General features: G+C 48.9%; 1 protein-coding gene and 2 pseudogenes across 1 annotated transcript; 1 reads left to right on the top strand and 2 right to left on the bottom strand.

The window, feature by feature from the left end:
* Window positions 1–11,788: 11,788 nt before the first annotated feature.
* On the bottom strand, window positions 11,789–11,918 carry LOC144116661 (U2 spliceosomal RNA; annotated as a pseudogene).
* Window positions 11,919–26,612: 14,694 nt separating this feature from the next.
* Window positions 26,613–54,587, top strand: LOC144117193 (uncharacterized). The gene is made up of 5 exons (XM_077651228.1): window positions 26,613–27,015; window positions 41,894–42,110; window positions 51,104–51,193; window positions 53,003–53,223; window positions 54,101–54,587. The coding sequence occupies exons 1-5, from the start codon at window positions 26,648–26,650 to the stop codon at window positions 54,585–54,587; spliced, it is 1,383 nt and encodes a 460-aa protein (XP_077507354.1). The 5' UTR covers window positions 26,613–26,647.
* Window positions 54,588–58,476: 3,889 nt separating this feature from the next.
* LOC144117210 (uncharacterized) lies at window positions 58,477–67,049 on the bottom strand (annotated as a pseudogene).
* Between the last annotated feature and the right edge of the window lie 77,130 nt (window positions 67,050–144,179).

Raw genomic sequence — 144,179 nt, forward strand, 5'->3', positions numbered from 1 at the left:
TCACAATTTGGCCAAGAGATTTGAGCTCCATAAATGCGAAGTGGCACTTTTCAAGCTTGAGACACAGACCCGCGGAACGGATTGCCTCGAAAAGGGGGCCAATGCCACACTGCTCACATTCTGGCGCTCGGCCGCATGGCGGCGCCTGCAGAATGTGCGCAGTGTGGCATTATTGTTCATGCTTTGTCGCGCAACCTCGCCCTTCTGTATAGGCTTATACTCCAATCCTATAGTAACCTTACAGTTTATCAAATTTGAGCACCTCCATTATTGAAACGAACAACGCTCAGAATACTTTTTAACGCTGTATGCGTAACTCTAATTTTGCAGTCGATAGCGGTCAATTTACAGCTTACGCCGCAACCTTCATTTTTACTGTAGTTTGTGAGTAATATGCCGGTTACACTGTAACCTTCATTTTTACTATCATTTATGGGCAATTTACAGATTACGTCGGGCACTTCATATTCCACCCTTCGCGACGGCGCGTGTAGCCAACATGCTCACACATGTCCCGTGCGCCGGGCGGGAAGCAGAATTCGTGGTGCCGCTCGATATCGTTCCCCGGGTTGCCCGGCGGAAGTTGCGGTTCCTGACCGCCGTGGTATACGTCTCTGCGTTTCTTCGGTGCTCGCGGGGCAGAGAGATTAGTGGCGCTGAGCGTGTTTCTGCTCTTTTTGGCTTTAGGAGGCGGCTAGCTGGAGGAGCTTTCGTTGCTTTGGATGGGCAATATCTTCTGGCACAGCAACGTGTACCAGAAAGGGCACAAAATGAGGAGCTAGTGGCCACGGCATTCTTGTTGATTTGCAGAAATGTAACAATTTTTATTATTGGTATCATCCTTCGCGTTATAGCATTCATTACACTTTAATCATTATAGTGACTTACCCAGCATACTATAGCTGCCTGCTCGAGCCGCCGCGGTAGCTCAGTGGTTATGGCGCTCGGCTGCTGACCCGAAAGATGCGGGTTCGACCACGGCGCGGCGGTCGAATATCGATGGAGGCGAAACTCTAGAGGCCCGTGTACTGTCCCATGTCAGTGCACCTTAAGGAACCCCAGGTGGTTGAAATTTCCGGAGCCCTTCACTACGGCATCCCATAGCCTTTGTCGCTTTGGGACGTTAAACCCCTATAAACCAAACCATTTTGCCTCTGTAGACGCGAGCATCAAAAGAGACTTCATGACGTTAGTGTACAGACGAAAGCACCTTTCTAACAGTTTGGTCTGCCTACTGGACTGTAAATTGAATTAGTCTGTAACCCATGCAAAGTTAAGATTGGCTGGCCTTCCCGATTCGTTGCAAAAAAAAAATTGCAGCCAAGTGCGTATGTCAATATATGCCGACGACATCTGTATTTGGATTAGTTGCTAACAACACAAGCGATTAGCCCTCATTGCTCGACAGGCTCTCCTTTTGGTACAAGCTTAACTTCAAGATTAGGGATTTTCTATATCAGTGGAAAAATCCGGCTTTGTTCTGTTTCCAGGTGTAGGAAGACGTCAAGCGCGGTTGAAGATAGACCTTGGTCACTCTTGCATCCGCCAATTTATTCACACGCACTTCCTGGGTGTCATTATTTACTCCCGGCCGCAGTGGCGAAAAGCTGTCGACGCGATTGTTTCATCTCTATCTTCGCGTCTCAGTGTGATCCGTAGAATTGCAAGTGAAAAATGGGGAAACCATCCTTCTTCAATGGTCAAACTTCATGAAGGGCTGGCGGTCAGTCGCATTATGTATCAATAACCTTAAATTTACCCCTCGCCATCACATCTTGGGCGTATCGAAGTTATTCATAGAAAGGGCCTAAGAAGAGCCATTGGAGTTCCCCAGGCGGCTGCGAACAAGGCAGTATTTCATGAGTCTCTATCGAAACTTCTTAGCCTTGTCGCTTCTCAGAGACTACTACTGCATCTTGGGGAGCTTAGGAGAGGCGGTAGCTGGGCAATCCCTTCTCCAGCGGCTCTGCAAGAGACATGAGTCGAAGGCCTAGTTGGCACTTAATACTCTTAGTTTTTTAGGCCTTAATGTTCGAAGGCAAAGAAAACGGTCGACCCCCCCCCCCCTCCGGTGTTTTCCGACCCTCGACTGTAACCCAAGCATCGCAGCTAATTGGCCCAACATTGGAACCGTATTGGCAAAGGCCGAGCCTATAAAAGACCAGGATGGAACCATCCTGTTGCAATATTGGGCAGATTACATGTGCGGCATGGGAAGCTCCCAATTCCCCACCTGAGCGCAAAGCGCAGCTCTCCTTTGGCAGCGACGCGTTTGCTCGTACTTGAACATTTGGAAACAGAGTATGTCCGCCATCTTCAAAATTTCACGGATGGTTCTGTGGACATGGTCAAACAAGCTAGCGCAGCGGCTTTTTACATACCTTCTTTTTATTGTAAGTGGTCTGTACGCTTTAATGCTGTCGTATCCTCCACAACAGCTGAAAGTGTTGCTATTGAGGCGGCTTTATGGAAGTTAGGGTCTTGTCCGGCTCAACATGTTGTCATCCTAACTGATTCAAAATCTTCCCTTCAGAGTTTAGAGCGCGGTTTCCCCACTGATGCCTTATCTCTAAGCTCTCTACGGTCGGTGCTGAATCTTCGCAGCAGAGACTTTACTCCATACTTTCAATAGGTGCCCTCTCACGTGGGAGTCAGAGGCAGTGAGGTGGCAGACAGTCTCGCACATAAAGCTGTCCAGAAATTCATCCAAAAAGTACCTCAAGATGGAAAAGGCTCTTCAGAGAAACGGTGCTCGATCATTTTAGAACATTGTGGAGTGCGCCTCACAAGCCATGTGTGACTAAGGGACTGAAAAGATCCCAGGCCACTCTACTAAATCGAATTCGCACGGGCTCTGCTCGTACTCCTGCCTGGATGCATAAGACGGGCACGGCATCGTCTCCGCTATGTTCTTTATGTGGTGTGTGCGGGGATATAGAACATTATATTATGTATATTGCCCAGAGTACAACGCGGAAAGGTGTGTGATATGTTCGCTTCCTTCAAAAAGACAGGAACTCTTCTCATTAGAGTTCAGGACATTGTCTACCCGAGTGGAAACCAGACATGCAGAAGGGAGGCTGCAAGCCTTCTTTGAACATTTCTGCACGACACTGATCTTGTCTCTATATGGTGACAGTAAGAACGGACTATGGTCTACTGTGAAAGAATGTGTGCGTAGATGGTGTCTTCTGGAGTGGACCATGCTATACTGTGATTGAATGTGTGCACGGATGGTGGCACAGCAACGGAGTATGTTCTACTTTGACTGAATACGTGTATAGATGGTGACTTCTGGAGTGGACTTTTTTCTGCTTTGAGTTAATGTGTGCACAGATTGTGAATGCGAGAGTGGAATATGTACTATTATAAGTGACTGGGCGCATAGCGGGACAGATACGACAGGTTTTAGGTCGTAATTAACATAGAAGTGACGCTGCGGTGGAGCAATTGCCGGCAGACTAAGCAAGGCTAATAGCACATGTAGCATACAAAAACTAAGTCAGCTGAACTCATAAGGACGTTAAAGCCAGTGTACTTATGAATGAACCTATTTTCGGTATTAAGTCAGGAAATCTTAGTGGGCACAGCCGCCGTGGTGGCTAAGTGGCTATGGCGTTCGGGTGCTGGCCCGAAAGACGCAGGTGCGATCCCGGCTGCGGTGGTCGAATGTCGATGGAGGCGAAATTCTAGAGGCCTGTGTACTGTGCGATGTCAGTGCACGTTAAAGAACCCCAGATTGTAGAAATTTCAAGAGCCCTTCACTACGGCGTCCCTCATAGCCCGAGTCGCTTTGGGAAGTTAAACCCCCTTAAAGAAAACAAAATCTTAGTGTGCACCGAGAGCACGGCAAAACGCAGTATGAATACTGCGTTTCAGAAGCAAGAAAAAGTAAAAGTCACGTACGGCTTCAGGAACGGCTGCAGGAAGACAATGATGTAAAATCATTCAAAAGAGCGCAAATTTTTATTGCTGCCTTTATGGAAATAATCATCTTTTCTCGCATATTCCAAAAAAAAAACGCTTGCGCGAATATTGGTGCGTCCTGCTGGCACAGGTTTGATTTCCAGCGTAAAAGTAACAGCAGCGTCGCAGAAAGCGTGTTTAGACGTTCCCGATATTTGGCTAGTTGTTACTACATGCCAGCCAGCTTGTATTGAGCGTCTCACTGGGCTGTCTGATCTTCCGGTTTTGCAAACACAGAAATTGTTTTGCTGTGGCTCGAATATATACCATTAAACACCACCGAAAACAAACGCATATTGATATAATCACTGTAAATCAACGTACACATTGCGACAGTGCAGATTAAAAAAAAAACTGAGTACAGAATTTTCTGATGACCATTACCATCAAGCAGTGTACACAGAGATGATGGGTTAGATGATAGCTAAATTAAGCAGAAATGTTTACTGCGCAGAGAACTAAATCCCTAAGTTACACACTGGAACGTGCAGTTGCTTAGCGCATAACACTCAGCACACACGAGCACACATCTCGGTAAGATTGGTCGGATTGCACAAAGCAAAGAAAATAAAAGAGTGAAGCCGCTCGCTTACACGATAATACTATTCCCTCTGAAAAACTGCGCAAGTGAACTGGTGACGGCATGACAATAAGCCGTATTCAACAAACAAAAAATTCAGCAAACATAATCTCGAAGCATCCGTATTAATCAACATGCGTGGCCGGATATAGCTACGCGAAAACGTGCTCCGCCAACCGGAATTCATGAAACGCAAAATTCTCGAGCCTGATTTCAAAATGTGTTATAGAAGTTCACCGCATGAACAGGTGTTACTCACGTCGCGCTGTCGGAATGAATCCTCGGCCATGTGTCCGCCGAGCGCATGAAGAACATTTTGGCAGCGTGGCACTCATTGCTGCTTCGGAGCCACGCGTGCACACATACCTCACAACGAGAACAGTACGCGGGGCAAGAATGGTAGAAAGCCAGAGCAAAGAATCCTCACGCTCAGGGCTCTGCACAGGCAAACGCGAAGCGTCAAACATGGCAGGAGTCGGCGATGAGCACCCCCGGCTCGTTCCCCGTTTTTTCTGCTACGCGCTGCATACTGGGAGCATGGGTGGCCGCGTCGAACGCTGGTGGCCTTGGAGGGGAAAAATGGCTATGGATTAGCTCTGGTTAAACCTGGAGTGACGCGATAGCTACAGCTGGCCGCGTGGAACTCGCTGAGTAGAATTCTTTCGTCGCTGCGTTTCGCTGGGCGTTCCTTCTTCATCTTCGTTCCTGGACGTAGATTCACTCTCCCCCTCTCCACTCCTCCCCCGCTCGGTTTCGCCTGCGCGCCGCGCCGCCGGCAGCTGCTCCGCACCACGTGACCAGCCACGGAGCTCACGTGCTGCCACGCTGAAGTCTCTAAGTGCTAGCGTAATGTAGCTATCGCTACAAAAAGTCCTTTTTTATGGTCGGACTACGTCGGACGCAAGTGGCTTTGAACTTTTTTTTGTTTTCTCGATGGCACGGGGGTCAGAGAGCTGTTTATAAATTGCTGTAAAAGGAGTATCTCACTGTGTAAGCTAGGATCGCGAAAACCGGCTTTCCGTATAAAAAACAAGGCAGATTCTTCCGAATTTATGTAAAATCGCTCGTCTTCAGGTGTTGCAACCTTTACATTGGCCAAGAATAATCAAAACATTAAAATGACCCTCTTTTTAAAATTAATTCACGCGGCCATTACTGCTTGTAACTTTTATACAGGTAACGTTACCAGGTTTCGAGTATATACTGATTAAAATTTTGTAGCGGCAGCAAACGTGCAGAAGTTAAGAGACCCGAGAAACTGTGATGGTAGGAGTAACTTTCTCAGTACAAGAATAGGGTAGTGAGAACTTGGTGTGCTAGAAACAAAGTTGCGGTAACAGTCAGGGCAAAACAAACACTTTCAAGAAAGCGAAATACTACGTACTCTTAAAAAAAGTAAATGACAGTGGCATGTTTCTAAAGGACATAATTTTGAAAAAGCGAGCACGGCTGGCGAATGTGAAAGCTAAACGTGGCCCTACTGTCACCAATGTTGGCCAGTATACAGTCACTCAATTGTTAAGGGAAGAATACTGCTGCGTTATTTATTCCACTTAGAGAATGCAGTGATGGCCTAGAAGTAGAGCATTGGACTCACGTGCAAGAGGACCGAGGCTTGAACCCCGGTACCGCAAAATTCTCCACCAGGTTACAAAAAAAAAATCTCCGCATCTAGATGGAACTGGATAACCAGGCCTGGATTGCGGCCTGGACCTCTCGGTGACCAGAACCGACGACGCACTCCCTGACCAGAGCAGGACTTGGCCACCCTGGTGTCGTACTTAGCCAAAACCCTCTATGAACAACCCAATTAATTCTAGGCCTTCAGTCTATACTGGCTGCGAAGCAACTGGACAAGGCGAAGGTGAGACCTGTGACGCAGCGGCGAGTGCTAATAATCTCTGGCTCCGGACAGGCCGCCATTGGGAACTGAACCTGGCATCGTTTAACGCTAGAACCTTATTCAGTGAGGCTAGCTCAGCAGTGCTGTTCGAGGAACAAGCGGGTAATAAATGGGATGCCATAGGGCTTAGTGAGGTGGGAGGACAGATTAGGGTTATACAGTACAAAGGGGCGGGCACGTACTGGGCTATCGTGGAATAGCGGACAGTGCGAGAACTGGGTGGAGGCTCCTCATCAATCAGGATATAGCTGGCAGCATATAGGAGCCGCGAGGTGATATCAGCTTTGCGGGGTGGTCCTACCCCGCTCACTGCACGAAGCAGCTTCTGAGCGGTCGGCGCCCACCGTATCGGACGGTGTCGGAGCGCCCGGTGCCGAGCTGCAATACCAGCGAGCTCGTAGCGGCACCCGTGGCCCCAGGCCTCCCGGCTCCCGGAGCCGCGACTCCCAGAGTCGAAGAAGAAAGAGTAGAGAAAAATGTATACAGAAACTTGGACCACCCACGCAGCTTCCGTACTTTCTTGCTTTGGGCTCGGGAACTGTGCGGGCGCTAAGCCTCGCGCTCCCTCGATGCGGACCAAGTGGTTCTCGTGAAGAGACTCCAGGGAAAACTTCAAAACAAATGTGCTGAGCATGTCGAAAAGTTCAAACATGCTGCAGCGCAATACGCCTCGCACCCAAGAAAGCATGCCGCAGGTCCTAGCGATCAAAATTTGTTCTAGGCCTTGCACTTTTCAAGTCCGGACGAAGAGCGTTCCTCGAACCGGAAGGACAGTCGTCCAATGTTCAAGAGCAGGGCATACGTTCGGCGCCAGATGTTGGGTTTTTAATTGGGGAGATAAATACGTTCTCCCCACTTAACCGCGGCTGACAAAGTTCAAAACCGCTAGACCCCACCCCGTGATCGCGTACGCTACCGAGCGCACGTCGACCACGGCGGGCATTGCTCTCAGGAACAAAGTAACGACACATTGGCCGACACGAACCGGCATTTATTGCTACAGCAACAATAACGCCAGCTAGCAACAAAACACGCTAAGGTATCGATAAGGTACGATAAGGTACCTTCTTCCCTTCTCTCACGGTGGGGTCGATGAATCCACCGAGAAATGAGGCAGTTACTGCGCGTTTCCTTTCTTCAAAAAAAGAAAAAGACACTAATGCGATGTCCAGCACTAGTGAGAGAGTTAGTGCCTTATTCTTTTCCTACAAAAAATATATATTTTTGTTGGCCACGATATTGCCCTATTGCGTAGTTAACGTGCTGGCATGTGCGCGGGCCGCCTTCAGACGACAAACAGTGCGTTCGTTTAAAAGGCATAGCAACGCGCAACAAGTGTCAAACTCTAGGTGGAAGCCAGGCCGGTGCTATGAAGCGAGCAGGCAGCTTACGCTGCTCCGTTCAGGCAGACAGAAGGTAAGCTTATCCGTCAGGCAAATGTGATTAAATAAAATTGGGCTAAAATAATTTTGGAATAGTGCGCAATAATTGAAGGCTATACGGTGTGCGCTGAGATGACACTGAAATTGTGCAGATTTTGAAGCAAAAACTTTACCTAGAAGGTAGATGGGTAAAAGCGGGCACGGTTTGTGGCTCCGCTCGCTTGATGATGCCTCGAGCTAGAGCATGTGCCCTCTCATTTCCTGCCAGACCCTCGTGGCCTGTGGTCCAGGCGATTTGGTGGTGATTGGTGAGGAGTTTAGTGCCCATGAGCCGACTGACGTTCTTGGGAACTTGGCCTCTCAGGAAGTTTCGACACGCGTGTTGCGAGTCTGTTATCACATGAGCGTTTTGACCTTGCGACTCGTAATGCCTAATGGCAATGGCCACGGCGGTGGTCTCCGCGGCCGCTGGGGTTTCGGCTCTCACTGAAGCAGTGAAAGAGTGGAGAAGCGGTTTTTCACTGCCGCTACTGCGTACTTTTCATGGTAAAGGTATGCTGCGGCGTCAACGTAAACCACGTTCGGGGAATCGGCTAGGAGTCGGCGTAGGTAGGATAATCGCGCTCGTCGTCTGCCTGTGTGAACGTCTTTAAGCATATGTTTCGGGATCGGGGCCACGCTGATGTATTTCCTGCGTTGTTTTTATAGAGAGGATTGAGCATCTCGTGCGCGGATGTCCGCAACTGTGCCTACTCGGCATAGGATAGCTCGTCCAGCTTGGGTGGTCTGAAATCTTAGTGTCAGAAATGCACGGATGGGTTGTTAGTTCCGTAAATGTACTGAAGATTCCTAGTGCGGTCAGACGCTTCGCCGAGGTGTTTTTAGGAAGGTGAAGGGCCGTCTTGTATACCCTCCTTATGATGATGTCAACTTGCTGCTCCTCTCTCTTTGTTAGCGTGTGAAAGGGTAGTTCGTATGTGATTCGGCTAAGTACCAGTGTTTCAACCAGCCGAAGAGTGTCTTCTCGCATTCCTTGGTGATGCTTGGTAATGCGGCTGATCATTCGAGCTATCTGGTTTGCGGATCAGGTTAACTTCCCTGATGGCTTGACCCTCGATCGTGAGGTTGATGGGACCTGGGACCTAGCGACAACATGTCTAAGCGGACGTTACTACTGTTGCAGGTTTTGCCATGGATTTTCGTGAACGCTACATCGGTCTGGAGTCCAGACGAGGCACCGCTTTTCTTTACGCCTTATCAAGAGTTTGGGATTGATGGCATCCGGCTCGTGGATCGTCTTTCGTCGACGACAGTGACGTCATCAGTCGACCGGCTACAAAAGGAGCCACGCAGCGAGGGAGGCTTCAGAGGGCACGGCACCTGGCCTAGCGACAACATGTCTAAGCGGACGTTACTGCTGTTGCAGGTTCGTTATTTGCCTAATGCTACTACTTTTAGAAGCGATAACCGCTTTTTGTTAGCCCTGCCGCGCCCTCGCAGCTACCTGAATTTTTTGGTTGACTCTTGGTCTATGGTGTTGACACTGTTGGTTTCAGGAGATGTTGAAGAAAATCCTGGGCCCAAAACCGCAGAAATGTTGCAATTAATCATTGATAATCAGGCTTCATCTGATGCTAAAATGGATGCATTAAGAGCTGAAATGACCGAAATGAAAGAGAAATGCGAAAAAATGACAGCTACACTTACCGTGATTGCAGAATTGAACAAGCGAGTACAAAGCCTAGAATCCCTTGTTCGTCATCAGGCGGATAATTTGGTAGAATATGAAAATAGAAGCCAATCTAATAATCTCTTGGTTTTTGGTACCGATGAGGACAAGGGTGAATCAGACAGCGACCTGAAACAACCTGTTATTGAGAATGTATTCAAAGGAACCTTGGGAGTACAAGTGAACTCGATCGACAAAATTCATCGTATTGGCAAAAAAAAGACGGTAGTAATCGGCCGGTAATCATGCATTTTTATGATTCGCGGAAAAAACAGTCTGTGATGCAAAACTGTGGCAAGCTGAAAGGCAGCTCGATAAGCATAAGTCAAGACTACGCTAAGGAAACTGCAGAAGTACGAAAAAAACTAGAGCAAAGCAGTGAAAAGGAAAGAGCTAACGGCAACAAGGTAAAACTGGTACATGACAAGCTTAAGATCAACAATCATATCTACGTCTGGGATCGTGAAAGAAATGAACGGTGTCTGTTCCGTACAGAGCAAGATAAGGTTCTTCGATTCAAAAAGAGGGTAAAAACTGCTAGCCAGGCATTGATTCAGTTGAAAACTTCAGAGAATGCTTCTGACACGGATAGCGATTCTTCTCGGTCATAGCTCAGAATTCTACTTGTAAACGCCCGCAGTATCGCAAATAAAGTAAGTGATTTAGAGTATCTTCTAATTTCTCAAAACCCTGATGTATTGATGTTGACTGAGACATGGTTACATAGTGGAATTAGTGACAGTGGTATTTTTCCTCCTGACTACAAGGTGTTTAAATGCGACAGGGATTCTAGAGGTGGTGGCGTAGCTATAGTTGTGAAAAGCACTATAAACGCAGTCGCTCTTGATTGCAGTCTCCCTGAAACGGTTTAGTGCAAGATCAGCTGTGCAGACATGTGGTATATTTTAGGGACTGTGTATAGACCACCAGCCACTCCGCCAGAATTATGGAACAAACTGCCAAGTGATGATGTGGAGAGTGCGAACGTGCAACAATTTGAGCTAGGTGTCGATATGTTTTTGAGAAATGGAGTACAAAGTTTGAATTCTGATTCATGATTGCTTATTGAAGTGCTTATGAAATGTATTTGTTTTTGTCCCCTCCCTGTAACGACCCTCATGAAGGGTTAACAGTATACGACCAAATAAATAAATAAATATCATCCGCGTATATGATAAACACTACATTTAGAAGTGCTTGTAGTGCACGCGACAGCATGACCGTAGCAATGTTGAATAACAGGGGAGAAATAATATCTCCCTGAGGTGTGCCTTTGTGTGGCATATCTTTGACCTCGGAGCGGGTTTGACTGATGCCTATCGTGGCCGTGCGGCAAGTGAGGAACGCACGCACGTAAGGAAAGACATTTTCTCCGCAGTTAAGGTCATTTATGGCTTGAAGGATAGCCTCGTGGGATATGTTGTCGAAGGCGCTCTTGAAATCTTCGGCCAAGGTGACATGTTTTTGACCTCTGGGGATCTTGGTAAGCACTTCTCGCAAGAGCAGGAAGACGTCTTGAGCCGCAAGCCATAGCCTGAATTCAACCATAGTAGGAGGGAAGAGATCATTGTCTTCAATATAATTTTGGAGGCGAGTGTGGATGACCCGTTCATAAAGTTTTCTAAACAAGATGTTAGGGAGACGGGCCGGATGGAATCAAGTGACAGCCGCTTGCCGGGCTTGGAAATGGCGATAATTTCGGCATGACGCCAATTCTGACGCCAATCCCTTCTGCCAGAGTTTATCATTGAAGTAGTCAGTGATGGCTTGGATATGCGCATGACTGAGATTACAAATAATAGCATTTGTGATTTTATCCGCTCCAGGAGCTGTGTTGCGCTGCGATGCACGGGCTGCGGGTTGTACCTCGGCTATTGTTATTGGGGCATCAAGCGTGGTGTTCGGAAGGCCGTTGTAGGTGTTTGGACAAGGTGGTATTGTAGTGCCATCAATGTAACGCGACCGCAAACCGTCCGTGAGTTCCTTGTCGGTCCCATGGAATTGTTGAGCTATTGTTTAGAGTGTACGATTTGTGGCCGATTTGGCTTTGTCGGGTTCAATGAGACTGCGGAGGATGGACCAGGTTTGTTTGCTTGCTTGCTGTTGTTGTCAGGAAGAATGAAAAGTAAAGTGCACAGGCCTGCCCATTGGCTCAAGCTGAGCCACAATTGCTACTACGTGCTGAAAGTAGGAGAGTTGAAAGATGGGATAGAAAAGACGCGCGCTATATGTCCCAGGCCGATCCCGGAGGCAGTGCAATACGCGGCCAACCTGTGGCGGAGGCGAAGCAAGCTTCAAGCCCTCCGCCATATTTCCAAAAATAAGTTTAATATCTTGGGTCCAAATGGGACCAGGTTTGAGAAGTACTGGGGGTTCCTTTTAAGGCGGCACAGAACTGTACCCAATTTTGTGGGCAAGTTGGATGGAATATTGCTGAGCTTCCTTCGTGATGGAGGCAAGGCGCAGGCGGAGTTGTTTATTGAGTCTCTGCCCTCACATCCCTTAAACTGGCGTACCCAGCACCGCTCCACGAGCCCGCCACCTCGAGCTCGCCTCTCAAGCCACCGGACGGACCCGCCACACCGGCCCAGCCCAAGCAATGCAAGTATTCTCCACCAACTATAGAGCGTCAGGCTGAAAATCATCTACCACCCGAGCGACGGCCTAGATCTCCGAAAACACAATGGAGGCAGCATCCTATCCCTGGTATGCGCCGCCCTGAAACTCCCCATAGAGGCAGTACGTCAACAATACGCCATACGCATAAATCCTCGACACAACTCTTTCACAATCAGCACCCCATCAGAGAACAGAGCGGAACGCTACGTTAGGTTACAGTCTCTTCAAATCCCCAACATGACCTACTCATTAAAGGCCTACATCGCCCAACCAGACAACGCCATCCGAGGCGTTCTCTACAACGCTATCTACAACCAGACGCCTGAAAAGATATTTCAAGGACTAGACTTTCAACTAAAGTTGTTCGTATGACTTTACAGACACAAGACAGTTGGACAAGACTAAGTCCATACTCCTCACTTTCGTAAACACAAAGTCGGATCCTAATCAACTACGTTTTTACGGATCCGTATATAAGTGCTATTTCTTCCTGGCGAAAGCCGAGCTCAATCACCAGGGCACAAACAGGCCACTAGGCTACACATGCCCCCGCAAAAACGAAAATTCTTTGGATGATAAGGAAATGGAAGCCTTGCTAACACAGTTGTCCGTGGTGCCGATGTAAAAAGTTTCGACGACGAGACGCTCCCATTTGTCATTCAATCTGGCCAGAAATTCCGTCTTTTCGAACCATGGTACACAGTCCCGTTGCTTCATTTTTGTGCAGTCCGCACAATGCTTAGCCAAAAACCCTCCATCGTTGTTTGCCACGCTCAACCGGTGCTCCCTTGCTCTTTCATTAAAGCATCTGCCGGTTTGGCCTATGTAGACTTTTCCGCAACTAAGGGGAATGCGGTAAACAACGCCGGAAACGCAATCTTTGAACTTCCTTAGATGTTTTATTTTGCAAGGGGTCTTCTTAGTGTTCTTCATCATCACGCACACATCATCACGCAAGCCGAGGCATGCATCATCTGCCGGCAAGCCGGTAACAGAAGAGAGGTCTGTGTCAAACCCAAGCAAAATCTCTGCCAGCGCTGTGGAGAGACTGATCCACCAGTCGGGCCACCCACATGCGCAGCCAAATGCATCATCTGCAATGAATCCCACTTCACGGGCTCCAAGGACTGCAGCAAGCAGCGTTTCAACCGAGCGGGCAACAAAAGGCCTACACCCAAAGAAGATACGACAAAGAACGCAACCCTCCTGGAATCCCGCCGCAGGCAGCGATCAAGCTCGAGAAGAAGCGCCAACTCCCGTCACCGGTCCCGGTCCCGGTCCGAGTCATTCTCACCCCTGACCTGACAGCCCACGTCTGAGAATCAAGGAAAGACCGGACAGTCCACATCTGAGAAACAGGTCAGTTGGGGTCCGCGGTTTCCTTCTCGTGTCCGTGAGAATATTCAACTTAAAGCACAGCTCGAACAGCAGAACGAGCAAATTCAACTCAAGAGTCAACGAATTGATAGCCTTAGCAAGCAAATTCAATCGCTGCTACAAAAGAATGCCACCAACAGAGAAAATTGAAATTTCTCAAGATATCCCCTCTCTCAGTTCGGTAGTTAGCACACCGAACTCACCCACCCAAAGCACTCCTGCTAAGCGCAGAGCAAAAGAAGACACTGCCACTCAGGAAGTCACAATGTTAGGAACCCTGATCAACGCGATCACTACCCTTTAGCCGAAAATGGAAAAAGAAATTAGAAGTCATGACCAAAGACATCAGCACATGGTTCAGCAATCTCAAAAACAGAATGACGACACTTGAGCAGAGATCAAGCGCCCACGACGCCATCGCTGCTCAGGTGCAGATCAAATTAAACCAAGTGTTCCCCCCAGATATATCTAATACAACCCATTTGCCACCAGACCAGTAAATGATGGCAGCAAACCAGAAGGAACTTCGAGTGTGGCAGTGGAATTGCAGAGGATATCGCTCCAAGCGAAGCAATCTGCAACTCCACATTCAATCTCTCTCCGACACAGAAGTCCCCACAGTCTTCGCACTGCAGGAAACTCAAGCTCCTGTCAAATTAGTCAACTACACTCCCCACACTCCAATGAACAAACCCACACAAAGGGTAGCAACCCTAGTTCACAGAGCATACACCGCTACAGATCACCCCATAGATGTTGAAGACATAGATTTTCACCTAATAGATCTCCTTCCTAAAACTAGAAATAACAATAGCCTATACATCCTCAACACATACAGCAGCCCGAAAGGCAAAGCAGCCCCTCCTCGCTGTCATACGCAAAGCGCTCCTTATCAGTGCTAAACACCCGCTTATAGTGGTTGGTGACTTTAACGCCAGACACGTCAGCGGGGGGTACAAATTCAACTGCAGGAAAGGAGCACAGCTCAGCACACTAATTCGGAACGAGGAATTCACCCTTGTCAATGTTCCGCAACAGCATACTCGCATCGGTAACAGCGTGCAACACAACATCACCCCCGATCTCACACTCACAAAAAAATCACACAGTGTCAGTGGTCGCACACACAGACCTCCCTAGGCAGCGACCACTACATAATTCAAACCTCACTCTCGCTAAACTCAATCACCCCCTCACGAAAAAGAAGGTGCAGATCACAGACTGGGACATGTTTTGGAACCTCCGGAACGACGCCCCCACCCAAAATCAATCACCTTGCGAGATTGGTGGCAGGACTCACAAAGGACGTCGCTACAGCCACATCTGAGATCCCGAGCAATCAGGGATCGGACGCGGTCGAAGCAGACTCCTCCACATGTGGGAGGCCCACTCCGGCCTGCAAAACCGATGGCTTCGTAACAAACACAACAGATCACTCAAGTTAAGGATATCAGCCATGATCAAGGAAATAGAGACACACGCGGCATAACTAACCCGTCAGCAATGGGGACAGCTATGCAACCGCATGGAGGGCAACCTGGGCCTAAGGGATACATGGAACATGGAAATTTGTACTCTGCCTCTTAGAACCCCACAACACGAAGAGCACCCAACAGCGTAATGTAATGCGCCTCATTCACAGAATAGGTATGAATGATGATACCCTGATCCAGAATCTCAAAGACAGGCACATCACAAAGACTCCTAAATTACCCCTCCCTTCCTACTTGGGCGTAGAAAATCCTGAGCTCGACGCGGACATAACAACGAGGGAGGTTAGAGCAGCAATGTTCAAACTTCGCACCACGTCTGCGCCAGGAGCAGGCAGGATCACAAACAAAATGATCCGAAATCTGGGCGAGAACTCCATCCAAGCCCTTACAGAACATTTCAACAAGCACTGGAAGGAAGGCACTCTTCCTTCCGAGTGGACCCACCTGAGGGTCACTTTCATCCCCAAGACCGGAAAACCTCTGGACCTTTTAAATCTCAGGCCAAACTATCTCACCTCATGCTTGCGAAAGCTATTTGAGCACGTAATCCTAAACAGACTTCAAAATTACATGCAGACAAAAAGCTCTTTCCCCACACAATTCTGGGATTCCGAAGCCATCTATCAACACAAGACGCAATGCTTCAAATTTCAGAAGAAATCCTCCATACCAAACATTGCAAACGCACACGAGCGCTGCTAGCGTTAGACCTCACAAAGGCGTTTGACAATGTCCAACACACAGCAATACTGGATGCCTTATCCAATCTAGGAGTCGGGACTGGAACACATACCTACATAGCAGCTTTCCTACGAGACCGCACAGCGGCAATAAACTAGGCCCTATAGAGTCCCCCTCCTTCTCTCTGGGCAGCCGGAGGACACCCCAGGGGTCAGTATTATCTCCCTACTCTTTATATCACTCTCATTCCCACGGCTCGCAAGCTACAGCGCATCCCAAACCTCTCCCACTCCTTCTATGCAAACGACATTGCCTTGTGGACCACCATGGGCAATGTTGGGACCATGGAAGAAACCCTTCAAGCATGTGCGGACGTGGTAGTGGAGTTCACAGCCTCTATAGGAGTCGCGTGCTCCTCTGCTAAGTTTGAAGTCTTGCTACTCCACCCGACCCCGAACCGCAACAGGAAAGAAAACCCCTCCATACACGTCGAGGTCAATGGTCTACCAGTGCCAGAGGTTGAAAAGATACGGATTCTAGGCATGTACTTACAAAACAATGGACGCAATACGGAGACCATCTCCAAACTTACAATCACGACATCTCAAACTATCCGACTGATTAGAAGAATAGTCAACAAGCACCGAGGCATGCGTGAACATAACCTGGGGCGGCTGGTGCAGGCTTTCGTGATTAGTCGAATGGTTTACTCTCTTCCCGACCTCTACCTCGCAAAGGCGGAAAAGGAGAAAGCAGATGCACTAATAAGACACGCATACAAGTCAGCCTTAAATCTCCCACAACGAGCTCCCACCAACCATCTCCGACGTATGGGAGTACGCAGTACACTGCAAGAACTAACTGAAGCTGATCGCATGGCTGAGTGTGACAGACTCCTGCACAAATACAGGTAGACACATTCTTGCCTCTCTAAAGATTCAACCCACAGGTCCACGCCCACCCCCAAACAACACACACGCCATCCAGACACACATCAGGGACAGACCCATAGTTCACCCGTTTCCCAAATATGTACACCCAGTTCACAACCAGGCCAGACGCGAAGCTCGTGCGAAGGCTTTACATAAAGCTCATGCAAACTACCAAGACGCGGTCTATGTGGACGCGGCAGAGTACATCCACAATTCGGCCTACGCCAAGACTGTAGCATCGCATAACCTTAAACACCAAGCCTCGTGCTCGATCAAGACAACATCCTCACTTGAAGCCGAAGAAGCAGCCACAGCGCTTGTCATTTTCTCCTCCGCTGCAACACTCATTCCGAGTGACTCTAAACAGCAATCACGAATTTTGCTAGGGGACAGATTCATTCTATCACGCGAAAAATTCTCGATTCTTGCTCCTCAGAACCCTGACCACTTCAAAAAGTTTGGGTCCCAGCCCACGCAGGCAACCCCAGCAACGAAGTGCCCCACTCTCTTGCTCGAGTGTACGTCAGCCGAGCAGGGCAGACCGTTGACCGGGGTAGCGCTAGGGACCGGCTCGTCACCTATCATGAAATAACCCTCCATTACAGGGAGAAAATGCTCGTCTATCCCCCCCCCCCCCCACACACATCTACCTGCCGAAAGAACAACAAACTACCCGGAGACAGCTCCAGGCTCAGACATTCCCTTCACCGGCTTTGTTAGCCCTTATCCACCCAGGCCAATACAGACCCGAATGCTCTCTTTGTGGGGCTCCGAGAGTGAACATTGACCACATTTTAATCTCTGCCGAGACTTCCAACCACCATCTCGCTGGAACCACACGGACGAAGAGGATTGGGAAATCGCGGTCTCCAGTTCCGAACCAGCCTCACAATGGCGGCTGTTAGAGAGGGCTGGACAGGTTGCCTCACGTTACCGACTGTTGGCCACCACCCGGGATCAAGAGATAGAGCAATCCCAGACATTAACTCATTCATAAGGCTCATCAATAAAGTGTTCACCTACCTACTTACTTACCTGTCTCATGTATCGTTGGACACCTGAACCGCGCCGTAAGAGAAGGGATAAAGGAGGGAGTGAAAGAAGAAAGAAAGAGGTGCCGCAGTGGAGGGCTCCGGAATAATATCGACCACCTGGGGATCTTTAACGTGCACTGACATCGCACAGCACACGGGCGCCTTAGCGTTTTTCTTCCATAAAAACGCAGCCGCCGCGGTCGGGTTCGAACCCAGGAACTCCGGATCAGTAGCCGAGCGCTCTAACCTCTGAGCCATCGCGGCGATTAGAAACGCAGAGAAGAACGTCCCCCTGGTACCCGTTGTGGGGTCCACTGATAAACGACAGTTGCAGCACCTTTCATTTCCTCGAAACAAAAAAGACATCGAATGAAGTGTACAGCGCGAGTGAGAAAATTACTGCGTTTTTGCTTTCCTGAAACAAATGTATATTTTCTGTTATCCTGGCAGTGCTCTTGAGCTACTCATTTGTTACCGCGCAGGCTCGTGCAGGTGCACGGCCGCCTTCAAACGACAAAGAATGCGTTCGTTGCTTCCTTCTTACACTCCCTTCTTTATCCCTTCCCTTACGGCGCGGTTCAGGTGTCCAACGATATGTGAGAAAGATACTGCGCCATTTCCTTTCCCAAAAAACCGATTATTATTATTATTTATAAGGAAAAAAACGCGACAACTGCCGCACACTAAGTGGACACCTGACCGTTGCCATCAAAGCATTGATGACTAAGGTAGCGAATGCGGGCAGAAAGTAAGCTTATCCTTCAGGCTACTCTGATAAAGTAAAATTGGGTTAAAAGAATTTCGGAAGGGGCGCAATAATTGAAGGCTATGCGATGTGCGCTGACATCTCACGTATATTGTGCAGTTCAAGAACCAAAAGCTTAAGAACAACCATTGCTTGTACGACCGTTCGGCACTACTGCATGAAGATATGAGGCCAGTATCTTCCTTGAACAGAATTAACACTGTGTCATGGGCACTGTCTATTGATATTGTTTGCGGCCCTTAGGCGACAATAGTCGCTCTTGTTCTATCGATTTGTTTAAGAGGAGCAAAGGCTCCCGAGACCAACAATTCTGATTAATGTATGTATGGATGAGCTGTTCATTAAGGGAGGCTCAAGGCCGTTTGTTTGGGAATTGGGTTCTTAAAGAAGGAAGGAAAAATGTAATGTGGAATAGCTCAGCTAATCCAGGATATACAAAGCGAAAGACATCGGCGTTCAGTGTGTTCATTGGCGTTGGCGTTGACAATGTTCTAGACGGCGATGGCTTTGAGCAAAGGAAGGGGGCATACCCAAGCAGCACAGGTAATTTGCCCAACATTGGTACCGTATTGGCGAAGGCCGGCCCTTCAAAGACCCGCCGCGGTGGCTAAGTGGTTAGGGCGCTCGACTACTGATCCGGGGTTCCCGGGTTCGAACCCGACCAGCGGCTGCGTTTTTATAGAGGAAAAACGCTAAGGCGCCCGTGTGCTGTGCGATGTCAGTGCACGTTAAAAATCCCCAGGTGGTCGAAATTATTCCGGCGCCCTCCACTACGGCACCTCCTTCTTCCTTTCTTCTTTCACTCCATTCCTTATACCGTTCCTTATGGCGCGTTTCAGGTGTAAAGCGATATATGAGGCAGATACTGCGCCATTTCCTTTCCCCCAAAACCAATTATTATTATTTTTAATATTATTATTATTAACCTGGGAACCTTGGACCAGAAGCCCGATCAGTAGTCGGCCCCAAGGAAAAGTTTATTTTTGGGGAAAGGAAATGGCGCGGTCTGTCTCACATAATGGCAAACACCTGAACCGCGCTGTAAGGGAAGAATAAAGGAGGTAATTAGAGAAGAAAAATTTGGAGGACGCTTAAGCTTCGTCTTTAAGAGTGAGGCGCGACAGCGTGGTGCAGCGCTGCCAAGGTGTCCATGGAACGCCAACATCCGTTCTGCGCCGCGAGTGGCCTGTCCGACAATTTAAGGAAAGGACGCCTGTCTCACATATCTCGGTGGACACCCGAACCGGGCCGTAAGGGAAGGAAATTGAAATAATAATAATTGGTTTTTGTGTGGAAAGGAAATGGCGCAGTATCTGTCTCATATATCGGTGGTCACCTGAACCGCGCCGTAAGGGAAGGGATAAAGGAGGGGGTGATGAAGAAAGGAAGAATGAGATGCCGTAATGGAGGGCTCCGGAATAATTTCGACCACCTGGGGATCTTTAACGTGCACTGACATCGCCCAGCACACGGGCGCCTTAGCGTTTTGCCTCCATAAAAACGCAGCCGCCGCGGTGGGGTTCGAACCCGGGAACTCCGGATCAGTAGTCGAGCGCCCTAACCACTGAGCAACCGCGGCGGGTCGAAATTGAAATGAAGATTGGTTTTTAGGGTAAGAAAAGGACGTCTATCTCACAATCTATCTCACAAGGAAATGACGCCTCTCTCGCATATCTCGGTGGACACCCGAACGGCGCCGTAAGGGAAGGAAAATGAAATTTCGTTTTAAGAAAAACAAATGAAACCTGTCTCACATTGCGCCGTTTCCCTTCCCCAAAAGCCTATTTTTCAATTTGGCTTTCTGAAAATATCTGCAGTGCTTGCGCTTTGTTTGGAACCTGATTTGGTTCCATATCTCTGCATACAACGATCAATAATATACTTGTAAATATTACCGAAGTCATATTAAATATATTGCGGTGTTGCGGCCCTTGCTGGAAGCCGAACGCAGCCGGGCAGCGGGCCGGAAGGAACTGAGCATGACTCCGATGCCGGGCTGTATCCAGACTTGTGGCTGTACCCATACTTGGGTACAACCACAACTCTTTTCTTGCCGCCGTCCAAAAATTTCATTGCGAAAGCAATTCTTCTCGAGGTTTCCGCTTTCGGCCGTCGTCCCGGAGAATCCACCATTGACCTTTAGCCTGACCTATGGGTAACGTCATACCAGCTGTGGAAAAGCGGGGCCCCAACTCGGCTCGTCGCGATCGTCCAAGCGAATCCTCCATGCTGCAGCTGCGAGCCGCTGCCGCGAGGGGCGCTCGCTGTACGTGACGTCATGCCAGCTGTGGAAAAGCGCCCCCCCAACTCGGGTACAAATGGTCCGTTGAAAATGATGACGGCTGTCGTTTTTCCCAATCTTCGGGCGCTGTGGATGGTGACGCCTTGCGTGCGGGACCAATTGTACCCAAATTAGTTATGTACGGCGGAGGCGAGTTCAGATGTTTTTCATACCAACCAACCAAACAATACTGTCACGTTTGCTGCCAGCATGGTCACCGGTGCGATGTTTGCCCAACACCGGATGCCAAGGCATGCAAGCAATGCGGGACGCAAAATCCGACCGAAGGTCATCAATGCCCTCCAAAGTGCATGATCTGTGGGGGCGGCCACGTCACCGGCTCCAGAGAATGTCAAGAGCGCCTAAAGAAAAATTCGAGATACGACGGCGGCAGGCAGAGTCTCCGCCGCAACAAGGACACCAGGAAACCGAGATGGTTCAGCTCGGAGGGATACGCCTCGTCGCGGAGCCACTCGAGATCCATGAGTCGAACACGGAGCAGTTCGAGGAGCCGTTCGAGGTGTAAGACGCCACTACCACCACCACCACCACAGGGGGCCTGGGCCAACGATAACCCCTTTAACAAGAAGAAGAAAAAGCCCGGCACCAAGGTGAGCTGGGGAGCAGGCCCTTCCAACACTGCTCCGCACTCGGGCAAACAACAAAATCCCCCCGCGCTTAAACAACAGGATGATACCGAAAAAGCAGAACTGAGAAGGAAACTAGAACAATCCCTAGCCTGTAACGAAGGGCTAAAAAGACAAATTGCCGCAATTAGACTGGAAATGCAGGAACTGAGGACCCGCAGCCCTCCGCACCCACAACCCCAAATTGTTACGACACCGTCACCACCCATGCAACAGCATTGAGATGACGACTTTTCAAAATTCAAGGGAGAAATGCAAGCTACGTTGCAATTTCTGTTACAATTTATGCATCAAACACAATAATAATAATAATTGGTTTTTTTGGGGAAGGAAATGGCGTAGTATCTGTCTCGTATATCGTTGGACAACAGACACAATCACAGTTTACTGAAATAAGAAGTAATATCAGAAAGCAAGAATTTTCGAGAAATATAAGGGAAAAGGCCCAACACTTTCACCGTCCAGGCCTCGCCGCCCTAGATGCTGAAAGCAACACAACCGCTAAAAACTAATATCGCCAGAACGACTAAAGGAAGAAAAGAATACTTCAACATCTGGCAGTCGAACTGTTGAGGCTACCGCAGAAAACAGGGCCTACTGCAACAATACATATACACAAACGACACCCCACCGGACGTTATAGCGCTTCAGGAGACTGGCGCAACCCCCCACTATCAGGTTACACGTGCTACGAGCCGAACGAACAGGGCAGGACGGCCACACTGGTCAGTAATTTGTTGGTGGCCATCAGCCACGACAGAATCAAGGAAACGGACGTAGAACACGTAATAGTCGAAATTATACCCAAAAAGAAGAGCAAACGCGGCAGCATTTTCATAGTAAATGCGTATAAACCTCGGAAACAAAAGGAAAGCAAAATTTAAGTGACTGATTTAGGGCGCGCGAAAACTAGCAAAGGACAACGCCCTAATAATGTTAATTTTAAGACTAATGCTAGGAACGAGATCTCGGGATACAAGACTACCGGAGCCAAGGGGAAGGCAATCGCAGAGGCGGCCGAAATTACCAAATGCGAGTTCCTCACAGACCCAGACTCCCCGAATAGAACAGGCAACAGCGTCAATAACGACACGAGCTCCGACCTCACTTTTACTCGCGGCACGGAGCTGGCGCAATGGGAAAACTTAATGGAGAATCTAGGTAGCGATCATTACATCATAAAAACGCAAATCTCTTCCGAAAGACTTAAACGTCAATTAGGAACCGCGAAAATTACTGAGTGGGACGCCTTTCGAAATGCATGCGACAAACTAGAATAAAAGGGGATACAATAGATCGAGGATTGGACTAAAATGCTAAAAGGAAAACAGAACCAATTCACCAAAGAGATAGCGAAAACGACCCAAACACCCGAAGTAGACACAGGGTTACTAGGGCTTTGGGAGGCTAGTCGAGGGCTCGCCAAAAGGTGGAAGTACCAAAAGTACAACAAGAAATTTAAACGCAAAATTGCGGAGATTACGGCGAAGGCCGAAGAGCACGCCACCCTACTGGCGAGGCAAAATTCGCAGCAATTTAGCGATTCACTTAACGGGACCCTGAGCACAGCGAGAACTTGGCGTCTTCTCAAGGCGCTCATATACCCAACCAAAACTAAATCGGAAAATAATAAGGCCTTCTTTCACTCCCTCCTTTATCCCTTCCCTTACGGCGGGGTTCAGGTGTCCAACGATATATGAGACAGATACTGCGCCATTTCCTTTCCACCAAAAACCAATTATTATTATTATTATTATTATTAATAAGGCCATATACCTTCTGGTCCGTCAATACAAAGGACCGGATGCGAAGCTCCTCGAGAAGGTTCGCCTTAAATGCTACGGGGACTCAAACCCGGCAGCCTACACGGACGGGTACAGGGGCAAAGAAAATAACGATATATATATATATAGACAGACCCATTACGAGGGGGGAAGTCTAAGCGGCTATGCAGTGCGGGACTAAAAATACCGCCACAGACGTGGACAAAGTTACAAACGCGCTCATCCGCAACCTTAGCGACACCCTGGTAGAGGAACTAACCGAATTTCTCAATACACATTGGGAAGCGCAAACTGTACCGGCGGAATGCAAACATGCCTAGGTAGTCATGATTCCTAAACCGGGCAAAAAGCTACAGATTGAAAATCTAAGACCAATATCGCTCCCCTCGTGCTTAGGCAAACTATACGAGAGAGTGGTAACGCGCAGGCTACAACAGAATATGGAAGATAATGAGCTGTACCCCCACTCTATGTTTTGTTTCCGAGCCACACTATCCACCCATGATATACTTCTACAAATCAAAGAAGTACTCTTAGAAGTACCTTACAAAGGGGAACACGTTATAATGACACTTGATATAAAGGGAGCTTTCGACAATGTCAGCCACGACGCCATCCTTACGGGTCTAGACGACCTAAACTGCGGGAGGAGGATCCATGGCTATGTTAAAGTGTTTCTTTTAGGCAGAACAGCTACGATTGGACTAGGAGAACTTAGATCGGATAAATTCTCCACCCCAAACAAATTAACACCCCAGGGCTCAGTCATCTATTCCACGCTCTTTAACGTAGCGATTATTGGGTTAGCTAAACAATTATAAACAATCAATGGCATACACCACGCCATGTACGCCGGTGATATCACAATCTGGATGACCAGAGAGTCGCTAGAGGAAAAGGAAGAGAAACTTCAGGAAGCCGCGACATGAGTAGAAAACTATGTCAAGGCCAGAAGCCTCGCGTGCTCGACAGAAATTCGGAAATTCTCCGCGCCTGGCAGGCAAACAGAATCGCATGGTTCCGCCAGACGACGAGGAGCTAAAACTCGAAATCTACCTCGAAGGCAAACCGATCCCAGAGAAACCCATGATTAGAATCTTAGGAGTGTGGATACAATCGAACCAGCGCTGTACTCACACCCTCTCCCTACTAAAAGCATCGACGCTGCAGGTTGCTCGCATGATTAAGCGGGTCTCGCAGAGACGGTACGGCATGCGCGAGGAAGACACGCTTAAACTCGTAAGGAGCCTCGTGGTGAGCAGGATGACCTATAGTCTCCCCTACTTAAACCTTACCCAAGGAGAAACACAACAAGCAGAAGCAATCCTACGTCGCGCCTACAAAGCTGCCCTACAATTACCAAACAGCACACCGACCGAAAAGTTGATTTCCCTAGGAGTCCTAAACACGCTAGACGAGCTCAAAAGAGCTCAGCTTGTAACCCAGCTACAACGTTTATTGCTTACACCAACGGGCAGGGAAGTATTAAGAAAACTGGGTTGTGAAGGAGCGCTAGAAGAAATTCAAAGAACAGACACAATACCCGACGAACACAGGCAAATATTAAAGGTGGCTTTACTGCCAAAAAATATGGACACAAATCTGCACACTGCACGCAGAGTGGCCAGAGCCACCTATATCACCTATATACAAAGAACACTAGCCCTGATGTACACAACTGTGTATGTGGACGCAGCCAGATACGCCAAAATTCCAGGACAAGGCAATTACAACATGGTGGCGACGGTGATAGGCTCGGACCTACGCGAGATCACTAGCGAATCTCTAAACGACTGCACGGTAGTCGAGGCCGAAGAGGCGGCCGTAGCTCTAGCGGTAGCGGAGGGCTACCGGTCCAAGCAGTCTTTAACGATCATATCAGACTCGCAAGCAGCCTGCCGAAACTATATGAACGGCAGAATCAGCCGCAGCGTGCTCCGCATACTGCGCTCTTGCAGCGCACCCCAAAAGGATAAGCAAGGAAGACCACTTTTGCATACGATAGTATGGACGCCAGTTCACGAAGGACCGGCAGGCAACCAAGAGGCCGACAGGGTAGCTCGAGAGCATACGAAAAGTCGAGCTTCCCGCGTAGGCGGCCCCGAGGTTTTCGTACCATTGCCTCAGGGATATACGGCGATTTTAGATTATTTTAAGGGGGTCAGAAGACGCTACCCCCACCACACAAATCACTTAGCAGGGAAGAGGCTGTAGCTTGGAGGCAGCTGCAAACGGGTACCTACCGTAACCTGCATATACTAAGCAAAATTCAACCCATACAATATAAAGTTACATGTCCATGGTGTAACGAAACGCCCACGCTATATCATATTTCGTGGGAATGCCCGAAAATACCCGTGGTCCCAGCCATACCAAACCCGAGTGCGGAGCAGTGGGAGGGATTGCTCTCCAGCCACCGCCGGTGCGACCAAATAGGTCTAATCCAGCGGGCCAAGCTGGCGGCGGCATCCAACGGAGCCCTGGAATAAGGGCAGACGACCCTGTGCAAGAGAAGATTACCCAAGTCATCTGACACCGCAGATGAACAAAACTAGAGCAAAATAAAGTTTATTCTCTCTCTCTTCCCCCAACTCGGCTCGTCGCGATCATCCCAGCGAATCCTCCACGGTATGTCGGATGATGTGTATAAGGTGATGCTGCAACGATGTGCTTCAGCTAAGAAGTGGCGGCGTGCGGAAGAAACAGATGAAGAGCGGGAACAACGTTTAGCTAAACGGCGTGCATATTGTAGTCCTTATGGAGAGCGCGAAAGAGACGCAACAATGACAGAACGAAGCGAGCAAGAGACAACGCGCTCAAGAGACGCCAGAAGAACGCGCCGCAAGACTCGAGAAGCGTCGTAACGCAGATGCGGCCAGAAGTGACACCTCCCTTAGTTACTCTTCAACTGCGGAAGAGACCGCTTTGAATTCTCGAGAGCGTGGGAATGAGACGCTGCGTAGACGACGTGCCGAGGAAACGAAGCTTTCGCAATTCGACAAGGGTTAACCAGAGCTAAACCACAGACAATTTTTAATGGAATTAAATAGGCTACCTTGGTAATATTATATTTTTACAATATTATTTTTATTTTTACAATTATGATTACATTTAACCATTTGGCAATAAACACCAGTCTCGACCTCCCGCGCGCCTTATGTATTTCCAGTTTCATTTCGCTGTTCCTGTTTGTTTACTTCTTCCTTCCTCAGCATTCATTTTATTTTCGCCCAGGAAATATTTATCTGAAGAAGTCTCCGTGCCCCCAATTCTTGGCCAATCCCCCTATGTGGGCATGTGTCATTATAAGAGGGTAACAACAACAACAACAATACGCCGCTGTGGGTATTTGCCATTAATACCGAAAATATCATCATCATAATCGTAATCTCGATTCGGCTGCTCTAGCTCTCTATGCTCGAGCTGCACGAGACATCGAACGCACGCCATCTTTTCTTTAGAGCCGTTCCACCATGAGGCACCCCCAAGCTATGTGCGTACACACCGTCCCTCCCGACCAGTCGGCTGCTCAGACCCATCAGATTGGTTGTAGACTCCAGCTCGCGATGCAGAACGATCTTGGCCAAGGAGCTGCCAGCTGCCGTGAGAGCTGCCGGAACATCGCAACCTGTGCCACGCGGCCATCGGGGCAGCCACCGGACTTCGAGCTCTCCAAGTGCTTCGTCGCCTCGGGGCCACGCAGCACCATCGGAGGACAAGCCGCTGGTGACCACCACCACCTCCGTGGCAAAGGCGAAGAGGTGCTTAAGCTCCGAGAAGCGCCTGCGCAGAAATACACGCAGCCGGCCACAGCCGTCAGCCGTTCCCCGCAACCGGCAGGGTGAGTTTGCTTCTAAGCCTTCTACTCTGCCGAGCGGCTTTGATGCACTTGCGGGATTTTTCTCTAGGCTGCTTGGAACCCTGTGTTCAATGCCTTCGGTCAGGGCGCGTGTTAAGGTTAAGCCGGGCGTCATGCTGGTCCCACCAGCTCTAGTTCACAAGTATCCAGGGGCCCGATTCTCGATATTCACATTCGCCTGTCGGCGCCATGTTTCCTCTCTGATTGGCTCTCAGAGGCGTCAGTTCGCATCACAGTGTTCGTCACTTTCTGCAGTTACAGACGCTCTTTTCCCGTCGACGTCAATTTGACGTGGCATCGAAAATAGATTTTTAGGAGCGCTGTTCTTGGTGCCCGGAAATTATGTATGACTGTGGTGAGCAAAAGAATCTACAGGTTGTACGTGCGAGAATACATGCTCTCGACTTGCCAATTTGGAGAAAACAGCTGCGTACTAGAAATAGGCGCTTCCTTAAATCTGATTGCTGCAACAATGTCACGTGAAATACGTGATACGCACGTATTATGGAGTGATGTAAACATGACGTGTCACCATATATACAATGGGTCGCCATTGGCAAAAAAGGCTCAAATGAAAATTGGTTTTTGGGGAAAGGAAATGGAACATTCTCTGTCTCGCATACCAGCTGGCACCTGAGCCGCTCCGTAAGGGAAGGGATAAAGGTGAAGTGCGAGAAGAAAGGAAGAAAGAGGTGCCGCAGTGGAGGGCTCCGGAATAATTTCGACCACCTGGGGATCTTTAACTTGTACTGACATCGCACAGCACACGGGCGCCTTAGCGTTTCGCCTCAACCAAAACGCAGCCGCCGCGGTCGTGTTCGAAACCGGGGACTTCGAATTCGCCACCTTCGAACCCGACCGCGCAGGCTGCGTTTTTATGGAGGCAAAACGCTAAGGGGCCCGTGTTCTGTGCGATGTCAGTGCACGTTAAAGATTCCCAGGTGGTCGAATTTATTCCGAAGCCCTCAACTAGGGCACATCTTCCTTCCTTTCTTCTTTCACTCCCTCCTTTATCCCTTCCTTTACGGTGCGGTTCAGGTGTCCAACGATGATGAGACAGATACTGCGCCATTTCCTTTCCCTCAAAACCAATTATTATTATTATTATTATTATTATTATTATTATTATTATTATTATTATTATTATTATTATTATTATTCACCGTCATAATATCGCCCTGATGCAAGGTACCCGAATGAGTGAATGAAACGCTGGTTTATTCGGCATTATGTCGCCGCAGTTTAACAGGTATTTATTTGAAACCAAAACTCAGCTCATAAAATTGTGTGCAATGAAACGGCGTCATAAGGGCACATCTGAAATTAGCAGCGTTTAAGAGCATTAATAGCGAGAGGTTAAATGTACAGCCGCATAGGGGCGCTAACTGCTCTCCCGTTGCAAACCCTTCGCTCGCACTGATGAATCATCGGTCTGTGCGGTTAATGTAGGGCGGCAATGGCGGCGCCAGCCGGCTGTGCGCTTTGATGATTTCTGCTGCTCGTTGCATTTATTCGTCCTCTATTTAAACCCGAGAACTGCGAGAGGTGATCCACTTTTGCGAGCACCACGGTGCTGTCGAGTTGTCTCTGACTAGACAGCTCGTGTGTGACCTGACGAGACGTATGGTGTGGTGGCTATGCAAGGATGCATTGCAGTGAGCAGTGCCTAACTGTCGAGCTGTGAAGTGCGGTGGCCAGTCGTGAACGTCGTTGAACGGATGGGCTTTGCGCGCGTGATGAGTGGATGACACGACAGATGTTCGCGCTGCCGAGCAACAAACTCCAGGAATGTGTAGGCCTTCTCGACGAGACATCCGTGTGCACTGGCGCACTATTTGATCACAGCGGTGTCAGCGAGACAGCGTGAACGCCTGCCGGGAAAGGTACAACGTGACATCGTCTCTAGCATCATTGAGGTAAGGAAATAATTTGTGCAGTCTCATCCTCATTCCTTTTGCATGCAGGCTGGAAATGAGTTTGTGCAGGACGCATGCTTCGAATCCAAAATTTCTTTTCGGGATTTCGTGTTGCTTCGTGCACCATACTGTGTTTAAGTTATTGCGCGCAGCGCGAAATTGAGAAGACAAAGCCTAGCATGCTAGTGCGTTGGACGATTTGTTGGTTTTTGGTGTCGGTGTATGTGAAAGAAAGCATTGGTGAAATCAGCTGGGAGAAGTCGTTTCCTTAAGTGTGCAAAAAAAATTGCGTGACAGCTTAAAAAATTTACTATAACCGGACTTAAGCATTAATATTAAAGCGCATAAAATTGCGCTGCTCAAGCTGAAATTTTCATAGCAGTGTTGATAGCAGTCACGTAGAAATGACCGCAGAAGGGAGAAAAACTTTGTGTAATGGCACGCGAAAACAAATATATGAGTCTTGTGCATTTCTTTTTACAGGTGTGCTGTACATGCCGACGAAGGTTCCAGCACATAAGTATGAGTGGAATTCATCCATGTGTGGAATATCTCTTCATTCTCCTGCACTGCCCGCATGGAAATCGTGAAACTGGTGAGCACATGCTTAGTGTTCTGTGACAGTGATGAAGGTATAATATGTTCACCTGGAGTAAGATTGCATATGGCTAGTGATATCTGATTGCATTTATATATGGCTTATTGAGCAAAGAAGGACAACGTAAACAGAGCCTGCATATCAAAATAGTGTAAATGAATCATGTCTATAATTTTCAGATGAGAGTAGAGATAGGTGTGGGTCATACGAGTTCGGTGGCTTTGGATTTCTCTTGCTGACCACAATGTCACGGCAGCCTATTTTGATTGGTGCAAAACTCAAGGTAGTCATAAATAATTGAGCTTGTGCCCTTCCCTGCAATGCATTGTGTTGTGGTTTCCTTTGAGTATAAAAAGACTAATAATTTTTTTTGCCCATCAGTTTGGGAAATCTGCCATCAAGTACCTGCAGCGGTTAGGGAAACAGTTCGTTTCGGTACAAATGATTGGTTTTTCAGAGGGCATTACATTTTACATTTTTATGTAAAACTAGACTAGTTTGGAGCAGTTAGGGAAACAGTTCGTTTCGGTACTAATGATTGGTTTTGCAGAGGGCATTACATTTACATTTTTATGTAAAACTAGACTGTAGTTTAACTTGAAGCTTCAACAATTTAACATACTTTGGAGCTCAATGTCTAGCCCGTTCAAAGGTTTCAGTGCACAGGGTTAACATCCAGGTGATGTATGCACCTTGTGCAGATGTGGCGCACCGGTCTCACCATGGGGTCTCATGTGTTCAGAACCCTGATGCCAGATTCGTCTTCAATCACCTCTCGGCAGGAATGGCTACCTAGGTGGGTGGCTATACCAGGTACCTGAACGACTACATGGCATGTCTGCAAGGGTGTCGAGTGCTGTCCGACATGGTCAAGGGTTCTCTTCGAAGATCTGCACAGTTTGCATTGTGCAACACAACATATTCATCCACACTCAGCTGCAGGACCATGACACCACCGGAGAGTTGTTATAATAGCAGGAACACCAACATCTACAACATGGAGCAGGACATAGCACCCTTTGTATTTTGCCTGATAGACAGTAACTGCGTGTGGGAATCTCACTCAGTTGTTTTCTCCTGTAGCTATTGTCAGAGCAATCAGTGCATAATTTCTCTGCTTCAAGTTTGATAGCATACTGCAAGGAAGCTGGTGAAGTCATCACTTTGGTGCTCTTCTATAAACAGGACCATAATTCTGGCTTTCAATTTATTAGTGGTATGCATCACAATAGAGATCAGGTTTCCCTGGTCTGCAATTTTTCGTGAGTCGGGAAGTGTGCCAAGTGTTGGCACACTTCCCGCCTACCGTCTGCCATCTTGCTAAGTGTGTGCTTCAACAGAAGCTTTTGTGATGGTGAAGAAATGCCATTCCTTGGTTTTGCGCCTCCTTATGTGTTCTGCTTATACACACCGCACATTTTATTTGGTGCTTCAGTTCAGTGAAAAACAGGATGGCACCAAAATGTTTTCTTTCTAGCACCATGGTATTGACTGAACATGCTTTCACCACTGCTTTTCTCTTTGCTTTGGTGCTTGTGGAGAGCGTTCAGTCCACAACGTGCCCAGCGTACAGCATGGCCACTACGTCTGTACTCATTTACATCTCTTCTTCAGGGTGGAACACATTTTATGTGGCACTCTTTGTGTGATAAGATCGCAAGATTCTTTGCCTCGTGGCGTTTGGTTGCCTCTGTGCTTGCTTTAGACTGCTTTTTCTCGTGCTGCATGTAGTTACACATCAAAGAACTATTTTTATTGGGTGAAAAGTCAGGCAATTGTTTCATGGTCATCAAATTCCTGATGAAAATGCAAGACTTAAACAGAGTGTTGGCAGGCAAACCATTCTTAGCTTTTCTAGTCGGAATGGGTACGCCAGATGGAAACCGACAAATTCTTCATTAATTCAGCTGAAGCTAACTGAAAGTATAAATTATCCAGTTGTACATAATTTATGTGTCATTAATTAAGCCGCAAAAGACATTTTGCAGCTGGAATTGAATGGTTTCCAGCTGGAAGGATGTGATTTCCACCGCAGTAATCAAACTTCAAATGAGATCTTTTTTTTTACCTGGGCTCTCAACCTTGTATACTTGTGACACAAGATCACTGTTGACCTGTACGCCCAGTGGCACTGTGTTATATCACACTTTCATTGACTCCGCCTTTTGCACTTTGCTCTAGGGAAGTTGGTGATGCTTTTTGGTGATTTAAGGAAAACTGCAGACAACCTGCTTACCCTCTACAATCTTAGTATGACTGTGCCATCGATGATGAACATGTTGACATTTTACAGTTTAACAAAGCTACTGTTGCCTTCTCCACTTTTTGTTCATAGAATGCAGCTCTGCCAAAAAAATTCATGTCCTTGTTCGAGCCACGCTAGCCAATTTTTAATGTTGCACCTGAAGTGGGCGGAGCCAAGTGTGGCGCTGAATTTGAAAAACCAAAAGTGTGAGCGAAGCCAAGCGTGGCACGAAAGTTGAAACCGAAGTGTGGAGCCAAATTTGAAAAATCAAAATGGGAAATTGATGGAAGAATGGCGAGGAGGCGTCCATGCTTTCGCATTCCTCTAATGCGGGTTACCCAGGGGTCTCAGATGTTTTTTCTTGTTCATCCCTGAAAAGTTTTTTTCCTTTTTTGCTCACCACAACCATGACCATGAAAACAAAACTTTTCTTGAACACTTCTGCACACATGAGCGGTTTGTTTGAGCAGTAAAAATTAAAGCCATTGTAAAATGTCTTCACCTTCCATCTTTACTCTCTGCCTCTATGTTCCTCTCCTTCCCCAATCTTGAGTAGCATATGTGAATACATTTTTTCCATTCGACGTCACCTTTCCTGAAATTAAACCTTTCCCTTTTACGAGGAGTCTTGCTGCATTGAAAGGAGCAGCTTGGCGCTGCTGTAGATACATTGCAGTTTTTATCCAGCAAAGGAATGCAGGGCTGTGCATGACAAACTTCGTTTCAGCTCTCATTTTGATATGTACTTGCATCACACGAGCAGTGTAGCTGCCTATATGCTTTTGGTAAGAGCTATGTGCTCATGTCAGAGAGAATAAATGAGATTGAGGGCCTTCCCAAACATTGAAAAGCGACTAGCATTCTTGAGAGCTTTTTTTTCAAATAAAATAGTGTACCTGCCACTGTACACACTGGATACGTGTCGTGCTTTATAAAGTTTTTCTGAAGTCTGCATGCAGGCGCACTTCATATTGAATGTTCACAAAGCAAAGGTTGAACGTCTCAAGGCATGCTAATGAGGTGTATGTCCTCAAATAGTGAATAACTCTATTTTACTTTCGCATTTCAAGCTTTTGACAATAAGACACTATACGTATTCGGAGCGTTGTGTTTGACGCGATTCGAAGTCGTGTACGTTTCGTGTGCGGCCGCTTGCAAACGCAACCAAGGATAGCGTTAATTTGATAAACCTCGATTCCTAAAATCTATAACGAATTGCCGTGCTAAGCATGCGTTTTCGCAGCCAGCACTCGCTGTGTAAAGCCCCACTTGTTTAGTCCAACCTCCTGCGCGCACTACACCGTTCCCCCCCACGCGGTAAACCGCTGAAGGGGACACATTGAGGTTAAGCTTTACAACGCCACTGATGCGTTGAGGTTACGATAGGCAGCCGATAGCCAGCCGTTTTTCCGCCAGTTCCTCTCTCCGTGACGCTGATCCGCTTCGATCTCACAAGTGCGGAATCGGCGCATATGGAGAAAATTAGACGCGACGTGCTGCGCGGTGGCTTTGGGCGGTGAGCTGAGAGCGGTTTCCCCGAAACTGCCGACGCCGCTTAATAAATATCCGTGGACCTAAATGGTTGAGTGAAAGCCTGGGAGGAGTGGTGGAACAGAAAAGGCTGTTGTATAGGGCATCTCTTCATTCTACTTCATGCTGTCGGATGTCTGAACGGGCTGCTACCGCAAGCCTACTGTCTCATAATGCGAGGTGACAGAACACAGAAGCGGCTACAACTGAGCAATGCTGCTGAAACGCGCTGATCTGCCGCCAAGTCTCATCGCTTCATGCTGATGTACCACTGGCAGCCTCGCGAAGATCGCTTCATGAGTATAATTACCGCTAAACTCTTGTTCAAGTGACGACCGCCTTGCTGGGTCTTTCGCGTTGCGCTCAGCCCCATCGCCCGCAGCTGGCTTCAGGCATGACTTTAGAGCATTGGAGCTTTCGTTCTCGGAATGAGGCAGCTGGCGACAGCATTTATTTTTCCTACTTTATTTTGCATTTTTGTGATCCTATTCTGCGTTTGCATTCCTTGGTGCCGCCCCGATGTGGACGTCACGGACTCACGGGTACGCCCCGCTCTGGGCGGATTTGCGAATATCGAGAATCTGGCCCCAGATGATATTTTACTAGGAGCAGATTTGTTAGGCAAAGCGTAGTTATATTTTCACGCATTGTGCTTGGAACGGGCGTCCCGATACTAGTAAGCATTTTCAGAACGTAATGACACGGGTGTAGCATATCTTGTATGATGAGGAAAAGCTAGCAGCTTGCTGTTAGGTCTGACGACGAGCTGCTGATGGCAGCTGCCACCCCGGATTTCAGAGCACAACGTCACCTTGTAAGACATGCAAATGAAAAAAAATACGGGGCGTTTACTCCTGAGACAGCGGGCTCGAGGGGAAACGCAGGAATGGTTTAGTAATTTTGGGAAGGGGTGCCTTTTTGCGACCGGGTGGGAGTAGCCAAGTGCAGTCAGCAGTTGATGTGTGTGGAGGTGGAGTTCGGGAGTTGCGTGGGGATGAGGTCACGCAGGTCACGCACGTTGGCGCATGATCCCCATGTAAGACAGACGTTCAGCACGTCAGATACAGTGAACGACAGGGAAGAAGGGGCTGCAGAGGGAGACCGCGAGACCGCAGCTGTCATCCGTTGTTTTCAGACCAATCAGTGATCAGTATTCTGGCCCATCATCTTCGTGCCTTGCAATGACGCATGCATGACGTCAGCTCATTCTGCTTTACGACAAGGGCAACGGCGCGGCATGAATGGAGCCATAACCCAAAGAGCTCACGGGGTGGAAAAAAAATATTCGAGACTGCCAAAATCCTTAACATTCCTGGCCAAATAGCGGCCCTGCGCAAGAATACCAAGAATCACGTCAGGCGTGCTAATGCGCGCTAGGTTATTTTTACTCGTAATATCAATGTTTTTTTTATGCCTGACGTCACCTGTAAGCACACGCTGACGTCGCAGTCCTCCTTCGGCTGTTGAAATCGAAACAGCACGAGGAAGAAATTCTATTATAAATTATTTATTGGCCCTAGGAGAATACCACTTGTTGATCAATGTATAATAGTACCTTACGCATCATTGCAAAGAAGAAACCATGCACCCAAAAGTCACCCGCCGTGGTGGCTCAGTGGTTTGGGCGCTCGGCTTCTGATCCGCATTACCCGGGTTCGAACCCAACCGCGGCGGCAGCGTTTCAATGGAGGCGAAACGCGAAGGCGCCCGTGTGTTGGGCGATATCAGTGCACGTTAAAGATCCCCAGGCAGCCGAAATTATTCCGGAGCCCTCCACTACGGCCACCTCTTTCTTCCTTTCTTCTCTCCGTCACTCCTTCATTCCTTCCCTTACGGCACGGTTCAGGTGTCCGCTGAGTTGTGAGACAAATACTGCGCCATTTCCTTTCCCCCAAAACCAATTTTCATTTTCATTTCCAAAAGTTACAATTTAGCGCGCATTGCTATAGCGGTATGTTTAGAATCTATAACGCACGGATGTTAGCTGATGATATGGCATCCAGAGCAGAGTGTGAAACTGGCAGCGGGATGTTCAGCTACCGCAATGCAGTTTTCTTGGTCAACAAACAGTAGTGCGCAATGCATGTCTTAGACTGTTCGCGTCTGAATGTACAAAAAGCTCTACAGAGCGCCTGCAGTGGTTGTGTGGGGTTTCTTTTGGCAGCGGGCTAGCCGAACCAACCTTATTCGGCGGATCCACTATGGAGGTTGTGGTTTGTTGTTGTTTCCTCTGAAGTGAGTGCACATAACCCCGGGGGGGGGGGGGGGGATTGGCCAGGGTGCATTTGTTTGTCGGACACTTTGTCAACCACTTTCTTTTCTTTAAGGACGCTAGAGACCTTTTTTTAGGTTCTGTAGTCAGCTGAGACTGGACAGAGTTTTGCCTGCATTCTTCATGACATCACACTGTACTCAAGAAGCAATTAGTGGATATTTTCAGGAAGTTGTGCAGTCCTGTCATTTTCTGCATACATGGTTTCCTTCAGATTGTCTCAGTACAATGACTGGGAAAAATCTGTTCAAAGATTTTTGTGAATCACTCTTCCTAAAACAATTGTACAGGATAATGTACTGTGCACGTCCGAGGCAAGGTGTTTTAAAAAGTGTTAAGAAAATTTCTCCTGCAGCCAAAACGCTTTCTTTTAAAGCGCTAGCGTTAAAAACCCCGCTACCCAGAACAACCGGCGTCGGCATCGGTGTTGTGAGCGATTAATAGAGTGGCGTACGTAGGGTGTCCCAGGCAGCCAACCCCCGGAGAAGCAGCTTAGGTGGGCAGCCTATAGGTCACGAGACCTTGCTGCGAACCACAATCTGCCCACCGCATAGTGAGCAAAGTGCCAACCGTGACAGGTAGCAGTTAAATTAATGATTGGTCGCTCGGGAAGGGTAACTTAAACCGTACAAGGCCTACTGCTGGGAGAACCTGCCATCGCAGGGCGGCGGAGCACGCTTAACCGCTGCACCACTGCGCCAAGAGGGGCACGAAGACTACCGGGGATCTATGAACGTAAAGTAGAGAATGACCCTCTGCATATATGGGAATTGACGCATTGCACTATCGCGTCATAACCTCAAGGCGGAGCTTATATAAGTATCCCCTCCAGTTTTGAACATTTGAACATTCATTTATTTATTCCACACAAAGATTTAAAAGGGAGGGTGGAGGAAAAGCTGTTTTAACACAGCTTGACGGGGCTCCATCCCCCAAAGGCAACAGTAACAGCTTGCATATATCCCGTTACAAGATTACAGAAAAAAAAGATGAAATACTGCATACAAGACTACAGGGTTCAAAGCCTAGAAGTTTACAAAGGCACCAGGCAAAGGACATTCATTGTTTACAGGGGAAAAAAAGAAATATAAAATATGAAAGATTCGGACAAATACACGTGGAAGAGAGACATACATACTCAACGCATCTGTCTAATGCGAAAACACTAATAATTTCAATGAAATGAAAGACTTATCTTAATTGATAATTTCTCTTGACATCAGAAATGTTCACTATGACATGATGATATCAGTAAAATGCGGTTGTTTCTAAGCCTTTCCACATCCACGCCTTCCGAGTGGAAGCGGTTAAGAATGCTTGGCAGCGTGTGCGCAATTCTTTGTTGGCCATAGTATGTACGCGAAAAAGGAATGTTCCAGGGTACTTGACGACGATAGGGATAGACGCTGTGTGTGCTTTCTAAGTTTGCCTGTGTTAGGAATGTCTCAAGTTTCCCCTTAATTACTCGCTTGTAGCATATAATTAACATGAAGCTATATATGTCAGTAGTTTTAAATATATTGTTTTTGAGGAAAAGTGGTTGAGTGTGTTCCAAGTAAGGAACATACTCAATTGCTCGTATTGCTTTCTTCTGCAATAGAATTAAGCTATGTATATTCTTTAATGTCGTGTTCCCCCAAATCAGTGAGCAACAATCAAACTGCGAATAGATTAGTGAATTATAAAGAAGTTTTTTTTACACCAGTTGGAAACGAGAGACGGCAGCTATTTAAAATACTGGCAGCTTTTTGCACTTTCCCGCAAAGAATCTTGACATGTTCGTTCCAAGACATGTCGTCTGAGAAAGTCAACCCAAGTGTTTTTACACTTTCATCGCACGATATACTAAATGGTCCTAATCTGGTAGTATTTGTCATCTTGACGGAAGTCCCTCGAGCCCTGAAAAGGTCGTATTTTGTTTTTGCTTCGTTGATAAGCAGTTTGTTTCTTTGCGACTATTCTTGAAGCGTATTGCAAACGGAGCTTGCTTTGCGAAGCATACATGATAAATCTCGGCCGGCAACGTACACTGTACAGTCATCGGCGTAGATTACAAATTGACATCTGGGGATTGTTTTGAACAACATCATTTACATAGTACAAAAGCAATGTGAAACCTTGGATACTGCCTTGTGGAAAGCCAGTTTTTATTTGTTGATGGCTTGATTTATGTTCGTTTATTGCTACAAATTGGGTTCGTGAGTGAAGGTAAGAGTTTAGAAGCTGGAGCTATAGTCCTCGGATACCATATCTTTCTAATTTTGTGAGCAATAAGTCGTGGTTAACGCGGTCAAAAGCTTTACTGATGTCAAGGTGAATACCAAGCGTCATTAATTTTTTTCAAAGTTATCTATTATTATGTCTTTCTGAATTAGTAAGGCGGTTTCTGTAGAGCGATTTTGTCTGAAACCATGCTGACTATCTGTTATTAAATTATATTTGCGAAACTATCCACTCGAACCATAAATACCTTTTCAAGACCTTTAGAAAAAATTGGCAGTATAGAGGCTGGATGATAATTACTCATATTGTTCCTATCTCCTCCCTTGTGTATAACTGTCTCTTTGCTACCTTCATGCTGTGGGGAAAAACGCCTGTTGACAATGCAGTGTTGAAAATATGAGCTAATAGAGGTGCAATAAGATCCACTACATGTTTAACTGGTCTGAATTCGATGCCATCTGCATCTTTACTGCGACTTTTTTTGAGGCTCTGGATAAGCGTCTTTACTTCTGAGGTTACACAGCGGCTGTTCTCCCATAAAAGCGTGGCTGCAGGAGAACGAATTATTTGTGCTTTGGGGAGTATTTCTGCGTAAAAAGGATGAAAGGATTGAGCATGTTTTCTTTGTCGGCTGGAATGCAGTTTTTTTTTTTCTGTGACGTTGTCCAAAGGACTTTTAAGAAAGATTTTGTTTCAGCCCTGTGGCATTAGATACCTGCAGATTGAAAACGAGATTGGTGGGCCTTACGATCTTGTCATGGCTTTGGGAGAGGCCTTTGCCCTGCAGTGGGCTGTTGGGGATGGGGGGAAAGCGCTCGGTTTGGCACTCTGGTGGGACCACAGGTCAGGAACGACGCTTGCTCCGAACACCGCCACCACCACCTGGACAGGACTGCCGACGAGTTAAAGGAGTTGGATGAGGGGAGGAAGGTAACAAGTGGGTTTATTTACATTATTTACATGGATAGAGATCAAAAGGAACTTCTCTCCGAAGAGAGGATCTTAAGGTAGGATCATAAAGAGGATCCCAAAATGGAGCATAGATCCCAAAATGAAGCATCCAGAAGGAGCATTAAAAGGAAGCATGATGCAGCGCACTCACCGTCCAGTTTTTATACGGTTCTCCGTCCCTAGATTCCCCAAGATGAGGACGTCTCCGCCAGGGTGGGAGTGGCCTAAGACTTACATTATCGCGCAAAAACACGCACCACCACACACAGGGACACGACCTCGTCATGTGTCGAGCCAGGGAGAGAGGAGGATGACTTGGGGTTCACTCCAAATGCGAAGGGGATGATCTCGTAGCTATCCGAAAGATCCCAAGCACCGCCGACACCTCTTTTTAGATGTCAGCCGACGCGCCGGGCAAGGTCGCACGGCCGGGTCGGGAAGCGGGAAGGAGTCGCTTCATCATTTGCCATGCCTGCGAAGATTAGAGGACGACGACCTCAAGCTTGCTTTTGTATCCCCACGCTGAATGTCTTCTACCCGGAATGAGGTCACATTAGTTCCCTCAGCTTAGTCACGGGCATTTTTGAAAAACAGTTGCCGTTGTATCGCTGCGGCGGCGCCTCCCCTTTACTTACTTGGTTCCCGGAATCCACCCGGGCGATGCTCTCGGGTACTCGGATCGGGACCGGAGCGATCCTTGTAGCGTGGCTCGGAACCATCCCGAAGCAGCGTAGTGTTGGTTTCCAACAGGTGAGCCGTGCCGACGATGCCGCTAATACAGATGGGCGGACGCCCGAATGTAACACGGCATAGTCAGGCGGATGATGATGATGATGATGGTGATGATGATGAGTATATGAAGGAGCAGGATGGCGGTTCGTCACGCAGACCTTGACGTACGGCTAGTTAGAGAGTATTAAAACAACAGTTGCAAGATATCATAAAATATTCAGACTTCAGGGTCCGGCCCCTTACTGCCTTCCGTACATTGAAACCTTAAACACCATTAGAGAATTTTAGTTTTCCTACGTCAGTCACTGGTTGGCTCTGGCTTCTTGTGTACATTGTTGGTATTCAGGTAGCAGCATCCCACCGCTGCCGCCAGTTGTTGGCATCCAGGTAGCCTGACTGGGCCGGAGAAGAGACGAGGACGATCGAAGGAAGAACACTTTGAAAAACTTTATACAAGGACTATTTACATAATGTACAAGTAAGGGCAACTGAGAGTGCCTCTCAGTAAAGAGAACTTCTTAGCAGTCGGGAGTCTTGGGTATCTGTCAAGAGGGGGTTCTCCTCTGGTACCAAACCAGCAGCTCCTTAAATACTCTTCATATTCCCCAGATCCCTAGCTGGGGAATATAGTTCGAAGAATGATGTCCAATCACACGATGGCACTGATGGTACCACCCACGGCAGGGCGGTCCTGATGTTCTCTCGCAGCTCGGTCGAGGGAAAGGGAACAGGACCCGGTCACGTTGTCGTCGCCGCGGCCTCCAGGCGGGTGCGCATGTGTGTCCGGACCGCGCCCATGGGGACCCAGAAGGCGCCTGCGTGACACAGGAATGCAGACTGTCTCCCAGCAGGGGTTGAAAGATCTTGTACTGATGACCGGAACGCGGAACCTCTGTCGAAGGCGCGGCACTCGGGCAATTGTTAAACCCCAGCGTGACTGAAGAGGGCAATGCTGATCCTGTACTTCGTCGCCTGATGACCGGAACGATTACGTGGGGACGCCGTGGTCATCGCTGCTTCCGGCAATCCTTTTCGAACACGCGGGGACGCTATTATCGTCGCTGCTTCCGGCATTCCTGCAGCCACGTCTCCCCCAGAGGGCTCACCCACCCTCGCGGGGGTCCTCAGGGAATCGTCCCCATGTCCAAATTCGCCGAACTCAACAGCAGGAAGGAAGCGCGAGCACAACATATTGTATGATGCAGTTGGCAATAAAGGGAATTAAAAACAAAGGAGCGGTAGGGGCGTAGTGATCTAATGCAGCGACCAGCAAAGCTGATCTGTTCGCGCTATCGCGAATTGGTATCCCCCTCGTGGCCATAAAGTAGTTTATTAATTTGTTTATTTGACTACGTCACCAAAAAATGTGGCACAATAAATCCTCCTGATATGCTTGCCCTCTCCGTCAGCGATATCCATACCGTCGCAGCCTCCTAGCTGCTCCTGTGGTGGTGGATCTTTTAATTAGGTGCTGCGCCTTTATAAAAATGGTCTATAGGGAGTCTGCATACATCTTATAGACTATATTGCCTTACTGTTGACATTTATTTTGTCTATTCATAGTCTATAGACGTTATATAACAAATGTGTACCAAACGTGCATGATTATAAATCTATAGATTGTGAATAAAATGTCATAGGAATTGTATTGCCTATTGTCTATTCTTAAAGATTTTCTATAGACAGTCTATAGACTGTGCAGACAGAAGTCTGCAGCTGCCGCGGTGGCTCAGTGGTTATGGCGTTCGGCTGCTAACCCGAAAGACGCGGGTTCGATCCCGGCCGCTGCCGTCGAATTTCGATGGGGGCGAAATTCTAGGCTAGGTTGGTGAACATCTATGCATCGTAGCGTATCGTGTAGGGTAGATCGGTGAACATCTATGTATAGTAGCGTATTGGATAGGTTTCGTAGTAGGTTGTCAGTAAACACCGCGTGGACAAGACGGGCACAGGGAACGAAAAGACACGACGCAAACGAGCGCGCGAAGAATGCGATGTATTTAATGATCACCTACCAAGAACCCCCATGTTTAATGATAATCAACCTGATTTCTCCTTCGCGCGGACCTTCACGTTGTGTCCTTTCCTATGTGTGCCGTCTTGCCGCGCACCGCAACTGATTTAGACGCCTTTAGTCAGGACGTGTCTGCGAAAATTAAATTCTTTTAATAAAGTCTCATGTAGCTCGTGCTGCAAAGTTTGGAACACTTAACTCGCGTGGCGCGGCGATAAATGTCTCGAAAACGCATCGCGGGCTTCTGCAGACGACGGTTTTAAAAATCCTCGTCTTCCTATATGTGGGTGTATTGAGCCAATCGGCCGACCATATCCCGGCATTCTGTGGCTGCGTCAGATAGCACGATGAGCTCATCGGGCTTTACTCTTCTCTGCAGGATCAAATTATGGGTTGGGCAACGGCAAAGTGCAGTCGTGTCCTTGAGCCCAGCAGCGACGGTGCAGGCCATGGTGCTGTTGAAGATGTACATGGACGGCTTCACTTACTCCCACATCAGCGAGGCGGCCACCGCACCGATAAGCACGCAGTACACGTCGTTTAACCTCAAGGAACTCTTCATCACGTTCCTCAATATACTGACGGAGTACAAAGTGGTGAGTACGCTCTCCGATAACAACGGCCCGACGCTGAAGGACATTGACGAACCGCCTAATGCCGAGGCCGGTTGAAGATGTTCTGTCAAGCGTGCCTAAAGTCCGGGGAGGTCGGGATCGGTCTTTATTTTCCTGCAGCAGCCGTATGGCCGGCAGGATCGTAATACCGCGACGAAGGCCACGCGCACACTTGGGTGCCTCGATGGGCAATCGCGGAGGCGAGCGGACATCCGGCACCCTTGCGGATGGATAGATGGAAGATAGGAGCGTCCCCTTTCAAGCGGGGAGGTGGCAGTTCCCGTAATGTTGGGCTTTATTTCTTTATATTTCTTTAATTCGATGTTAGCGGTCTGTAAATTCGCTCTCCTAGCGGTCGCGCCGGGAAAAACCAAGAGGAGAGGGATACAGAGGGAGAGAGCAGAAAGGAAGAGAATCCAGATGAATGAGCTAGAATGGATGGATTAGGGTGAACCCTTTTAATCGTGTTGTGGTTCAAACCACCTAGCCATCACTTGTGAAATTTTACTCTTGTTTTGATTTTAGCCACCAGTCAGATAACCTTCACTTGGTCGCTTCTACCCGCCTAAAATTTTTCCTTCACTGTCCTTACACCCCAATGCATTTATTAAATTAACCCCGCTGCTTTCCACTGCAGGTTGAAGGCCTTTGCAGAAGCAGAAGCAGCGCGCACTGCGGTTGTTTCGCGAAACACTGATCGAGGACAGTTGGAGAGCTTATTTAGGGTGAAATTCTCGGTAAATAATTCTTTGACCCCACCTTGGGTACAAGAAAAATTCGGAGGAAACAAGCTGCCATGACAGGCGCAGTCTCATCGCCGACCTCAACTTCCTATATTCCGAGGGACTGTATAGCTCTGCCTTTAAGGTATGACGTAATAGCGTTAATGTCACCCTTGAGTGAGCCGGGGAACTATGCATATTACTTCGCAGACAAACCCACTGTCGGATAAGGCAGGCAACGCCTCTGTTTAACCAAGTCAAACAAACATGCATCGAGGTATGCAAACATGCATACGGATAGCGTGTCTGACACTCAGCTTAAGAGGTCACAGGTTAGATTCCCTTCTAGTTACCTCAATTTTCTTTTCAGGGCAATTAAATTACAATCTTCTATGTTTAAGTGACGATTGAGTCATGCTGCGAAGCTATGCTCACAATTTATCTGGTGTTTTAAACACTTTTCAATTCCGCAGCTCTATGTAACATCAGAAACTTTTTGAGCAATCCCGATTTTCTCGACACACCACCGCCAACTACGTCAAGGGGTTCTCCGCCGAACGGAACCCCTCTGACACAATCGCGCTACAAGCGTAGCTGCTTATAAACCATATGCTGTTCGCTGTAAATATGAAGTGTTCTAAGTTATTGCGACAAGCGATGACTTAGTTAGTTACAACGAGTTATTTTTTACGCGTGTGCAATTATCTATTTTTTTAACACAATAGCGTTAAAGACACCGTTACGCAGAAGTCCGGTGTTGGCGGCGGCGTCGTTGTGAGCGAAAAATGGGGTAGCGTAAGGTGGTCCATGTGGCCAACCCCCTATGAAGCAACCTATGTTGGCCATCTACACAGTCTGCCCACCGGATTTTGGGCAAACTGACCTACGTGGCAGGTGGATGGTAAATTAACGATTGATTGCGATAGATTGCTCGAAAAGAGCAACTTGGGTGTCACAAGCCCCACCGTTGGCAGCGTCTGCCATCGCCCGACAGTGGCGCATCGCTTAACCGCTGCACCAATGAAGAAGGCGTTTTGTGAGCACTCACAGGGATCTTTGAATGTAAGGTCTAGGATGACCAATTCCGCATATATTCGCATTAACTCATTAACACTATCGTATCATATCGTTAAGACGGAATGTAAGTGTCCTCTCCAATTTTTTCTCTTAGTCATTGTTTGTCATGTTCTGGGTTATTTGGAAATGTTAGTATTGATATCGCAGGTTTGTTTGTAGGCAGAGCTAATTTTGAATGACCTTAAACATTTTTATTGCTGTATACCTGAAATCGTTTATTTTGTTTTATTTTTTCTAATATTCTGCTCAAGTGCGTGGGAGCTCGACTGCATTCCTTATTTAGAGTTTGCGAGAGACGGTGTAAGCCAGGTTTCAGCCCTCGAACCTTACACTACCTTCCATAAAACTTGAACGTTGCTTTTTGAGAAAGATGGCTCGCACTACCAACAAGACAACTTCGGCAAATTTTTCTGCCATTCTTAATCCAGCATGTTCGGGGAATGCTGGGTGAGGAATCCTGAAAATAGGGCGTGATAACCGCTCTGGGCGTTGAAAACAAATTTTGCGGTCTCTGTCCCTTTGCCTATCTTATCTATTTATACTATCTTATTCCACCTGGTGTTGGACGAGTGCGGCGCCGAGGCCGATGTTCCTGGTGCCGGTGATGACTTCGGTGTCAGCCATTTCATTAAAGTGCGCAAGAACAGGGGTTGTTTGCACTCGTTTGCGCAGCTCGGCAAAAGCCCTCTGTGGCTCGGCGGCCCACACGAACTGTGTACCAACGCGCGTGACGCGGTACAGGGGTGCGGCAATCTTGGATAAGTCGGCTATGAAGCGGCGGTAGTATGCACATGGACCCAGAAAGCGTTGGACACTTTTCTTGGTTGTAGGAACGGGAAAATCAGCGACAGCCGCAGTGTTCTCGGGGTAGGGCTTAACACCATTGGCACTCACAAGATTACCAAGAAGCTTCAACTCTTTGTATTAAATGTGGCACTTCTCGGGTTTGAGCGTTAAGTCGGCCGACCGAAGGGCATCTAATCAAGTGCGCAGGCATTCAAGGCGTTCGGCAAAGGTTTCGGCAAACACGACATCATCGAGATAAACCAAACAAGTTTGCCATTTGAATCCAGCGAGAACTGTATCCATCATGCGCCGGGAAGTTGCCGGCGCTGAACAGAGCCCAAAAGGCAGTACTTTAAATTCGTACAGCCCGTCGGGGTTAACTAAATACGTTTTTTCGGGGTCCCGCTCGTCGACCTCTATCTGCCAGTACCCGCTCTTTAAGTAAATTGAGGAGAAGTACTGGACGCGATGAAGTCTCTCGAGCGAGTAGTCGATACGGGGCAGCGGTATAGATGTCTTTTTTAGTGATGTTGTTCAGCTTTCGTTAACCAACACAGAATCGGAAGGTCCCATCCTTTTTCTTCACCAGCATGGCAGGTGACGACCACGGGTTGCTTGAAAGTTTAATGATTCCACCAGAAAGCATCTCCTTCACCTGCCTTTGGATCACGTCACGTTTCATCGATTAGATACGATACGGCTGCTGGCGGATAGGGCTGGCATCGTCGGGCGCAATGATGCGGTGCTTCAGAAGAGCCGTTTGCCGCACTTTCAACGAGTAGGAGGGCACGGAGTCCTCGCTGCCGAGTCGCCGAGAGGTGCGGCGTGATATCAAGGCCGTCAAAGGACGGGCGCACAGGTTCAACAGCTTCAAACGCAAAACATTCAGAAATCTCCGGCAAGGGGTCAGCGAATGCGATCGCAGTAGCACGAAAAAGATGCCAGGGTTCGTCAGTGACGTTAGCCACAAGGAGCTCAGGCCAGCCGTCGCGGAGATGGATGAGGCTTCGCGCTGAGCAGATGCCGTGGGTGAGCAAAAGGGACCGGTTGCCTTCGGCGACAGCTTTGCCGTGACGTTCTCCATCGCAGTAAACACTCATAAAAACACTGGAACGTGGCGAAATCCAAACACTGTCGGCGGAAATGCGAAAGGCGGCGCGACGTTGACTGTCCTCTATGTAAAGATCTGCTTTCTCGGTCGAAAATGGGACAGTGCGCTTTCGGAGATCAGTAATAGCTGTATAATCCCGGAGAAAATCAACGCCAAGGATACAGTCACCGGAGCAGTCTGGTAGAACTGGGCAGCTGACGAGAAATGTAGAGCTGCGAATTTGGACCCTTGCCGTGCACAGGCCAAGCGGAGTTGCGACATGTCCGCCAATCGTTCGGATATGCGTGCCAGACCACGGCGTCATTGCCTTTTTAAGAAGCGCCACTAGTTTTCTGCTTCAAATCAAGAAATCAGCGCCAGTGTCCACCAAAGCGCTAATCTTATAGCCGTCGAGGAGCGCGGGTGTATCCAGCGAGAATCCATTTTCGAGTTCAGTATCTGCCTTCGACGCCTTTAAGTCACGGTCGGTCGCTGTTCGAGCTTTCGGGGGGTATTGTTCGCATCGACTGCCAGGGGCCTCGCCCGTGGAGATCGCTGACTTTAGTTTTCCCGGCGGGGGCTTGGCGGCCGTCGCTGCGCCATCCGGGAGGAGCTTTGGGGCTTCGTCGAAGGTCGGCGTGGAGACGGAGATCAGGACTACCGCCTGGAAATTGTCGCCATGCGCTGCTGGGGCACGTAGTCCTCTATCTCGCGGGGTCGGTGACTAAATGGGGGGGGGGGAGGTGAGCAGATCATGTAGACGGGAAACTCGTAGAGTCCAAGGTGTCAGTATCGGCAAGCCGCATGCTCTCTCGCGCTGAAACAACCTTTTATACTACGAAAAAGGAATGCCTCGCGGTTGTGTGGGCAGCCATCAAATTTCGTCGTTACCTCTACGGCCGTCCATTCAAAGTGGTTACCGACCACCATTCTTTGTGCTGACTGGCCAATCTTCGCGAGCTATCGGGGCGCCTAGCCCGATGGAGCCTCCGTCTGCATGAATTCGACAGCACTATTGAGCTCAAATCTGGCGAGACGGACGCAGACGCTTACGCACTTCCGCGCACACCCGATGAGAGCATGGAGGACGAGAGTTGTTTTCTTGGAGTTGTCAGCGACTTCGACTTAAGACCCGACAGCGAGCTGACCCAGACCTTCGACCTGTCATTGATTATCTAGAGGGCCGAGCTGCTGACGTACGTCGACAGTTTGATCAAGTCGGCATCGATCTGCGGGGCCCATTTCCTTTGTGATAGGCCGGTCACAAATAGATTATAGTCGCGACTGACCACTTAACAAGGTATGCGGAAACTAAGGCGGTGCCGCGTGGCACGTCATGTGAGATCGCCCAGTTTTTTATGCAGCAAATCGTGTTGCGTCATGGTGCACCGTCCCAAATAATCACTGACCGATCGAAGCATGGCGTTTACGGTGCAGCTCATGCGGGACGTGTTTGAGCTCAGTCACACCAGTCATCGCAAAACCACTGCCTATCACCCACAGACGAACGGGCTCACAGAGAGACTTAGCAGAACAATCTCCGACATGAGCGCAATGTGCATAGACTCGCAGCACAAAACCCGGGACGAGATTCTCCCGTACGTCACGTACGCCTACAACACGGCCACCCAAGAGACGACCCGCTTTACACCATTTCGTCTGGTCTACGGACGTGACGTTCAGACGATGCTGGATGCCATGCTTCCGTGTACACTGATAACCACCCGCTCATGCCAGACGCCGAGCAGTTCGCTCAGCGTGCCGAGGAAGCACGTAAATTTGCCCGTATTCACATTAAGCGGCAGCAGGGCACGGATGCGCGCCACTACAACCTCCGTCATCGGCATGTAACATACCATCCCGGCGACCAAATTTGGATGTGGACCCCGCTACATCTCCCAGGCTTGTCTGAAAAACTGATGTGCTGTTACTTCGGACCTTACAGAGTTTTGTGCCGTTTCACGGAAGTGACCTACGAACTCTGTCTTCTGTCTGTGAATTTTGTCGCCCTGTCTTCCGTGATACTATTTATCTACTTATATTATAATATCTATTTTTTAATCAATACTGCAGCCCAATGGCTAAGGAGGGTGGAAAAATAAGAATAAAAACACATAAGGAATGTTAGTGCAATACAGAAAATAAGCGCTATCTGACATGGAATTAAAAAAAAAAACACCTGGAAGCAGCGAAAGGCAACGAACGGGGCGCGATATAGGATTTTTTTTTTCTGGAAAAGTAAAAGTGCAGATAGCCAGTTTTGTGCCGAACAGCTTGTTTTACTGGACAAATATACGAGTAAGCAGATAATCCCACTCGTTGCGCATGGATACCTCTACATGGCCTTGGAGTAGCATGCCAGGCTGACAACCAGCCAGACCTCTCCTGTTCCATTGAAGTCCCTCCCTCCCTCTTCCTCCTCTACATGCCAATGAAAATACAAAAAAATTGGAACATGTCTATAATCTAAATAATGTGCCCAGGTTCGTTCAGGAGCTCTGTGCGGCATTCAGCATCACGACACTGTTTTCTTGAGAGACGAGGACGAAGGCATAGCTCGCCCGCTTGCACATTAACAGGCACACATACAACCCTGGTACTTGCAACCTAGAGATGACAAAATGAACACCAGCGTCCTACTGTGAATTGCGGTGCGACAGCCTTTGTCGGCGCCGAAGCACACGGCAGAGCAGGTACCGCCCGGTCACCGGGTTAGCTGTCCGCAAGCAACCGGTTCACGGTCATGTCCCGGATACCCGAAGGGTGGTACCAACAGGCCACAGTGAGTCGGCAGGCCGCCTGGCTACCGGGAGGCTGGAGCCAGCGGGCAGGGTAGCGTGGTGTTGCGCGGGCAGCCAGACCCCTGACCTCAATGCCCGGCCAGTGCAGGCTAGCTGGCCTTGGGGAAACGCCAAGCTCCTAAGGACGTCCCGCCACCTAGCCACACACTGCCTCAACTGTCTCGAAGCCGAGCTCAACGTTCGATCGTGTACGCGCACCGGCTCGCCTTGCACGCGGCCACTTTTGCTGTCTGCCCGGAACCCATAGTGGCACAACCCACTTCAACACAATGTCAATCCAACAAAAAAAGAACACACGCCCTCGGAGCCCAACACCATTGTGTGGAGCATGGCGTCATTCCAATGCCTGATAGTGCCCACAAAGATCGAGTATTTGAAAAGGCTGGTGGTGTGGTAAGGATTGTCGTTAAGCTGTATTCATGAATGGAAGTGAATTTCGGTTATACCTGGAAGGCTTAGTATGCAGTACGGGAGTCGCCGACCGCTAGGTGGGGCTTTTGTCGTGGCGTATCGCGCAAGTCGGCCCGAAGAATGCAGTGATGACACATTAGACACCTTTAGCATACCGTGTACCGTGTTACCGTGACCGGAGTACCGGAATCCCGCCCATCGACAACAAGTATGCGTTGATTGGTCCCGATGCGGAAGGCTAGCGCGCAGCTAGCCACTGTAGCGCATACAGTGGATGGATGGATGGTTGGATGGACGGACGGACGGACGGACGGATGGATGGATGGATGGATGGATGGATGGATGGATGGACGGATGGACGGACGGATGGATGAATGGATGGACGGACGGACGGACAGACGGACGGATGGACGGATGGATGGATGGATTGATGGACGGATGGATGGACGGATGGACGGACGGACGGATGGAAGGGCTGAACAATTCAAATTGGGTGGTGGCTCAAGCCACCTAGCCATGGCTTATGAAATTTTACTCTGGTCTCGATTTTAGCCACTCAGATAGCCTTCGCTTGGTTACTTCTACCCGCTTAATATCTACTTTCCCTTCACTGTCCTTAAACCCCAATGCATTAGATGCCTTGCAGTTGCCCACTGCCTTGCAGCTGGCGAGTACCTGGTGCCATCTGGCGGCCTCTAGGCTATCTGCACATGCGCAGTGACGGCGCGTGGGCTCCCGGTACTCCGGTCAGGGTAGCGGTAGTACGGTATGCTAAAGGTGTATATTAATGGGGGCAGAAATTGAGCTTTAGGTGCCGGGGTTGGAAGGGGCTTAGGACGGCGTGGGGAGAGTTCAGCTGTACTCCGGACGCCGAACGACGAGCAGCTAGCTCCGCTGACTGCTAGAACGCTCCGGGAGATGTGCAGTTGTTGGCTATTGATGCTTTCTACTTACTCTAAATAAATTCAGTGAGTTAAGTTTTCATGAACTGGATAAAGTGTGATAATTTATGATTAGGCCATCGAGCAGCCGCAGTGGCGCACAGTTACAACACTAATCGCAATGAAGAATCACACTGATTGCCACTCTGAAAAATAGAATACAGAAAAATCGCTCGTTTTTCTTTACAGCGCTTCATGCGGTGACACCAGGACGTCTCGAGAGCAGAGATTGATTGATTGAATAACTTTTATTTCCATCAGAAAAAACGTTTCTCCCCGCCACCGGCACGCAGCACTGCGAGACGGGGAGTAGCGCGTCCGCGGTTAGAGGCTGGTTGGCAGTACTTGACTGGTAGCGGCCTCTTCCGCAGGATAGATGGTGGTGCGCTGGAGCTCAGGGTCCGGGCTTCTTAGCATAGCCTCCCAGGCTTATCTACTATCAATAATTTTGCCCGCTCCGGGAGAATATGGGCACTCCAAAATTATGTGGTCGAGGGTCCTACTTTTGGCATGTATTAAAAAAAAAGAATCCTTCTCGAGGGCGGCTGCGTTTGTCACTTGATCACAGCGAGCCAATTAGACGGCACTGCCGACATTATGTTTTTCAGGGGGTACTGCCAGCTTCCAGTAATATATAGCCGCTTTCTTTATTTGGGCATGCCCAATAAATGCCGAAAGCAAGTAGCCTTATGGTTTCTTTTTCGTGCTGCAGCTGCTCGCAACGCTGGATAATTTCTAAAATGAATCAGTTGCGTTTATGCTAATTACAGTTTTTCGCATGTTAATGCTAATTAGTTCGCCTTATACGGTTCTGGCTAAGAGTAGTGGGTGGATCTTGCCTGATGCCGCCATCTAGTAGCCATCATGGCCAGGTTGATGGTGGACCGGCAGACCATATATAGCGCGCGCGCTCATTACAGGGCTCTTCACGACTGGACAGCACTGCTTTGCAGATGTAAGGGTGTCATTTGTGGAATGTACTTGTTTTGTATATTTGCTAATATTCTCGATGTACTTTTTCCATTTCTTTTTTTTTCATGAACATGCGTTAGCCTTGCTAGCTAGGGCCCCCATCGCACTACTAAGAAATTGCTTGCAAATCGTGGCTCGTGTCCAACTCCTGCCTTGTTTTTCAATTTCATTGCAGTGCTACAGATGCTACAAACGCACCAACTTCTGGCACTGGACCAGTTCTACCTGCGTCATTGTCTCTACTCAGACAGAAACAGTGCCTGAGGTAAGCCTGACGCATCGCGAGCAAAATCGCTGATACGCCATCGCGTTCAAGCACTACAGACTGTTAGCAGATACACACCGGAAGGTGCAAGGAGGTTGATCGGGTCGTAAAGACAACAAATCCGGGCCATAGATCAGTTGCAGAGCCCCCCTTCAAGGGCAATGTCCCTCCGTTAGTCAGTTGTATCCTTCTATAGGACAATTCTGCCTCCCTACGTTCTGAGTGTGTGAGGGTCAGAGATGCCGGAGGACGTCGAATAGCGACAGAAGTACGTTTGGAGGTCAAGAATCGCACATTCGGCAGAACTGGTGCTCACCCTCTATGGAGGCCTGAATAGGAGCTCGACTCTATCGCCATGAATTCCCCCGCTGTTCCCACTCCTCTTTAGCCTTCAGCTCTCACAACCAGTTCCCAATAAACAAATTTCCTTTCCCTGCTTCGCATCTTGCCCATCTTTTCTAAGGCAGAGTAAGGGAATCTTCCCGGACACGCTACCCGGAAATGTGCTTTATCTCGGGTAGCTTCTTCTCTTCGTTTATATTTTCACCTACATGTGTAACATTTACTATTTTCCTCCCTTAATAATAATTGGTTTTGGGGGAAAGGAAATGGCGCAGCATCTGTCTCGTATATCGTTGGACACCTGAACCGCGCCTTAAGGGAAAGGATAAAGGAAGGAGTGAAAGAAGAAAGAAAGAGGTGCCCTAGTGGAGGGCTCCGCAATAATTTCGACCACCTGGGGATCTTTAACGTGCACTGATATTGCACAGCACACAGGCGCCTTAGCGTTTTGCCTCCATAAAAACGCAGCCGCTGCGGTCGCGTTGGAACCAGGGAACTCCGTATCTGTAGCCGAGCGCCCTAACCACTGAGCCACCGCGGCGGGTAATTGTCCTCTCTTATAGACATGTTAATTAACATCTAATATTGCTTTGATGCTTTTGTGAGAAAGCGGTGCAGGTGGAGGCCTACTAATTTTTTTATTTTTTTATGGCAGCCACAACACACTGTTACTACATAGTAAAGCCCATCATACTTTGCGACACGGGCCGGGGAACTTAATTTTCATTATTTATCCATCCCATCGTAGTATCTACCACTGCACTGTATGTATCTCCATGAGCCATTCAGTGACCACGGCTGGCGTGGGCAGCCCTACCCTGACACTAAAAGAATAGTCCCGCACACAGCGCTATGAGCACGTGAGACACGGGTTGCTTTAAACAGCCTCTGAAAAAGCTCCTTCTGTGGGTCTCAATTCTGCTTTTGCAGAGTGCCCTGAAGACTCGGACGTAATTGAAACTCATGCCGAGACTCATACCTTGACGTTTGAGTTTCGTGCATAAAAACTCTGCGTGTTCGGTGCTTTGTTTGCATTTTGACACCACCTGCTTCATTGTTGATGTTGTATTGATGCTTAGTGAGCAGTGAATCGGGAAGCACTGCTGCTTTAAAGGGCGGCTCTTCATAAGAAATATATATTGCTGCAAACAAATCCTATGTTTCTTTTTATATTCTTATCGCCGTCGTCACGCGGCTTTTATCAGTCTCTCTTCGTTTTGCGCCATGGAGATGGGGGTTTGATCCTGGCCGCGGCGGCCGTATTTTGAATGGAAGTGAAATGCACAAGGCGCCCCTGCTCTGTGCGGTGTCAGTGCACGTAAGAACCTCAGGCGGTCTGGTCTACATTAATTCAGAGCCCGCCACTATACGGCGTCCCTCTTAGCCCTTGTGTCAGTTTCGTATGTTAGACACCACAATTTATAACTCGTTTGCAGCCGCCAACTAATCTAATTTATTCTTTCGCAGTTCTCGCTGTGGAGATATCTCGGCACACGGGAGCTTGCCGATGTGGAAATAGTCGTCCACTGGGAACATGCTCCCGAACAGCACGCATCTTTCAAAGCGCATCGCATGATCCTGGCCCTGCAGAACGTCGTCTTCAGAGCCATGTTTTTTGGGCACTTCGCCAGAGAAGATCGCCTCACTATTATGGACATGCATCCGGACGGCGTTGAAGGGCTGCTACGGTAGAACCTCCCTTCGCTCACGCTTCATTTATGAATTTTGCTCAAAAGCACTTGACGGCCTGTAATTCGTATTACATGCAGAAATATAAGCTTGATTCTATTGCAGTCTATTCTAACGACATCTGTAGAGGGGCCATCGAAATAACATGCAAGTAAAGAGGGGAATGCGATAAGTTAACACTTCATCACTAAAACAAAATTTGAAATGCCAGCTAAGAAACCAAACATAGCAAATACCGTGAAAGAGAAGAGTATCAGGACTCAGTGCTGTGCGTTAGGCGCCAAACAAGGCGAAGTACGGCTCTGAACCCTGACTCCTCCAAGCCTGCTTGACGTGCGGCCCACACTCTGGTCTCATCCACAGTTACCGTACTGATTCTATGAAACTTAAGCTCGCTGCCTGCTCCGTTATTCTCTCTAACGGCCCTGATGTGATCGTCCGCAGGCATCCCTAATAAAAGTTGTAAGGTCACGTGATGACGTTCTCCATTACACTGCCATTAACAGCCATAGATTTTTGTCGTGTCCTAATCCATGCATGTTCCAACCAGCAAATGTCGCATTCATAACTTGGTTAAAGGATTACTTATTGGAAAGGTCTTTTTCCTTGGCGATATTTAATCAAGGGAACGACGTTTGGGCGAACGGCCTGCTTGTTTGAACCCTAATTCCATAGCATGCTGGTTACGGTACCCTGCCACCCAGAAACCATTACTGCCCACAACCAGAGCTTTGCCTTTATGTTTTATCTCAATAGACTACAGGAAGCGTTTCCTGCTTCTCACTCAAATAAGAATAAAGTGGGACGATTCTGTTACACTTTTGCTTTTGTAAGACGACAACGGGTCCTATTATGCTCACCTGCTCTGCGACGCAGGTATTTCTACAGTGAACAGCTCCAGGTGGAAAGCGTTCACCAGGCGACCTGCACCCGCAGCGTTGCAGTCAAATACATGGTGCCTGAATTGGCAGCCAGGTGCGTCGCATACGTGGAGCGCTATATGGAGCCCGATGACGTATGTCCGTTTCTGGACTACATCCTGACGATGTGCGAAGACGGCGTGGACGGGTCCGCCAAGGCCGTCCTCCACAACAATGGCCTCTTCGTTCTCGCGTCGAAGACGTTCGAATCCTGCCTGTTATACACCGCGAACTACATTCTCGACAACGTGCACAATGCAACCGAGATGTCGGTGCTGCAAGCCGTCCACGCCTGCGGCCGCAGGCAGTGTCTCGAGAGAGGAAAGGATGACAGAGAGCCAGCTGGCCTCCGTTCCGCGGTGCGGCCTTTCTTCCTCAAGCTCCGGTTTCTCGTGCTCACGGTGACCGAGTTTGTTCGCGGTCCTAACCGGGGGGTATGCTGAACGCGGGGGAATCTCTGGCCATCCTTTGCAACATCATCGAGGAGGACTCGCTGCCCATGCCAGCTGATTTCTGCACCGTACGCACACAGCGCGTTTAGTGGCGGAGTCCGTTGATGGCACGCCCCGGAGCAAGTCGGCTTTGTGAACAAAACGCCGTTTCATTCAGAAAAGCAAGGACATGTAATTTACAGTCACAAAAATTAGTGCTTGGAACGGAAACACGACCTTCGGCGAGGGCTGCTTGATTAGTGCTTTGACATTTTCTCGAATTTTCGCCTTTAACGTTCGTTTCGCATTGTAACATGTCCTAGCGACTAAAACAATATGAATCAAGAAAGCGGGTTAAACGTTTTTGTTCCTTAAATCTTGGTACCGCAGTTGAATCTCACTCGGTCATTAGATATATTTTGTTTAGCACTCGTGCCTCATCGTGTTCATAATTGTCCGGCTGCATCGTTAAGCTGTTTTTCAATAAAATTTCGAAGACACCCAGTAGGGAAACTGGGGACCAGTTAGTTGATGGTGATTTAGTGGACAGAGTGAGAGTGCGAGAAATATGAGGATGAGAAGCACTGATCCAAGCGCGGTGTGTCTGTCGTCTCGTCCTTTTTCATGCGCTGCCTTTTTTTCCCATGTAATGCCACATGCGTGGTCCAAAAGCTTTTTCCAGGTGACATTAAGAAAATTCTCTAGCAGTGGTGCCGGGTTGAACAAAGCCCTGGCATTACTTGCCTTCTTGAACTCTAATCCTGTCTTCGTGTTCTGCGTGGCTGCCGCCGAATCGGACACAACTTTCTGCGCCATCTCCCAGCACGGGCTGTCCTTAAGGAGCAGTGACGTGATAATTGCAGCAACACGTGCTGCTACATGAGGCTGTGGGATGAGCACGTCGCCCTCGTCGAAGTAGGTCGTGGTGAAGACATACTGATCTTGGGAGTTCTACTTGAAGCTTTGGGTGTTGGAATATGTGTAATGTTACTTAGACCGTCGGCGCAGAAACAAAAGTAATGCTGCAACCCAATTTTTGAAAATTTATTTTAGATATCGCCGCCACGGTGGCTCAGTGATTATGGCGCTCGGCTGCTAACCCGAAAGACGCGGGTTCAATCCGGGAGCGGCGGAAGAATTTCGATGAAGGCGAAATTCTATGCGGTGTGAAACGGTGTCTCAGTATTCGTGCGTACGTGAGAAGGGCAAAAAAACAACAGGAAACCGATCGTCAACGGAGTTCTGTTGCGTTCCATTTAGTGTGCCTTCTCGACGGAAAGTCCTCACAGTGCTGTCTTCTCCCATCTCAGGAAACAAGACTCCGGAGAGCGCTAAAGACCAAAACCCGGAGCACGAAAAAGAAAGCGTGTCTGCGGCCATGGTTGTTTGTTCGAATAAGTTCACTCGGTAGGACCACTTTCTTCCTGGTAGTTATGAGTTTACCTTCTGAGCACTGTTTAATGTCGCATAGTTGTCCTGTGATCAAATTTCGAACTATTCTCCAAGGAACAAACTGGGATGTCGTATAGAGCTCGGAAACTTCTGATGAAGCGTATAATTTCTTGTCTCTTTCTAAACGCGTATCTCGAATCATTTATCTCAGTCCCTAAGCAAAAACGAACAATCAGGCAGGACAACAGCATGGGCGAACACTGGGCGAAAATTGGCAAAACTAGGCATGAACGGCGGTCCTACATTGGCATTTAGGCAAAGCGCTACCACTTTGACACATTGGTCTCACTTTCAGGCCAGTTTTGGGCCAACGTTCGGCCAATCTAGGGGCCAACGCAGGCCTGGCGTTCGTTCCGCGACATGGGCCTGTAAAGGCCTCGAATTGGCTTTCTAGATTTCGAACACTGGCATCCAGCTTTCAAACATTAACAGCCAGCTTTAAAACACTTGTATCCTGCTTTCGACAATTGGCACATGCAACATAACCCATTGCCCAATGACTGGAACTGTGTATGTACCATTCAACCTAGCAAATATTCATAAATGAGGGCGCCTAATAATTCCGAAAAAAGACCGGTTTATTGCATCGAGTTGCAAGGATCACGCTTCTAGCGCATGCAGAATGGCTTGCGCTGCTACAAGTAATCCTGGGAATTAATGGAAAGGAGGACCCAAGAGCACGGTGGCAGAGGCTGGAGGAAAAAATTAATTTTTTCATATTACGTGGGAGTGCATACACAATGTAGCTTTCCGATGTAACAAAGAGCCAAATGCGGAGCATTGGGAGGACCGGCTAACCAGCAGTCAGCTCAAGGTCCAAAGAGACCTAGTGAGCCACGCATGCCCGATGGCCACGGACAGTGGTGCCTTGGACTAGGGGCGCCAACCACGCTCAGCCTGGAAGACATCGGCAATCTTCGGACAAGCAGCAAGACTCCTTTATTAGAGCAATAAAGTTTATTCACTCACTTATTTTCAAGTGGGCTGCGTGCTGATGATTCAGGTTGGACAACACAGCTCGGCAAGATGCTGTAGAACGGCTAAGACATCTATAAAGTGCTTAACGGAGCTGTCCTCCTCTGAACTGATCAGTCATATCTGAAGCAATTGTTGCACTCCTCTTGCAAGACGACTCTTCCACTGCACTCCGGTCCACCTCTTGCACGATGACCTCACAATGCTTCGAGCCTGCAAAGAGAGATGAGGTCACGGTGAACCTAAATATGGCCGTCAAAAGACAAATGCAGAAATGATTAAATAACACTGAATTTTGTGAGGCACGGTCGGCGTGAAAACACTCGACACAATTTTACAGGATACTTTGTAACAACTGGCACCGCATTTTTGCACAAAGTGAAAGAAATTTAATTCGCCGTGTACCAATTTGGTGATTTTGAGTTTAATGCGCCGTTTCGCACCTCCAGTAAGATATTGAATGTGAAAAAAAAAACAAATTTATATGATATTGAAAGGAATTTGATGCAGAATTTTGTGTTAGTTTAACTACGGATCTCTAAATTGAGAGCGCATTTTTTATTCGAGTAAAGATGCACAGGTTGTAGCATTTCCTCCATATAGAGTCGAAACAGTTTTAAACAAGGGTAGTTTTCTTTTGATGGGGTTCAAAATAAATATACAGGATGGAAAAAAACTAGAACACCTTTTTTTATAATCCAGCAGTTTATCTTAGTCGCTTTCATTGCACGTAATACAGATTGGAAACTGACTTGAAAACCAAACAAAACGCTCGTCTTACATTCCAGAGTAATGCCTTTTTTTTGTTGAGAGATAACTTGGTAAAAGCTTTAACCATAAATTGCGGATTTCCTATTGCACCTGCAAGTGTGTTAGCCAAAGAGAAACAGCGCGGACGTAGTACACATATCCTCACCGACTGGTCTGTATTGGAACACAAAACAGTTCCGATTCCTCTGCTGCATAAGCTGTACATGACAAACATATTCCTGAATGCATCGGATGTCAGGTCACATGAATTCAAACCTGCTGTTCGACATTGTAGCGAATGTTCGGTGAATTCATTGCACCAAAGACGAAAAATAAAGTTCTTACCATTCGGGCAGATCTGCACTGAGCACGACGTCAAGCCAGACATTTGGCAATGAGAGCAAGTACATAGAAGTCGTCCTCGTGCTTTGTCTCGTTCTCTGTTCCTACCGAAAAAAGTAAAGCCGCATGTAGTCAAAGCAACACTAACTCCTCAAATCACAATAATTTCCGAACGTATCTCGAGATAAAATATTTGTAATACTTACAAATAAGATATTGCAGGCTAGGGAGGGAACCGCGTCGGAGCTCTTCATATAGTATCAGATGTGGGTTTTCGCTTGCCCAGACTACGAACGGAGCCAGCTCGAGTATGCATGCTCTTTCGTCGCGCTGGTTGTGCGGTTGGACGCCCGCCGTGCCAGACAAGGCAAGACTCGTCCAGTCATGTATGTGTCGTGGCGATGCATAGCGCTGTGACGAATGACAGGGAGACAACGGTGATGTGGGAAGGAGGGGGTGGTGGCTGCAGGGGGTAGAGCCATTTTTTTACACAACTTTTGTGGTCGCAAAAAAAAAGTTTTCAGCTGAAAGGTACAGGAAACAAGGTCATGCCGGAGAGGGGGGGGGGGGGGGGGGGCGAACGGTGCAGCGGGCAGCTGCGCACGGGAAAAACAGCTAGGACAAAGTGAGTAAAAATAAAATCGCTTCGAGTAGTAGGGGTTAGCACCCTTGCCTTGAAAAGGGCACGTCCGGAAGATGAGTAGTTGAGATACGAGACTTCAAAAAGGGGACCGGGGCCGAAACAACTGAAAGAGGTTTGGAATTCTCGGAGAATGAGTCATAAGCAGTTTTGAAGGCAAGGGTGTGGAAAACGCGGAAGCGTCAAAGTATTTTTGTAAAGCCACAGGAGAAGCATCGTAAAGCAATAAATCAAATATTATGCAAGCAGATTCGCATACGGGACATGTGGAAAACAAGCTAGGTTAACATGGGCCTAACACCATTTGGCAGTAGAATTATTCGCTGGTAGTCGAAGAATCCTCCAACTTATTGTTGGTTTGGAAATTTCATGCAAAAAGCTAGAACGAACAAAACTGTGTTGAATAGTGGCTCGAAACTATTTCCGTGGCTTTTCATCGATAAAGGTAATCTTCGAAAGCAAAAAAAAATTAATTTTCGAGCAAATAAGTAAAGACGTCTACAAGAGCTATAGCCCTCAATGAAAATTACGCAACAGAACAATAAAATGCACAAAAAACAACATTTTGAAACTTTATGATCTGCAGAAAAGGAAGGAAAAAGCAGATCGAAAAACACAGGGCAAGGCGCGATCACAGGGAACGACGTACGGAAGCGTAGGAATCTCTCACCGCGTGATCGCGTGCGTGTATGAAGCGGCGGGCTAATATTTCACGCGTGCGCTACTTATAAGTCTAAATTACGAGGCCACTGTTTCGTTTCTGGGCGTTACCATAATTGTGCACAAAGTCGGCTTACGGAATGCACTTGCACTAAGTTATTATGTTTTATTTAGAATCTCTATTAAGCATACACCCACTGCGCAGTGTGGCATTGAATTCTCTAGAGTGATGCAAAAAGCGCTTTTTTAATTAAAAAAATTTATGAAATGAGTCATTTGATTTTTTTAGAAGGAAGTCCTCTTTTGCTGGTTTCCAGATAAGCAGAGCGTGCAAAAGCGCTTTCAAATACATAAATTACAAAAAAGGCGGGTTATTCTGCCCAGAAATCGGACAAAGGCGACAGCGTGAGCTCTGTCTGTGCACTTCAAAAGAAAAAAGTATATTTCTTTATTAGCGGCTAGGCTAAGCCATATATAAATACAGAAATCATTACAACTGGGTCATGCCAACGCACATTCGTTAATTACTAAATTTACGAGACATTCTTGAAGGAATCTTAGTGGTTAGTTGCAGCGAACGAACAGAACAGAAGTCGATGGCAGCAGCAGCATTGTTATAAACCAAGCGAATGCGTTTGGAATGCTTCCGAATGCGTTTAGAAATTGTTGCGAAGCACCTTAGAACTCAACTGATCAGCGACGGAGCCCGCGGCAGACGCCGCCGTGCCGCGCCCCGACGGCGTTGACATATACTCCTCCTTTAGTTTCTCCTGTACGAGACCTCACTTTGGCAGGCGCGATCTGCTGACAGCTTCGGTTTCATTTAGTGTTTTTTTCATAACTCTCCTCTATCTCCGAATGCGCAGTCGGAAAATATATGTTGTTTATCCAACTTCACGCATGTGCTGCGAAAGTATTCGGTAAGGAAAAGATGAATAAACTTAAATTTTTGAACTCGCACAAGCCCAGCCCTGGAGCTCAAGCGAGTTTTAGCGCGTTCGAAAATTATAAACTGCCGAGATGGTACTCGACAATAAAATCAATCTTCTACCCAATATAATTAATGGTACAATGTTCACCAACATCTGCCATGTACCTTTAACACAGGATAAGGGGTGGCAGGCCAAGACCAATACAGCCTGGTTTCGAAAATGTCCTAGTCAATTCTGGCAAATAGTGGGAGAACTCTGGCTAACGTGGCCCACGATAGCCAGATTTCGGAAATCGCTTAGCCATTTCTGGCAAAGAGTGGGAGAACTCTGGCTAACAGGGCCCATGATATCCATGATTTGATGATGGCATAGCCAATATCAGATGCCCATTGGCAACTCTGGGCCTACTTAGGGCCACGCTTTGCCAGTGGCTTTCTAATATTTGCCCGCTGTGATGTGCTACCTGAGCAGGTGGTAGGCGACTATGGCATAGGCTCCAGGAATAGCAGGGGGAAGGTTTTAGTAAAGTTCGCAGAGAGAAATAATTTACGCGTCATGAATCTAGGTGAAGCTCTTGGCAATGTAATGAGCAAACACTTTTTAACTTTTGGAAGTTTCGATGGGGCTGACTCCGGACATTTCTAGAAATGCTTACAGCACAGGCTAACAGATACCATGTTTTTGTCTCCAACTAGCCCTGAAGAAATATACAGCCTAATATATAATTTAAAAAACAACTGCTCCTCTGCTTATGATGGTATCAAAGCAGCATCAATAAAAGCAATTTCTGACTTCATATGTGATGTGCGCTGTCATATAGCAAATCTTACTTTAACAACGGTGTTAGATCCGGGGCTTGTAGCAGGCCACCGGTTTTGGGGGATTGCGCTTCGATCCCACCGCTGCCACCAGTTGTTAGATGCGGGCCCCTGGTTCGCCTGTGCCGTCTCTCGCCAAGGTCGGTGTCCCCGGGTTCCGGATCGGGAGACTGCTGTAGTGGGGTTGACGAAGAGATGAGAGGGTCTTCGAGGTGAAGAGATTTACATTTATACAAAGATTGAAAGAGTGAATCGGGAGCTGGCGAACACACGCCAGATCGCTGCTTAAATAGGGTCCGCTGTCCCCAGGTCCCTAGTTGGGGAATCTAGTTCATTAAAAATGCGTCGAATCACTGTGATGTAGATCACGTGTCCAGTCTTCCGGGTCCGCCCCCAGCCACACACTCTTGCCACTTCTGGCAGATTAGTGTCCGCGCTGTCCAGGCTTCAGTGATGAATAGCCCGAAGGGGGTCCCATTGAGAGCGTCGAAGGTCAGTCACCTGCACTTCACAGCGGTAGTGTGGGGGCGAATGGATCCCACCGCAGTTCGCAGAAGCTTTCACGTATGGGTGTGGGAAAGCACAGTCTAAGTCGAAGTTGTTTTCGAAGCACGAGGGAGACGTTGGCTTAGTCAAACCCGGCCGCATTTGTCACGGCTGATTTGCAGTTCCGCCGCTCGCCGGCTCCATCCCGCCGTCCCCTCCGGGAGAAAAATGTGCCGGGTGGGTCCAGCGTTGAGAACAAAAGACAAGTTCACCAAAGCCGTTCTCAGACAGCGGGGAGCCGTTTCACCCCGTAAACAGCAGGGGGGGGGGGGGCGGGAAGGACCCTTGTAGACGCCACCACCTGCACTCGTAGCGCTGCAACCACATCGACGGCCCTTTGAAGCCTCGGTAGATTGATGATTTCCAGTGGCTTTAATATTCTTGGCATGTTGGCGTCTCCAAACGTAACAGCTCCTCCGCGGCCAGGACAATCTCGATCGGCCAGTGGTCACAATCACTGGTCGAGGAGAGATGACTTGAGTTGTAGCGTGGGAGGCCCTTCTTCATCTTGTCTGCAAGCACAGAGTAGAGTACTAAACCTCGGACAACGGAGGCATTAGTCGAAATCAGCCACTCAACATGGCGCCACTCCCCAGGCAGTGCACGAAATTCACCCGAGAGCCGCCAGGCTGTTTTGCAATACTACTGCATTGTCAATGTAAACGTAAGCACAAAATTTTGTAGCTGACAGCAGTAATCTCGGCTACTAAGAACAGCTTCCATGTCTGCCAAATTCGCTGCCAAAGCCCGATTCGCCGAACACGGCTTGAAGAGAGGTGGCAAATTTGGAAGCAAAAGAAAAAGGATAATAGGACACCACGCCAAAACAAAGCTAACTAGTACAAAAAAAAATACAAAAAGGCACCGAATTGCCACCGAACGGATACCTCAACTATGGGAATAACCTGCTCAATCCGTCGGGATTGCCATGACATTTGCCCCTTTTGTATCGCACAGAAAAGTTATATTGCTGGAGGGCTAGACTCCATCGAAGCAAGCGGCCATTCTTGGGCGGCATTTGACGCAGCCATGTAAGCGGACAATGATCTGTCTCGAAAGTAAATTTCGCCCCGTAAACATAACAGGCTAGCTTCTGTGCGGCCCAAACCAGACAAGCGCATTCCTTTTCCGAAGCGCTGTAGGCTTCTTCCCTTACGGTTAACTTCCTGCTGGCATAAAGGATAGGGTGCTCCTCATTGTCGTCTCCGACTTGGCTTAATACGACCCCCATACCCCGGTCGCTGGCGTCACACTGGACCACGAATTCCTTGCTGTAGTCCGGCGCGCGTAACACGGGCCGCGAAACCAGCACGCTCTTCAAGCTCTGAAACGAAATTTCTTTTGCTGCGTCCCAGATAACGCTATTCGGCTTTTCTTTGCGAAGCGCATCGGTCAAAGGACTTGCTAGCTGTGAATAGTTGGGTATGTACCTTTGGTAGTACCCCACCAGACCGAGAAATGACCGTACATCTGTTTTAGTTCGGGGCTGCGGGAATTCAGCGATAGGGGCTATCTTGAGGTCTGACGGTCTCCTCGTCCCTCTACCGACAACATGACCAAGATAGGTGACATGTGAGCAGCCAAAACTATATTTTTCGGCCTTAATGGTTAGCCCAGCGTCCCTCAAACTCGTCAGTACCCTCCTGAGATGGGGAACATGGTCTTCCCAAGAGTTAGAAAAAATGGCCACATCGTCAAGGTAAGGCAGCGCGAAATCGTGCATGTCCTTGAGGATGATGTTCATTAGCTTTGAAAAGCTAAAAGGTGCATTCTTTAGCCCAAAACTGAGCACCAAAGGTCGGAATACCCCCATGGGAGAAATAAATGCTGCATGCCGACTCGCGCTTTCCGAGAGGGGGACTTGCCAGTACCCTCTCACTAGGTTTAGGGTGGAGATGTACTGTGCCGCGCTAACTGTCTCGATCCTTTCTTCGATGTTCGGTATTGGGTACAGCTGGTCCTTTGTTATGGTATTCAGCTTCCCGTAGTCCACGCAAGGTCGCGGATATTTGCCTGGTGCCTCCACGAGTATCAGCGGGGAGGTGTAGTCGCTCTCTGCTGGCTCTATCACGCCAAGTTCCAGCATGTGCTTTATCTCCACCTCAATTATTTCTTTCTGCCTTGGAGAAACTCTGTAGGCTTTCGATCTTACTGGATCGGTCGAAGTTAGCTCTATCTCATGCGTGATGAGATTTGTCTTCCCCGGCCGGTCGCTAAAACTCTCCCGGAATTCGCACAGCAGTTGCCTCAATTCTTGGAGTTGCTTTTGTTCTAGATCCATGGTGCTCGCGGATCGGGACACGATTTCCTCTATGCTGTTGGTAGCATTTTCTTTCATGCTGCCTTTCCACTCAGGGTTTTCGGTTTGTAGCTCTTCGGGGATATTTACGGCCATGTTTACAACCCCGCTCCTTTCTACATAGGGCTTCATTAAATTGCAGTGATAGATCTTTATCTGCTGTCCTCTCCCTGGCATTTTCAAAGTGTAGTTGGTCTCTGAAATCTGATCCAAAACTTCCACTGGCCCGTCCCAGTGAACTTCCATCTTATTTTTGCGTGCGGACCTGAGAATAAGCACACGATCCCCTGCCTTGAAGGTTCTCAGTCTAGCATTCTTGTCGTAGTACTTCTTCGCCGTGTCCTGAGCCGTTTTGAGATTTCGATCCACTAGTTCTCGTGTGGCACTCAGTCGGTTTAGTAACTGCAACACATACTCCACTACTGACTGACTCTCTCCTGTCCCCTCCCACATTTCTCTAAGCATCCTAAGCGGGGAACGAAGAGCCCTTCCGTACACTAGTTCTGCAGGAGTGAAGCCCGTCGCTTCGTGCGGTACTGTTCTCAGGGCGAACAGCGTTGCCGGGAGGCAACTTTCCCAATCGTCTTTGTGCTCATAGCAGGAAGCACGTAGCACTCTTTTGAGCACTGAGTGCCACTTCTCGACGCTGTTCGATTGAGGGTGGTAAACGGAGCTATGAATCAACCTCACCCCACACCTCTGTAAGAACGTGGTTGTGAGTGCGCTCGTGAAAACTGTCCCCTGATCAGCCTGAATTTCTGTCGGAAAGCCAATTCGAGCGAAAACGGACAGGAGACCGTCCACTATCTCTGCCGAGCTAAGCTCCTTTAGCGGCACCGCCTCCGGGAACTTGGTAGCAGGGCATATCATAGTGAGTACGTACTTATAGCCTGACTTAGTTCTGGGTAGTGGCCCGACGGTGTCAATGACCAGACGTCGAAAAGGCTCCGAGATAAGTGGCACCAGCTTTAGCGGGGCCTTCCATCTTTCTCCTGGTTTTTCGGTGCGCTGACACGCGTCGCATGACTGCACGTAGCGTTCAGCATCTCGGAAACATCCCGGCCAGTAGTATTCCCCAAGCAGCCTTTCCTTCGTTTTGTTCACACCGAAGTGCCCTGACCAACTGTTTCCGTGACAGAGGCCTAAAAGGTCAGAGCGGTACTTTTCAGGCACGACCAGCTGATCAAGCGTCTTCCCCTTTTTGTCCCTGTAATGGCGATACAGCAATCCGCCTTTGTGGTGCAATGTCACGTTACGCCTAGCAATACCCTCCTTGGCTATGAAGTGTAACTTTGACAAGCTAGGGTCTCTTTCCTGTTCTGTGATTAAGGAGTCTCTGTCAACGCGCAACAAGCGATCCATGCACAGGGAGGTGGGCAATAACATGGAGCCTGGACTGCACGCTTCTTGTAGGCTGGCATCGATGGGGCTACCTTCGGTAACAGGTTCCTGCTGCTGTTCATGTGCTCGAACTGCATTTTCTTTGCTTGGTTCCGCAATCTCGGGAATTCCCTCCCTCTCACCAGTTGCCTCTGATTCCTGGCTGTACCTAAGCTTGGAAGCAAGCTCGCGTGATTTGGACCTAGTCAGGGCTTTCACTGTCCCCTCAGCCAGCTTCTGACCTCGATCGCAAAGCAGCTGATTTGACTTATTGGAGAATAGATACGGGTACTGCAATGAAACAGCCGACGAGACGGCGGCTTCTGTCACTAGCTCGCCGAACGGGCCGGAAATCACCACCCTTGCCATAGGCAGGCACACACTCTGATTTTCTAGTACCTGTCTTATCCATGCTACTTCCCCAGTAAAGTCTTCCTCCTTGACATATGAGGGGTGAACAATGTCCATTGTTGCCCCGCTGTCCCGAAGGACCCTGCACAATTTTCCATTTACTTGGAGTTCGTGAATATATGGACGCAGAAGTTCCAAGTTCTCATCACTGTCGTTGGCATATGAGAAAGCTAATCGCGTCTTCGTACACCTTGCTGCAATATGTCCAGTTTCCTGACAGTTGAAACAACGGAACGGCTTCCTGGCCTCGAACTCCTTCGTCAATGCTTTCTGAGCTCCGGCCTGCTTGGCACGATCCTCAGTTTTTTCTGGGGCCTGTTTAGTGCCCTCGACTGTCTCGCGATTCCTAAATTGCGATCGATTTTTGGGAATGAAACGCTTCCTTAAACCGAACGCTTTCTTTTCAGACTCGCTTGACTCGGAACTCAGCTTTCTCCGTGTTGCATATTCGTCCGCTAGTTCTGCAGCTTTCTCCACTGTGCTCACATTTTCTCTGTCTTGCACCCATAACTTAACGGCCTCAGGGATACTGTTATAGAACTGCTCGAGGCCTACACATTCGACAACCTTATCTTTGGTGCCATATGCCTCCGCGCCCTTCAACCACTCTGTAAGGTTGGCCTTCAAACTGAATGCGAATTCTGCATAGCTCTCGCTGCTTCTCTTGCTGGCACCTCTGAACCGCTGTCGGAATTCTTCTGCCGAAAGTCAGTACTTTCTTAGCAAACTCGTTTTCACCTTCTCGTAGTCATCGGCATCTTTCGCGTCAAGCCTCGCGACTATAGTGGCCGCCTCACAGGGTAACACCATTAGTAGCTTTTGTGGCCAGGTCTCCTTAGCGTAACCCCGTTTCTCACACGTCCTCTCGAAATTCACGAGGTAATAACCAAGATCCTCGCCAATCTTATACGGCTGCATCAATCTGTCCATAGGAAACGATTCGGCCTGACTCACTCTCTCTGGAGTCACGCCTCTCGAACTCTCACATTCCAGTTTCTTTTGGTCATTCGCAAGCTGCAACCTTCTGAGCTCCCGTTCCTCTCGCTCGGCCGCTAGCTGTTGGCGCTCATTTTCCTCCTTCTTTCGCTCAGTTTCCTCTCTCTTTCGCTCCGCTTTGAGGAGTTCCCATGTATCGCTAACTGTTTCTGCATTGGCCGTTTCCAAGAGCAATGTGCAAATGTGTGACTTTTTCATCTTCTCCTCTACATCTACACCCAACTCTTCACACAATGACAGCAAATCTGACCTTAGCAACTACATTAGATCCATGTTTACTGTTCCGAGCCTTGAACTTTGCTGCACAACTGTTGACGTGAGCTACACACACTTGTCTCACTGAACAACTTCCCTCGATTCCCAGCAGTTCAATGTATTAACCCAAACAATTGAAGCCTGGCGAATCTCAAGCAAAGTTCAAGCACTCACCCACGGAAGCAACACCACGCCGCATGGTCGATCCAACCGCTGCCAACCAGTTGTTAGATGCGGGGCTTCTCTCCCGTAGCAGGCCACCGGTGTTGGGGGATTGCGCTTCGATCCCACCGCTGCCACCAGTTGTTAGATGCGGGCCCCTGGTTCGCCTGTGCCGTCTCTCGCCAAGGTCGGTGTCCCCGGGTTCCGGATCGGGAGACTGCTGTAGTGGGGTTGACGAAGAGATGAGAGGGTCTTCGAGGTGAAGAGATTTACATTTATACAAAGATTGAAAGAGTGAATCGGGAGCTGGCGAACACACGCCAGATCGCTGCTTAAATAGGGTCCGCTGTCCCCAGGTCCCTAGTTGGGGAATCTAGTTCATTAAAAATGCGTCGAATCACTGTGATGTAGATCACGTTTCCAGTCTTCCGGGTCCGCCCCCAGCCACACACTCTTGCCACTTCTGGCAGATTAGTGTCCGCGCTGTCCAGGCTTCAGTGATGAATAGCCCGAAGGGGGTCCCATTGAGAGCGTCGAAGGTCAGTCACCTGCACTTCACAGCGGTAGTGTGGGGGCGAATGGATCCCACCGCAGTTCGCAGAAGCTTTCACGTATGGGTGTGGGAAAGCACAGTCTAAGTCGAAGTTGTTTTCTAAGCACGAGGGAGACGCTGGCTTAGTCAAACCCGGCCGCATTTGTCACGGCTGATTTGCAGTTCCGCCGCTCGCCGGCTCCACCCGCCGTCCCCTCCGGGAGAAAAATGTCCCGGGTGGGTCCGGCGTTGAGAACAAAAGACAAGTTCACCAAAGCCGTTCTCCGACAGCGGGGAGCCGTTTCACCCCGTAAACAGCAGGGGGGGGGGGGGCGGGAAGGACCCTTGTAGACGCCACCACCTGCACTCGTAGCGCTGCAACCACATCGACGGCCCTTTGAAGCCTCGGTAGATTGATGATTCCCAGTGGCTTTAATATTCTTGGCATGTTGGCGTCTCAGAACGTAACAACGGGCATTTTTCCAGAGAACATGAAAACAGCGAGGGTGTGATGGTCCTTTACAAAGGCAGCACGGTGAACAATCTTGGAAATTACAGGCCAATTTCAGTACCTCCGCTGTTTTCAAAAAATTTTGAAAAGGTTACTAATTCTCGGATTAGTAGTCATCTACAGAAAGAGAGCTTGATATGTAGCAGTCAGTATGGGTTTCAGAATCATAAGTCATCTGAACCTGCCTTAGTCTAAAAGAAACACTTATCCAGAGGATAGAAACACACACACACACACACACACACACACACACACACACACACACACACACACACACACACACACACACACACACACACACACACACACACACGCACGCACGCGCGCACGCACGCACGCACGCACGCACGCACGCACACACACACACACACACACACACACACACACGCACACACACACACACACACACACACACACACACACACACACATATATATATACACTTGGCATATCCTTGGACTTCAGCAAAGCGTTCGGCTCCATTAAACATGACATACTTATTAAAAAAACTCCAGTTCAATGGCGTGGCCAACAACGTTAAATGTGAATTCAGAAATATAAAATATGGTGTACCGCAAGGCTCCATACTGGGTCCGATGTTATTCCTTCTCTATATTCACGACTGTACCCATACCAGGCTTGCCAGAAATCATTCTGTATGCGGACGACACCAGCGCTTTCTTTTCTACTCATAATTTATCAACTGCAGTTACTATTATAAACCTATGGCTGACGGATTTTTACAGTGGCTTGCAGCCAACCAATTAGCACTCAATGCTAATAAAACCATATATATTGTATTCTCTTCTAGCAATAGACCAATTAACATCGATAATCCGATAATTGTTTCAGTCTCTACCTTTAGAGCGCGTTACGGAAGTAAAATTCTCAGGCATACAATTCCACGAAAATCTCCGCTGCACACCACACACTCAGCGCATTAAGCGTACCATAAAACAAAGCATTAGGTGCAGCGATGGCGTAGAGGCACAGCGTCCGCGTCACGTGCAAAAGGACCGGGGTTCGAATCCCGGCGCTGCGCAATTCTCCGCCGGGCTTGGAAAAAAGACTTCGCGTGTCTATGGAATTGCATAAGCAGGCCTGGGGTGCGGCCTGATCTCGGTGACGAGAACCGACAGCGCACTCCTTCACCAGAACAGGATTTCGCCATCCTGGTGTAGCACTTCGATACAACCTTCAATGAAAAACCAAATTAACCCTCGGTCCTCAGTCCCCACCGGCTGCGAAGGGTGCTAAGAATCTCTGGCTCCGGACAGGCCGCCATTGGAATCTGAACCTCTCAATGTTTAACGCTAGAACCTCATCTAGTGAGACTAGCCTAGCAGTGCTGTTCGAGGAACTAGCGGGCATTAATGGGATGCCATAGGGCTTAAAGATGTTAGGAGGACCTGAGAGGCGTATACAGTACTAAAGGCGGGCACATATTGTGCTATCGCGGATTAACGGATAGACGAGGAGTAGGTGCGAAGCTCGTGCGAAGGCTTTACATAAAGCTCATGCAAACGACAAAGACGCGGTCTATGCGGACGCGGCCGAGTACATCCACAATTCGGCCTACGCCAAGGCTGTAGCATTGCATAACCTTAACCGTCAAGCCTCGCGCTGGATCACGACAACAACCTCACTTGAAGCCGAAGAAGCGGCCACAGCGCTTGCCATTTTCTCCTCCGCTGCAACACTCATTCTGAGTGACTTAAACAGCAATCACGAAATTTGCACGGGGACAGATTCATTCTATCACGCGAAAAATTCTCGATTCTTGCTCCTCAGAACCCTGACCACTTCAAAAAGTTTGGGTCCCAGCCCACGCAGGCAACCCCAGCAACGAAGTGGCCCACTCTCCTGATTGAGCGTACGTCAACCGAGCAGGGCAGACCGTAGACCAGGGTAGCGGTAGGAACCGGCTCGTCACCTATCATGAAATAACCCTCCATTACAGGGAGCAAATGACCGCCTATCCCCCCATCTACCTCTCGAAAGAACAAACCACCTGGACAGCTCCAGGCTCGCACATTCCCTTCACCGGCTTTGTTAGCCCTTATCCACCAAGGCCAATGCAGAACCGAATGCTCTCTTTGTGGGGCTCCGAGAGTGAACTTTGACCACATTTTAATCTCTGCCGAGACTTCCAACCACCATCTCGCTGGAACCTCAGGACAAAGAGGATTGGGAAGACGCGGTCTCCAGCTCCGAACCGGCCTCACAAAGGCGGCTGTTAGAGAGGGCTGGACAGGTTGCCTCACGTTATGGACTGTTGGCCACCACCCGGGATCAAGAGCCAGACCAATCATAGGCATTAACTTATTCATAAGGCTCATCAATAAAGTTTTCACCTACCTACCTACCTACTTGTCTCATATATCGTTGGACACCTGAACCGCGCCGTAAGGGAAGGGATAAAGGAGGGAGTGAAAGAAGGATGGAAGAAAGAGGTGCCTTAGTGCACGTGCACTGACATCCCACAGCACACGGGCGCCTGAGCGTTTTGCCTCCATGAAAACGCAGCCGCCGTGGTCTCATTCGAACCCAGGAATTCCGGATCAGTAGCCGAGCGCCTTAACCACTGAGCCACCGCGGCGAGTAGAAACGCAGAGAAGAGCGTCCTCCCTCAGGTAACCGTTGAGGGGTCCACCGATAAACGAGACAGTTGCGGCACCTTTCATTTCCTAAAAAAAACATCGAATGCAGTGTACAGCGCGAGTGAGAAAATTACTGCTGAAACAAATGTAGATTTTTTTTGTTATCCTGGCAGTGCTCTTGAGCTACTCCTTTGTTACCGCGCAGGCTCGTGCAGGTGTCCAACGATATATGAGACAGATACTGCGCCATTTACTTTCCCCCAAAACCAATTATTATTATTATTTATAAGGAAAAAATACGCGCGACAACTGCCGCACACAAAGTTGACACCTGACCGGTGCCATCAAAGCAGTGATCAATAAGGTAACGAATGCAGACAGAAAGTAAGCTTATCCTTCAGGCTACTCTGATAAAATAAAATTGGGTTAAAAGAATTTCGGAAGGGGCGCAATAATTGAAGGCTATGCGATGTGCGCTGACATCTCACGTATTTTGTGCAGTTCTAGAAGCAAAAGCTTAAGAACACCCAGTGTTTACGACCATTCCGCAGTACTGCATGAAGGTATTAGGCGAGTATCTTCCTTGAACAGAATTAACACTGTGTCATGGGTACTGTGTTCTAATATTGTTTGCGGCCCTTCTATCGTTTTGTTTAAGAGGAGCAAAGGCTCCTGAGACCAACCCTTTTGATGAATGAATGTGTGAATAAGCTGTTTATTAAGGGAGGCTCAATGCCGTTTGCTGGGGAATGGGGCTGTTAAGAAGGAAGGAAAAATGTAATGTGGATTAGCTCAGATAATTCAGGATATACAAAGCGAAAGATATCGCCATTCACTGTGTTCATTGGAGTTGGCGTTGACAATTTTCTAGACGGCGATGGCTTTGAGCAAAGGAAGGGCGCATACCCAAGCAGCACAGGTAATTAGCCCAACATTGGTACCGTATTCGCGAAGGCCGGCCCTTCAAAGACCCGCCGCGGTGGCTAAGTGGTTAGGGCGCTCGACTTCCGATCCGGGGTTCCCGGGTTCGAACCCGACCGCGGCGGCTGCGTTTTTATGAAGGAAAAACGCTAAGGCGGCCGTGTGCTGTGCGATATCAGTGCACGTTAAAAATCCCCAGGTGGTCGAAATTATTACGGAGCACTCCACTAAGGCACCTCCATCTCCCCGCCTCGGTGGCTCAGTGGTTAGGGCGCTCGACTACTGATCCGGAGTTCCCGGGTTCGAGCCGGACCGCGGCGGCTGCGTTTTTATGGAGAAAAAACGCTAAGGCGCCCGTGTGCTGTGCGATGTCAGTGCACGTTAAAGATCCCCAGGTGGTCGAAATTATTCCGGAGCCCTCCACTACGGCACCTCTTCTTCCTTTCTTCTTTCAATCCCTCCTTTATCCCTTCCCTAACGGCGCGGTTCAGGTGTCCAACGATATATGAGACAGATACTGCGCCATTTCCTTTCCCCCAGAACCAATTATTATTATTATTACCTCCATCTTCCTTTCTTCTTTCACTCCCTTCCTTATACCTTTCCTTACGGCGCGGTTCAGGTGTCCAGCGATATATGAGACAGATACTGCGCCATTTCCTTTCCCCAAAAACCAATTATTATTATTATTATTAGGCCCTTCAAATGACCAGGATGCATGGGACCATCCTGTTGCTATATTGGGCAGATGACCCGTGCTGCTTGGGTAACTGGCTCCCTGGATATGTGGACGCCTCATTCGTGCTTTTTTCGTGGTGAGAGAGAGATGTGGAATGAATAAATTAGCGCTGATAGCGTTGTGGCTTACATGCGGCACTGCAGCAGTTCCTAGGCCGCAGCTATAATTTGGTGATCAATCTCTCGCGATCAACCATTAACTGCATGCGACCTCCCAGAGAGGCAGGGAGGGCGCACTGCCTATCCAGTGTGCGGAACGCAATCAAAGCAGGCTTTTGACACCGACGCCATGTACATGAAAGCGAGATTGAGGTCTCCACTGAGCCACGGAGCCGGTTGTGCGCCTTTTCTTTCGTGAAAATGAACAGCCTTTGCAAAGTTGTCAACGCAAATGAATTCTATCAACGCCGTCGGCTCACTTGTTTTGTTTGGTTTTTGAGGAAAGGAAATGACACAGTAACCATCTCATATATCTCGGTGGACACCCGAACCATGCCGTAAACGAAGGGATAAAGGAGAGAGGGAAAGAAGAAAGAGAAATTTTAAAATCGCGACCGCGGCGGCTGCGTTTTTATGGAGAAAAAACGCTAAGGCGCCCGTGTGCTGTGCAATGTCAGTGCAGTTAAAGATCCCCAGGTGGTCGAAAATATTCCGGAGCCCTCCACTATGGCACCTCTCTCTTCCTTTCTACTTTCACTAACTCCTTTACCCTTCCCTTACGGCGCGGTTCAGGTGTCCAACGATATATGAGACAGATACTGCGCCATTTCCTTTACCCCCAAAACCAATTATTATTATTTTTTAAACTGAAAGTTGCATTTTGAGGAAAGGCGCGGCGCTGCGCAGTGGCGGGACACCTGTGGCTCGGTGTGACTAGGGAGCGAGAGAGAGAGAGAAAAGGCGACGGAGTCGGCGGCGGCCACCTGCGCCGTGCGTGACGTCACTCGTGCTCCAACATACGCCGGCTCGGGTGTTGACTAGCGTTAGGGTCCCTAGAAATACTTGCTAGTCTGCCGTTCGCGCGGGGCTCTCTACGGAACCGGTTGGCCGCGACTCTGATGATTGCGCAGGGGGCGCGCACACATTCGGAACGTCGTGCCTGCAGGAGCGGTCGTGCCGTGTCTGCGGTAGTGGTGCGCGCTGCTTCTTGGTCGCGAGCCCATAATGCTGGATTTTATGCGAAGCATACTAGCCGCACAATCAAGCTCTTCCTTGCTGCGCAGCGCGCCGCCGCGTAGCTACCACTTGACCTACATCGGCGCAACACGTGATATGACGTCACAACAGCTGTGAAAGCTGGGGCTCAACTCGTGCGCTCGCTTGCGGATGCGCAGCCTCCGCCGGCGGCCTAACTCCCGCTCCTATCGTTAGGAGATACTGACGTCACGCAATTGAATAAAAGGCGACGCACTCGTTGAGTCAGTTGAGCAGCGAGATGTCGGCCAGGGAGAGGGCGGCTCGCCAGACCGCAAATCGCAAGTTACAGAGAGCCACAGAAACGGGAGAAGAACGAGGAGTACGGCTTGCCAAGCGACGTATGCTTCGCATCCTAGGCTTAACCATAAGCTAAGCCAGGCCATTTTTTGCGAAATCCATGAACGCTGACTCGCGTGTGTGTCGGTTTGTGTGTTCTTATGTATGTGTGATCGCGTCATGTCTAGACAACGTGACAAGCGCCACATCTTGCCAGCTCAATTCGCCATCTGACTTTCCTTCAGATTTTCACCATCTAGTTAAAAACGTGCGAGATGCATTTGCAGGCAAATGGTTTACCGCACCTAAGGGTCGGGTGCACGCTCAAACCGATCCGAGAAGCTTGGAAAATGAACAGCCAGATCGAGTGTTTAGCTTAAAGCCGTGCCGAAGATCACCAGCATACACCTGAATCACAATTCTTTTGAGAAAACGAGAGTTCCTCCAGCATTCCAGCTATTTGGTGACCATATATTTAAAGGTCTTTTTATTTATTGCACCCCGTTAAAACGCTCTTATGATTTCGTGGAAGGCACTGAATCTTTTGCAAAAGAATAAATAAGCTTATCGGGATAATGACTGCGCGTGTGCCAAAAAAAAGAAGCATTATACCCGCAGTCAACAAACTTTTTATTTTAAAGGAGTTCCTTGAACACCTCACAAAGTTGGAAATTCATGCAAAGGCCACAATTGGCGGGTTTTTGAGCAACAGCATAGCAGAGGGACTTCGTGTTTCAATTCAGAGCACACATAATTAGTCACAGATGCAGATCTCAGCACACATCGCTTTAAGTATGTGATGACTACAAACTTGAGCCAAGACAGACTTGAAAGCGTACTTAGCATTGTTCGGCAATCATCAGGATCTTTGACCATCGAAATGCCGCTCAGTATTTGGTTACTGTTAATGTACTCACATTCTACAATCTTGCGAAACTACCACCATCGGGAAACTGTGCTCCAAAAGTGGACACTTCCTTAGTTTCGTGGCGAAGAAACAGCCGTGCAGCGAGAATATGCTGCCTAGACTCGACAGACTAATTGATAAAAGAACGCTCAAGATGTAAAAACTGCATTGGTTTCTTGTGCGCCAGGTAGAAGTATTACCTCTGACGACAGTGCCTGTGTGACAGGAAAAAAGCCACGAGATGTTAATTTATGGTATCTCGGGCTAGAAAAGGACTGAAAAAGAGCCAGTGCATAGACTGTGCTTCAGCCTTGACGACTTAAAAGCAGTGGCTGTACAGAAAATGATCGGGTTGCAGCTTTCACTGCAAAATTTGATAATGGTGGCTTACTGCATCCGTCTGGCCCCTCGAATAACATAATTATCACCGTCCTTGAAGACAGCTTCACTGCTTATTTTAGTCTGAACAAGTTGCACGAAAAGAGCATAGTTGACTTCGCTGATTTTTTAGCACATGTACATTTTCCGCCTCTGGCCTGTGGGAAACTGCTTCGCCTGCGCTTCTACATGAAGTCAATAAATGTTGAGAGGGCTGCCAAAAAAGTGCAGCCGAAGCTGTTAAAGATGAGAAGATGCCAGGAGGTGGTGTAAACAAAGATGTGTGCAGCCTGAGTGCAAAGTGATGGAAATAAATGTGTTTAACAATGATTTTCATTTTGTGCTATACATTACTGATCCTTGGGTATCTTTTCCCTGACAGGTCGTGTGACCTACAAAGCAAGGGCTAATAATGCTATTTTACCAAGCACGGGACTCTAAGAACTGCTTAGAATGCATGCTTGTGTTCATTACTTCTGTAACTCGGTTGCCTAAGCACTAATGACTGCGTTCCTGCAGTTGGCCTAAAGCACATGATTTACAGGACTCAGGTTCTCATCTTACATGTTTTAATTGTGCGTGCATCTAGAAGTTTCCAGTGTTCAGTCTTTTTTAGCTTCAGAGTCCGTAGACGTTGAGATCGGATCAATAGTATGAGTGAAAATGCCGCTGTCAATAGCGCTCTGTTGCACGCACGCACGGTTATGTGGTTTAGAATCATGGGTAACGTTCTTGATGCAAGGATATTTTTATTTAAATTCCTCAGAAGATGGTATATAATACGGCATGGAAGCAGTATTCAGAAAGGAGACTAGGGTGTAAGAGTAAGTGGGTTCGATCGTTTCGCCTTCGACTCTGGAGTACGCGCACAAAATTTTTTCGGAAAAAAAAAATCAATTGCGTCGCTACGCCGATGACTGAACTGCGCATTTAAAAACCACGGATAAGCTGAAATAAAAAAATCAGTGCAATCGCATGCGCAAGTCATCTGAAAACATGCAGGGAATTCGTTTCAAACGCGCGCGTGTACCGCAGACGCCGTGGCTGTCAAGGCACGCCGATTCCTAGCAGCGCCACCGCGGTGATCATTCAGCAGCAGACCCGCCACAGCCGGCGTACGCCAGACTAGCAAGTATTTCTAGCGACCCTACTAGCGTAGTGAAGCTTGTCGCTTCAAAATATGCAGTGGCTTAACTCGGCTATGCCAGGATATATGTAGCTTGAGCTACGCTGAGCTGCTAAGCACCAATTGCAGTTGAGCAGCAATTTCGCTCTCTTTCTCCATGGCTATACCACACTGGGAAACGCCCCGCTCTATACGTATACCCCCACTGATACCACTGCGCATGCGCACAAAATGAGAGGCGCTATCAAGCGGCTCCGGCGCAGCATAAGACTTAATTGTATCAGTACCGAAGTTACGCTCATTCCTGCACCCTGGCCTCCTGTTGCTTTTTATTATGATCTGCCTCACATTACCCGCCGCGGTGGCTCAGTGGTTAGAGCGCTCGGCTACTGATCCGAAGTTTCCGGGTTTGAACCCGACAGCGGCGGCTGCGTTTCACCTCCATTGTAACGGAAAGGCGCCCATGTGCTGTGCGATGTCAGTGCATGTTAGAAATCCCCAGGTTCGAAATTATTCTGGAGCCCTCCACTACAGCTCCTCATTTTTCCTATCTTCTTTCACTCCCTCCTTTATCCCTTCTCTTACGGCGTGGTTCAGGTGTCCAATGATATATGAGACAGATACTGCGCCATTTCCTTTCCCCCAAAGCCAATTATTAATATTAGCCAGGTTCGCAGTACCGCTGCCATTAAAATCGTCGCAGATAAGCGTTCGACCTCATTCTGACCACGAACATATGCTGGGAGTATGGGAGTAACCAGGGTTCGGAAATTCGAGTTAAAGAAGAGGTAGCTCTAGGTTGCAGCAATGCCATCGAACGAAGGAAACTGGCTGTCATGCTGAGAAAAATAGAAAGCATGTAGCAATCGGTGTTCATAGTGATAGTCAAAACTAATAATTTTGTATTTTGCAGAGATGTCTTGTCGAAGAGTGATGATCAATATTGGCTAAGTAGCGAAGGTACCTTTTTTGCAGCACTATGATCTTCTCAATATTTGCTCTTGTGGTGCTTTCCCACGGCAGACTGCAGTAGGTCACGTGCGGGGCGAATAATGCGTTATATAAGTGAAGTTTAACTTCTTGCGGCCGCACAGTACGACATCGCGACAGAGCTCCTGTCACTGAAGAGATTGTCCTTGCAACATAGTTGACATAAGTGTCCCAACTCAATTGGCACGAAAAATAGACACGAGAATTTTGTGAGTGTCGACAAGGTCAATATTTTTATCTTGAATCATTATGGAATTTTCTAGAATGAATTTATTATTTCTGGCTTGAAATAAAATAGCTTTCGTTTTCTGGGTGTTCATTTCTATGCGATTTAATTGGGACCAGACAGACAATTTTTCAAGTACATCACTACAATGTGACACAAGGGCATTGGGATCATTACGAGAAATAAGCACAGTACTGTCATCAGCATATATAACGAATTGTACACTGTTGTCAATATGAACTATGTCATTTATGTATAAGTTAAACACAAGCGGGCCTAATACACTCCCCTGTGGTACACCACAAGATATTGGAAGTAAGGTTGTCTGGTGGTTGCTAATACAGACACACTGGCTTCTATTTCTGAGGTACGAGTTAAGCAAATCATGAGATTTTCCACGGATGCCTATGAAGTGAGTTTTTTAAGAAGTATTTTATGGTCGAGACAGTCAAAAGCTTTGCTGAAATCAACAAAAAAACCGAGCGTATATGTTCCCTTTTCAATGCTGAGTAGTATATTTTCTTTTATTTCAAGCAGCGCCGTTTCCGTAGATTTACCTTTTCTAAATCCAAACTGACAATCGGTCAGCGCCCAAGTTTTATCTAACAAATTTATTAGGCGTGAGTAAATGATCTTTTCTAGTCCTTCAGAGAAAACAGGTAATATAGAAATCGGTCGATAATTAGTTGCTTCATTTCTGTTTCCACCTTTAAAGATTACAGCAACTCTTGCTCGCTTCATGTCCTCAGGAATGGTACCCGATTCTATTGCTAAATAAATATATAAGACTACTGGACACAGAAATTCAATCGCGTATATATCGGTGGACACCCGAACCGGGCCGTAAGGGAAGGAAATTGAAATGAAAATTGGTTTTTGGGAAAGGAAATGATGTCTGTCTCACAATTTTCGCCGGACAGGTGGTGGTGGTGGTAGTGGTTTTATTAAAAATAATAGTAAAAAGGAAGGAAAAGATTTTTGCTAGCCCCGGCATCTGCCATCGATACTGAAGCAACTGAGCTGGGGCAGAGGAAATAAAGGACAGCAGGCAGAATGGAGAAATGAAATGAAAGAGGTGAGGGGACAGGAATAGAGGACAGGGGGAGAAGTAATATGTACAAACGATTTACACAATAAGAAATGTGTCCAGGTTGTGCGCGTGATTAGTTCATTTTAGAGGAATTAAATCACACACGCGCACAGCACTGTGTTGGTTACAACTGGAATGGGCGTCCAGTTATTAATCGTTCAAGATAGAACTCGCGGAGCGTTCGGTCACTGCGTGTAACTACCTGACGGAGAACAGATGGGACGTCAAGCCCGTGTGTTCGAGGAATGCACAGAGGCTCACCAAAGTTCGCTCACGAGTGCGCGCACTGCCCTGCGGCCACAATAGCGTTTTTATGGAGTCTGGTAGTATGGCCTGCGCCCTATAGGCCGCGAGCATATCGCGACGAGCATCGGCGAACGCGGAGCAGCGAAGGAGCAGATGTTCTAGTGTTTCCACTGCACCGCATCCGTCACACACATCACTCGTCGCGATTCCGTGACGCACCCGTCGTTCCCCTGGCCACACGCAGCCAATGCGCGCGCGGAGGATCATTGCACGTTGTGACCGTGTAAGTGCGCGACAGCCGGTGACACTGTCGATGCGCTCGCCTACCGCGATGCGGGGGTCGGGGTGATGCTTTCGGAGATGGGCGTGGATGGCCGGACGCACGTCTTCCAGCGCAAGGGGCAGATCGCTGGAAGGTAGTTGGTGTGCAGCGGTCGCGAGGTCGTCAGCTTCTTCGTTGCCGGCGATGCCGCAGTGACCGGGCACCCACTGTGCATGCACGGCACAACCTCTCTGCGCGAGGCGCTCAATGCGCGAGCGAATTTCCCACACTAGTGGGGTACCGCGGCCGTTAGATTGCAGGCGGCTGAGGGCGGCGCGGGAGTCGCAGAGCAGAGCACTCCTGGGCGGCGGAGGGCCGAGGGTGAGCAGCAGGTCCAGCCCGAGCCGGATCCCCATAAACTCCGCCGTGGTGGAGGAGCCCAGGAAGGCTGCGTGTTGCTGGTTGTGCAGTCGCAGGGCGGGGATGGTGGCCGCCGCAGCAAGGGAGCAGCTGTCGCGAGCCACTGAGCCGTCGGTGTACACGAGGAGATGGTCCTGGAGCTCCTCGTGTATGACGGCTCAGGCCAGCTGCTGCACAGCACACAGGGGTGTGCTCCGCTTTCCCGCGATGCCGACGATCTCTCGCTGACCTCTGAGGCAGCAGGCCAGGGCGCGCAGGAGACGTAGGGGGGTGGGCCTTGGGTCAATTGCTCATACTCGAGCAGCGCCGCGCCCATTCGTGAGCGCGGGTGCGAGCGCATACGCTGCAGCAGCGAGCCGCCGTCCGGTGCGCGCTGAAGCCGGTCGATGTGATTCAGTGCCCTGCGCGCAGATTGGAGCTCAAGGGGCCACGCTCCGGCCTCAGCCAACGTTGCGGCGCACTGCGAGTTTTTGGGCAGGCCTAGGGACACGAGCAGGGACTTGCGGTGCTGAAGCTCGAGCTTCTTCCAGCACGGCTTGCGCACCGTGACGAGCGGCAGCACATAGAGCACCGCCCCCAAAGCTGCGGCATTGTATAGACGCAGCGCGGCTTGCTGGGAGATGCCCTGGCCTCGAGCGGTGAGCTTGTGCACGGCGGCGGGGATCCTCTTCATCTGCAGACAGGCCTTGGTCGCCGCGGGGCGGAAGGAAAGGCGCCAGTCGATGTCCAGGCCAAGGTACCGCACCGATTTACGCCAAGGAATCGGAGTCCCGTCCAGTGACAGTGGCGCAAGATGCGCGCGCGAGCGCGAAACGCAGGCCATGGCCACCGATTTGTCCGCGCTCAGCGACAGACCAAGGCCGCGCAAGCTGGCATCGATTGCGGTCAGGGCTCCCTGAAGGCACCCCCGCACGCGGATCGCCTCGCCCGGTGGTTCCCGGCACCACAGAGCTATGTCGTCTGCATAAATGGACATGTACACATGGTGTCGCCCGCTCGTGGGGAGGGAGGCCGGCACCACCGACATGGCCACATTAAACAGAAATGGTGATAGGACAGAGCCCTGCGGCACGCCCATGTCGACCGGGCGAGGCTTGGAGAGCTTACCCCCTACTCGTACGCGCATGGTGCGCCCGCTCAGGAAGCCACGAACGTATCGCAAAAGGCGCCCGCTCACACCAGCCTCCTCAAGCACCGCGAGAATTGGTGCGCGGTGAACGATGTCAAAAGCGCCCGAGACGTCCAGTAGCAGCAGCAGCGCAACCTGGCCAGCTGTCCTGGCATGCTCCAGCGCTGTAACAACGTCCGATATAGAATCAGCCGTGCACCGCATCCCACGAAAACCCGTCTGCCGCTCGTCAAACAAATCAGCCTCCGCAGCCCGCTCGTTCAGACGCTGCAACGCCATATGCTCCATAAGCTTACCTGCCGCCGATGTTAATGCCACTGGCCGGTATCCGCTCAGCTCCGTAGGTGGGCGCCCTGCCTTTCGGATGGGACAAACGACCGCGGTTCGCCGATCCTCCGGTAGCTCCCCGCGTTCCCACGCTGCAGGAGGATCTGTCGTTGCTGCGCATCCAGGTTTCATAGCATCTGGTATGTGACCCCGTCCGGTCCGGGCGCCGAGCGGCGGCGGCAGCGCTGCAGCGCATTGTTCTATTCCGCCGCGGTGAACGGCGCATCACATGGACCTTCCGAGACGACGGGCGAGGGACTGGCGTCGCTTCTGGGGCTCTCAGGAGCAGCTATGTTAGCGGCGTTTGCGGAGCTGGGCGGCGCGAAACGATCGGCAAACCGCTCTGCCAATTCTACAAAGCTGAGCCCGCTGGAGATTGCGAGGGCGGCCAGCGGTTGACGGTTTGCCTGTGGTTCGGTGATGCGCCGCAGGGTGTCAAACAGCCTCCGCGAGCTGACATCTTCCTCCATCCTTTGGCATAGTGAAGCCCACTGCCGGCGGTATAGCTTGTTGGCGTGGCGGCGCGCTGCTGCGTCCAAGAGGTTGTAGACAGTCCAGTCGGCGGCTCTGTCAGTCCGTCGAACCCATCGCTCTGCGCGATCTCTCTTTTTTTTCGCGGCGTTGCGGGGTCTCCCCATGGAGGCCACAGACACCGTGAACGAGCTAAGGCCTGTGTTCGGCGGTGACTATCAGCAACGCAGGGCAGGCCGCTCACGCTCACGATCACGGAGACGAACGCCATCCAGAGGAAGGTCGTCCAGCACCATTCGGCGAATGCAGGCCGAGATCGCTGATCTGCGGGACACGGTGAGGTGCCTGACGGCGGCGCTCATCACCACCTCGGAGAACCTTGAGTCCGTCATCGGGACCTTGGACGTGTCGCCGGCGGACCCACGCGTTCTAGCCTTGAGGGACGCCATGGCGCTCGCTCACCAGACGCAGAACTCCATGGCGGCTCCCTCCCCGCCATTTCTGGCCACCCCTGCGCTTCCTGCCGCCATTGCTACTCCTGGGGAACCGGCTGTGATGCCCTCTCCCCCTGATGCAGCTGCTGCGGGCTCACCGCGGACACCTGCAGCCGAGGAGAGCATGTGCACCCCAATGGACGAGTCTTCTCTCCGGAAACGGCGACGCTCAAGGGGGTCCGAGGAGGAGAGGGACTCGGAAGCCAAAAGGGACATCGCGGTGGCCAAGCGGGAAGCTCGAAGGCCCCCCACCGTCACTGTTCCCTCTCCCTCCACACTCGAAGGAGCAGGGCCTTCCCAGTACGAGCCCCATGGAGCCCACCTCCAGCCTGCTGCTGATGCTGCTGCTGTTGCTGGTGGGGCGAAGGCGTCCGGAAGAAAACCGGGTGCGACCTCACCAAATCCCGCCGCACGACACCAGGCTGCCGCTGGGCTTCGTCTGCTGGTAGCGAGCGCGACCAACTCCGCGGCGCGTCGCAGCAATGCGCCGCAGGCAGCGGCGACGCTGATGCTGGGGCTAGCCTGGTCCCGTGGCGCATTATCACTACCAAGGCGCAGCGGCGTCGGAGAGCTGCCCTGGAGCGATCCGCGGCTGCCGTGGAGGTCCCGTCCAGCCTGGTGGGGACGGTGCTGTTTCGGCCGGCGAACCGGGGCACCGCCTTCACCAGGGAACAGGGCTGGGAGTTGGCCGAGGAGATCGGATCCCGCCCGGGCGTCCTCGCCGTCCGGGTAAACATGCGGCGGAATGTGGTGGCAGTGGACGCGGGGAGCAGCGATACTCTCCAGGCCCTGCTAGCCACGGCCGTCATCCGCGGCGTGCCGGCCTGCGCCAAGGAGCCTCCTCCTCGGAATCAAAGCTCCGGCCTGGTCTTCGGTGTGGACGGGCGCAGGACGGCGGAGGAGCTGCTAGCGGCGCCGGAGTCAACGGTACCGATGGTGTCGGCGTCTCTGTCGGGCAGCACACTCGCTCTCCGTTTTGGCGTTCATCACCATATTCAAGCGCAGGCTCGCGGTCCGCCCCTGCCGTCCCCGGCCGCTCCAGTGTGCCAAGTGCGCCAGCCTGGGGCATGCCACTGAGGTGTGTCGTGCTCCTGCCCGATGCACGCGCTGCGGCGGGCCGCTCGAGCCTGGTACCTGCGCGAGCAAGCCCCGCTGCATTAACTGCGGGAGGCGGCAAGCAGCCATTGACCCAGCGTGCCCGCACTGGCAGCGAGAGCGTCACGTGGCCACTTTAATGGCCACATCCATGGCCCCGATGTCCAGGCGGGTTGTCCGAGCCGTCGTCCAGGCTGAGACAGCGGCCCCAGCCCAGCAACATCAGCAGACGCCGCGCGCTCTTTCTTATGCGCAGGTCGTCAGGGGAACACCCCAGCAGTGTTGTATCGTAGTAATGATAATTAGCAATGAAACAGTACACGTAGCATACGGTCGAGCCGATCTGTATTCTCCTACTTCGTCGTCTTCCTCCCCCCATGCGCGAGAGTGCGTGCAGCGCACTTGCCACACTTCATCTTTATCACATTTCCGCCGCATTTAAAAAAAACAAAATGTCTAGCGGATGTCATAGTCTTTGAACCATGCGGGCCGCTTCTTTTTGCGAGTACTTCGGCGAGGCGGCGCAGGAGGTGAAGCCGCAGTTGCCGCTGTGGATTTACTACACGAGGGTTGAGGAGCGGCTGCCGATTCCGGAGCGGGCGGAACGGCTGGCATCATATGGATTGAAGGCGCGTCCGAAGAAGGACCCTGGACCACGGTTCCGGACTGTGGACTGGGTGGCGGCATTCGGTTGCCGTCGATAGGCGGCGAAATATCAGCGAAAAGGGCCGCTGGAGCTGAGGAGGACAGTTGCTGCTGAACTACTTCTGGGCGAACCGCAAAAAAACTTGGACGAGTGCCACACTCGCCCATCATCCAGCAGATAAGATACAGGTCCACGCTGCTCCACAACCTTCCGAGGCTCCGAAAACCGAGCTGACAGTTTGCCTCGCACATTTGGTTTGCGGACACGCACGTACTGGCCAATCTGAAAGTCACGACACTGGGCGCCACTCCGCTGGTCCGCATAAACTTGTATTGCGCTTGTTTCTCGTCAAGCCTCTGCCGCAAAAGCTTAAGCGCTTTTGTCGGATCCATTGAGAAGGACTGATCCGGCAGTCCTACGACGTTAAGTCTTGTGCGGGGCAACCGGCCATGAAGTAGGACAGCTGGTGCAATTCCTGTCGTGGCATGGGGCATACAGCGGTAGACACCGAGGAGGTCCACAATCGCTGTACGTAGGTCGCGTCGCTCACACAGAGCTAGCTGAATGTAGGACTTAAGCACTCGATTGAATCGTTCAACGAGTCCATTAGCTTGGGGATGGTACACTGAAGAGTAGCAATGGCGTATCCCCCGTTCGCGGAGGAAAGTTTGCATGGCCATCGATGAAAATTGAGGTCCGTGGTCAGAGACAATCTCTTGAGGGTAACCCTCACGAGCGAAAAGGCCAAGCAGGAATTCTTGAACGGTTTGAGTTGTGATGGCATCAGCGAAGACAACTTCTGGCCACTTACTGTAATAATCCTTGAGAGTAATCGCGAAGCGGCAGCCACTGGGAGCTTGGTCGAAAGGCCCCACGATATCAATGGCAACCTTATTCCAAGGTTTCTCTGGGAAGGCGACAGGTTGCAGAGGAGCTGCCATCGGACGAGCCGATTTGTCACAGGACTGGCACACGACGCATGTCCGTACCATTTCTTCGACGTGCTCGTCCATTCGCGGCCACCAGTAGAGCTCTCGCAGTCGACTTTTCGTGCGGCTGATCCCGGGGTGTGACTCGTGCGCGATGTCCATGAGGCGTCGTCGCAAACTTTCGGGAACGACGAGCCTGTCACCTCGATACAAGACGCCTTGCACGACGGACAGCTCCGAGCGCAGGAGATAGTATGGCCTAAGGTTCTCCGGTAGGGATTTCTTGTCCGGCTATGTCGCCGATGTAAACTGAATGGCTTGAGCAACTGCCGCGTCGCTGATGGTTGCCTATTGAAGCTCTTGTATAGTCACGGCTGGCGATAGCAGGCAGACGAAGTCGTCGTCACTGGCGTCGAGCTCACTGGGCTCACTGCACGATGTGGTCGGTAAGGGAAGGCGAGACAGAGCATCCGCAACAGAGTTGTCATTGCCTTTGCGGTACTCTACAGTGTAGTTGTAGCACAACAGGCGAGCCGACCAACGTGAAATTCGCAACGGCCGATGGCCCGTTCCTTTCGTCGACAGCAAAATGACAAGTGCACTGTGGTCGGTGCGTAGAACAAAAGGTCGGCCCCACAAATACACGTGCCACCGTTCGCACGCCCAAACGCAAGCTAGGGCCTCACGTTCACCAACAAAGTACTTTCTTTCTTGGGGTGTCAAGGTACGGGAGGCAAACGCAACAGTTTGCAGGGAATGGCCGTTGTCTTGCTGAAGCACTGCCCCAAGGCCATATCCGTACGCGTCAGTCGTTACGACCACGGGAAGGGCAGGATAAAAAAAATGCAACACATCACATGACGTCAACATGGACTTCAGTAGTTGAAGCTTGAATCCGCAGCAGCAGTCCAAGTGAAGGCGGAGTCGCTGCCTCGAAGTAGGGCGCGCATAGGCTCAACGACGTCGGAGTAATGCGGGATAAACTTGGAGTAGAAACCCGCAAGTCCAAGGAGGGAGCGAAGCTCGCTGATGTTAGATGGAGTCGGAGCCTTCGTAATCGCCTCGATGGCAGAAGAAAGCGGAAACAGTCCTTCACCACTGACAACATGCCCCAAGAAAGTGAGCTTCGGAACATCGAAGACACATTTGTGGTTGAGTTTGAGTCCGGCTTGGGACAGGCGCTCGAGAACAGCACAAAGGTTGGTCAGGTGCACCTGTCGGGAGGTGCCATGGACTATGATGTCGATGTAGAAGAGGACACCTTTGCACCCTTTTAAAATCAAGTGCATCATCTTCTGAAAAGCCGAAGGCGCCGAAGCAAGGCCGAAACACACTGGTTTGAAGCGGAAGAGGCCATCATGGGTAATGAATGTGGTCAATTCCCGACTCTCAGGGCTAAGTGGTACTTGATGGTAAGCCGAGGCAAGGTCCAACTTCGAAAAACGCTGTGACCCGGCCAAGCTATGTAGAAGTTCTTCCGTTTGAGGCAAAGGAAAACTGTCGCACACAATAGTCTTGTTCGGCTCACGCAAATCGACGCACATTCGGATGGAGCCATCTTTTTTCCGAGCCACGACTATGGGTGAAATCCACTTGGAAGCGTCGACCTGTTCAATGATGTCTTGAGCTTCAAGCTTCTGGAGTTCCTCGGACACCTGCGGACGAATGGCAAACGGCAGCCGTCGGAGCTTGCAAGCAACAGGAGAAACGGAATCCTGCACTCTGACTTTGTGCACGTAGCCACGAGCAACTCCGATTTCCTTGGAGAAGAGATGTTCGAAGTGTGGACGTAGCTCAGGAGGTAACAGAGGCGTATCAGGTGTCATGGAAAGACATTCCAACGATGCACCTTTGATCTTCATTTGTAGAGCGGCAATGGAATCCAGCCCCAGCAGCGTTGTGCCTCCCGAGACAACGTACAACAGGATGCAGGCGGTACGGTCTTGGAACTTTGCTGTGGCAACAAAACACCCTTGGACTATAATCCGAGAGTTAGAATAGTCCAATAGTTGAACTGCAGTTGATTTAAGCGGGAAACATTTAGCGAAGACTAGGTGGTATAGATCTTCAGAAATAATTGACACAGATGAGCCGGTGTCAATCAGGAAGCGGATGAACTTGCCTTCAATCAGGACTGAGGCGAAAATTCCGTTTTTTTGACTTTCAACATTGATAATAGACGCACTACTGGAGCCATCCGGCATCGACGATGTGTCAGCAGTATCTGCAACTTGCTGAACTTGAACAGGACGGTCGGACGACTTGCAGAGAGAGTCGAAATGGCCCACCTTGCCGCACCGACGACACTTGCGGTTGCGGGCTCGGCATGCAGGGTTGTTCGCTAGGTGAGTTGTAGAACCGCAGCGGTACCACATGCGCTCTGGTATTGCAGCAGCAGGTTGTGATGGTTGACTTTGGCACTTGCAGCAATGGGCCAGAGGTGGTGTTTGTCTCGATCCGCGCTCGCATCTCACACGATGCACTGGAGCGTCCTCCTCAGCCAATTCCCTGGCTTCCCGGAAAGCTTGCTCACACTGTCGAGCAAGGAGCATGGCGCGCGACAGAGTCAAGGAGGAGCCTTCCATGAGTAGGCGCTCACGCAGATGGCAACTCGAGGTCTTCTCCACCAGCTGGTCCCTGATCATATCGTCCGCCATGGTCCCAAACCCGCAGTCGCCGACAAGGCAGCGAAGGACAGCGACGTACTCATCGGTTGTCTCTCCTGGAGCCTGAACTCGACGGCGAAAGCGATGACATGCGGCGATTACATTCACTGACGATTTGTAATGCTCCGATAGGATGGATATCGCCTCATCAAATTCGTCAAGGTGGGGCGCCTCGTCACCGGAGTGCGAAGCCGCAGCTGTAGGCGCTGGAGTGGACGACGGCGGCGCCAATGTATAAAAAATGCGCTGACATTCCAGTCCGAGGCAATTCAGCAGGATGGCCTTCCGCCTGTCCGCGCCCAGAGTAGAGGCACCAGAGGCCAGCATGTAATTCCGGAATGCCAGCTCCCATTGCTCCCATGGAAGGGCAGGACGACCAGGAGTCGGCAGGAAGGGTGGTGGTGGCTGAACCCCGGAAAAGCTCATGACGGATGGTGAGCAGGCCACGTGAAGGTCCCGAATCAATACAGCATCCTCGTCGCCAAAATATGTTGTATCGTAGTAATGATAATTAGCAATGAAACAGTACACGTAGCATACGGTCGAGCCGATCAGTATTCTCCTACTTCGTCGTCTTCCTCCCCCCATGCGCGCGAGTGCGTGCAGCCCACTTGCCACACTTCATCTTTATCACAAGCAGCAGCAGCAGACACAGAAGCAACGGCAGCGCCGGCAGCGGCAGCGGCCCTCCGGTTGCCCGGCGTCCCGTACAGCGCGGCCCGAGCCTGCGGCCGCTTCTCACGGCCAGCCCCATGACGCACGGGACGCGGAGATCGCGCGCCTAAAGCTGGCGTAGCGCGCCCTCAGCGCACTTTTCCCGGAGGGCACCGATGGACACCGGGCTTGCTTAGAAGCAGCGGGTGCTCCCGCACAGATAAGCCAGCATGATGGCTAGCCGCCGGACTCCCTCCCGCATACCATCCATCCTGCAGTGGAACGTGCGCTCAGTGGCGGCGCGGTACGCCGAAATGCGAGTTCGCATCGCACAGGATTCGCCGGAAGTTATCGCGCTGCAGGAGACGTACGTACGTTCGCATGACGGGGAGCCCCAGATGCGGCTACCTGGCTACATTGGCTACCACTCAGCCACCACGTGCGAGGAACCCACCTGTGCTGCAGTGCCCTGTTGTGTCACATCTCATCGCCCCGGGAAATCAAGGTGCGTGATATTCGTGCGGCAGGACGTCCAGCACACCCTCGTCGGCTCGTCGGCGGCGACATCTGACGCCCAGGAGTGCGTGGTGGTGACAGTGCGCGTCGGTGGTGTTGACACGTCGGTGACCAGTGTTTATGTGCGTCCAGCTGTCGCGTGGAACGCGCTGCGTTTTCGTGCTGTGTCTTCGTGCTGTGCCCCGCACCAAATCATCTGTGGTGATTTTAACGCCCACCATAGTGCGTGGGGCAGTGCGCGCCACTCCGCGCGTGGAAACGACCTGCACGACGCAGCAACGCAGCTGGGACTCACCCCCTTGAACACCGGCGAGCCCACCTTTCGACGACGCGGAACAACCGGCTCCTGCATCGACGTTGCCTTCGCATCCAGAGGCATCGAGGCGACATGGCGCCGATCACCATCTCTCCTTGGGGCTCTGATCATTACTACATCCTAATTGAACCCACTGCGATGGAGGCGTTCAGGCGGGCGGAGTGCGTTCAGGCGGGCGGTCGACGAGGCGGCGGCCACTGGAGCAGATTTCTTTTCAAGTCTAGTCCGAAGCGCTCTCGCAGCCACCCAACGAGCAGAGGTAAGGGCAGGGCAGCCCACACCTGATATGAAGCTGCTCAATCTGCGCGAGAAGAGAGATCGCGCAGAGCGACAGGCGCGCCGGACTGACAGAGCCGCCGACTGGACTGTCTACAACCGCTTGGACGCAGCAGCGCGCCGCCACGCCAAGAAGCTATACCGCCGGCAGTGGGCTTCACTATGCCAAAGGATGGAGGAAGATGTCAGCTCGCAGAGGCTGTTTGACACCCTGCGGCGCATCACCGAACCACAGGCAAACCGTCAACCGCTGGCCGCCCTCGCAATCTCCAGCGGGCTCAGCTTTGTAGAATTGGCAGAGTGGTTTGCCGATCGGTTCGCGCCGCCCAGCTCCGCAAACGCCGCTAACATAGCTGCTCCTGAGAGCCCCAGAAGCGACGCCAGTCCCTCGCCCTTCGTCTCGGAAGGTCCATGTGATGCGCCGTTCACAGCGGCGGAATTGAACAATGCGCTGCAGCGCTGCCGCCGCCTCTCGGCGCCCGGACCGGACGGGTTCACATACCAGATGCTGGGAAACCTGGATGCGCAGCAACGACAGATCCTCCTGCAGCAGATCAACCTGGTGTGGGAACGCGGGGAGCTACCGGAGGATTGGCGAACCGCGGTCGTTTGTCCCATCCGAAAGGCAGGGCACCCACCTACGGAGCTGAGCGGATACCGGCCAGTGGCATTAACATCGGCGGCAGGTAAGCTTATGGAGCATAGGGCGTTGCAGCGTCTGAACGAGCGGGCTGCGGAGGCTGATTTGTTTGACGAGCGGCAGACGGGTTTCCGTGGGATGCGGTGCACGGCTGATTCTATATCGGACGTTGTTACAGCGCTGGAGCATGCCAGGGCAGCAGGCCAGGTTGCGCTGCTGCTGCTACTGGACGTCTCGGGCGCTTTTGACAACGTTCACCGCGCACCAATTCTCGCGGTGCTTGAGGGGGCTGGTGTGAGCGGGCGCCTTTTGCGATACGTTCGTGGCTTCCTGAGCGGGCGCACCATGCGCGTACGAGTAGGGGGTAAGCTCTCCAAGCCTCGCCCGGTCGACATGGGCGTGCCGCAGGGCTCTGTCCTATCACCATTTCTGTTTAATGTGGCCATGTCGGTGGTGCCAGCCTCCCTCCCGACGAGTGGGCGACACCATGTGTACATGTCCATATATGCAGACGACATAGCTCTGTGATGCCGGGGACCACCGGGCGAGGCGATCCGTGTGCGGGGGTGCCTTCAGAGAGCCCTGACCGCAATCGATGCCAGCTTGCGCGGCCTTGGTCTGTCGCTGAGCGCGGACAAGTCGGTGGCCATGGCCTGCGTTTCGCGCTCGCGCGTGCACCTTGCGCCACTGTCACTGGACGGGACTCCGATTCCTTGGCGTAAATCGGTGCGGTACCTTGGCTTGGACATCGACTGGCGCCTTTCCTTCCGCCCCGCGGCGACCAAGGCCTTTCTGCAGATGAAGAGGATCCCCGCCGCCGTGCACAAGCTCACCGCTCGAGGCCAGGGCATCTCCCAGCAAGCCGCGCTGCGTCTATACAATGCCGCAGCTTTGGGGGCGGTGGTCTATGCGCTGCCGCTCGTCACGGTACGCAAGCCGTGCTGGAAGAAGCTCGAGCTTCAGCACCGCAAGTCCCTGCGCGTGTCCCTAGGCCTGCCCAAAAAGTCGCAGTGCGCCGCAACGTTGGCCGAGGCCGGAGCGTGGCCCCTTGAGCTCCAAGCAGCGCGCAGGGCACTGAATCACATCGACCGGCTTCACCGCGCACCGGACGGCGGCTCGCTGCTGCAGCGTATGCGCTCGCACCCGCGCTCACGAATGGGCGCGGCGCTGCTCGAGTATGAGCTATTGACCCAAGGCCCACCCCCCTACGTCTCCTGCGCGCCCTGGCCTGCTGCCTCGGAGGTACAGCGAGAGATCGTCGGCATCGCGGGAAAGCGGAGCACACCCCACTGTGCTGTGCAGCAGCTGGCCAGAGCCGTCATACACGAGGAGCTCCAGGACCATCTCCTCGTGTACTCCGACGGCTCAGTGGCCCGCGACAGCTGCTCCCTTGCTGCTGCGGCCACCATCCCCGCCCTGCGACTGCACAGCCAGCAACACGCAGCCTTCCTGGGCTCCTCCACCACGGCGGAGTTTATGGGGATCCGGCTCGGGCTGGACCTGCTGCTCACCCTCGGCCCTCCGCCGCCCAGGAGTGCTCTGCTCTGCGACTCCCGCGCCGCCCTCAGCCGCCTGCAATTTAACGGCCGCGGTACCCCACTAGTGCGGGAAATTCGCTCGCGCATCGAGCGCCTCGGGCAGAGAGGTTGTGCCGTGCGTGCACAGTGGGTACCGGTCACTGCAGCATCGCCGGCAACGAAGAAGCTGACGACCTCGCGACCGCTGCACACCAACTACCTGCCAGCGATCTGCCCCTTGCGCTGGAGGACGTGCGTGCGGCCATCCACGACCATCTCCGTAAGCAGCACCCCGACCCACGCATCGCGGGAGGTGAGCGCATCGACAGTGTCACCGGCTGTCGCGCACTTACACGGTCAAAACGTGCAATAATCCTCCGCGCGCGCATTGGCTGCGTGTGGCCAGGGGAACGACGGGTGCGTCACGGAATCGCGACGAGTGATGTGTGTGACGGATGCGGTGCAGTGGAAACACTAGAACATCTGCTCCTTCGCTGCTCCGCGTTCGCCGATGCTCGTCGCGATATGCTCGCGGCCTATAGGGCGCAGGGCATACTACCAGACTCCATAAAAACGCTATTGTGGCCGCAGGGCAGTGCGCGCACTCGTGAGCGAACTTTGGTGAGCCTCTGTGCATTCCTCGAACACACGGGCTTGACGTCCCGTCTGTTCTCCGTCAGGTAATTACACGCAGTGACCGAACGCTCCGCGAGTTCTACCTTGAACGATTAATAACCGGACGCCCACTCCAGTTGTAACCAACACAGTGCTGTGCGCGTGTGTGATTTAATTCCTCTAAAATGAACTAATCACGCGCACAACCTGGACACATTTCTTATTGTGTAAACAGTTTGTAGCCCCGCCGCGGTGGCTCAGTGGTTAGGGCGCTCGACTACTGATCCGGAGTTCCCGGGTTCGAACCCGACCGCGGCGGCTGCGTTTTTATGGAGGAAAAACGCTACGGCGCCCGTGTGCTGTGCGATGTCAGTGCACGTTAAAGATCCCCAGGTGGTCGAAATTATTCCGGAGCCCTCCACTACGGACCTATTCGTTCCTATCTTCTTTCACTCCCTCCTTTACCCCTTCCCTTACGGCGCGGTTCAGGTGTCCAACGATATATGAGACAGATACTGCGCCATTTCCATTCCACCAAAAACCAATTATAAACAGTTTGTACATATTACTTCTCCCCCTGTCCTCTATTCCTGTCCCCTCACCTCTTTCATTTCATTTCTCCATTCTGCCTGCTGTTCTTTATTTCCGCTACCCCAGCTCAGGTGCTTCAGTATCGATGGCAGATGCCGGAGCTAGCAAAAATCTTTTCCTTCCTTTTTACTATTATTTTTAATAAAACCACTACCACCACCCCCACCTGTCCGGCGTGAATTGTGAGACAGACATCATTTCCTTTCCCTAAAACCAATTTTCATTTCAATTTCCTTCCCTTACGGCCCGGTTCGGGTGTCCACCGAGATATACGCGATTGAATTTCTGTGTCCAGAAGTCTTATATATTTATTTAGCAATAGAATCGGGTACCATTCCTGAGGGCATGAAGCGAGCAAGAGTTGCTGTAATCTTTAAAGGTGGAAACAGAAATGAAGCAACTAATTATCGACCGATTTCTATATTACCTGTTTTCTCCGAAGGACTAGAAAAGATCATTTACTCACGCCTAATAAATTTCTTAGATAAAACTTGGGCGCTGACCGATTGTCAGTTTGGATTTAGAAAAGGTAAATCTACGGAAACGGCGCTGCTTGAAATAAAAGAAAATATACTACTCAGCATTGAAAAGGGAACATATACGCTCGGTTTTTTTGTTGATTTCAGCAAAGCTTTTGACTGTCTCGACCATAAAATACTTCTTAAAAAACTCACTTGATAAGGCATCCGTGGAAAATCTTATGATTTGCTTAACCCGTACCACAGAAATTGAAGCCAGTGTGTCTGTATTAGCAACCACCAGACATTCCTACTTCCAATATCTTGTGGTGTACCACAGGGGAGTGTATTAGGCCCGCTTGTGTTTAACTTATACATAAATGACATAGTTCATATTGACAACACTGTACAATTCGTTATATATGCTGATGACAGTACTGTGCTTATTTCTCGTAATGATCCCAATGCCCTTGTGTCACATTGTAATGATGTACTTGAAAAATTGTCTGTCTGGTCCCAATTAAATCGCATAGAAATGAACACCCAGAAAACGAAACCTATTTTATTTCGAGCCAGAAATAATAAATTCATTCTAGAAAATTCCAGAATGATTCAAGATAAAAATATTGACCTTGTCGATACTCACAAAATTCTCGGTGTCTATTTTTCGTGCCAATTGAGTTGGGACACTCATGTCAACTATGTTGCAAGGAAAATCTCTTCAGTGACAGGAGCTCTGTCGCAATGTCGTACTGTTCTGCCGCAAGAAGTTAAACTTCAGTTATATAACACATTATTCGCCCCGCACGTGAGCTACTGCAGTCTGCTGTGGGAAAGCACCACAAGAGCAAATATTGAGAAGATCATAGTGCTGCAAAAAAGGTACCTTCGCTACTTAGCCAATATTAATCATCACTCTACGACAAGACATCTCTGAAAAATACAAAATTATTAGTTTTGACTATCACTATGAACACCGATTGCTACATGCTTTCTATTTTTCTCAGCATGACAGCCAGAGATTCCTTCGTTCGATGGCATTGCTGCAACCTAGAGCTACTCCTTCTTTAACTCGAATTTCCGAACCCTGGTTACTCTCATACTCCCAGCATATGTTCGTGGTCAAAATGAGGTCGAACACTTATCTGCGACGATTTTAATGGCAGCGGTACTGCGAACCTGGCTAATAATATTAATTGGCTTTGAGGGAAAGGAAATGGCGCAGTATCTGTCTCATATATCATTGGACACCTGAACCACGCCGTAAGGGAAGGGATAAAGGAGGGAGTGAAAGAAGATAGGAAAAATGAGGAGCCGTAGTGGAGGGCTCCAGAATAATTTCGAGCCTGGGGATTTTTAACATGCACTGACATCGCACAGCACATGGGCGCCTTTCCGTTACAATGGAGGTGAAACGCAGCCGCCGCTGTCGGGTTCAAACCCGGAGACTTCGGATCAGTAGCCGAGCGCCCTAACCACTGAGCCACCGCGGCGGGTAATGTGAGGCAGATTATAATAAAAAGCAACAGGAGGCCAGGGTGCAGGAATGAGCGTAACTTCGGTCCTGATACAATTAAGTCTTATGCTGCGCCGGAGCCGCTTGATAGCGCCTCTCATATTGTGCGCATGCGCAGAGGTATCAGTGGGGGTATACGTATAGAGCAGGGCGTTTGCCAGTGTGGTATAGCCATGGAGAAAGAGAGCGAAATTGCTGCTCAACTGCAATTGGTGCTCAGCAGCTCAGCGTAGCTCAAGCTACATATATCCTGGCATAGCTGAGTTAAGCCACTGCAAATTTTGAAGCGACAAGCTGCACTACGCTAGTAGGGTCGCTAGAAATACTTGCTAGTCTGGCGTACGCCGGCTGTGGCGGGTCTGCTGCTGAATGATCACCGCGGTGGCGCTGCTAGCAATCGGTGTGCCTTGACAGCCACGGCGTCTGCGGTACACGCGCACGTTTGAAACGAATTCCCTGCGTGTTTTCTGATGACTGGCGCATGCGATTGCACTTATTTTTTTATTTCAGCTTATCCGTGGTTTTGCAAAGCGCTGTTCAGTCATCGGCGTAGCGACGCAAATGATTTTTTTTGCGAACAAATTTTATGCGCGTACTCCAGAGTCGAAGGCGAAACGATCGAACCCTCTTACTCTTACACCCTAGTCTCCTTTCTGAATACTGCTTCCATGCCGTATTATATAACATCTTCTGAGGAATTTAAATAAAAATATCCTTGCATCAAGAACGTTACCCGTGATTCTAAACCACATAACCGTGTGTGCGCGCAACAGAGCGCTATTGACAGCGGCATTTTCACTCATACTATTGATCCGATCTCAACTTCTACGGACTCTGAAGCTAATAAAGACTGAACACTCGAAACTCCTAGATGCACGCACAATTAAAACATGGAAGATGAGAACCTGAGTATTGTAAATCATGTGCTTTAGGCAAACTGCAGGAACGCATTCCTTAGTGCTTAGGCATCCAGGTTACAGAAGTAATGAACACAAGCATGCATTCTAAGCAGTTCTTAGAGTCCTGTGCTTGGTAAAATAGCATTATTAGCCCATGCTGTGTAGGTCACACGACCTGTCAGGGAAAAGATACACAAGGATCAGTAATGTATAGCACAAAATGAAAATCATTTTTAAACACTTTTATTTCCATCACTTTGCACTCAGGCTGCACACATCTTTGTTTACACCACCTCCTGGCATCTTCTCATCTTTAACAGCTTCGGCTGCACTTTTTTGGCAGCCCTCTCAACATTGATTGACTTCATGTAGAAGCGCAGGCGAAGCAGAATATAGAATTTGATTATTGCGTTAACAATTTCACGTCCATGTTTCCCCCAGGCCAGAGGCGGAAAATGTACATGTTCTAAAAAATCAGCGAAGTCAACTGTGCTCTTTTCGTGCAACCTGTTCAGACTAAAATAAGCAGTGAAGCTGTCTTCAAGGACGGTGATAATTATGTTATTCAAGGGGCCAGACGGATGCAGTAAGCCACCATTATCAAATTTTGCAGTGAAAGCTGCAACCCGATCATTTTCTGTACAGCCACTACTTTTAAGTAGTCAAGGCTGAAGCACAGTCTATGCACTGGCTCTTTTTTCAGCCCTTTTCTAGCCGGAGATACCATAAATTAACATCTCGTGGCTTTTTTCCTGTCACACAGGCACTGTCGTCAGAGGTAATACTTGTACGTGGCGCACAAGAAACCAATGCAGTTTTTACATCTTGAGCGTTCTTTTATCAATTAGTCTGTCGAGTCTAGGCAGCATATTCTCGCTGCACGGCTGTTTCTTCGCCACGAAACTAAGGAAGTGTCCACTTTTGGAGCACAGTTTCCCGATGGTGGCAGTTTCGCAAGATTGTAGAATGTGAGTACATTAACAGTAACCAAATACTGAGCGGCATTCCGATGGTCAAAGATCCTGATGATTGCCGAACAATGCTAAGTACGCTTTCAAGTCTGTCTTGGCTCAAGTTTGCAGTCATCACATACTTAAAACGATGTGTGCTGAGATCTGCATCTGTGACTAATTAAGTGTGCTCTGAATTGAAACACGAAGTCCCTCTGCTATGCTGTTGCTCAAAAACCCGCCGATTGTGGCCTTTGCATGAATTTCCAACTTTGTGAGGTGTTCAAGGAACTCCTTTAAAATAAAAAGTTTGTTGACTGCGGGTATAATGCTTCTTTTGGCACACGCGCAGTCATTATCCCGATAAGCTTATTTATTCTTTTGCAAAAGATTCAGTGCCTTCCACGAAATCAAAAGAGCGTTCTAACGGGGTGCAATAAATAAAAAGACCTTTAATTATATGATCACCAAATAGCTGGAATGCTGGAGAAACTCTCGTTTTCTCAAAAGAATTGGGATTCAGGTGCATGCTGGTGATCTTCGGCATGGCTTTAAGCTAAACACTCGATCTGGCTGTCCATTTTCCAAGCTTCTCGGATTGGTTTGAGCGTGCACCCGACCCTTAGGTGCGCTAAACCATTTGCCTGCAAATGCATCTCGCACGTTTTTAACTAGATGGTGAAAATCTGAAGGAAAGTCAGATGGCGAATTGAGCTGGCAAGATGTGGCGCTTGTCGCGTTGTCTAGACATGACGCGATCACACATACATAAGAACACACAAACCAACACACACGCGAGTCAGCGAGCATGGATTTCACAAAAAAATGGCCTGGCTTAGCTTATGGTTAAGCCTAGGATGGGAAGCATACGTGGCTTGGCAAGCCGTACTTCTCGTTCTTCTCCCGTTTTCGTGGCTCTTTGTAACTTGCGCTTTTGGTCTGGCGAGCCGCCCTCTCCCTGGCCGACATCTCGCTTCTCAACTGACTCAACGAGTGCGTCACCTTTTATACAATTGCGTGACGTCAGTATCTCCTAGCGATAGGAGCGGGAGTTAGGCCGCCGGCGGAGGCTACGCGTCCGCAAGCGAGCACACGAGTTGAGCCCCAGTTTTCACAGCTGTTGTGACGTCATATCATGTGGTGCGCCGGTGTAGGTCAAGTGGTAGCTACGCGGCCGCGTGCGGCGCAGCAAGGAAGAGCTCGATTGTGCGGCTAGTATGCTTCGCATAAAAACCAGTATTATGGGCTCGCGACCAAGAAGCAGCGCGCACCACTACCGCAGCCACGGCACGACCGCTCCTGCAGGCACGACGTTCCGAATGTGTGCAGCGCCCCCTGCGCAATCATCAGAGGCGCGGCCAACCGGTTCCGTAGAGAGCCCCGAGCGAACGGCAGACTATCAAGTATTTCTAGGGACCCTAACGCTAGTCAACACCCGAGCCGGCGTATGTTGGAGCACGAGTGACGTCACGCACGGCGCAGGTGGCCGCCGCCGACTCCGTCGCCTTTTCTCTCTCTCTCTCGCTCCCTAGTCACACCGAGCCACAGGTGTCCCGCCACTGCGCAGCGCCGCGCCTTTCCTCAAAATGCAACTTTCAGTTTAAAAAATAATAATAATTGGTTTTGGGGGTAAAGGAAATGGCGCAGTATCTGTCTCATATATCGTTGGACACCTGAACCGCGCCGTAAGGGAAGGGTAAAGGAGTTAGTGAAAGTAGAAAGGAAGAGAGAGGTGCCATAGTGGAGGGCTCCGGAATATTTTCGACCACCTGGGGATCTTTAACTGCACTGACATTGCACAGCACACGGGCGCCTTAGCGTTTTTCCTCCATAAAAACGCAGCCGCCGCGGTCGCGATTTTAAAATTTCTCTTTCTTCTTTCCCTCCCTCCTTTATCCCTTCGTTTACGGCACGGTTCGGGTGTCCACCGAGATATATGAGATGGTTACTGTGTCATTTCCTTTCCTCAAAAACCAAACAAAACAAGTGAGCCGAAGGCGTTGATAGAATTCATTTGCGTTGACAACTTTGCAAAGGCTGTTCATTTTCACGAAAGAAAACGAGCACAACCGGCTCCGTGGCTCAGTGGAGACCTCAATCTCGCTTTCATGTACATGGCGTCGGTGTCAAAAGCCTGCTTTGATTGCGTTCCGCACACTGGATAGGCAGTGCGCCCTCCCTGCCACCCTGGGAGGTCGCATGCAGTTAATGGTTGATCGCAATAGATTGATCACCAATTAATAGCTGCGGCCTAGGAACTGCTGCAGTGCCGCATGTCAGCCACAACGCTGTCAGCGCTAATTCATTCATTCCACATCTCTCTCTCACCACGAATAAAAGCACGAATGAGGCGTCCACATATCCAGGGAGCCAGTTACCCAAGCAGCACGGGTCATCTGCCCAATATAGCAACAGGATGGTCCCATGCATCCTGGTCATTTGAAGGGCCTAATAATAATAATAATAATAATTAATTTTTGGGGAAAGGAAATGGCGCAGTATCTGTCTCATATATCGCTGGACACCTGAACCGCGCCGTAAGGAAATTTATAAGGAAGGGAGTGAAAGAAGAAAGGAAGATGGAGGTGCCGTAGTGGAGGGCTCCGTAATAATTTCGACCACCTCGCGATTTTAACGTTGCCTGATATCGCACAGCACACGGGCGCCTTAGCGTTTTTCCTCCATAAAAACGCAGCCGCCGCGGTCGGGTTCGAACCCGGGAACCCCGGATCAGAAGTCGAGCGCCCTAACCACTTAGCCTCCGCGGCGGGTCTTTGAAGAGCCGGCCTTCGCGAATACGGTACCAATGTTGGGCTAATTACCTGTGCTGCTTGGGTATGCGCCCTTCCTTTGCTCAAAGCCATTGAAGTCTAAAAAATTGTCAACGCCAACTCCAATGAACACAGTGAACGGTGATATCTTTCGCTTTGTATATCCTGGATTATCTGAGCTAACCCACATTACATTTTTCCTTCCTTCTTAACAGCCCCATTCCCCAGCACACGGCCTTGAGCCTCCCTTAATAAATAAACAGCTTATTTATACATTCATTCTTCAAAAGGGTTGGTCTCAGGAGCCTTTGCTCCTCTTAAACAAAACGATAGAACAAGAGCGACTATTGTCGCCTAAGGGCCGCAAACAATATTAGAACACAGTACCCATGACACAGTGTTAATTCTGTTCAAGGAAGATACTCGCCTCATACCTTCATGCAGTACTGCGGAATGGTCGTAAAGCACTGGTTGTTCTTAAGCTTTTGCTTGTAGAACTGCACAAAATACGTGAGATGTCAGCGCACATCGCATAGCCTTCAATTATTGCGCCCCTTCCGAAATTCTTTTCACCCAATTTTATTTTATCAGAGTAGCCTGAAGGATGAGCTTACTTTCTGTCTGCATTCGTTACCTTATTCATCACTGCTTTGATGGCACCGGTCAGGTGTCCACTTTGTGTGCGGCAGTTGTCGCGCGTATTTTTTCCTTATAAATAATAATAATAATTGGTTTTGGGGGAAAGTAAATGGCGCAGTATCTGTCTCATATATCGTTGGACACCTGCACGAGCCTGCGCGGTAACAAAGGAGTAGCTCAAGAGCACTGCCAGGATAACAAAAAAAAATATACATTTGTTTCAGCAGTAATTTTCTCACTCGCGCTGTACACTGCATTCGATGTTTTTTTGTTGAGGAAATGAAAGGTGCCGCAACTGTCTCGTTTATCGGTGGACCCCTCAACGGTTACCTGAGAGACGCTCTTCTCTGCGTTTCTACTCGCCGCGGTGGCTCAGTGGTTAAGGCGCTCGGCTACTGATCCGGAGTTCCTGGGTTTGAAAGAGACCACGGCGGCTGCGTTTTTATGGAGCCAAAACGCTCAGGCGCCCGTGTGCTGTGGGATGTCAGTGCACGTTAAAGATCCCCATGTGGTCGATATTATTCCAGAGCCCTCCACTAAGGCACCTCTTTCTTCCATCCTTCTTTCACTCCCTCCTTCATCCCTTCCCTTACGGCGCGGTTCAGGTGTCCAACGATATATGAGACAAGTAGGTAGGTAGGTAGGTAGGTAGGTAGGTGAAAACTTTATTGATGAGCCTTATGAATAAGTTAATGCATAGGATTGGTCTGGCTCTTGATCGCGGGTGGTGGCCAACAGTCCATAACGTGAGGCAACCTGTCCAGCCCTCTCTAACAGCCGCCTTTGTGAGGCCGGTTCGGATCTGGAGACCGCGATTTCCCAATCCTCTTTGTCCGTGAGGTTCCAGCGAGATGGTGGTTGGAAGTCTCCGCAGAGATTAAAATGTGGTCAAAGTTCACTCTCGGAGCCCCACAAAGAGAGCATTCGGTTCTGCATTGGCCTTGGTGGATAAGGGCTAACAAAGCCGGTGAAGGGAATGTGCGAGCCTGGAGCTGTCCAGGTAGTTTGTTGTTCTTTCGACAGGTAGAAGTGGGGGGGGGGGATAGACGGGCATTTGCTCTCTGTAATGGAGGGTTATTTCATGATAGGTGACGAGCCGGTCCCTAGCGCTACCCCGGTCTACGGTCTGCCCTGCTCGGTTGAAGTACACTCGAGCAAGAGAGTGAGCCACTTCGTTGCTGGGGTTGCCTGCGTGGGCTGGGACCCAAACTTTTTGAAGTGGTCAGGGTTCTGAGGAGTAAGAATCGAGAATTTTTTGCGTGATAGAATGAATCTGTCCCCGTGCAAATTTCGTGATTGCTGTTTAGAGTCACTCAGAATGAGTGTTGCAGCGGAGGAGAAAATGGCAAGCGCTGTGGCCGCTTCTTCGGCTTCAAGTGAGGTTGTTCCTGGAAAACATGTTCTCTTTTGTCCATAGCAACCAATTAAAACTAGTCATAGGTGGGGACCTAAATATTAATCTCCTTAAACATAGTACGGCATCACAGGATTTCACATTACTCCTTGAGTCACACGACTTCAAGAACGTCATTACAGAGTCAACGCGCATCACAGTAGAATCAGAATCACTAGTAGATATGTTCATCACCCAGCGTTACATAGACGATATAAAGGCTGGTGTCATTGCGACTAGTATAAGCGACCACTTGCCAGTATATATGTTTTGGAATGCTGATACTCAGAATAAAAGAAAAGCTATTCTAGAAACGTTCACAGTTGAGGACATATCTTCTAATGCGCTTGACAATTTTCGGACTCAAATTTCCTTAACAAACTGGGACGCCGTGTTCGAATCTCGCCAAGCAAATGAGGCATATGATATTTTCCTCAATATTTTCAAGCGCGTTTACAGGGATTGCTTCAAAATTAAAAATGTTAAAAAACCTAAAAGAGTACGGAAGCCTTGGATTACGGCCGAATGCCTTGCTATGATCCGTAAGAAGACATCCATGTATGCGCAATTCATAAAAAGTAGGAACCCAGCAGACCTCGCTAATTTTAAAAAGTACAGAAATTTTGTGACGCGCTTTCTTCGAAATGCAAAACAGGTTTATTTTAACAGCTTACTTGGCAGGGCAAATAATCGCACCGATGAGCTATGGCGCGCTCTAAATACCATCATGAACCGCAATAAATCGAGAAATGACGATATTCAAGTAACACAAAACGGAAAAACTCTCGAGGGCCTTCAACTCGCAGACGCATTTAACTCCTATTTTGTCAACTTAGTAAAAAGTGGTCATGATGAACGTGTGACGAGCTACTTGCGTAATCGTAACGAACATACCGCTTTTTTTATCCAACATCTGAGAATGAAATACGTTTGGTCTTTACATCACTAAGCAATAGCAACACAAGAGATATTGATGGTCTTAGAATTACACCAATCAAATTTGTCTTAGACTACATTTTGCCTGTGCTCAATCACATATACAACTTATGTTTGTCATCAGGTGTATTTCCCAATAGCATGAAACGTGCTAAAGTGACTGTTATTTATAAATCAGGCGATAAAAACGCATTTTCAAACTATCGCCCCATATCTGTCCTTCCCGTTCTCTCAAAACCGCTTGAGAAGTTAGTATTGCTGAGGCTGGACTCATTCTGCAATAAGCATTCATTAATTTCCCCTTTCCAGTTTGGCTTCCGGAAAGCTATGTCCACAGAGTTAGCCTTACTAACACAAAAAGAAATAATCCTTAAGTAATTTTTGGATAAGAAGTTAATAATGGGCATTTTCATAGATTTTACAAAAGCATTCGACAGCTTAAATCACCAAACGCTGATAGCAAAATTAGAATTTTATGGGTTTCGAGGCATTGCCTTGGAATTTCTCAAGTCATATCTTTCAAACAGAAAACAATGCGTTGCTATAAATAACAATTTTTCTTCTCTAATGAACTTGAATGCAGGCGTTCCTCAGGGCAGCATATTGGGGCCACAGCTTTTTAACTTGTATATAAATGATATAGGGAATATAGCCGAGAAATCACAACTTATTGTTTATGCCGATGACACAAGTATTTTTGTTCAGTCAGATAATCCCAGTGATTTGTGCAATAACGTAAATTTGACACTACAAAACTTATACGAATGGAGCAATAGAAATTCCCTGCAGATCAACAGTGCAAAAACCAAAGCTGTGTTATTTACACCCTATCAAAAGCCAATTATCTACAACTTTAACATTCATATCGGCAATAATCCTATTGAAGTGGCTTCAGAAGCAGACACTTGGTGTGACATTTCACCAGCACTTATCATGGAACTCACACGTGCAGCATATATTAACCCATCTTGCCGAAATATCAGGAGTACTCTGGAGGCTTCGTTATATTTTACCACTGAAATTTAAGCTATTAATATATAACGCGTTGTTCTATGCTCAACTAAATTACTGCGGACTTGTAAGGGGCACAACATCAAAAGAAACCATAAATAAGGTTTTTTCTCTGCAGAAGAAAGCCCTTCGTCACGTAGTCAACATTCCAAGTGAAAGCCCATTACATAATACCTATTATGAATACAAAATTATACCCTTTGCAGTATTATATGACTTGAACCTGTCGATGAGATATAAACATAGCTTAAAAACTAATAACAATGCATTTTTGTCTTTATGTAGTTTAAAAAGCCTTCCTGACAGGGGGTATGTATTTCGGAATAAAGGAACATGGCACGTGCCATTCAGTAGGCTAACAAACGGGCTAGATAGCGTCGAAAATCGCCTTCCGTGACTATTGAACAAATTATTAATGATGGAAATCGACCTGCAAACAGCCACTAAATGTAATATAAAACTTCATTTCATCAACCAGTTTCATGGCGTTTAACAGTGTCAACCATCTTCATAACCAAAAACAGAGCTTTTGTAACACGTCATTTCATCCCAGAGTACTGTAGTTGTGTGTATTTGTCTTTACTATTTCTTTTCCCTTATATTCAGGCGAGTTTGTTTATTAACATTGTCATTTTTCAGGTCTGCTATCACGCGAGTGTTTGTTGCATTTTTGTTGTATTTTTTTTATATTGTAACAAGACTGCATTTGTAACATTATTCATTTCCTGCGCGAAAATCGCATGTGCTGTGAATTGTTCTCTTTTAATCATTCAACATTTCATGCATAACTGCTGCACAAACTGCAATGTAAACGGGGTGGGGACTCAGTCAAGCTTGCCTTAGAGCAGCTTTTTGTCCCCACTCCCTGCATTTTTATTTGTACTAAAAATGCAAAATAAAGATTGATTGATTGATCCAGCACGAGGCTTGATGTTTAAGGTTATGCAATGCTACAGACTTGTCGTAGGCCGAATTGTGGATGTACTCGGCCGCGTCCGTATACACCGCGTCTTTGTCGTTAGCAGGAGCTTTATGTAAAGCCTTCGCACGAGCTTCGCACCTACTCCTCGTCTATCCGCCAATCCGCGATAGCACAATATGTGCCCGTCTTTTAGTACTGTATACGCCTCACAGGTCCTCCTAACTTCTTTAAGCCCTATGGCATCCCATTAATGCCCGATAGTTCCTCGAACAGCACTGCTAGGCTAGCCTCACTAGATAAGGTTCTAGCGTTAAACGTTGCCAGGTTCAGATTCCAATGGCGGCCTGTCCGGAGCCAGAGATTCTTAGCACCCTTCGCAGCCGCTGGGGACTGAGGACCGAGGATTAATTGGTTTGTCATGGAAGGTTGTGGCGAAGTGCTACACCAGGATGGCGAAATCCTGTTCTGGTGAAGGAGTGCGTTGTTGGTTCTCGTCACCGAGATCAGGCCGCACCCCAGGCCTGCTTATGCAATTCCATAGACACGCGAAGTCTTTTTTTCCAAGCCCGGCCGAGAATTGCGCAGCGCCGGGATTCGAACCTCGGTCCTTTTGCACGTGAGGCGGACGCTGTGCCTCTACGCCATCGCTGCACCTAATGCATTGTGTTATGGTACGCTTAATGCGCTGAGTATGTGGTGTGCAGCGGAGATTTTCGTGGAATTGTATGCCTAAGAATTTTACTTCCGTAACGCGCTCTAAAGGTCGAGACTGAAAAAATTATGGAATTATCGTTGTTAATTGGTCTGTTGCTAGAAGAGAATACAATATATTTGGTTTTATTAGCATTGAGTGCTAATTGGTTGGCTGCAAGCCACTGTGACAAATCTGTCAGCCATAAGTTTATAGTAGTAACTGCAGTTGATAAATTAGGTGTAGAAAAGAAAGCGCTGGTGTCGTCCGCATACAGAATGATTTCTGGCAAGCCTGCTATGGGTACAATGTCGTTAATATAGAGAAGGAATAACATAGGACCCAGTATGGAGCCTTGCGGTACACCATATTTTATATTTCTTAATTCACATTTGGCCACGACATATTGGGAACTGTTTGAGAGATAACTTTCTAATAGAGTAAGGGAAATACCTCTTATTCCATTGAACTGGAGTTTTTTTAATAAGTATGTCATGTTTAATGGAGCCGAACGCTTTGCTGAAGTCCAAGGATATGCCAAGTGTGTGTGTGTGTGTGTGTGTGTGTGTGTGTGTGTGTGTGTGTGTGTGTGTGTGTGTGTGTGTGTGTGTGTGTGAGTGTGAGTGCGCGCGCGCGCGCGTGTGTGTGTGTGTGTGTGTGTGTGTGTTTCTATCCTCCAAATAAGTGTTTCTTTTATACTAAGGCAGATTCAGATGACTTATGATTCTGAAACCCATACTGACTGCTACATATCAAACTGTGTTTCTGTAGATGACTAGTAATCCGAGAATTAGTAACCTTTTCAAAATTTTCTGAAAACAGCGGAGGCACTGAAATTGGCCTGTAATTTCCAAGATTGTTCACCGTGCTGCCTTTGTAAAGAACCACCCCACCCTCGCTGTTTCCATGTTCTCATGAGAAATGCCTGTTGTTAAAGTAAGATTTGCTATATGACAGCGCACATCACATATGAAGTCAGAAATTGCTTTTATTGGTGCTGCTTTGATACCATCATAAGCAGAGGAGCAGTTGTTTTTTAAATTATATATTAGGCTGTAGATTTCTTCAGGGCTAGTTGGAGACAAAAACATGGTATCTGTTAGCCTGTGCTGTAAGCAATTCTAGAAAGGTCCGGAGTCAGCCCCATCGAAACTTCCAAAAGTTAAAAAGTGTTTGCTCATTACATTGCCAAGAGCTTCAACTAGATTCGTGACGCGCAAATAATTTCTCTCTGCGAACTCTACTAAAACCTTCCCCCTGCTATTCCTGGAGCCTATGCCATAGTCGCCTACCACCTGCTCAGGTAGCACATCACAGCGGGCCAATATTAGAAAGCCAGTGGCAATGCGTGGCCCTAAGTAGGCCCAGAGTTGCCAATGGGCATCTGATATTGGCTGTGGCATCATCATATCATGGATATCATGGGCCGTGTTAGCCAGAGTTCTCCCACAGCTTGCCAGAATTGGCTAGGCCATTTTCAAAACCCGGTTATGATGGGCCACGTTAGCCAGAGTTCGCCCACTCTTTGCCAGAAATGGCTAAGCCATTTCCGAAATCTGGCTATCGTGGGCCATGTTAGCCAGAGTTCTCCCTCTATTTGCCAGAATTGACTAGGCCATTTTCGAAACCTGGCTATATTAGTCTTGGCCTGCCACCTCTTATCCAGTGTTAAAAGTACATGGCAGATGTTGGTGAACATTGTACCATTTATTATACTGGGTAGAAGATTGATTTTATTGTCGAGTACCATCTCGGCATTTTATAATTTTCGAACGCGCTAAAACTCGTTTGAGCTCCAGGGCTGGGCTTGTGCGAGTTCAAAAATTTAAGTTTTTTCATCTTTTTCTTACCGAATATTTTCGCAGCACATGCGTGAAGTTGGATAAATAACAAATATTCTTCGACTGCGCATTCGAAGATAGAGGAGAGTTATGAAAAAAAAACTAAATGAAACCGAAGCTCTCAGCAGATCGCGCCGGCCAAAGTGAGCCAAAGTGAGCCAGCCAAAGTAGAAGACTCTGCCACTGAGCGTACCAGTACCAGTAGTTTTACTCTCTCAATCTCATCCTCCGACGTGGCTCAGCTACCCAGGCTGCGGGGCAGTGGCTAAGTACCTGGCGGTGTTGCGCTATCTTGCTAAATTTCTCCTTCTTTTTGTCTGTTCCTGTTTGCTCCTGTTCTGGGGTGATTGGGTGCGGGACGAGAGCTTAATGTCTACTTCTTTTCCTGGCCAGGGGTTTTCCCCTTGGTCGGCATCTCTTCCTAAAGACCAGCTCCCAATTGATCTCTCTTTCCGCAGTGGTGTTTCAAGCGTTCCGGTCGCTTTAGTGCCTACCGATGGCGGCGCTATCCGACTGAACAACCCGGAGGCAGTGAAGGCGGCTCTTAGGTCCACATCGCAGCACTTCATGCACATTACCGATGTCCGGCAGTTCGGCAGGGGTGGTATTTTCTGCAGGTCGCCGGATAAAGACTGTATTGAAGATCTTCTAAAGTGTACGACCTTCGCCAGCCACCCGGTGAGCGCATTCATTCCGCCTCATCTAGCATGTTCCAAGGGCTTGGTCCGAGGGGTCGACTCTCGATTGAGCCCTGTGGAAACGCTTGAGAACTTCTCGCCTGCGGGAGTGATTGCTGTCCATCGATGCAGCAGGATGGTTGACGGAGTAAAAATTCCTACGAAGTCCGTCATTGCCACATTTGCAGGAATATTTTGCCCGTCAGAGATTAAGGTGTGGCCATTGGTTTTTCGAGTAGATGCCTTTAACTCTCGGCCCCTCCAGTGTCAAAACTGCTGGTGATTTGGCCAAAGCGGCAAAGCCTGCAAATCGGCCTTACGCTGCTGTGCCTGTGGGGAACGTCATTGCAGAGAGGAATGTCCTGAACAGCAAGAGAAATGTTGTTTGTGTAGCGGTGCACACTCTGCTGATTCACCTGACTGTCCTGCACGAGTACTAGAAGTTCAGGTGCTCGAGCTTATAGACAAGCGCAGATGCACGCGGAGAGAAGCTTTTGCCGCAGTCAAGGAGAGAGCCTCAGCCTACTGCAGTGTGGCCGCCAAATGCTCAACCATAATGGATTCTAGTTGGTCCCAGGCTATTACAGCGGCAGTTGAGAAAGCTGTGGCAAATGCAATGGATCGCATTATGAAAACCGTGGCCACGTGCATTTCGCAGGTCATAGCTGCTCAGATGACCAATCTTCTGCAGGCGTCCACCGCTCCGCTCTTGTCTTCTTGGGCTTCGGAAGCTACCCCTCGTTCTGTAGTAATCGATTCCGCTCCACAGAGCCAAAAACAATGTGAGCAACAAAAGACCTCTCAGGCCTCTCCTTCGAATAGCGTTATGGACGCATCCTCTATGGATTGTATGGATATGGAGTCTGATCTCCGCTCCCAGAAACGAAGTGGGTCTCCTCTGAATATTGCCGGTCCATCTTGCCCCCAGTCAAAGACAAAGAAAAGTAACGCAAGTCAAAACGCTAAGACCAGGATTCTAGAAAAGGCAGTCGCGGCTGCGGCACTGCCGCTAAGATAGGGTTCTTAAGTGTACTCCAGTGGAATTGTCGATCTATATTCTCAGCTTCAACAGATTTAAAATGCCTATGCAATCAGCCTCTACCTGATTTAGTTGCTTTACAGGAAACATGGCTAACTTCAAATTTCAATTATCATCTCAAGGATTACCATCCGTTCCGGCTTGACCAATCATCACGAGGGGGAGGGTTGTTAGTGCACATATCTACAAAGTTTTGCCACAGGGCATGCATTTCTTTTCTATCTGCGGACAATGAATGTGAAATCCTTGCGGTTGACCTCAGTTTTCCAGGTCAACAGCCCTTTACGGTAGCTAATGCATATTTCCCGTCTGGTGTGCGTGACACTCGGCCCCTTGACTCACTCATGTATAGTAGCCGATCTCAGGTTCTATTACTTGGCGACTTCAATTCGCACAATGTGACTTGGGGGTTTAAAACAGACAGCTTTCTTTCTAGACTATTTGATTGGGCTTCTTGCAACAACTTGATCTGCAACAATTCCGGATTGCCTACGTTTGTTTGCAGGCAATGCCGCTCTGCCTTGGATTTAACTTTTTCCTCCCCAGGAGTCTCTGTTATGTCTTGGGCGCCTGTTGACTGTGCAACAAACAGCGATCATCTACCGATTAGTTTCAAGTTTGCGTGTAAATTAACTCTTCCTGAGGGACATCAGCGCACGTTAATAAATTACAGTTAATTTAATGACACACTAAAATCAGCCCTCCAAATCACTTCAGACACTCGCGCTCAGAGAAGTGCCGAAAGCAAGGCTGCACATCTATGTTTTGTACTGGATCATGCAAGGCAAAAGTCCGATTTTTTGGTTAAGAGAACAAAGGGTGCAAACGCGAACAATTCGTGGAATGCTGAGTGCACGCGTGCATATAGACGACGGAAAGCAGCATGGAAGAAACTTCTCATCAATCAATGCCCGAAAAATTCGCTGGATTATAAGTATGTTGCAGCAACATTTAAGCGCACTGTCGCCCGTGCAAAGGAGGAGTATAATACAAATCATTATGATTTCCTTTCCCAATCAGGAAATAAACGAGCTTTGTTTAATTTCATGAGGCGCAACAAGGTGATTCCTCCGGCTGCCGACATTGAATCCCTCGATCAGTGCCCTGCTGACATCGCAAAGGCCTTAGAGGATATTGCGTGTGGCCTAGAGCTTCGCTTTACATCTGCTTTACCTTCTCCTACTATATCCACATGCACCTAAAGTGATTTCACTGAGGTCTCTATGCCTGAGCTGTCGCAAATTGTTCTGCGCTTATCCCCAGCGGCTCCTGGCCCCGATAAGGTCAATTCATCTATGATCAAAATTTTGTTCAATGAATCTCCTGCAGACCTGTTGGCTCTAATTAACCATTCTATTAAAGGTCCTTGGATACCGCATGAGTGGCGTCTTGCTGAAATAGTTCCATTGCTTAAAAAGCAAGGGGAGGGCTTAAGTTTAGACAATATACGCCCTATTTCGTTAACATCGAACATAGTGAAATTAGTAGAAAGGGTTCTTCTCAGCCGTGTCATGTTATTCATTTCAGAAAATGCTGTATTGAATCCATGTCAAATTGGTTTCAGGCTGGTTTGTTCAATTTGGTGTGCTCATACTGACCTTGAGAGTCGTATTAAATTAGCTCGCAATAGAAAAAAGTTTGCTGCGCTTGTCACCTTGGATGTCAGTAAAGCATACGACAGCGTGGAGCACTCGACTCTATTATTAGGATTGCAGGAACTCAACTTTGCAAGCTATTTTGTACCCTGGATTTCTGTTTTTTTTTTGGAAAATAGAGAATTTTACTGCTGCCAAAATGGTGTTTCCTCAAGGAGATTTCCACAGACAAGAGGTGTTCTGCAAGGATCAGTTCTCTCACCTGTTCTTTTTAACATTTTTCTAAGCTCAATTCTATGCATTCAAAATGCGAAAACTTTGTGTACGCCGACGATATTGCATTTTTTTGCATCAGCAGGTGACATTCACACTCTTTATCGAACCCTGCAAAATTACCTCAATGTTCTTGACAACTGGCTAGGAAGAATTCATATGTCCCTTAATGTGAAGAAATGCGCATTGTTAGTATTTCCAGTTTCTGTTCCTGTAAATATCTGCCTGGTCTATAGAAATAACATAATACCTCAAGTTCAGACGGTGCAGTATCTCGGTGTAATATACGACTCTACTCTCTCCTGGCGGCCACACATTGAGCAAGTTTCCGCAAAAGGAGTTCGGGCCGTTGGCATCCTGCGCAGGCTTTGTAGTGCTAGGTCAGGCATGAGAAGGCATACGCTTCTAATGATTTATAACATGTACGTCCGCCCAATTTTGGAGTTCGGGTGTGTGTTATTCTCAGGAGCTCCTGCCTATAAACTTCGCCCTCTTGTGCTTTTGGAGCGTGAGGCGTTGGGCCTTTGTCTGGGGCTTCCAAAATATGTCGCCAATGCTGTTCTGCACCTTGAGGCGCGAATGCCTTCGTTATCAGCTAGGTTCCGCCTTTTAACAGTTCAAACATTTTTAAAATTGTGCGACTCACCTCTTCACGCTTCCAGTATAATATTTCTTAGTCAACCTTCCGCCTTTTTTAGTGCTGCCTGGTCTCAATTTCATACTCCGCAGAAATGTTACGTGCAGTCCCTCCTTGATCGCATAAATATTCATTTCACAGATGTCCGCCAAATATATAACAACTCCTCATCTGTCCAGATTGAATTCGATGACATTTTCCCATCGAATGCAAAGCTGCAGCCCTTCCCGCTTCTTCAGAGTCTATTGCAGGACCACCTAAGGTCCTTTCCCTCTCACGTTCTTATTGCTACCGATGCCTCGCAGGATCTCGAAAAGGCAGGTGTGGGAATTTTTTCGCTTTCACTGGATTGGGCTTTTTCTCTCCATCGTCCTGACTTCACTCCCATATTTCTGGCAGAATTATTAGCAGTAATCTTAGCCTTACGAAAATTAGAATCTACCGTTTCCCAGGTCGTGGTTATGACAGACTCGCTGTCCATTTGCTCTTCCTTATCCTCACCCACTGACTCTCGGCCATTACGCCTCTTTAATTTCCTGATTCCGCTCCATCTAAATTCGGTAAGGTTGCTTTGGGTACCAGGTCCTATGGGCTTTCACTTAAATGAGGTTGCAGATTCCTTAGCAAGAGCCTCTCTCAGCGGCCCAATTGTTGCTGTCCTGCCAACGTGTGCATATACAGCTGCGGTGAGGTTTCGCAGCTACACAATATTTCAGGAATTTGCTGCCTCGGCTCTTACATCATCTCCCGAATATCAGCATCTTCTGCATCCTTGGAGTAGCAAAGACTGGCACTCACGTAGACTAGAGGTCTCTTTCACGCGCTTGCGTTGCCGGGTTCCCCTTCTAAATTTCTACCTTCACAGATCTGGCCTGGCAGCTTCCCCACTGTGCCCTTTTTGTGCCGAACCTGAGACAATAGATCACTTCTTGCTGTTCTGCCGCCGCTTTTCTCATTTGAGGAAGCGTATTTTGCAAATTTCATTTCATCAACTGGGCTTGCCTGTGTCTTCCGCGGTTGTTCTTTCCATTGGCGCTTCTTTGCTTGGACGAAGCGACAGGAATATGCGCTCTGCTCTGCAAAATTTTCTTCAAGAAACGCAGCGACTCCCATTCTAATTTCTTTTTCCCGCTCTCAGTCAGTACGACATTGCAACATTAAAGGCATTGTGTACTATTATGCACATTAAGCAATTGTCCCGTCTTCGATCTCCAAGTTAACTCAACCCCTTTCCTTCCCTCTTCCAATCTATCAGGCTACATACTATTGCCACGCCTTTTCCCGTCAAAACTTTCCTGTATCCAGTAATTAACCACCTGTGTCTTGGCCACTCCCCCGTTGGGGATGTGTGCCAGCAACGTCTGAGGCCTTCCTTCCTTCCTTCAAAGTGAGCTCTCGTACAGGAGAAACTAAAGGAGGAGTATATGTCAACGCCGTCGGGGCGCGGCACGGCGGCGTCTGCCGCGGGCTCCGTAGCTGATCAGTTGAGTTCTTAGGTGCTTCGCAACAATTTCTAAACGCATTCGGAAGCATTCCAAACGCATTCGCTTGGTTTATAACAATGCTGCTGCTGCCATCGACTTCTGTTCTGTTCGTTCGCTGCAACTAACCACTAAGATTCCTTCAAAAATGTCTCGTAAATTTAGCAATTAACGTATGTGTGTTGGCATGACCCTGTTCTAATGATTTCTGTATTTATATATGGCTTAGCCAAGCCGCTAATAAAGTAATATACTTTTTTCTTTAGAAGTGCACAGACAGAGCTCACGCTGTCGCCTTTGTCCGATTTCTGGGCAGAATAACCGGCTTTTTTGGAATTTATGTATTTGAAAGCGTTTTTGTACGCTCTGCTTATCTGGAAACCAGCAAAAGAGGACTTCCTTCTAAAAAATTCAAATGACTTTCATTTCATAAATTTTTTTAATTAAAAAGCGCTTTTTGCATCACTCTAGAGAATTCACTGCCACACTGCGCAGTGGGTGTATGCTTAATAGAGATTCTAAATCAAACATAATAACTTAGTGCAAGTGCATTCCGTAAGCCGACTTTGTGCACAATTATGGTAACGCCCAGAAACGAAACAGTGGCCTCGTAATTTAGACTTATAAGTAGCGCACGCGTGAAATATTAGCTCGCCGCTTCATACACGCACGCGATCACGCGGTGAGAGATTCCTACGCTTCCGTACGTCGTTCCCTGTGATCGCGCCTTGCCCTGTGTTTTTCGATTTGCTTTTTCCTTCCTTTTCTGCAGATCATAAAGTTTCAAAATGTTGTTTTTTGTGCATTTTATTGTTCTGTTGCGTAATTTTCATTGAGGGCTATAGCTCTTGTAGACGTCTTTACTTATTTGCTCGAAAATTAATTTTTTTTGCTTTCGAACATTACCTTTATCGATGAAAAGCATCGGAAATAGTTTCGAGCCACTATTCAATACAGTTTTGTTCGTTTTAGCTTTTTGCATGAAATTTCCAAACCAACAAAAAGTTTGAGGATTCTTTGACGACCAGCGAATAATTCTACTGCCAAATGGTGTTAGGCCCATGTTAATCTAGCTTGTTTTCCACATGTCCCGTATGCGAATCTGCTTGCATAATATTTGATTTATTGCTTTACGATGCTTCTCCTGTGGCTTTACAAAAATACTTTGACGCTTCCGCGTTTTCCACACCCTTGCCTTCAAAACTGCTTATGACTGATTCTCCGAGAATTCCAAACCTCTCTCAGTTGTTTCGGCCCCGGTCCCCTTTTTGAAGTCTTGTATCTCCCCTACTCATATTCCGGACGTGCCCTTTTCAAGGCAAGGGTGCTAACCCCTACTACTCGAAGCGATTTTCTTTTTACTCACTTTGTCCTAGCTGTTTTTCCCGTGCGCAGCTACCCGCTGCACCGTTCGCCCCCCCCCCCCTCCTCCGGCAAGATCTTGTTTCCTGTACCTTTCAGCTGGAAACTTTTTTTTGCGACCACAAAAGTTGTGTAAAAAAATGGCTCTACCCCCTGCAGCCACCACCCCCTCCTTCCCACATCACCGTTGTCTCCCTGTCATTCGTCACAGCGCTATGCATCGCCACGACACATACATGACTGGACGCGTCTTGCCTTGTCTGTCACGGCGGGCGTCCAACCGCACAACCAGCGCGACGAAAGAGCATGCATACTCGAGCTGGCTCCGTTCGTAGTCTGGGCAAGCGAAAACCCACATCTGTTACTATATGAAGAGCTCCGACGCGGTTCCTTCCCTGGCCTGCAATATCTTATTTGTAAGTACTACAAATATTTTATCTCGAGATACGTTCGGAAATTAATGTGATTTGAGGAGTAAGTGTTGATTTGACTACATGCGGCTTTATTTTTTTCGGTAGGAACAGAGAACGAGACAAAGCACGAGGACGACTTCTATGTACTTACTCTCATTGCCAAATGTCTGGCTTGACGTCGTGCTCAGTGCAGATCTGCCCGAATGGTAAGAACTTTATTTTTCATCTTTGGTGCAATAAATTCACCGAACATTCGCTACATTGTCGAACAGCAGGTTTGAATTCATGTGACCTGACATCCGATGCATTCAGGAATATGTTTGTAATGTACAGCTTATGCAGCAGAGGAATCGGAACTGTTTTGTGTTCCACTACAGACCAGTCGGTGAGGATATGTGTACTACGTCCGTGCTGTTTCTCTTTGGCTAACACACTTGCACGTGCAATAGGAAATCCGCAATTTATGGTTAAAGCTTTTGCCAAGTTATCTCTCAATAAAAAAAGGCATTACTCTGGAATGGAAGACGAGTGTTTTGTTTGGTTTTCAAGTCAGTTTCCAATCTGTATTACATGCAGTGAAAGCGACTAAGATAAACAGCTGGATTATAAAAAAATGTGTTCTAGTTTTTTTCAATCCTGTATATTTATTTTGAACCCCATCAAAAGAAAACTACCCTTGTTTAAAACTGTTTAGACTCTATATGGAGGAAATGCTACAACCTGTGCATCTTTACTCGAATAAAAAATGCGCTCTCAATTTAGAGATCCGTAGTTAAACTAACACAAAATTCTGCATCAAATGCCTTTCAATATCACATAACTTTGTTTTTTTTTTGACATTGAATATCTATCTGGAGGTGCGAAACTGCGCATTAAACTCAAAATCATCAAATTGGTACAAGGCGAATTAAATTTCTTTCACTTTGTGCAAAAAATGCGGTGCCAGTTGTTACAAAGTATCCTGTAAAATATTGTAGAGTGTTTTCACGCTGACCGTGCCTCACAAAATTCAGTGTTATTTAATCATTTCTGCATTTGTCTTTTGACGGCCATATTTAGGTTCACCGTGACTTCATCTCTCTTTGCAGGCTCAAAGCATTGTGAGGTCATCGTGCAAGAGGTGGACCGGAGTGTAGTGGAAGAGTCGTCTTGCAAGAGGAGTGCTACAATTGCTTCAGATATTACTGTTCAGTTCACAGGAGGACAGCTCCGTTAAGCACTTTATAGATGTCTTAGCCGTTCTACAGCATCTTGCCGAGCTGTGTTGTCCAACCTGAATCATCAGCACGCAGCCCACTTGAAAGTGAGTGAATAAACTTTATTGCTCTAATAAAGGAGTCTTGCAGCTTGCCCGAAGATTGCCGATGTCTTCCAGGCTGAGCGTGGTTGGCGCCCCTAGTCCAAGGCGCCACTGTCCGTGGCCATCGGGCATGCGTGGCTCACTAGGTCTCTTTGGACCTTGAGCTGACTACTGGTTAGCCGGTCCTCCCAATGCTCCGCATTTGGCTCTTTGTTACCTCGGAAAGCTACATTTTGTATGCACTTCCATGCAATATGATAAAAATAAATTTTTTCCCACAGCCTCTGCCACCGTGGTCTTGGGTCCTCCTTTCCATTAATTCCCAGGATTACTTGTAGCAGCGCAAGCCATTCTGCGTGCGCTAGAAGTGTGATCCTTGCAACTCGATGCAATAAACCGGTCTTTTTCCGGAATTAGGCGCCCTCATTTATGAATATTTGCTAGGTTGAATGGTACATACACAGTTCCAGTCATCGGGCAATGGGTTATGTTGCATGTGCCAATTGTCGAAAGCAGGATACATGTGTTTGAAAGCTGGCTGTTAATGTTTGAAAGCTGGATGCCAGTGTTCGAAATCTAGAAAGCCAATTCGAGGCTTTTACAGGCCCATGTCGCGGAACGAACGCCAGGCCTGCGTTGGCCCCTAGATTGGCCAAACGTTGGCCCAAAACTGGCCTGAAAGTGAGACCAATGTGTCAAAGTGGTACTGCTTTGCCTAAATGCCAATGTGGGACCGCCGTTCATGCCAATGTTTGCCAATTTTCGCCCAGTGTTCGCCCATGCTGTTGTCCTGCCTGATTGTTCGTTTTTGCTTAGGGACTGAAATAAATGATACGAGATACGCGTTTAGAAATAGAGACAAGAAATTATTATACGCTTCATCAGAAGTTTCTGAGCTCTATACGACATCCCAGTTTGTTCCTTGGAGAATAGTTCGAAATTTGATCACAGGACAACTATGCGACATTAAACAGTGCTCAGAAGGTAAACTCATAACTACCAGGAAGAAAGTGGTCCTACCGAGTGAAGTTATTCGAACAAACAACCATGGCCGCAGACACGCTTCCTTTTTCGTGCTCAGCTTTTGGTCTTTAGCGCTCTCCGGAGTCTTGTTTCCTGAGATGGGAGAAGACAGCACTGTGAGGACTTTCCGTCGAGAAGGCACACTAAATGGAACGCAACAGAACTCCGTTGACGATCGGTTTCCTGTTGTTCTTTTTTTTCCCTTCTCACGTACGCACGAATACTGAGACACCGTTTCACACCGCATAGAATTTCGCCTTCATCGAAATTCTACCGCCGCTCCCGGATTGAACCCGCGTCTTTGGGGTTAGCAGCCGAGCGCTATAATCACTGAGCAACCGTGGCGGCGATATCTAAAATAAATTTTCAAAAATTGGGTTGCAGCATTACTTTTTATTCTGCGCCGACGATCGAAGTAACATTACACATATTCCAACACCCAAAGCTTCAAGTAGAACTCCCAAGATCATTATGTCTTCACCACGACCTACTTCAACGAGGGCGACGTGCTCATCCCACAGCCTCATGTAGCAGCACGTGTTGCTGCAATTATCACGTCATTGCTCCTTAAGGACAGCCCGTGCTGGGAGATGGCGCAGAAAGTTGTGTCCGATTCGGCGGCAGCCACGCAGAGCACGAAGACAGGATTAGAGTTCAAGAAGGCAAGTAATGCCAGGGCTTTGTTCAACCCGGCACCACTGCTAGAGAATTTTCTTAATGTCGCCTGGAAAAAGCTTTTGGACCACGCATGTGGCATTACATGGAAAAAAAAGGCAGCGCATGAAAAAGGACGAGACGACAGACACACCGCGCTTGGGTCAGTGCTTCTCATTCTCATATTCCTCGCACTCTCACTCTGTCCACTAAATCACCATCAACTAACTGGTCCCCAGTTTCCCTACTGGGTGTCTTCGAAATTTTATTAAAAAACAGCTTAACGATGCAGCCGGACAATTATGAACACGATGAGGCACGAGTGCTAAACAAAATATATCTAATGATCGAGTGAGATTCAACTGCGGTACCAAGATTTAAGGAACAAAAACGTTTAACCCGCTTTCTTGATTCATATTATTTTAGTCGCTAGGACATGTTACAATGCGAAACGAACGTTAAAGGCGAAAATTCGAGAAAATGTCAAAGGACTAATCAAGCAGGCCTCGCCGAAGGTCGCGTTTCCGTTCCAAGCACTAATTTCTGTGACTGTAAATTACATGTTCTTGCTTTTCTGAATGAAACGGCGTTTTGTTCACAAAGCCGACTTGCACCGGGGCGTGCCATCAACGGACTCCGCCACTAAACGCGCTGTGTGCGTACGGTGCAGAAATCAGCCGGCATGGGCAGCGAGTCCTCCTTGATGATGTTGCAAAGGATGGCCAGAGATTCCCCGGCGTTCAGCATACCCCACACGTTAGGACCGCGAACAAACTCGGTCACCGTGAGCACGAGAAACCGGAGCTTGAGGAAGAAAGGCCGCACCGCGGAACGGAGGCCAGCTGCCTCTCCGTCAACCTTGCCTCTCTCGAGACACTGCCTGCGGCCATAGGCGTGGACGGCTTGAAGCACCGACATCTCGGGTGCATTGTGCACGTTGTCGAGAATGTAGTTCGCGCTGTAGTGCAGGCAGGATTCGAACGTCTTCGACGCGAGAACGAAGAGGCCATTGTTTGGAGGACGGCCTTGCCACACCCGTCCACGCCGTCTTCGCCCATCGTCAGGATGTAGTCCAGAAACGGACATACGTCATCGGGCTCCATATAGCGCTCCACGTATGCGACGCACCTGGCTGCCAATTCAGGCACCATGTATTTGACTGCAGCGCTGCGGGTGCAGATCGCCTGGTGAACGCCTTCCACGTCGAACTGTTCACTGTAGAAATACCTGCGTCGCAGAGCAGGTGAGCATAACAGGACCCGTGGTCGTTTTACAAAAACAAAAGTGCAACAGAATCGTCCCACTTTATTCTTATTTGAACGAGAAGCAGGAAACGCTTCCTGTAGTCTATTGAGATAAAACATAAAGGCAAAGCTCTGGTTGTGGGCAGTAATGGTTTCTGGGTGGCAGGGTACCGTAACCAGCATGCTATGGAATTAGTGTTCAAACAAGCAGGCCGTTCGCCCAAACGTCGTTCCCTTGATTAAATATCGCCAAGGAAAAAGACCTTTCCAATAAGTAATCCTTTAACCAAGTTATGAATGCGACATTTGCTGGTTGGAACATGCATGGATTAGGACACGGCAAAAATCTAGGGCTGTTAATGGCAGTGTAATGGAGAATGTCATCACGTGACCTTACAACTTTTAATAGGGATGCCTGCGGACGATCACAGCAGGGCCGTTAAAGAGAATAACGGAGCAGACAGCGAGCTTAAGTCTCATAGAATCAGTATGGTAACTGTGGATGAGTCCAGTGTGTGGGCCGCAGGTCAAGGAGGCTTGGAGGACTCAGGGTTCCGAGCCGTACTTCGCCTTGTTTGGCGCCTAACGCACAGCACAGAGACCTGATACTCTTCTCTTTCTCGGTATTTGCTATGTTTGGTTTCTTAGGTGGCATTTCAAATTTTGTTTTAGTGATGAAGTGTTAACTTATCGCATTCCCCTCTTTACTTGCATGTTAATTCGATGGCCCCTCTACAGATGTTGTCAGAATACACTGCAAAATAATCAAGCTTATATTTCTGCATGTAATACGAATTACAGGCCGTCAAGTGCTTTTGAGCAAAATATATAAATGAAGCGTTAGCGAGGGGAGGTTCTACCGTAGCAGCCCTTCAACGCCGTCCGGATGCGGGTCCATAATAGTGAGGCGATCTTCTCTGGCGAAGTGCCCAAAACACATGGCCCTGTAGACGTCGTTCTGCAGGGCCAGGATCATGCGATGCGCTTTGAAAGATGCGTGCTGTTCGGGAGCGTGTTCCCAGTGCACGACTATTTCCACATCTGCAAGCTCCCGTGTGCCGAGATATATCCACAGCGAGAACTGCGAAAGAATAAATTAGATTAGTTGGCTGCTGCAAACGAGTTATAAATTGTGGTGCCTAACATACGAAACTGACACATGGGCTAAGAGGGACGCCGTATAGTGGCGGGATCTGAATTAATGTAGACCAGACCGCCTGAGGTTCTTACGTGCACTGACACCGCACAGAGCAGGGGCGGCTTGTGCGTTTCACTTCCATTCAAAATGCGGCCGCCGCGGCCAGGATCAAACCCCCATCTCCATGGCGCAAAACGAAGAGACACTGATAAAAGCCGCGTGACGACGGCGATAAGAATATAAAAAGAAACATAAAATTAGTTTGCAGCAATATGTATTTCTTACGAAGAGCCGCCCTTTAAAGCAGCAGCGCTTCCCGATTCACTGCTCACTAGGCATCAATACAATATCAACAATAAAGCAGGTGGTGTCAAAATGCAAACAAAGCACCGAACACGCAGAGTTTTTATGCACGAAACTCAAACGTCAAGGTATGAGTCTCGACATGAGTTTCAATTACGTCCGAGTCTTCAGGGCACTCTGGAAAAGCAGAATTGAGACCCACAGAAGGAGCTTTTACAGAGGCTGTTTAAAGCAACCCGTGTCTCACGTGCTCATAGCGCTGTGAGCGGGACTATTTTTTTAGTGTCAGGGTAGGGCTGCCCACGCCAGCCGTGGTCACTGAATGGCTCATGAAGATACATACAGTGCAGTGGTAGATACTACGATGGGAGGGATAAATTAATGAAAATTAAGTTCCCCGGCCCGTGTCGCAAAGTATAATGGGCTTTATTACTATGTAGTAAGTGTGTGTTGGCTGCAATGAAAAAATTAAAAAATAATAGGCCTCCACCTGCACCGCTTTCTCACAAGAGCATCAAAGCAATATTAGATGTTAATTAACATGTCTATAAGAGAGGACAATTACCCGCCGCGGTGGCTCAGTGGTTAAGGCGCTCGGCTACTAATCCGGAGTACCCTGGTTCCAACGCGACCGCAGCGGCTGCGTTTTTATGGAGGCAAAACGCTAAGGCGCATGTGTGCTGTGCGATGTCAGTGCACGTTAAAGATCCCCAGGTGGTCGAAATTATTGCGGAGCCCTCCACTAGGGCACCTCTTTCTTTCTTCTTTCACTCCTTCCTTTATCCCTTCCCTTACGATATACGAGACAGATGCTGCGCCATTTCCTTTCCCCCAAAACCAATTACTATTAAGGAAGGACAATAGCAATTGTTACACCTGTAGGTGAAAATATAAACGAAGAGAAGAAGCTACCCGAGATAAACCACATTTCCGGGTAGCGTGTCCGGGAAGATTCCCTTACTCTGCCTTTGAAAAGATGGGCAAGATGCGATGCAGGGAAAGGAAATTTGTTTATCGGGAACTGGTTGTGAGAGCTGATGGCTAAAGAGGAGTGGGAACAGCGGGCGAATTCATGGCGATAGAGTCGAGCTCCTATTCAGGCCTCCCTAGAGGGTGAGCACTAGCTCTGCTGAATGTGCGATTCTTGACCTCCAAACGTACTTCTGTCGCTATTCGACGTCCTCCAGCATCTCTGACCCTCACACACTCAGAACGTAGGGAGGCAGAATAGTCCTATAGAAGTATGCAACTGACTAACGGAGGGACATTGCTCTTGAAGGGGGGCTCTGCAACAGATCAATGGCCCTGATTTGTTGTCATTACGGCCCGATCAATCTCCTTGCACATTCCGGTGTGTATATGCTAACAGTCTGTAGTGCTTGAACGCGATGGCGTATCAGCGATTTTGCTCGCTATGCGTCAGGCTTACCTCAGGCACTGTTTCTGTCTGAGTAGAGACAATGACGCGGGTAGAACTGGTCCAGTGCCAGAAGTTGGTGCGTTTGTAGCATCTGTAGCACTGCAATGAAATTGAAAAACAAGGCAGGAGTTGGACACGAGCCACGATTTGCAAGCAATTTCTTAGTAGTCCGATGGGTGCCCTAGCTAGCAAGGCTAACACACGTTCATGAAAAAAAAAGAAATGGAAAAAGTACATCGAGAATATTAGCTAAGATACAAAACAAGTACATTCCACAAATGACACCCTTAAATCTGCAAAGCAGTGCTGTCCAGTCGTGAAGAGCCCTGTAATGAGCGCGCGCGCTATATATGGTCTGCCGGTCCACCATCAACCTGGCCATGATGGCTACTAGATGGCGGCATCAGGCATGATCCACCCACTACTCTTAGCCAGAACCGTATAAGGCGAACTAATTAGCATTAACATGCAAAAAACTGTAATTAGCATAAACGCAACTGATTCATTTTAGAAAATATCCAGCGTTGCGAGCAGCTGCAGCACGAAAAAGAAACCATAAGGCTACTTGCTTTCGGCATTTATTGGGCATGCCCTAATAAAGAAAGTGGCTATATATTATCGGAAGCTGGCAGTACCCCCTGAAAAACATAATGTCGGCAATGCCGTCTAATTAGCTCGCTGTGATCACGTGACAAACGCAGCCGCCCTCGAGAAGGATTGTTTTTTTTTAATACATGTCAAAAGTAGGACCCTCTACCACATAATTTTGGAGTGCCGATATTCTCCCGGAGCGGGCAAAATTATTGATTGTAGACAAGCCTGGGAGACCCTGCTAAGAAGCCCGCACCCTGAGCTCCAGCGCACCACCATCTATCCGGCGGAAGAGGTCGCTACCAGTCAAGGACTGCCAACCAGCCTCTATCCGCGGACGCGCAACTCCCTGTCTCGCAGTGCTGCGTGCCGGTGGCGGGGAGAAACGTCTTTTCTGATGGAAATAAAAGTTATTCAATCAATCAATCTCTGCTCTCGACACGTCCTGGTGTCACTGCATGAAGCGCTGTAAAGAAAAAGCGAGCGATTTTTCTGTATTCTATTTTTCAGAGTGGCAATCAGTGTGATTCTTCATTGCGATTAGTGTTGTAACTGTGCGCCACTGCCGCTGTTCGATGGCCTAATCATAAATTATCACACTTGATCCAGTCCATGAAAACTTAACTCACTGAATTTATTTAGAGTAAGTAGAAAGCATCAATAGCCAACAACTGCACATCTCCCGGAGCGTTCTAGCAGTCAGCGGAGCTAGCTGCTCGTCGTTCGGCGTCCGGAGTACAGCTGAACTCTCCCCACGCCGTCCTAAGCCCCTTCCAACCGCGGCACCTTTGGGAGGCGCCGGCGCTTGCTCTCGAACAAAGAACTTCCGTTTTGGGTGCGCCTGCAAGGCTCTTAACTGATTTCTTCAGAATACCACAGCGCGAGCCTCCAAACAACGTAAAAGTTGTCCAATCAATCACTCAATCAATCAATCAATCAGGACAAATCAATATGTGTTTCCTCTGGAGCATTGTGAGATTCGTTGGGCTATATTTGAATTCCGTCTGCCGGCAGCTTTTTGTGCAGGGTATTCTGCCAGCAAAACAGGTGGAAAAATAGAATTCTGTCAGTGTCGTATCATTGGCTGTGCGCTGTGATGTGACCGGAATCAGGCAATCGGGTCAAACTGCCGGCAAATTTCCCTGCGGGCTATTTTGCCGGCTGCTGGCACAGTAGTCTCGGCCTTATTTAAATGCGCGCATTTTCCAATTGTGCTTCATTTTCCCAATTTTCGTCCAGAAGTGACACGAAACTTAAGTTACGCGATAAGGCAAACCGTTAAGTGCTTCGTAGTACAAATACATTCGCATACGGAGCGTCCACGCGATACCAAACAAGGCGAAATAAAGGGTCAGGGGAAGGGAAAGCCGGTTACTCGTAGTATTCTGTAAGAAAGGGCACCCTTTCAAGCGACGCCGCACACGAGGGTACCAACGCCAAAAACTGGGGCATGAAATCGGCTAGCTGCCATTCGGAAATTTTTTTGCTCCTCTTTTCTGATGAACAGGCCACGGGTATACCCGTTCGCGGCAGGAAGGCGCCAACTGAAACACTCTACAGACTTCGGCTTAGTCACAAGCAGAAAGCGCGATGGAGCAGAGAGAGATTTTGGTGGAAATTAAGGAAAGCAGGGTAGATATAACCGGCTGTATCGTAATCTAAAACATCCATTCATGCCTAAAGAAAAAGTTCTGTCTAGGATTTCTTTCCTCTTTTTTTTAATCGTGGTAGATGAGCTGCCGGCTTGCGAAATAGAGTACTACAATTCATACCAACGGAACCACCCTCCCTCAGGAATGCTTTCCAACAAACTAGAAGATCGGGTGGTAATCACCGATCAGCAGTGGGTAAGTCACTTTGCTTCCAACAAATAGCCACGTGTTCAATCAGGCCTGAAGAGATGTTCAATGAAAGAGCACAGCATTGCGATGCTAACGCAGGAAAACGGCTGCAACAGCAATTACGCTGACTTTAGCATGCGAGGCGCCGGCAATGATTCGCGGCCTCGTGCTTAGCGCTATGCATTTTTATTTCACCTAGTGCAGTCATGTTGTGCCAAGCAGGTGACGCGGGAGCTAGTGGAATCTTTCCTCGTCTTAAAAACTAGACTCATAAGTGAAAGATTTGTATATCGGGTTGTCTGTAACGGAGACAGGTTTCTTCGAAAAATCGAACGCGATTTGCGTGTTAGTGTTCCGCTCAAAATGCTGGCAGGAGGCGTGTGATTGTGTTGTTCTTGTTCTTTGTACATGTGTATGTAACAAGCATTTGAATAAAAAATATTGCCAGTAGCGCTGTGCCCAGTGGTTTTCTTGTGTCCGTGTCTCGAAGTTTTACTCGAAATAGACGGAAAAAAGCTAAAGCTCAATTTCTGCCCCCATTAATATACACCTTTAGCATACCGTATTACCGCTACCCTGACCGGAGTACCGGGAGCCCACGCACCGTCACTGCGCATGTGCAGATAGCCTGGAGGCCGACAGATGGCGCCAGGTACTCGGCAGCTGCAAGACAGTGGGAAACTGCAAGGCATCTAATGCATTGGGGTTTAAGGACAGTGAAGGGAAAGTAGATTTTAAGCGGGTAGAAGTAACCAAGCGAAGGTTATCTGAGTGGCTAAAATCAAGACCAGAGTAAAATTTCATAAGTCATGGCTAGGTGGCTTGAGCCACCGCCCGATTTGAATTGTTCAGCCCTTCCATCCGTCCGTCCGTCTATCCGTCCATCCATCCGTCCATCAATCCATCCATCCATCCGTCCATCCGTCCGTCCGTCCGTCCATCCGTCCGTCCATCCAACCATCCATCCATCCACTGTATGGGCTACAGTGGCTAGCTGCGCACTAGCCTTCCGCATCGGGACCAATCAACGCATACTTGTCGATGGGCGGGATTCCGGTACTCCGGTCACGGTAACACGGTACACGGTATGCTAAAGGTGTCTAATGTGTCATCACTGCATTCTTCGGGCCGACTTGCGCGATACGCCACGACACAAGCCCCACCTAGCGGTCAACGACTCCCGTACTGCATACTAAGCCTTCCATGTATAACCGAAATTCACTTCCATTCATGAATACAGCCTAACGACAATCCTTACCACACCACCAGCCTTTTCAAATACTCGATCTTCGTGGGCACTATCAGGCATTGGAATGACGCCATGCTCCACACAATGGTGTTGGGCTCCGAGAGCGTGTGTTCTTTTTTTGTTGGATTGACATTGCGTTGAAGTGGGTTGTGCCACTATGGGTTCCGGGCAGACAGCAAAAGTGGCCGCGTGCGGGACGAGCCGGTGCGCGTACACGATCGAACGTTTGAGCTCGGCTTCGAGGCAGTTTAGGCAGTGTGTGGCTGAGTGGCGGGACGTCCTTAGGAGCTTGGCGTTTCCCCAAGGCCAGCTAGCCTTCACTGGCCGGGCATTGAGGTCAGGGGTCTGGCTGCCCGCGCAACACCACGCTACCCTGCCCGCTGATTCCAGTCGCCCGGTAGCTAGGCGGCCTACCGACGCACTGTGACCTGTTGGTACCAGCCTCCGGGTATCCGGGACATGACTGTGAACCGGTTGCTTGCGGATACCTAACCCGGTGACCGGGCGGTACCTGCTCTGCCGTGTGCTTCGGCGCCGACAAGGGCTGTCGCACCGGAATTCACAGTAGGACGCTGGTGTTCATTTTGTCATCTCTAGGTTGCAAGTACCAGGGGTGTATGTGTGCCTGTTAATGTGCAAGCGGGCGAGCTATGCCTTCGTCCTCGTCTCTCAAGAAAACAGTGTCGTGATGCTGAATGCCGCACAGAGCTCCTGAACGAACCTGGGCACATTATTTAGATTATAGACATGTTCCAATTTTTTTTGTATTTTCATTGGCATGTAGAGGAGGAAGAGGGAGGGATGGACTTCAATGGAACAGGAGAGGTCTGGCTGGTTGTCAGCCTGGCAAGCTACTCCAAGGCCATGTAGAGGTATCCATGCGCAACGAGTGGGATTATCTGCTTACTCGTATATTTGTCCAGTAAAACAAGCTGTTCGGCACAAAACTGGCTATCTGCACTTTTACTTTTCCAGAAAAAAAATTAATCCTATATCGCGCCCCGTTCGTTGCCTTTCGCTGCTTCCAGGTGTTTTTTTTTTAATTCCATGTCAGATAGCGCTTATTTTCTGTATTGCACTAACATTCCTTATGTGTTTTTTATTCTTATTTTTCCACCCTCCTTAGCCATTGGGCTGCAGTATTGATTAAAAAAATAGATATTATAATATAAGTAGATAAACAGTGTCACGAAAGACAGGGCGACAAAATTCACAGACAGAGGACAGAGTTCTGCAGCTAACCCGCGCGCTACACTTCGTCATCGTTAGTGTTCCTGTATATGCTCCCACAGAGAGCAGAGTTGCGCGAAGGTCCGCCATTTTGTTCCATGCTCTGTGGGAAAGCTGCTTCTCGTGTGGCAGGAGCCTCATGAGAAGGCCGTTTAGAAGCACCCCTTCTCATCCTTGTCGGGGCTTCACAATACCCCCTCAGTCGGATAACAAAGGAGACTCTGCTCAAGATGGGAGCGGCTGTCCCCCTCCAGCTAGGGTGCCTGGATGCGCGCCTCGCCCCCGCGAACGGAGCGGGGGCGAGGGCGCGCATCCAGGCACCCTACCTCCAGCTCATGTGTTGGGCATGAGCAGACACAGTTTGGAACAAAATACGTCAGCGTGATCACGTGATCGCCGCTCCGCGAAGTGTTACGAGCGGTGCGAGGAAAACAGTCGCGCAACTCTGCTCCCTGCTGGAGCATATCTAGGAACACTATTCGTCGTTGGCTTCCTGCGCCACCTGAGAACACAAGGGGGCATTACTCCCCCTCACAAATATTAGCACGAGAAAAGGACGGACAAAGAAGGCGGGCGAAGCGGTCCCACGCGACTAGATGAGCGCAAAGCGTGCTACCCTTACCGCGTGAATTACGGTTTCATGCGGACTACGTGCACGACCTCAGAGTGGGTGACGCTGAGGCTGCACAGTCCCGTCTGGAATAACTTCGTAGGTCACTTCCGTGAAACGGCGCAAAACTCTGTAAGGTCCGAAGTAACAGCACATCAGTTTTTCAGACAAGCCTGGGAGATGTAGCGGGGTCCACATCCAAATTTGGTCGCCGGGATGGTATGTTACATGCCGATGACGGAGGTTGTAGCGGCGCGCATCCGTGCCCTGCTGCCGCTGAATGTGAATACGGGCCAGTTTACGTGCTTCTTCGGCGCGCTGAGCGAACTGCTCGGCGTCTGGCATGAGCGGGTGGTTATCAGTGCAGCACGGAAGCATGGCATCCAGCATCGTCTGAACGTCACGTGCGTAGACCAGACGAAATGATGTAAAGCGGGTCGTCTCTTGGGTGGCCGTGTTGTAGGCGTACGTGACGTACGGGAGAATCTCGTCCCAGGTTTTGTGCTGCGAGTCTATGTACATTGCGATCATGTCGGAGATTGTTCTGCTAAGTCCCTCTGTGAGACCGTTCGTCTCTGGGTGATAGGCAGTGGTTTTGCTATGACTGGTGTGACTGAGCTCAAACACGTCCCGCATGAGCTGCACCGTAAACGCCATGCTTCGATCGGTCAGTGATTATTTGGGACGGAGCACCATGACGCAACACGATTTGCTGCATAAAAAAACTGGGCGATCTCAGATGACGTGCCACGCGGCACTGCCTTAGTTTTCGCATACATTGTTAAGTAGTCAGTCGCGACTATAATCTATTTGTGACCGGCCTATCACAAAGGAAATGGGCCCCGAAGATCGATGCCGACTTGATCAAACTGTCGACGTACGTCAGCAGCTCGGCCCTCCAGATAATCAATGACAGGTCACAGGTCTGGGTCAGCTCGCTGTCGGGTCTTAAGTCGAAGTCGCTGACAACTCCAAGAAAACAACTCTCGTCCTCCATGGTCTCATCGGGTGTGCGCGGAAGTGCGTAAGCGTCTGCGTGCGTCTCGCCAGATTTGTGCACAATAGTGCTGTCGAATTCATGCAGACGGAGGCTCCATCGGGCTAGGCGCCCCGATGGCTCGCGAAGATTGGCCAGCCAGCACAAAGAATGCTGGTCGGTAACCACTTTGAGCGGACGGCCGTAGAGGTAAGGACGAAATTTGATGGTTGCCCACACAACCGCGAGGCATTCCTCTTTCGTAGTATAAAAGGTTGTTTCAGCGCGAGAGAGCATCCGGCTTGCCGATACTGACACCTTGGACTCTACGAGTTTCCCGTCGACATGATCTGCTCACCTCCCCCCCCCCCTCATTTAGTCACCGACCCTGCGAGATAGAGGACTACGTGCCCCAGCAGCGCATGGCGACAATTTCCCAGCGGCAGTGCCGATCTCCGTCTCCACGCCGACCTTCGACGCAGCCCCAAAGCTCCTCACGGATGGCGCAGCGACGGCCGCCAAGCCCCCGCCGGGAAAACTAAAGTCAGCAATCTCCAGGGGCGAGGCCCCTGGCAGTCGATGCGAACAATACCCCCCGACAGCGCGAACAGCGAACGACCGTGACTTAAAGGCGTCGAAGGCAGATACTGAACTCGAAAATGGATTCTCGCTGGATACACCCGCGTTCCTCGACGGCTATTAGATTAGCGCTTTGGTGGACACTGGCGCTGATTTCTTGATTTGAAGCTGAAAACTAGTGGCGCTTATTAAAAAGGCAATGACGCCGTGGTCTGGCACGCATATCCGAACGATTGGCGGACATGTCGCAACTCCGCTTGGCCTGTGCACGGCAAGGGTCCAAATTCGCAGCTCTACATTTGTCGTCAGCTGCCCAGTTCTACCAGACTGCTCCGGTCACTGTATCATTGGCGTTGATTTTCTCCTGGAATATACAGTTATTACTGACCTCCGAAAGCGCACTGTCCCATTTTCGACCGAGAAAGCAGATCTTTACATAGAGGACAGTCAACGTCGCGCCGCCTTTCGCATTTCCGCCGACAGTGTTTGGATTTCGCCACGTTCCAGTGTTTTTATGAGTGTTTACTGCGATGGAGAACGTCACGGCAAAGCTGTCGCCGAAGGCATCCGGTCCCATTTGCTCACCCACGGCATCTGCTCAGCGCGAAGCCTCATCCATCTCCGCGACGGCTGGCCTGAGCTCCTTGTGGCTAACGTCACTGACGAACCCTGGCATCTTTTTCATGCTACTGCGATCGCATTCGCTGACCCCTTGCCGGAGATTTCTGAATGTTTTGCGTTTGAAGCTGTTGAACCTGTGCGCCCGTCCTTTGACGGCCTTGATATCACGCCGCACCTCTCGGCGACTCGGCAGCGAGGACTCCGTGCCGTCCTAATCGAATACACTACCTCTTTCGCGTATTCGTCGAAAGTGCGGCAAACGGCTCTTCTGAAGCACCGCATCATTACGCCCGACGATGCCATCCCTATCCGCCAGCAGCCGTATCGTATCTAATCGATGAAACGTCACGTGATCCAAACGCAAGTGAAGGAGATGCTTTCTGGTGGAATCATTAAACTTGCAAGCAACCCGTGGTCGTCACCTGCCATGCTGGTGAAGAAAAAGGATGGGACCTTCCGATTCTGTGTTGGTTAACGGAAGCTGAACAACATCACTAAAAAAGACGTCTATACCTCTGCCCCGTATCGACTACTCGCTCCAGAGACTTCATCGCGTCCAGTACTTCTCCTCAATTTACTTAAAGAGCGGGTACTGGCAGATAGAGGTCGACGAGCGGGACCCCGAAAAAACGTATTTAGTTAACCCCGACGGGCTGTACGAATTTAAAGTGCTGCCTTTTGGGCTCTGTTCAGCGCCGGCAACTTCCCGGCGCATGATGGATACAGTTCTCGCTGGATTCAAGTGGCAAACTTGTTTGGTTTATCTCAATGATGTCGTGTTTGCCGAAACATTTGCCGAACGCCTTGAATGCCTGCGCACTGGATTAGATGCCCTTCGGTCGGCCGACTTAACGCTCAAGCCCGAGAAGTGCCACATTTAATACAAAGAGTTGAATCTTCTTGGTAATCTTGTGAGTGCCAATGGTGTTAAGCCCGACCCCGAGAACACTGCGGCTGTCGCTGATTTTCCCGTTCCTACAACCAAGAAAAGTGTCCAACGCATTCTGGGTCCATGTGCATACTACCGCCGCTTCATAGCCGACTTATCCATGATTGCCGCACCCCTGTACCGCGTTACGCGCGTTGGTACACAGTTCGTGTGGGCCGCCGAGCCACAGGCAGAAGGCAGAAAAATTTGCCGAAGTTGTCTTGTTGGTAGTGCGAGCCATCTTTCTCAAAAAGCAACGTTCAAGTTTTATGGAAGGTAGTGTAAGGTTCGAGGGCTGAAACCTGGCTTACACCGTCTCTCGCAAACTCTAAATAAGGAATACAGTCGTGCTCCCACGCACTTGAGCAGAATATTAGAAAACATAAAACAAAATAAACGATGTCGGGCTTACAGCATTAAAAATGTTTAAGATCATTCAAAATTAGCTCTGCCTACAAATCAACCTGCGATATCAATACTAACATTTCCAAATAACCCACAACATGACAAACAATGACTAAGAGAAAAAATTGGAGAGGACACTTACGTTCCGTCTTAACGATATGATACGATAGTGTTAATGAGTTAATGGGAGTATATGCGGAATTGGTCATCCTAGACCTTACATTCAAAGATCCCTGTGAGTGCTCACAAAACGCCTTCTTCATTGGTGCAGCGGTTAAGCGATGCGCCACTGTCGGGCGATGGCAGACGCTGCCACCGGTGGGGCTTGTGACACCCAAGTGGCTCTTTTCGAGCAATCTATCGCAATCAATCATTAATTTAACATCCACCTGCCACGGAGGTTAGTTTGCCCACAATCCGGTGGGCAGATTGTGTAGATGGCCAACATATGTTGCTTCATAGGGGGTTGGCCACATGGACCACCTTACGCTACCCCAATTTTCGCTCACAACGACGCCGCCGCCAACACCGGACTTCTGCGTAACGGTGTCTTTAACGCTATTGTGTTAAAAAAAATGGATAATTGCACACGCGTAAAAAATAACTCGTTGTAACTAACTCTGGTATACATTAGCATTCACTGTATATTTACAGAATGGATTCTTATTTTTTTAAACTCTTCACTAGCTCCGCTTACACTCATTTACCATAGATGGCACGATCAAGCGAGGGTGTTTCACAAATGCTAAGAAACCTATAGAAAGTAGCGACGCATCATTATTGCACGTCGACAATGTATCCCCTTTTGTTCCTGTAGTTGCGGTCCGCTAAAGGAGAAATTAAACGCAGCAAAAGGCGATACGGATCCGTGTTTCGCTCTGGAGCGTCGGAGAGCACGTCGCATATTAAAGACAGGCACCCAATGATACTACTTGGGCGCACAGCTATTTTTCTAATTTCAGCTAAGTCATCGGTTGTCGCAATAACTTTGAACACTTCATATTTACAGCGAACAGCATACGGTTTATAAGCAGCTACGCTTGTAGCGCGATTGTGTCAGAGGGGTTCCGTTCGGCGGAGAACCCCTCGACGTAGTTGGCGGTGGTGTGTCGAGAAAATCGGGATTGCTCAAAACGTTTCTGATGTTACATAGAGCTGCGGAATTGAAAAGTGTTTAAAACACCAGATAAATTGTGAGCATAGCTTCGCAGCATGACTCAATCGTCACTTAAACATAGAAGATTGTAATTTAATTGCCCTGAAAAGAAAATAGAGGTAACTAGAAGGGAATCTAACCTGTGACCTCTTAAGCTGAGTGTCAGACACGCTATCCGTATGCATGTTTGCATACCTCGATGCATGTTTGTTTGACTTGGTTAAAGAGTGGCGTTGCCTGCCTTATCCGACAGTGGGCTTGTCTGCGAAGTAATATGCATAGTTCCCCAGCTCACTCAAGGGAGACATTAAAGCTATTCCGTCATACCTTAAAGGCAGATCTATACAGTCCCTCGGAATATAGGAAGTGGAGGTCGGCGATGAGACTGCGCCTGTCATGGCAGCTTGTTTCCTCCGAAATTTTCTTGTACCCAAGGTGGGGTCAAAGAAGTATTTACCGAGAATTTCACCCTAAATAAGCTCTCCAACTGTCCTCGATCAGTGTTTCGCGAAACAACCGCAGTGCGCGCTGCTTCTGCTTCTGCAAAGGCCTTCAACCTGCAGTGGAAAGCAGCGGGGTTGATTTAATAAATGCATTGGTGTTTAAAGACAGTGAAGGAAAAGTAGATTTTTGGCGGGTAGAAGCAACCAAGTGATGGTTATCTGATTGGTGGCTAAAATCAAGACAAGAGTAAAATTTCACAAGTGGTGGCTAGGTGGCTTGAACCACCGCACGATTAAAAGGGTTCACCCTAATCCATCCATTCTAGCTCATTCATCTCGATTCACTTCCTTTCTGCTCTCTCCCTCTGTATCCCTCCCCTCTTGGTTTTTCCCGGCGCGACCGCTAGAGAGCGAATTTACAGACCGCTAACATCGAATTAAAGAAATATAAAGGAAAAAAGCCCAACATTACGGCAACTGCCACCTCCCCGCTTGAAAGGGGACGCTCCTATCTTCCATCTATCCATCCGCTAGGGTGCCGGATGTCCGCTCGCCTCCGCGATTGCCCATCGAGGCACCCAAGTGTGCGCGTGCCCTTCGTCGCGGTATTACGATCCTGCCGGCCATACGGCTGCTGCAGGAAAATAAAGGCCGATCCCGACCTCCCCGGACTTTAGGCACGCTTGACAGAACATCTTCAACCGGCCCCGGCATTAGGCGGTTCGTCAATGTCCTTCAGCGTCGGGCCGTTGTTATCGGAGAGCGTACTCACCACTTTGTACTCCGTCAGTATATTGAGGAACGTGATGAAGAGTTCCTTGAGGTTAAACGACGTGTACTGCGTGCTTATCGGTGCGGTGGCCGCCTCGCTGATGTGGGAGTAAGTGAAGCCGTCCATGTACATCTTCAACAGCACCATGGCCTGCACCGTCGCAGCTGGGCTCAAGGACACGACTGCACTTTGCCGTTGCCCAACCCATAATTTGATCCTGCAGAGAAGAGTAAAGCCCGATGAGCTCATCGTGCTATCTGACGCAGCCACAGAATGCCGGGATATGGTCGGCCGATTGGCTCGGTACACCCACACATAGGAAGACGAGGAATTTTAAAACCGTCGTCTGCAGAAGCCCGCGATGCGTTTTCGAGACATTTATCGTCGCGCCACGCGAGTTAAGTGTTCCAAACTTTGCAGAACGAGCTACATGACACTTTATTAAAAGAATTTAATTTTCGCAGACACGTCCTGACTAAAGGCGTCTAAATCAGTTGCGGTGCGCGGCAAGACGGCACACATAGGAAAGGACACAACGTGAAGGTCCGCGCGAAGGAGAAATCAGGTTGATTATCATTAAACATGGGGGTTCTTGGTAGGTGATCATTAAATACATCGCATTCTTCGCGCGCTCGTTTGCGTCCTGTCCTTTCGTTCCCTGTGCCCGTCTTGTCCACGCGGTGTTTACTGACAACCTACTACGAAACCTATCCAATACGCTACTATACATAGACGTTCACCGATCTACCCTACACGATACGCTACGATGCATAGATGTTCACCAACCTAGCCTAGAATTTCGCCCCCATCGAAATTCGACGGCAGCGGCCGGGATCGAACCCGCGTCTTTCGGGTTAGCAGCCGAACGCATAACCACTGAGCCACCGCGGCAGCTGCAGACTTCTGTCTGCACAGTCTATAGACTGTGTATAGAAAATCTTTAAGAATAGACAATAGGCAATACAATTCCTATGACATTTTATTCACAATCTATAGATTTATAATCATGCACGTTTGGTACACATTTGTTATATAACGTCTATAGACTATGAATAGACAAAATAAATATCAACAGTAAGGCAATATAGTCTATAAGACGTATGCAGACTCCCTATAGACCATTTTTATAAAGGCGCAGCACCTAATTTAAAGATCCACCACCACAGGAGCAGCTAGGAGGCAGCGACGGTATGGATATCGCTGACGGAGAGGGCAAGCATATCAGGAGGATTTATTGTGCCACATTTTTTGGTGACGTAGTCAAATAAACAAATTAATAAACTACTTTATGGCCACGAGGGGGATACCAATTCGCGATAGCGCGAACAGATCAGCTTTGCTGGTCGCTGCATTAGATCACTACGCCCCTGCCGCTCCTTTGTTTTTAATTCCCTTTATTCCCAACTGGATCATACAATATGTTGTTGTGCTCACGCTTCCTTCCTGCTGTTGAGTTCGGCGAATTTGGACATGGGGAGGATTCCCTGAGGACCCCCACGAGGGTGGGTGAGCCCTCTGGGGGAGACGTGGCTGCAGGAATGCCGGAAGCAGCGACGATAATAGAGTCCTCGCGTGTTCGAAAAGGATTGCCGGAAGCAGCGATGACCACGGCGTCCCCACGTAATCGTTCCGGTCATCAGGCGACGAAGTACAGGATCAGCATTGCCCTCTTCAGTCACGCTGGGGTTTAACAATTGCCCGAGTGCCGCGCCTTCGACAGAGGTTCCGCGTTCCGGTCATCAGTACAAGATCTTTCAACCCCTGCTGGGAGACAGTCTTCATTCCTGTGTCACGCAGGCGCCTTCTGGGACCCCATGGGCGCGGTCCGGACAGACATGCGCACCCGCCTGGAGGCCGCGGCGACGACAACGTGACCGGGTCCTGTTCCCTTTCCCTCGACCGAGCTGCGAGAGAACATCAGGACCGCCCTGCCGTGGGTGGTACCATCAGTGCCATCGTGTGATTGGACATCATTCTTCGAACTATATTCCCCAGCTAGGGATCTGGGGATTACGAAGAGTATATAAGGACCTGCTGGTTTGGAACCAGAGGAGAGCCCCCCTCTTGAGAGATACCCAAGACTCCCGACTGCTAAGAAGCTCTCTTTACTGAGAGGCAGTCTCAGTTGCCCTTACTTGTACATTATGTAAATAGTCCTTGGTATAAAGTTTTTCAAAGTGTTCTTCCTTCGATCGTCTTCGTCTCTTCTCCGGCCCAGTTAGGCTACCTGAATGCCAACAACTGGCGGCAGCGGTGGGATGCTGCTACCTGAATACCAACAATGTACACAAGAAGCCAGAGCCAACCAGTGACTGACGTAGGAAAACTAAAATTCTCTAATGGTGTTTAAGGTTTCAATGTACGGGAGGCAGTAAGGGGCCGGACCCTGAAGTCTGAATATTTTATGATATCTTGCAACTGTTGTTTTAATACTCTCTAACTAGCCGTACGTCAAGGTCTGCGTGACGCACCGCCATCCTGCTCCTTCATATACTCATCATCATCACCATCATCATCATCATCCGCCTGACTATGCCGTGTTGCATTGGGGCGTACGCCCATCTGTATTAGCGGAATCGTCGGCAAGGCTCACCTGTTGGAAACCAACACTACGCTGCTTCGGGATGGTTCCGAGCCACGCTATAAGGATCGCTCCGGTCCCGATCCGAGTACCCGAGAGCATCGCCCGGGTGGATTCCGGGAACCAAGTAAGTGAAGGGGAGGCGCCGCCGCAGCGATACAACGGCAACTCTTTTTCCCAAATGCCCGTGACTAAGCTGAGGGAACTAATGTGACCTCATTCCCGGTAGAAGACATTCAGCGTGGGGATACAACAGCAAGCTTGAGGTCGTCGTCCTCTAATCTTCGCAGGCATGGCAAATGATGAAGCGACTCCTTCCCGCTTCTTGACCCGGCCGTGCGACCTTGCCCGGCGCGTCGGCTGACATCTAAAGAAGAGGTGTCGGCGGTGCTTCGGATCTTTCGGATGGCTACGAGATCATCCCCTTCGCATTCGGAGTGAACCCGAAGTCATCCTCCTCTCTCCCTGGCTCGACACGTGACGAGGGCGTGTCCCTGTGTGTGGTGGTGCGTGTTTTTGCGCGATAATGTAAGTTTTAGGCCACTCCCATCCTGGCGGAGACGTCCTCAGCTTGGGGAATCTAGGGACGGAGAACTGTATAAAAACAGGACGGTGAGTGCGCTCAATCATGCTTCCTTTTAATGCTCCTTCTGGATGCTTCATTTTGGGATCCATGCGCCATTTTGGGATCCTCCATTATGATCCTACCTTAAGATCCTCTCTTCGGAGAGAAGTTTCTTTTGATCTCTATCCATGTAAATAATGTAAATAAACCCACTTGTTACCTTCCTCCCCTCATCCAACTCCTTTAACTCGTCGGCAGTCCTGTCCAGGTGGTGGTGGCGGTGTTCGGAGCAAGCGTCGTTCCTGACCTGTGGTCCCACCAGAGTGCCAAACCGAGCGCTTTCCCCCCATCCCCAACAGCCCACTGCAGGGCAAAGGCCTCTCCCAAAGCCATGACAAGATCGTAAGGCCCGCCAATCTCGTTTTCAATCTGCAGGTATCTAATGCCACAGGGCTGAAACAAAATCTTTCTTAAAAGTCCTTTGGACAACGTCACAGAAAAAAAACTGCATTCCAGCCGACAAAGAAAACATGCTCAATCCTTTCATCCTTTTTACGCAGAAATACTCCCCAAAGCACAAATAATTCGTTCTTCTGCAGCCACGCTTTTATGGGAGAACAGCCGCTGTGTAACCTCAGAAGTAAAAACGCTTATCCAGAGCCTCAAAAAAAGCCGCAGTAAAGATGCAGATGGCATCGAAATCAGACCAGTTAAACATGTAGTGGATCTTATTGCGCCTGTATTAGCTCATATTTTCAACACTGCATTGTCAAAAGGCGTTTTTCCCCAGAGCATGAAGATCGCGAAAGTGACAGTTATACACAAAGGAGGAGATAGGAACAATATGAGTCATTATCATCCAGCCTCTATACTGCCAATTTTTTCTAAAGGTCTTGAAAAGGTAATTATGGTTCGAGTGGATAGTTTCGCAAATATAATTTATTAACAGATAGTCAGCATGGTTTCAGACAAAATCGCTCTACAGAAACCGCCTTACTAATTCAGAAAGACATAATACTAGATAACTTTGAAAAAAAAATTAATGACGCTTGGTATTTACCTTGACTTCAGTAAAGCTTTTGACCGCGTTAACCACGACTTATTGCTCACAAAATTAGAAAGATATGGTATCCGAGGACTATAGCTCCAGCTTCTAAATTCTTACCTTCACTCGCGAACCCAATCTGTAGCAATAAACGAACATAAATCAAGCCCTCAACAAATAAAAACTGGCTTTCCACAACGCAGTATCCAAGGTTTCACATTGTTTTTGTACTATGTAAATGATCTTGTTCAAAACAATCCCCAGATGTCAATTTGTAATCTACGCCGATGACTGTACAGTGTACGTTGCCGGCCGAGATTTATCATGTATGCTTCGCAAAGCAAACTCCGTTTGCAATACGCTTCAAAAATAGTCGCAAAGAAACAACCTGCTTATCAACGAAGCAAAAACAAAATGCGTCCTTTTCAGGGCTCGAGGGACTTCCGTCAAGATGACAAATACTACCAGATTAGGACCATTTAGTATATCGTGCGATGAAAGTGTAAAAACACTTGGGGTGACTTTCTCAGATGACATGTCTTGGAACGAACATGTCAAGATTCTTTGCGGGAAAGTGCAAAAAGCTGCCAGTATTTTAAATAGCTGCCGTCTCTCGTTTCCAACTGGTGTAAAAAAACTTCTTTATAATTCACTAATCTATTCGCAGTTTGATTATTGCTCACTGATTTGGGGCAACAAGACATTAAAGAATATACATAGCTTAATTCTATTGCAGAAGAAACCAATACGAGCAATTGAGAATGTTCCTTACTTGGAACACACTCAACCACTTTTCCTCAAAAACAATATATTTAAAACTACTGACATATATAGCTTCATGTTAATTAGATGCTACAAGCGAGTAAACAAGGGGAAACTTGAGACATTCCTAACACAGGCAAACTTAGAGAGCACACACAGCGTCTATCCCTATCGTCGTCAAGTACCCTGGAACATTCCTTTTTCGCGTACATACTATGGCCAACAAAGATTGCGCACACGCTGCCAAGCATTCTTAACTGCTTCCACTCGGAAGGCGTGGATGTGGAAAGGCTTAGAAACAACCGCATTTTACTGATATTATCATGTCATAGTGAATATTTGTGATGTCAAGAGAAATTATCAATTCAGATAAGTCTTTCATTTCATTGAAATTATTAGTGTCTTCGCATTAGACAGATGCGTTGAGTATGTATGTCTCTCTTCTACGTATATTTGTCCGAATCTTTCATTTTTTATATTTCTTTTTTCCCCTGTAAACAATGAATGTCCTTTGCCTGGTGCCTTTGTAAACTTCTAGGATTTGAAACCTGTAGTCTTGTATGCAGTATTTAATCTTTTTTCTGTAATCTTGTAACAGGATATATGCAAGCTGTTACTGTTGCCTTTGGGGTAATGGAACCCTGTCAAGCTGTGTTAAAACATCTTTTTCTCCACGCTTCCGTTTCAATTTTTGTGTGGAATAAATAAATAAATGTTCAAATGTTCAAAACTGGAGGGGATACTTATGTAAGCTCCGCCTTGAGGTTATGACGCGATAGTGCAATGCGTCAATTCCCATATATGCAGAGGGTCATTCTCTACTTTACGTTCATAGATCCCCGGGAGTCCTCGTGCCCCTCCTGGCGCAGTGGTGCAGCGGTTAAGCGTGCTCCGCCGCCCTACGATGACAGGTTCTCCCAGCAGTGTGCCTTGTACGGTTTAAGTTGCCCTTCCCGAGCGACCAATCATTAATTTAACTGTTACCTGTCACGGTTGGCACTTTGCTCACTATGCGGTGGGCAGATTGTGGTGCACAGCAAGGTCTCATGACCTATAGGCTGCCCACCTAAGCTGCTTCTCCGGATTTGGCTGCCTGGGACACCCTACGTACGCCACTCTATTAATCGCTCACAACGCCAATGCCGACGCCGGTTGTTCTGGGTAGCGGGGTTTTTAACGCTACCGCTTTAAAAGAAAGCGTTTTGGCTGCAGGAGAAATTTTCTTAACACTTTTTAAAACACCTTGCCTCGGACGTGCACAGTACATTATCCTGTACAATTGTTTTAGGAAGAGTGATTCATAAAAATCTTTGAACAGATTTTTCCCAGTCATTGTACTGAGACAATCTGAAGGAAACCATGTATGCAGAAAATGACAGGACCGCACAACTTCCTGAAAATATCCACTAATTGCTTCTTGAGTACAGTGTGATGTCATGAAGAATGCAGGCAAAACTGTCCAGTCTCAGCTGACTACAGAACCTAAAAAAAGGTCTCTAGCGTCCTTAAAGAAAAGAAAGTGGTTGACAAAGTGTCCGACAAACAAATGCACCCTGGCCAATCCGCCCCCCCCCCCCCCCCCCACGGGGTTATGTGCACTCACTTCAGAGGAAACAACAAACCACAACCTCCATAGTGGATCCGCCGAATAAGGTTGGTTCGGCTAGCCCGCTGCCAAAAGAAACCCCACACAACCACTGCAGGCGCTCTGTAGAGCTTTATGTACATTCAGACGCGAACAGTGTATGACATGCATTGCGCACTACTGTTTGTTGACCAAGAAAACTGCATTGCGGTAGCTGAACATCCCGCTGCCAGCTTCGCACTCTGCTCTGGATGCCATATCTTCATCAGCTAACATCCGTGCGTTATAGATTCTAAACATACCGCTATAGCAATGCGCGCTAACTTGCTACTTTTGGAAATGAAAATGAAAATTGGGTTTGGGGGAAAGGAAATGGCGCAGTATTTGTCTCACAACTCAGCGGACACCTGAACCATGCCGTAAGGGAAGGGATGAAGGAGGGACGGAGAGAAGAAAGGAAGAAAGAGGTGCTGTAGTGAAGGGATCCCGACTAATTTCGGCTGCCTGGGGATCTTTAACGTGCACTGACATCGCCCAACACACGGGCGCCTTCGCGTTTCGGCTCCATCGAAACGCTGCCGCCGCGGTCGGGTTCGAACCCGGGTAATGCGGACCAGAAGCCGAGCGCCCGAACCACTGAGCCAGCACGGCGGGTGACTTTTGGGTGCATGTTTTCTTCTTTGCAATGATGCGTAAGGTACTAATATACATTGATCAACAAGTGGTATTCTCCTAGGGCCAATAAATAATTTATAATAGAATTTCTTCCTCGTGCTGTTTCGATTTCAACAGCCGAAGGATGACTGCGACGTCAGCTTGTGCTTACAGGTGACGTCAGGCATAAAAAAAACATTGATATTACGAGTAACAATAACCTTGCGCGCATTAGCACGCCTGACGTGATTCTTGGTATTCTTGCGCAGGGCCGCTATTTGGCCAGGAATGTTAAGGATTTTGGCAGTCTCGAATATTTTTTTTCCACCCCGTGAGCTCTTTGGGTTATGGCTCCATTCATGCCGCGCCGTTGCCCTTGTCGTAAAGCAGAATGAGCTGACGTCATGCATGCGTCATTGCAAGGCACGTAGATGATGGGCCAGAATACTGATCACTGATTGGTCTGAAAACAACGGATGACAGCTGCGGTCTCGCAGTCTCCCTCTGCAGCCCCTTCTTCCCTGTCGTTCACTGTATCTGACGTGCTGAACGTCTTTCTTACATGGGGATCATGCGCCAACGTGCGTGACCTGCGTGACCTCATCCCCACGCAACTCCCGAAGTCCACCTCCACACACCTCAACGGGTGACTGCACTTGGCTACTTCCACCCGGTCGCAAAAAGGCACCCCTTCCCAAAATTACTAAACCATTCCTGCGTTTCCCCTCGAGTTCGCTGTCTCAGGAGTAAACGCCCCGTATTTTTTTTCATTTGCATGTCTTACAGGTGAAGTTGTTCCTTGAAATCCGGGGTGGCAGCTGCCATCAGCAGCTCGTCGTCAGACCTAGCAGCAAGCTGCTAGCTTTTCCTCATCATACAAGATATGCTACACCCGTGTCATTACGTTCTGAAAATGCTTACTAGTATCGGGACGCCCGTTCCAAGCACAATGCGTGAAAATATAACTGCGCTTTGCCTGAAAAAATCTGCTCCTACTAAAATATCATCTGGGGCCAGATTCCGATATTCGCAAATCCGCCCAGAGCGGGGCGTACCCGTGAGTCCGTGACGTCCACATCGGGGCGTCACCAAGAAATGTAAACGCAGAATAGGATGACAAAAATGCAAAATAAAGTAGGAAAAAATAAATGCTGTCGCCAGCTGCCTCATTCCGAGAACAAAAGCTCCAATGCTCTAAACTCATGCCTGAAGCCAGCTGCGGGCGATGGTGCTGAACGCAACGCGAAAGACCCAGCAAACCGGTCGTCACGGGAACAAGAGTTTATCGGTAATTATGCTCATGAAGCGATAATACATGAAGCGATCTTCGCGACGCTGCCAGTGGTACATCAGCATGAAGCGATGAGACTTGGCGGCCGATCAGCGCGTTTCAGCAGCATTGCTCAGTTGTGGCCACTTCTGTGTTCTGTCACCTGGCATTATGAGACAGTAGGCTTGCGGTAGCAGCCCGTTCAGACATCCGACAGCATGAAGGAGAATGAAGAGATGCCCTATACAACAGCCTTTTCTGTTCCACCACTCCTCCCAGGCTTTCACTCAACCATTTAGATCCATGGATATTTATTAAGCGGCGTCGGCAGCTTCGGGGTAACCGCTCTCAGCTCACCGCCCAAAGCCACCGCGCAGCACGTCGCGTCTAATTTTCTCCATATGCGGCGATTCCGCACTTGTGAGATCGAAGCCGATCAGCGTCACGGAGAGAGGAACTGGCGGAAAAACGGCTGGCTATCGGCTGCCTATCGTAACCTCAACGCATCAGTGGCGTTGTAAAGCTTAACCTCAATGTGTCCCCTTCAGTGGTGTACCGCGTGGGGGGGAACGGTGTAGTGCGCGCAGGAGGTTGGACTAAACAAGTGGGGCTTTACACAGCGAGTGCTGGCTGCGAAAACGCATGCTTAGCACGGCAATCCGTTATAGATTTTAGGAATCGAGGTTTATCAAATTAACGCTATCCTTGGTTACGTTTGCAAGCGGCCGCACACGAAACGTACACGACTTCGAACGCTCCGAACACGTATAGTATCTTATTGTCAAAAGCTTGAAATGCGAAAGCAAAATAGAGATATTCACTATTTGAGGACATACACCTGATTAGCATGCCTTGAGATACTCAACCTTTGCTTTGTGAACATTCAATATGAAGTGCGCCTGCATGCAGACTTCACAAAAACTTTATAAAGCACGACACGTATCCAGTGTGTACAGTGGCAGGTACACTATTTTATTTGAAAAAAAGCTCTCAAGAATGCTAGTCGCTTTTCAATGTTTGGAAAGGCCCTCAATCTCATTAATTCTCTCTGACATGAGCACATAGCTCTTACCAAAAGCATATAGGCAGCTACACTGCTCGTGTGATGCAAGTACATATCAAAATGAGAGGTGAAACGAAGTTTGTCATACACAGCCCTACATTCCTTTGCTGGATAAAAACTGCAATGTATCTACAGCAGCGCCAAGCTGCTCCTTTCAATGCAGCAAGACTCCTCGTAAAAGGGAAAGGTTTAATTTCAGGAAAGGTGAAGTCGAATGGAAGAAATGTATTCACATATGCTACTCAAGATTGGGGAAGGAGAGGAACATAGACTCAGAGAGTAAAGATGGAAGGTGAAGACATTTTACAATGGCTTTAATTTTTACTGCTCAAACAAACCGCTCATGTGTGCAGAAGTGTTCAAGAAAAGTTCTGTTTTCATGGTCATGGTTGTGGTGAGCAAAAAAGGAAAAAAAACTTTTCAGGGATGAACAAGAAAAAAACATCTGAGACCCCTGTGGTAACCTGCATTAGAGGAATGCGAAAGCATGGACGCCTCCTCGCCAATCTTCCATCAATTTCCCATTTTGAGTTTTAAAATTTGGCTCCACACTTCGGTTTCAACTTTCGTGCCACGCTTGGCTTCGCTCACACTTTTGGTTTTTCAAATTCAGTGCCACACTTGGCTCCGCCCACTTCAGGTGCAACATTAAAAATTGGCTAGCGTGGCTCGCACAAGGAGATGAATTTTTTTGACTGAGCTGCATTCTATGAACAAAAAGTGGAGAAGCCAACAGTAGCTTTGTTAAACTGTAAAATGGCAACATGTTCATCATCGATGGCCCAATCATACTAAGATTGTAGAGGGTAAGCAGGTTGCCTGCAGTTTTCCTTAAATCACCAAAAAGCATCAACAACTTCCATAGAGCAAAGTGCAAAAGGCAGAGTCAATGAAAGTATGATATAACACAGTGCCACTGGGCGTACAGGTCGACAGTGAAATTGTGTCACAAGTATACAAGGTTGAGAGCCCAGGTAAAAAAAAAGATCTCATTTCAAGTTTGATTACTGCAGTGGAAATCATATCCTTCCAGCTGGAAACCATTCAATTCCAGCTGCAAAATGTCTTTTGCGGCTTAATTAATGACACATAAATTATGTACAACCGGATAATTTATACTTTCAGTTAGCTTCAGCTGAATTAATGAAGAATTTGTCGGTTTCCATCTGGCGTACCCATTCCGACTAGAAAAGCTATGAATGGTTTGCCTGCCAACACTCTGTTTAAGTCTTGCATTTTCATCAGGAATTTAATGACCATGAAACAATTGCCTGACCTTTCACCCAAGAAAAATAGTTCTTTGATGTGCAACTACATGCAGCACGAGAAAAAGCAGTCTAAATCAAGCACAGAGGCAACCAAACGCCACGAGGCAAAGAATCTTGCGATCTTATCGCACAAAGAGCGCCACACAAAATGTGTTCCACCCTGAAGAAGAGATGTAAATGAGTACAGACGTAGTGGCCATGCTGTACGCTGGGCACGTTGTGGACTGAACGCTCTCCACAAGCACCAAAGCAAAGAGAAAAGCAGTGGTGAAAGCATGTTCAGTCAATACCATGGTGCTAGAAAGAAAACATTTTGGTGCCATCCTGTTTTTCACTGAACTGAAGCACCAAATAAAATGTGCGGTGTGTATAAGCAGAACACATGAGGAGGCGCCAAACCAAGGAATGGCATTTCTTCACCATCACAAAAGCTTGTGTTGAAGCACACACTTAGCAAGTTGGCAGACGGTAGGCGGGAAGTGTGCCAACACTTTGCACACTTCCCTACTCACGAAAAATTGCTGCACCAGGGAAACCTCATCTCTGTTGTGATGCATACCACTAATAAATTGAAAGCCAGAAATATGGTCCTGTTTATAAAAGAGCACCAAAGTGATGACTTCACCAGCTTCCTTGCAGTATGCTATCAAACTTGAAGCAGAGAAATTGTACACTGATTGCTTGGACAATAGCTACACGAGAAAACAACTGAGTGAGATTCCCACACGCAGTTACTGTCTATCAGGCAAAATACAATAAGTACTATGTCCTGCTCCATGTTGTAGATGTTGGTGTTCCTGCTATTATAACAACTCTCCGGTGGTGTCATGGTCCTGCAGCTGAGTGTGGATGAATATGTTGTGTTGCACAATGCAAACTGTGCAGATCTTCGAAGAGAACCCTT

This window comes from Amblyomma americanum, chromosome 1 (assembly GCF_052857255.1).
Source record: "Amblyomma americanum isolate KBUSLIRL-KWMA chromosome 1, ASM5285725v1, whole genome shotgun sequence".
Classification (NCBI taxonomy): Eukaryota; Metazoa; Arthropoda; class Arachnida; order Ixodida; family Ixodidae; genus Amblyomma; species Amblyomma americanum.

Excerpts from the sequence above, each read along its gene's own strand:
- LOC144117193 (XM_077651228.1), top strand. The coding sequence starts at position 26,648 with ATGAGGCACCCCCAAGCTATGTGCGTACACACCGTCCCTCCCGACCAG. Across the intron at positions 27,016-41,893 it reads CGTTCCCCGCAACCGGCAGG|GATCAAATTATGGGTTGGGC; the intron begins GTGAGTTTGCTT and ends TCTTCTCTGCAG. Across the intron at positions 42,111-51,103 it reads TACTGACGGAGTACAAAGTG|TGCTACAGATGCTACAAACG; the intron begins GTGAGTACGCTC and ends ATTTCATTGCAG.